General features: G+C 41.4%; 2 protein-coding genes and 1 long non-coding RNA gene across 7 annotated transcripts; all 3 read right to left on the reverse strand.

Moving 5' to 3' along the window:
• Nucleotides 1-19725: 19725 nt before the first annotated feature.
• On the reverse strand, nucleotides 19726-84069 carry RAB28 (RAB28, member RAS oncogene family). 5 transcript variants are annotated; one of them, XM_030018480.2, is made up of 9 exons: nucleotides 83666-84065; nucleotides 76188-76284; nucleotides 70854-70942; nucleotides 62814-62943; nucleotides 61509-61556; nucleotides 30776-30879; nucleotides 27798-27875; nucleotides 21346-21446; nucleotides 19726-20413 (listed from the first exon to the last, which is right to left on the reverse strand). In XM_030018480.2, the coding sequence occupies exons 1-8, from the start codon at nucleotides 83741-83743 to the stop codon at nucleotides 21351-21353; spliced, it is 720 nt and encodes a 239-aa protein (XP_029874340.1). In that variant the 5' UTR covers nucleotides 83744-84065; the 3' UTR covers nucleotides 19726-20413; nucleotides 21346-21350. The 5 variants fall into 5 exon arrangements, 4 of the variants coding, with proteins under 4 accessions (XP_029874340.1, XP_029874347.1, XP_029874356.1 ...); XR_003923990.2 differs by lacking the exon at nucleotides 19726-20413 and adding an exon at nucleotides 23439-23650 and having other exon boundaries at nucleotides 83666-84069; XM_030018487.2 differs by lacking the exon at nucleotides 21346-21446 and having other exon boundaries at nucleotides 83666-84062.
• LOC115343052 lies at nucleotides 24062-27780 on the reverse strand. The gene is made up of 2 exons (XR_003923994.1): nucleotides 25463-27780; nucleotides 24062-25237 (listed from the first exon to the last, which is right to left on the reverse strand). It is a non-coding gene; the product is annotated as an uncharacterized LOC115343052 (long non-coding RNA).
• A 25169-nt stretch (nucleotides 84070-109238) lies between the features above and the next one.
• On the reverse strand, nucleotides 109239-112009 carry NKX3-2 (NK3 homeobox 2). The gene is made up of 2 exons (XM_030018523.2): nucleotides 111355-112009; nucleotides 109239-110964 (listed from the first exon to the last, which is right to left on the reverse strand). Exons 1-2 carry the CDS (start codon nucleotides 111764-111766, stop codon nucleotides 110489-110491), a joined length of 888 nt encoding a protein of 295 aa, XP_029874383.1. The 5' UTR covers nucleotides 111767-112009; the 3' UTR covers nucleotides 109239-110488.
• Nucleotides 112010-132236: the final 20227 nt, after the last annotated feature.

Genomic DNA, 132236 nt, shown 5'->3' on the forward strand with positions numbered 1-132236 from the left:
GCACAAGAAGTTGGCACAGGACACAGCCAGGGCACCTGACCCAAACTGGCCGAAGGGGTATTCCATACCATGTGACATCACACCCAGTATATAAACTGGGGGGAGCTGACCCAGGGGTGCAGATCGCTGCTTGGGAACTAACTGGGCATCAGTCAGCAAGTGCTAAGCAATTGCACTGTGCATCACTTGTTTTGTATATTCCAATCCTTTCGTTATTATTATTGTCATTTTATTATTGTTATTATTATCATTCTTATTTTCTTCCTTTCAGTCCTATTAAACTGTTCTTATCTCAACCCATGAGTTTTACTTTTTTTTCTTTCCCAGTTCTCTCCCCCGTCCCACAGGGGGCGGGGGGGGGAGGGAGTGAGTGGCTGTGTGGTGCTTAGCTGCTGGCTGGTGTTAAACCACAACATCACTTTCTACAGGCATCCAACAGAAACACACGGATTTTGAATTAGCCGAACTATGTTCATGGTGAATCTAGAATTTTACAGCTAAAAATCTTAAAGGCATTTTTTCAGTACAAGTTTATTGGGGGAAAAAAAAAACCAAAACAACCAACCTCAGAGATTGAGAATATACAATGGATAGCTTTACATTTCCTGTGTCCAATATACATTTCCTGTGTCTCATATAGCTGTAAAAGCATGGCAACAGAATAAATTAACTCAGCCACAATGTGCAGGCAAACACTTCACTACCATAAGCATTCTCACTGCAATTACTGGAACTATGCACATCCATGTCTGAAGAAGTCCGGACAATTACCATTGGACGTTTTATTCTCTCACCTTCTCGCTATTCAACAGAATCACCTTTTGCTCTTTTTTGATTACATTCATATATAAAATAAAACTCCTTTTGTCAAGATGCTCTTGCCCATAGTAAGTAAATGTAAATATGTGCTTCTGATTAGCACAAAGAAACAAAGTTAGAGCAAAAGCAATCCTAACTCCTATCCATTGTAGTACTTATGATGTGATAGCAGATCTAGGGTATTTTCTCTTACTGAAGACAAAAGTAAAATTCACATGGTGCTAGCTCATGAAAGATTTGGTTCCAAGAGCCCACACATTAAGTTCCTTGTTCTCAGTCTCCACACGCCTACTACACTCCTATGCTTTTAACGCAGCCGTGCTGCATTTCCCCAGTACAACTCTGTAAATGGCAAAGTTACACACGTAAGTTTCCGGTTGTTGTGAATCTTACTTAAGAGGCCTTACTCTTTCCTCACTTAGAACCAATATGGTCCAATATTTGTCTGATAAGCAAATTATGTCATGATAGAAAATTCAGGATGTATTAAACATTTGCTGAGAAGATCAGTCTTTATGGAAAGACTTTATGCAAAGAGTCTATGAGGCCCATCTGTTTTCTATAGGGTATGAGAGCCTATGGGATTCCTATAGTTTCATATTCTGCTATTAGTTAAGGACTTTATTGCTTCCTAAATAAATACAGTAATTCAATCCATAAACTCACCACTGTATAACATATTTAGTACCACAGGTCTGACATTACCCATGTGAACATGTGATTACCAAAAACAGGTGAACAATTTTTTGTTCAAAGCACTGTATTTCTATATGCACTGAAAGAAACGTACAGAAAAAAAATTAAACTATTGTAATGAAATGTAACAAATATCTTAAATAGTTTCATTGCTGTAAAATCTCACAGGTGGTTTCATGGAAACACCCCCTTTTTATTAAGTCTAATAAATTCAACGCTTCCTTAAGTTGTTGCCTCAACTGAAGATTTTAATTGCTATAACAGCACAAAACATTTATTCATACATCTGGTTAGAATTTCTTTTCTTTGACAAATTTAATCAGTGTAATTATCTATTTGACAGATGCATAGTTAGACAAGGAGAAACCTCAACAAGATGTAATTTATATGTTTCAATTAATCTTTCTGAAAATTTGTTCAATCTAACAGATGGATCAAACTCTATGAGAGTATTTGACCAAAGGCTATAAATCAACAGTGACACGTTTTCCATGTTTTCCTTCAGACAGTAGCTTGAGAAATTAATATTGCTTCACAAAGTTGGGCAAAGGAATTGTAAATCTTGCACTTACAATAGCTCCCTTCCTCATAAAACTATCTACTACATAGAGAACATTAATGATGTAGCATTCTCAACCATGACAAAGGATAGGTTTAAAATATATATTATTCTTGTTAAATCATTTTCTTTTATTCATGTGAAGAACTTCATAGCCCTGCACTACTGCAAATTAATTCACATTAATAGCGATGAGCAAATAATAGTGAAATTCCCCAAAATGCAGACACCAAAGTTACCATCTAATATCACAGCACACCATCAAAGCAGAGACAATTCCCTGATTTCATATTTTCCATTAACATTAAAAAAAAAAGTGCAAAAAATTGTGATATGAAAAGAAAATCTGACTCGGGGAGGTGGTATTATTCTAGGAAAGGCTCCAATAGATGATTTGTGCTGTACAGGAGGGAGGACTATGTCGCTGCCGACCCTCCCCATTACAGCTGGCACCACACTTACTGCCTGCCCATGGAGGCACCGCCTGGCAGCCTCGGCCAGGGAGTCTGTATTGCTCCACGGGCTCTTGAGCACTGATATCACGATAGCAGGGCTCGGCACAGCTACGGTCGGCTAGCTGAGAACGGCTGCGGGTGTATAGGTTGAAAGCCTCTCAGTTTAGACCAGCCTGGACCTCCCAAGCTGCCCTCAGAAGGAAAAGTAAACTCACTGTTTCCCCCCCCCCCCCCCCAGTAATCAAAACACACAGTTGCTGCAGTGCAATGGTCCGCATCAGGCCGCCGTGTTACCACTGTCCTACTCTGAGCAGTGCCGTATGCCCACTTGGCCAAGCCCACGGAGCCATTCAGAGGTGCAGCACCCGCAGGAACTCTCTGCCATCCTCCTCTGGAGGCATGAGACACCTGACAAGCTGCTGGTCTCACCAAGGAAGGGGCTCCTGTTCTAGCTGAGTTCCTGCAAGCCTTGTAAAGATGGCCAGAGCTGCTACCTTGTACAGAGATGCTGCTGATCAGCTGAGTAATGGCATCTTCCTCGAGACCAGCTTAAATGGTTACAGCAAAAGGAAAGAATAAAACTTGCATCTCTCCCCTGCTAGGAGAATGAGCACCATGTCTAAGCAGAACGCCTAATGCATTCACTATTTAGGCAACCTGTAAAATAAAACCTTATTCGCTAGCAGAGCATGCTACCATGCTGCTGTCACAGTAGGCTTTAAGATTAGGTACCTTTGAGTGACGAGTAATACTTCTTACCCTTTAAAGCACCACAAGTGAGAAGCCATAGGAAGAAAGTTTGTCTGGCATAAAAATGTAGTCTCTTGGTTGTGACCTTCATCATTCTGCACTCTGAGAAGTAATAGGAGCTTTGATGACAGTTAAGGAGCCAGCAACATGCAGCGCAATCCAAACTGTGCAATGTAGAATTGGGTGGGAGCAAAGAATTTCATTTAAATCTCCCACTTGTTAAACACATCTTTCCATCTGTCTCTGAGTCAGCAGCATCCCCCTCAAGGCTGATACAAAGCTCAAGAGGAAACGAAACTGCTCCAAAACATTTTCAAACTTAACATATCACGCCAATATTTAAAAACATCTGAAGTTCACTCTACTCTAAAAGAGAGGGTGTGGGTATTCCTTTCTGAACCATGAGAGTACTTCAAAGGTACGTTCTTTTCACTTCAATGTGAAAAGCAGACCTAGTGCTTTAAAGCTACAAAGCCCTAACGCCCTTGATGTCTTAAAGATTATTTAAAATCAAATCAAATCAAAATTAATACCAGATGGGGAGGGGCAAGGAGGCCAGAGAAAGTGAAAAAAATATTAACATTGTGTTTTATCTGCAGTTATTTTTGGCATTTCATATTGGTACTTTAATTTTTTTACCCTTCAGTCTGCTATGACTAACTAATTCCGAGCTTAACTGGTAGTGACTATTGGCAATTTTGCTCACTTGTCAGATAATCACAGCAGTTAATTTTTCCAGGTCTTTTATTTAATAGTGCTAGGCAAATACATCAAAACTTATTTGCAAATACTATTCCTTTGTTGATTATTTCTTCTGCTGATTCATTGCACTGGTATTTGCATGCTGCTTGTTTATTTAGGCCTTGGATCCCGCTAGCGCTTGTGTTCACAACTTACTGCTCACACAGAGCCAGCCAGTGGGACTATGCATGGATCGAAAGCTATCTCATGCAAACCATGGCTACATGCAGTCAAACTTTGCATTTACAGGAAAAAAAAGCTCTTATTTCACAGCATAGAAATAACCATTACAAATCCTTAAGCAACTTGGAAACAGAGAACAAAATAGCACATTTTTCAGTCTTAGGCTTTCCATAAGGAAACAAAAAGAATAATGTGCAAAACCAACAAATGATCCTATGGCATGAATACCTTGCAGCAACCAGTATAAGAAAAAAACCCACAGACTAAAATGAATTTACACAGATTACTGATTGAACTTTAAGAACATGAACGCATTCCCAACACAATCCGTTTGTGGTAACTTGGAATAATCTTGGGGGATATATTTTAAGAAGCTGAAAAGGTCCCTTTTTATAATGTTGCTAGTTCAATCTAACTGAAAACCCAACTAAAATGTACGATAATTTGCTTTAAAGTCACTAAATATCACATGGCAGCCTTAGCCCCACCATAGGATATTTATTTATACATGTATATTATATTCAATGTATATTATATTATATTCAAAAAAGCCATATGGAAGAACATTAAGGTTCCAAAGCCAAACACTGAGAAGTTAGCAAAAAGCCAGAGTTCAAGTTGCCTGTTCCACCATAGCGCTGCCTGCTCGTGCATATACATTTTGACACCGTCTCCCATTACAGACCGCTTACTCTTTTCCCTAAAGAAACAAAACCTCCCCCAGATATTGCATATTTTCTGCCCCCCTCTCCCAGAAAGGTGCGGCACGTTCTGTTATTTACTGCATGAAAGCCTCGCTGTGAGGGCAGGATTCATTTCCGAAGTGGTGAATGTGGTGTTGCACATCCCCATAGTAACTGAGTGCGTCAACCACGCACGTATTTTCACAACATCCTCCATCACTTTGCTTGGTCCCAATCCCTTTGGCAGGCTGTTGCCTTCCACAGTTTCACGCCCCAGTCACCCAATTCCTCATGTAATCTTGGTCTCAGCCACACATAGAGAACAACGTTTCCATCCAAGTCATAACTCCAGCAAAAAAAATTTTAAAAGGTGGGGTTTAATCCTGACTTCCTTGAAGCCCTTCTCATGAAGCTCCTCTCCGACTCCTGCAGACCCGCTCAAGAGGAGAAACACTAGCCCAAACAGCCAAAGCTTAGCAAAGTTTTTACACGCTGAAGGCAGGGAATTGGAAGGGTAACATAACATGGTAAGTCTTTGCAGAAGATGTTGCAGCAGCTCTGCGAATAGTTTTTAGAAAAGAAGCCACCAGCTTCAAGGAAAAAGGAATTTGAACTGAGAAAAAAAAGCACATGGGGTAAAAACACCCCCTGGAATAGAGAGAAGCACTCACTTGCAAAGGCCACTTTCGGGGTGAGGGGTGCTTCATTTTGCACTGTTTTATTCCCAGCAAAACGTGCCAAGGAAAGAAAAGTCATTTTATGGAAAGCAGGCAATGTTAACAGTTGTAGTGAAAAGTGTTGTTTACACGCATTTTCTAATCCAAACAGCAAAATGTATTACACATTCTGAATTAATTCTTGCTATCTTTGCATATTTGAGGGTTTTTAAAAATAACAGTAATACGAAATTACACTTCAAGACTGTTTTCTGTTTGGTTTTTTTTTTAACCTTAAACACAATGTTAAAACTTCTTGTCTTTACGGTAGCTGGAAAAAATATTCTTGGAAATTTTCTCCCATTAACACACATTTTGGTGGTCAAATTAACACACTCACATCAAGGAACAACCTGTATTGACGAGCTGACCACTCACAAACACAAAACCAGATTCGCCTTATAAAGGCTGCGTTTCTCTGCATCCCTGTCTGGAGGTTCTCCTCAAGACAACAAACATAGCTGCATTACAGGACCCAATCTGGATAACCCAGACAACTCAGCTGTGGGTGCACGCCTTCGATCAAACACATCTCTTCTGCAGTATCTCTGAGCACAAACTACACCACCTCCTAAGAGGAAACCGTAGCGCGGTGTTGGGAATACTATGCTAATTTAAATCTTTACTGTCCTAAAACCTAGCGGTCTGCTCTCTGTTGGCCTCTGAACAGATGCCTCTCAAACACCAACTCCCCAGCAGTTACTTTAAACCTCGGAGTCTGAAGAAAATCCCAGCACTGTCTCTGCATCTCAGAGTTCATGGTCCGAGTGTAGACGCTCAGGGCCAAGACCGGTGGCCTTCGATCCAAATGCTTGAGGCTGGAGGCCTGTCTGCACTCCTTTGGTCACCCTTCTCCCTTTGAATCTCCTCTTCTCAGGACAGCGGTGCAGCTGAGCACCTTGTAAGCGTTCACATGCTCAACAGCAAAGCGGTTTCATTTAGGTAGACCAAACAATACCGTGAGAGCAGAAAGGTACTGGCCTTCCACTGTGCATTATCAGCTCTGGTAGCAAACCCTGTTAGAGGTGTGAGGCAAAATTAACTTATTTTATCAAATAATTCACAGAAATATCGCCCCTGCAATGTCAGCTTCTAAAGATCTCGCAGCAACCAGGAGCACTCAGTCTTCATGGGAAGCCTCCCTACCTCGTCAGAGAACAAGGCAGATAAATTTTTCCTACTTGCAACTTTAAGACCAAGTAAAATGTCTCAAGTTACAAAAAATAATTTTAGCAGCACACTGACAAAAAAATAATGGGCTTGGGTTTATTTCAGCTTTATCAAATCCCAGTGACTTTTTTGAACATTTATTCAGCTGGTCTGGATAAAAAGTAAGATCTAAAATATTTTGAAGTATCATCAGATGTAAGACTCTCTCATAAATTACAAATTGAAAGGTCAATGACTCTGTGAGTGTAAATGGTAACCAATTAGTAATCAAGGGCAGGAGTCCAACTATTATGAAATCCATCTCCTGACTATTGAGTAGGAGATTAAGGACTGTGTAGCTGCATGGATAAACCCTTAGTCCTTCATGCACCTATTATTTATTAAAATTTAGCAACTGTTTTGAAGGCCACACCAACAACGTTGAATCAAGGAGCCTCTGCTTTTTTGCCATGATTGCTTGCACTGCTCATGGTTTTAACACTTTCTAAAACGGGCACTCTTCAGGTGAGGGACGTAAACTCTCCTTCTTATGCTGCCAGCTATCTCCTTGGGTTGTGCAATATTGATCTGAAGGAGAAGAAACCTTGTAATCTCACACGCAACAGGTACGGATTTCCCAAGGTGTTACTGCATGTCTGTAACAGAACCAGAGAGAGAAGCGCAGGTCTCCTGGCCCTGATCTGAGGGCTCCATCCATGGGAGCTGGCTCTCTTTTTAAATGCCCGGTCGACAGCATTTAACCAGCATGGCTTTCCAGTTGGGTATCTTCCTAGAAGTCACCATTTAGCACTGAAGTGAAAATTCTTCAGTTGATAACTTAGAAGTTCCTGTACTGTTAGCGCATTCTCTGATCCTAGTAGTGACGGCTCAGATGATGTCATCAGACACGCAAGTCGTGTCCCCAGCTCTTGCCTCCTACTTGGAAGGTGTTGCAACACCTCCGTGCAGCTTCTTTACAACAAACGTATTTTGTGGCTATTACCATTTAGACTACGTAAGAACGTACCGTTCTGAAGAGTAGGAATTTGAGGACAGACTCCCTTTGGTCTCTCTGGGAATCCGGGAGGCCTCGCTTGGCCTCCACCTTGAGAGGTGGAAACAGAAAGGCTACTCAGCCTTTACCAGTCAGATGAGTAATTTTAATGAACAAAATCAGTGTCACCAAGCATCACAGGTCTTGCAGATGAGCAGGCTGTTGCCTTTGTCAGAATCCAACCTACAGAGCTTCTCATTTCCACCTCTAAAGGTGCACTTGTACCCACTCTACCCTTATCTTTCTGCATCCATGTTTGGCTCCTGACTCCTACTTACAATGGCAGCTCTCTGGAGCAAGGCCGTCACTTGTTTCTGCGTTTGAACAGCATCAAGCTTCAGGAATCCCAGATCACAGTTGGGGTTTTAGCACTTTTTGATAAAGATAACAAATAAATATTCTTCCATGTTTTCCCTGGCAAACAAGCAAAAACCCCCAAACCACAAAGGGGAGAGGAATGCTTAGAGTTGAAGGATTCGACCAAATGTATATCATTTACATGTCATAAGCATTTACATATATAATAAACTTATACTGCAACTATAAATTAACAGGCTATGCCTAGGGATTACAGCTTCCCTACAAGGGGGCAACTTCAGCTTTGATGCATGCAGGCACAATTACATTAGCATCAGTTGCAGCCATATGCTAAACACACGCTTTTCTCACACAGAGAAGTTTTTGATCCAGGAGCAAAACTACAGGAGAAAGCTTCTAATCAGTAGGGAGCCATCTTTGCCATTAAGTTACACTCCCTTCCTTAAGTCACTTATTCACCATTAGATGGAAGAAGATAAAAGCCAGGTACGTTAAAAACAGCAACTGCTCCTTTTGTGAAAAAAAGTGCCAGAAAACCCAGGGAGGAATGTAAAGTATTTCTTTGCAACAGATTTCAGATAGGCTGAAAGGGCATCCCTGTGCATTTCCTCTCTCTTTCCTCTGCCGTTTTGAGAAACCACTATAGAGGTACAGAAAAGGGGCAGGTCATTTTATACTTAAGGTAATAATCTTTCTTCATTGAATTTAGAGAAAACCAAAAAAACACCACAAACGATTTTATAGAGAAAGAAGTTAGAGAGATCAATTTTCAAAACTTGGGGTAACCCTAGCCCTGCAATCAGATGCTCAGGTATTCAGTGTCTCATTTTAGGCATCTCTGAAATATCCCCTATAGGGAACACAGTCAGGTCTGTCTTTTGGTGCCAGATGTTCTTTGATGAGGCAGCTGGCTTGGCAAAAAAGGGGGAAATTCTTGAAAATCATTATTATCTGCTGTGCTTCTGCCATTAATAGCAACATGCAAGGAAAACAATGTGAATTGAATATCTGGGAGCCCAGGGAAGGACGTGTTTGCAGACTGACTTTCTGCAGGTGGAATTGATGTCAAGAGGAGGTCAGACAGTGGTGAGAAGGATGAGAAAAAGGTCACTTTTCTTTACAACTTTTGCATGGCCTGAGGAATGCACGTCATAAAGAGCTATGCATTTTCCCAGGTCTGTGATTCCATGAAAAGCTGTCTTCACCCAAACACTGACCAGTGGTACTTCTGTGCCCCAGCTCACTGTCTCCTTAGTTGTGCTTAAAGAAAGTGTGCCGGGCCACATCGATCCTGTCTTCTAATAAAAACTGATTCTCTTATGCTCCTCTTCTATGTTTTTTTAAGCTGGATCATTTTCCCAGTCCAGATTATAACATGGCTATATAAATAATTGTGCTGCCTTAGTGACACTGGAGTGGAGGGAGGATTTTAAATACTGTAGGCTGATACTACTGGGAACATCCGAGGTGCTTTGGTGGAATGACAAGAGCTGGTTTGCATACCTACTCTCCAGCCATCTTCCCATTTCCCTGCTTGCCACTGCAGCTCCTACTGTACCATGTAGTTAAAAGCAGAAGGTGAGCTCTGGGCAGGCATGTCACTTCTGCACCACAGCAGTGCGAGTAACAATGCTCCAGTGCTCTGCAGCACTCCTTGGACCTGCTTAATTTACTGTACCAATGTAGTCAACATAGCCTAGAGACAGCTATATTTAATATATACCCGTAGTAATTGTAGGTATTTCCAAGTTTTAGCCACACGATCTAGTATGTGCTTCTAGCAGTACTGAAACTTTTGGCTTTAAAAAGCAAATAGAGACAGGTGAGGAGAGAACAGAGCATCTATCTAAATTTTGCTAGCACCAACTACCAAGGCATATATATGTGCACAAGTATATGCAGGCTTATATATTTATTTATATATACACAGACATACGGGGGGGGGGGGGGGGGGGGGAGGTGAGCAATATAATGTCCTACTAAACTACATAGCAACAGAAGAATCAGTTATGCTCAGAATGGTTGCTGCTGAGGATGACTGCAGTTGTCAAGTATACAGCAGAAACTACTGCTCTAATGAGTTGAACATTTAAAGAAAAAAAAAGAAAAGAAAAAAAAAGGTGGTTTAAAAAAAAAAAAAAAAGGTGGTTTTGGTAACTTTTTGGTTTTTACTAGAATAATTACAGAAAGGGACAGACCAGTAAAAAGACTAATCTTATTTTCATTAATTCAAAAGAATCCCAAGACAGACTTAAGTGACTAGTCAAAGCATTTGTCCATCCCCAGGCTTTGCCAGAATACCTCAGTGATCACTTGCATTAGCCTTCAGCTGTCATTTGTGTGTCTTCTAAGCAGAAACAGACGGCATTTTTTTATGTTTATGGCTTGTATAATGTAAACAGTCAGCTAACCTTGCTGGGATAGCTTTTATAAACTTGAACCTATTTGTTACCTGAAATACACCTAGTCCAGGTCTGCCCCATGTATTCGGCTGTAAGAGGGATGCCGACAGACTGCACAACTGAAGAATTAACAAGAATCCTAGAGAATATTGTTTGATGCCTCCCATACCTGGACAAGATATCAGTCAAAACTACAACTCCACCACCACAGTACGCAAGCACAGGACATTCCGACAAGTGTCCATGGCAGTCCTGCTGGGTGGAGTATTATGGTCACCTGCAAAGAGCCCCAAGACACAGGCAGCTTCAGTGGTTTGTACAAAGGCACACAGGAAGCATTTGCACCTCCTCCAACCTCGGAGCCAGAGATGCCATTCTGCCAAGTTCAGTTGAAAATGCCCATCTGCAATGCCCAGTTCCAAATAATCATAAAGATTTGAATTTCTTGGTGAACAGGTGTCAATTCGACTAGTAAGGTCCTATAAGCAGGGGAACGAAAAAAAACCAATAAACCAAAAACCAACCCCCCAAAACACCCACCACCAATATTCAGCAATTCACCAATTTTCTTTGCTCAGAACGTCCACCATGCTGCGGGAGGAAGGGAGAACAGAGAAACCATCACAAAGATCAGAATTACCACCAGCTACTTATACCATCGTCTTCTAATGGATGTTGCAGCATCATACTGAATGTTAGTCAGAGAGCTGGCTGATGAGGTTGGTGCCTGCACAAGGATCTGGATTCAAACTTCCTCAAAGCTGAGTCAGATTCGGTGGTCATGATCAGAATACCTTCTATATCAGAGAATAATTCACTTCTTTATTGCAGGAATCTTTCATGTATGACAAACCTGCCATGGTAACAGATCTCTGGCTCTGTAAAATTCCAAAGAGAAATATAGGTAAGCTGCAAAATGCAATTTCCACACATGAACTGATCTCTGACAAGCACCTTTACCCTCCTTCTTTCTTTCCAGTTAAGTTCCCTGCTGGTGATTCAAACGAGGTACAGCACACAGCTTTGATTAACTTCATACCCAGAAACAAGCAATGATGCTTCTAAGAACTGAGCTTGCATGTAGCCCTCTACAACCCAACACGAAAGTTATTTTTCACATGCTGAATGACAAAGAGGGTTTTTTCCTGCAGCAGATCATTGTTAATGATTTGGGGATCTTCATGGACCCTACAGTTGCCATAACCTACTATATTTCTGTTGGCAGCATAAACGTTTTGCCAGAATAGGCAAATCTATGGTTGCAAATATCTGTGCCATGATTTAGCAGATTTATGCCTCTCATACTGGTTTCCAGTTAGTTGTCCGAAAATGTTGAAAGTTGTTATTTACTCGTTCGGACAAACATCTCAAATCACACTTGGAGTGTGGTACCACTATTTCCCCCTCAGATGAACAACAGACATTGGAATTAACATTCTTTTACTCTTTTGGGGCTAGGTTTGGCCTCATCCTTGCTACTCCAGTCTAGGAAACTGGAAAACATCAAGAATTTCATTCAGAAAACTTGGAACTTTTGTTCACAAAAGCCACAAAAGGTGCCCTGAGAGAGAAACATCTACTTAATAATGGAGGTTCATGTGCACAAAGGGTAGTAATACTTTATGAATAGTCACTTTGAAGTACCTGGGTACAAAAGGAGTTATAGGACTTTATCATATAACAAAACGCAGACCCAACAGCCCAATTCTTGTGCTGATCCCGTCTAGCATTTCTCTACCTTTCCATATGGCCACTCCACAGATCAGTGTAGGACTTACGTGATACACAAGACCCTGCATAGACCCTGACCACAGCCTTCTTTCATGTGCATGATTTATGCTACTGTGGAGATGAGCCTATGCGCACAAACCCACCTTTATTTTGAAATTGTTGCATTTTCCTTGAGTCTGTTTTGTCTCTGGAGGGCATGGATTCCCCACTCCCCAGTACCAATCACTCTGAGTTCTTCCCCTATATTTATTTTAATGAAACTCTATTAAGAGGTCTAAATTATATGAACTCAAATACATCTTTTTGCAGTACATACACAGATAGCTGCAACAGCAGACAGCATTAGGTATAATAAAACAGTGCAAGTGTCGTATAAGTACCTATATAACAGCTGCAAGGAATGGGATTTGCTCTGCACATGGAATGGGAATATTCACCTGGTATTTCCAGACTTCCACAACCCTGGGAGTGTCCAACCTCAATCAGTACGGTTAGTGAGTCTACACTGCAAGAAGCTCCTCAACCAAAGAGGAAAATACTACTCCCACACCCAGGAGGATGCAGAAACATCCAGCCTGTTGTCACAACTAAACAACTACAGTAAACTTACACTTGCCTAAAAAAAAAAATATAATTAAAAAAAAGTAAGCTTGTGTCATATCCAAAAGACAACAGAAGAAATTCAACTGCTGGTGACGTGTACAAATCAAACTAATTGTAACTCAATCAATTAACTTACACTTCTGTGATTGCAAAATCTGGCTGAACTTTCTCCAAGCATGCTCAGCTGCACTTCAGCATCACCACTGGCTGTCATCTCCGTGTCTGCTGCTGGGGACCCGGCTGGCCACCAAGCGCCTTTGGGAGAGGAGATTGGAAAGCCATCTAATCAACTCAGCTGCTGACTGTGTGGAGACAGAGTTGAACTCTGACTTTAAAAGGTTGGCCATTTAGTCAGAAAGATTAGCAGAACCATAGTAAAAAAAAGATAGGGAGCACTCTCTTAAGACTCTTGATTATTTTCAAGCATAATTGGCACAAACAAATATCGTGCTTTTAATTTGAGAATGTGTAACCTGTTGAGTACAGGCTTATTTGCATCCCTGAATTTCTGGGTGATAAAACCAGAAAAGAAGTTAAACTGAAAGACATCCATTTCCTTTCTTACATCAGTGTGTGATTCCTGGGGGATATGATTAGTTTTCTTGTAGTTTATGCTAGGTTGTGAGCTCACTCACTGTTATAAATGGGTTGTCTGTATAATTGTTAGCAATTACATGCAAATTGCTGCTAAATGGCATAGACAGCCCATTTGTGCCAAATGTTGGTTTACACTTTGCTCTCTTTCCAAGACAGTGGGGAGATAAAAAAGCAATTGGATTGATGAGTGGGATGTCAAAATTTCTATCCAGTTTCCATTATGCAGTTAAACATTGCCTCACCATTCTTTGACAAATACTGGAATATATCCAGAAATCACACTTCATTTTTTCCAAGATGGTGATCAAGTACCTCCCCAAATCTGAGCAAGAAGTACTGGCTCTTGTTTATCCTCCATGTCAGATCTGCAATTCAGACACTACAAATGGGAGTGCAATATGTTTTCCTGCACTATCAGTCGGTATTCAGTTTGCAATGAGACTTGCCAACCATCTCCAGATTCTTCTCTCTGTTTCCGATTCATTATGGATCTGAGGAGCATTTGTTCCAAAAACAGCAGCTCACCCAATGTCAAGTAAATGCTCTGATCACACAAACTGAACCACATTTGAACTTCTTTTTTTCTTTTCCTTTTTTTTTTTTTCAACTTCTGTATCATTCATGCTAGACAAAAGTATCGGAAAAGCAACTGAATATATGAGAAACACCTTTTTTTATTTTTTTAACTTGGGAGCAGCTTTAGTTTATACCCTTCACAATGCATATAAGTTTTAAGAAACAACGCTGAAATTCCTGAAAGAACTTTAGCCTCAAAGGCATTTATTTCAATGGAGCCAGAATTTCTGTGTCAGCAAAGTACGCCAGAATGTATTTAGCTTCAAGTGTGTACTTAAATCGCATAGACTTCAAGGGAACTTAAATACCCGCTTAATTTTGAGCATATGCTTAAGTGCTTTTGGTGAATAGTATTGAACCACAGCATTCACCTCTTCGTAAAGGAGAATGCTTTCCAAATCAACATTTACTTCTCAGGGCACAGTGTGTGTCTTTTAAATCCCCCTTTGATGTTTCTTGGTCTACTTTGTTTTTAAAAGCTCACCAGAAATCAAAAAGGATTAGTAGGTCATGATCCTGCAAGCTACCTGGTATGGATCAGCCCAGGAAAGGACAGAAATGGAGTTTAGCTAGCAAAGAAAAAATGTTTGCCTGGAGCAGTCTGCAGGACCAGTTTTCTGAGGCACAAATTAGTTAAAAACAATTTGGTATTTTGTATTTATAATCATTATCGTTCTAAAGAATATTTTAAATTACAAAAGGAGAATGCAGAATATAGGATATTTAGCAGATCATTACAAGTAAAGATTATTAATGTGTATTAAACACCTTCACCAATACCAGTGATACCTCATACAACATAAGCAGTTTTTTCCACTCATCCTTAAAAGAAAAACTTTCCTGAAGCAAAGTATAATTGCCACATTTTGTTTTTTAAATGGGGACTTGAATTAATATTTTTATAAAAACATTGATTGCGAATATGACATTAGAGAGCAGAGGTAGAGAAACTCTTGAAAGTGAAATTAAAAAAAGATCTGGATTCCTATTTCCTCCAGAACTCAGTGCTCTAAATGTGGTATCTGAGCAAACACAAGCTCTTGACCTCAAATCTATATTCTTCTCCGAGGTTCGTCCACTAGGATAAGGAACGCTGTGTAGCGGTTAAATACAAAACAAGCCTGAAATTGGTACCTTCTGAGGTTTGGTTCTGACCAACCTTTGAAACAAGATTGCTTTCAGTCAATTGGTTATTTCAGCACTTGACATCACCCCCACATAAAACAAGGCAAATGGCCAATTAGCTAACTGGAAGTTTTCCAGTTCAAAATGGTGCCAAAATGAATGAAGATGAAGTGGAGTAGGAAAAAAAAAAAAAAAAGTTTAAATTGGCTGAACAGTCAGCTCTCTATGGGAAGCTGAAAATAGAAATCAGTTCATGGAACTCAGGAGCTTCACTATCTTCTATTTGGGGAAGATCAAACTTCGGCATTTGCAAGTTAAACAGGGATCCCCAAGGCTTCTAGAGAGTACTTTTATAAAAAGAGGTTTTATATAGGACCTGCGTATTTTGCAAATAAAACTGTAGCACATTAAATTCTAATCACATTCTATTCATAGCATCTGAAATCAGAGTATAAATTTGCTTCCTACGGATAATTATCTGGACTGGAGTTTTAATCTCATACGTATGCCATTACCCCTATGCAAACACGGATAAATTTTGGCTTTTTCTTTTCAGCAGCATTCAGCTATTTTGACATTTAAGTGGTTATGAGTTGTTTTTAAATAAAGACAGCCTAAAGAGATCAGATATGTTAAGCAGTAGTACCTGAACCAAGAAAGAATACAACACAACATTGTAGAATAACCTCTTTGCTTGGGACATAATGCTCAAATTCCATAAGGAAAAGTAGTTAAATCACATCAGCGTTGTAAATACAATTTCTATAAAAGTCAATGCAGCTTTAAATACACCTATCAGGCCCCTCATGCAAACTTAGGCTACATCAGAAATGAATGCAAGTATTCTAAATAGGAAAAATTCTCCTGCAGAAAATTTCCCATTATTATAAAACTGTTAATTATGTTAAGGAACAGCAATTTAGCCTTCTGTCAATGACAAAACATAAACAGGAGACTACAGTTCTAGGTAGATATACCAAGATTTACTTTGAAAGACAAGTTATGGGAGATTCTGTTTTGCTTTCAGTCTGTCACAGCTGTTGGGCCAGTAGTTGGTACATAGTGACAAGGCTTCAGCACCACTTGCTCTTCCCAGCAACACCTAAATCTTTAGTCTCAGATCAACACATAAAATAGGGACACCTTCTAAACAGTACTCTCTACTACAACTTGTATGAAAAGGTCACGATCATCATAAAAGAAAGATTACAAACCTTCTTTTCTGAAAAAGCAACCACATTCCTAAGATAAAATAAATGTAAAAAGGAAAAATATGATTTTGACTTATTTAAATTGCCATCATCAACATCAAAAAGCAAAAGAAGAACCAACTTTAAATATTACTGTGATATTTTTCATTATAAAATTATTATAAAATTTTGGCTACCAGGTTCATTATCAGGTCCATTTGCCAGTGTTTACTCTGACAACCAAATTAGCTCTGCATTTAAAAGAAGCCCTTTAGTTCCAGTGAAACCCAAACAGTGCTTTATGGAACAGGTTTCTGTGCTAAGTAGATGCCTAATGATGCAGACAGATAGCACCAACAATTTTCAAATTCCTCAAAAGATCACACTTCCCGTAATTTTTCTAGCAACCTTGTACATGTCCTTTAAAACTTTTTTTTTTTTTTTTAAGTTATTCTGGTTAAAAAGAAGGCTTGTGTGTTTTCATAACTTTTATGAACTGTCAAAAGAATGATGTATTCAGAGAGGAGATCATGAACTCGTCGCAGGTTCTGGCACTCACAGCAGCTGGTCATGAGGGCAAGTACCTTCACACTGCTGTTTGCGAAAGAGGCTCAATTTGACCCCACCAAATTTTAGAACCACAAAAGACGAGAAGTTGCATCAGTCTAAATAACGCTTCAAATGCGTATTTTAAAAGCACTGGTAATCTAACATACAGTCAGACACAATGTACCTACTGGTATCCACCATATCACACAAGACTGACCCTAGCAAGGAGCTGAACTTAGAAGCAATTTTTAGCTGTGGAGCTGTTACTGAAATGATTAGTTACAACAGCTCTGAGCAGGCAGATCACTTCACCAGTGTGGATCTGTGTAAGATCAGGGCCTGAACACGTTTCTTCCCTTCATCTGGCCTCAGCTTCAGGAAAAAAACATGCTTCCCCCCGCCCCAGCTCCCCATGTCAATGGACATTAAGCATATGTCGCCTCGCTTTTGGAAAGCGTTGCATTATTTAACTTCATTACTGCTTGTTGAATTGCTTTCAACCAGTTCTCACCTTGCAAAAAACTTGTAAGTGCATTAATATGGCACATGCTTGAACTCCACCAGATGTGAATCGTGTGGGTCAGCAGTGGGACATTACTTATGGAAGGAGATGGGGCACAGGGCGCTGGGTCGCCTGCCCCCCCCTTACACACCTCTCTGACTAAATTTGTTTCTATCCCTCCAGTCTCCAGAGAGCCCTTGCCTTCCCTGCAGAACAGTGTCTACTCCCTCTCTCCATGTTGCTTAATCCTCCAGAATTATCTCCGACCTTTCTGCTCAGCCTGGTGGAACTTGGGCCATAGCGATGGCAAAGGCACCCCCGAATCTTCAACCACAGCTGCCGCAGCACTTCAAAGGCAGCAACCACAGCTAAGGATTTAGACTGCAGCTGGAATCTGAAGGCTCAAGGTGGGGTCCCCAGGGATGAGCAAAAAGAGCAAAGCTCATTTGTAAGGATTAAAACGTGGACAGGTAATGGATCTAAATGGGGCGGGAAGGGTAGGGAAAGGCAGGGAGAGTGGAAGTCAGTATACAATACAGAAAATCTGAGGAGGTTAAGAGGGGCAGCAAAAGGAGGGGCGGGGGGCACAGAAGACGAGAGATTCCTGGTTAGCGTAAATAATATGCATGTATGTTAGGGAGGAAGAGTGAGAGCAGCTTGGAAATGTAAACAAAAATATCTTCAGAGAAGGTAGGGCTTTAACAGAAAACGGTGAAAAGATCAATGGGAATAAAACACAAAAGGATGTACAAGTCAAAGACAGCTAGAAAAACAGGCACTGAGAGTAAAAGATCATGATGAGACGGAGACATAAAATCCATGCGTAAAATAGCTTGGACTGGGACATGTATCACAGCCTTCATACTGCAGGATTACACCACATGGAAAAGCAAAAGTTTTTCATTATTAAGGGTAATAATGGTCTTTGTGCATCAAGTTATGAAAAAGCATTTTCTTCTGAAAAGTAAGATTACAGAAGTTTTCAAGAGAAAAGCACTGTTTGTTTTTTAAGACCATGGCAGGTATTACTTGGGAAACAGGACTATGAAGTTGACTCACAGGCACTAGAGGAAGATGGCTCTAGCCATCTAGCTGAGCCAGGTTGGGTTCAGCTCCTCAGGAGGAGGCAGTTCTCATGAATATCTGAACATATGGGCAGAGTTCAGGACACAAACACACCAAGAAATCCAAGGGTTCAGAAAAACTTACCACGTGCTTTGGAGGGCATAAACTCATAAACTTACCAGCTACTTCAGAAAACCTGTTTCAACAGACGTTCTCATCTGGTGGTAGTGGAAGATAGTTCACCTTTCAATTGCATTTAACTACAAGGTAAAGCTATGCAGTGGGACATGAACTCCATGGGACAGGAGCAAGACCACAGACTGTAACCCTAGAACAAATAATTTACTGCAAATTCACACCTACCTTAATGTAGAGTAACTTCTCAATATCTCAGCTTGTTTCTTAGAATTTCCCACATTTGAATGATAACATATTACAACACTAAGTCATTATCGTGTAGTTATAAAACTATGTGTCAAGCCGCATGTTGAATGGTTTAAAAATGAACTTAGCTTTTCAATGAACGCAGAATATACCAAAATAATAACAAATAGCACATTTTTGCCATCTGCAATCTTTTTTTTTAACACGGTTAAAATAGTTTAAATATTTTATTAAACTACTAATAGTTTAATAGTTCCAACTATTAAGCACTTGCTTGAACAGCTTAATAGGAACACTCACTTGAAGGACCTTACCATTTTCACTTATGATATACAAGCTTCCTTCACTCAGCCTCATTAATTTTCTAAATCTCCAAATGTTTTGTTGTACTTTATAAGAAAACACACTCTAAAGTTAAAACAGGAAAAGATTTCTAGTTTGGAATCAAGTTGGCTTAATTTTTTTTTTTTTTCTCTCTCCTTAGCTTTCTGTTCATCTGTGCCAGCAGAGAACTACATGTCTAAAAGAGACTGCTATAAAAGGAACAGAGGAGAAATGCGATGATCACAGAGCAGACAGCTTTTTATCTGTCATTTACTCTGAACTAGGAAGAAAAGAGTACCAGGCCAAAAGTCATTCAGTTAGTTATTAAAAATGACTGATCCTAATTGATCTATCAACAGTTTCTAATGCATGCTGAATATATCACCCAACATTTACAGCCCAAACTGTTGATGGAGGTTCATCCATATTCATGAAGACGTATGAGCATATCTACTACTGCAAGAAGTAATGCTGATGTGGTAATAAAAATACACAAAAACACTAGCATTTTTCAGATCATCCATGGAGGCAACTTGAGACTTCAGAAAAGTAACTGTTTTTATATTACAGCTTTATTTCAAGCACTGTTTCTTACTGGATACAATTTATACATTTTGCACTATGTATATATATTAATGGAATACTTTTCAAATTACCCCTAGATAAAATATATTACGTGCTTGAAAGTATTCCAGCAATAGCTTTTCCAAGTTACATTTTGCTGACTGAGTTAGTTCAGATCACAGGAGAAAAAAAAAGAAAAAAAATTTAAAAATGCTTTGGCAAAATACCCTTCCATGGTGATGTCTTTAAAAGTATTTTGAATGCACGACTTCTTCATCCATTTTTATTTTGGTATCAGTCACATAGATAGGAGGAAACATATAAACACTGTTATACTGCTTTATTTAAATATAATTTAAAAGAATATAGATCTTAATTTTTCAAAGTGTGTGGTCTCATGTTTGAATTTCGGCCAGTCAAAAAACTGCCTGCTGCTTCTCAACGTACAATGGTGCAACAAGTTTTTGAAACCTTTAATTGCATTGTTGGGATGGTCACTGTTAAAACGAAGTTCCTGGTAATCCCAGAGCTTGTGTCAAGGTAGGAGGAGCGCCAAAGGTATCAAAACAAAGAAGAATAGCATGGTCATTGAACGGCACACATTGAGCTTCTAGGAGGATTAACGGTTCTTGTCACGGGCTCCTGACTGTAGTTGACAATATCTGCCTTCACCACCCTCTGTCACAAAAGAAAACACAGTAACAATCAGAAAATATAATCTTCATGCTGGCAAAGCATTCGACAGATATTTGACTATGAAATATGAAAGGGAAAAGATTAGGCAAAACAGACACTGCTTAGGGTTTTTTTCATTACCTTACAGAAAGTCTTACCAGGAGCTAATTCTTGTTCTAAATACCAGTTTATCCATATCAAGCAGAAAGAAGTGCCTTGGTAGGTTTTCACAACAGTACCAATGGAACATGACTTTTTTGCAAAAACAATGAATACATTTTTACTTCAATGAAAATTGTTTTGTATGGAAATAATAAAAAAAAATTGTTTACAAAGACTATGGTATGCATTCTTTAAGAATAACAACCTAAATTGTAATTGTAAATTGTACGCAAGTTTGTCTTTCCATCTTTACTCCAAGCACTTCACAGGAAATATGGACAGAATTCAAAGCAAATTTCAAATACAACCATATTTCAAAAAAGCTTTGATAGGCAGACTGACTAAAGACTAAATTAACATAAAAAGAACCTCTGCATACCATAAATATTTATTTTCTAGTACAGATCCAATAGATACTACCCATTCTATTTACAAAGCATTTGATAAGACTGTTGGTCTCTCCTATATGAGGAGAAAGAAATGAGATTCCAATTTTGTGTCCATTTCCATCTGAGGCAGCTATGTAACATTTTGAATATACAGCACTGCAGGACCTTCCTAATACAGTAACATGAAGTATTTCAAAGTTTCTGTGAACTATCTGGTTATTAGAAACACCATGTAATTGTACACAGAGTTCCAAATTATTATGTTAAGTATTATAAGTGCTTACAGACACAAAATATATTTTTCCAATAGAACTTACTGTAACAGTTGTTACTTCATGTAAAAGCAATGCAGCTTGAAAAAAACCCCAAGTTTTCCATCAATACCTGAACTACTGCATTGAGCAGACTTTGCTCTGGCAGTTGGAAGCGCTGTGACGCTGGTTATCTTCTTCAGGATATTTCACTAGTTCTGCCCTGACAACATGCTGTTAATCATGTATCAACATAATGGATAGAGGGCAAGGAGAAGAAGGTAAAAAGAAAAGAGAAGGGAAAAAAATGGAGAGATTGATCAGTAGTTGAAAAGAATGAATGAATGACATAAAAAGACTATGCAGAAGCAAAACGAAAGTGCATTTCTTTTTGGGCCTTATGCTAATTCAAGAGCAACATGTCTAGCCGAAAGTGTCACTATCGGCAACAGGGCTGCTTCTCAAGCTTCTTCAAGGACATGCCCTTTCAAAGCACCAAGTGAAATATTCATACATGCAATCAACGGAAGCGTATTAAAGCAAGAGAAGGGACAGAATAAAAAGGAAGGCAGTTCAGTGGAAAAGAGATGACAATGGCCTATTTCTTTAAGTCTAAGGTACTAAAATATTACATTAGGCAGCTTCCTATCAAAAATTGTAACAAATGCATTAGATGTACACATGCATCTTTTCCATTACATAACTATCGCATTGTAACTAATATACAATCAAAAACAGTGACATAAATTAACAACCTCACATCTAAGTGCTGCAAGCTTTGATTTTTCTTTACTTCATATAAAAATAAAAGGTGCTCATTTTCTCCCTTAAACTGTTGAAAGTTTTCTCGCTATTAATACAGTGTTCATGCAAAGGGGAAAAAAATTCATAGAACAATTTCAGCAAAGAAGTAACAGAGGAGGTAGGTCTGCTATGAAAGATACCCTAAACCAGTTTAATAATTATTTCTTAAATACTTCAACTTTAACACAACATATTTTCAAGGTTAAAATGAACAGATAAATGAATAAATACTATTTTTTAAAGGAAATAATATATAAACTGGATTATATGTATATATAAACAGTATATGTTAAAGATTACCTCTGTAAATAAAAACTATATGTCAAACAAGCAACAATAACTGAATTGGCTGGTAACGGATCTGGATTTATTAGCTGCTGATGTACTCTCCTTGAGTTTAGTTGATCACATTCATATTATCTTATCTAAGTGGACAACACTCGTGATTTACTGGACTCCTGGCCTGATGTTATCAAGGGAAAGGTTGCCAAATCCCATGTAAGGCAGTAGTAGGAGTTTTAGCATTAAACAGTGTTATCTGACCCCACAGGACCTAGTTTCTTCATACCAATCTTTTGAGTAGAGATGGGGGGAGGGAGAAAAAAAGAAGGGGAAAAAAAAAAAGCCTTGCAATCAGTAGGCAATTAATTGTTCCTCAAAACATTGGTCTAAATCCCATCCTGTAAACACAGGCAGGTTAGTGACCCATGCTTAGGCACGTTGTAGCAAGAAACTGACTATCATAAATGACTTGGATTTTCTAAAGGAATTTCACCTAAATAAGAGTAAAAAAATACCACTGCAACATTTCTTATATTAACTTCATGGTAATTAAAAACTTGGGCTTCTTTGTAACAGTTTCTATGTCAGGCATATCATTGCCATGGTTCAAACCACTGTCAATAATGAGAAATAACCTTTCTTGGTGCAGGTGCTCTGAATTCCAGATCTGACTTATCTGCCAAAATTTTTATTGTAGAAAGCTGGCACACACACCCTAGTTTGCTGAACTGGCATTTAGTTAAAGAGAAAACTACACATCACTTACAAAAATGCTAGCTCTTGCCAATGCCAAGGAACAAAGCTGTACCCCATGCAGTTTTTACACTACGGTTGAAAGTAAAAAATATAGAAAGAAAAACATTTGATTAGTAAAGGAGCTATTTCCTCAAATTTCATCAGACCCTTGCGATTTAAAAGGGAGAGTATTTTGAGGACTGAAAATAAGTCAGAATCTGCAATTTTCTTACTTTGGAACTGTTCCACTTCAAAAACATGCTCTACTTTCCAGTCACGCATAAAGAGTAATCTAGTTCTTTGTTTCACCGCAGTTTTGTCCAAATAAGGGTTTGATTAACAGTCATCTCAGCATGTTAACAGACAAGGTTTAGTAGCTCTAGCTGAGATAGCTTAAAAACTTACCACCCCCAAATGTCTGTCCTATTCCTCTGCTGGAGATCACTGCTGCCAAAGGAGAGCTGGTGGAATGTAACGTGTACTTGCACCTCATCCGCTTCAGCACAAAGTCTGGCAGCTTCACTTAAAAACAACTTTCAGCAGCAGTTTAAGCTAAGCTGCTCAACTTCACCCTGATGTGGCCAAGGCACATGATCACCTTCCATTTTCTGATTCTGCTGTGGGAGTGATAAATTCCAGCAAAAGGGCAGTAACAAATAGCTTGGGTTGCATTAATATCTTAAACTGCTGCAGCTGTTTTCTAAAACAATGCACGGTAAATAATTCAATTTCTAAGGCTTGTTCTTGCAGTTAATTAACAGAAGTTGTGCTGTTAATTTGAAGGGGACCAAGAACCCCATCCACTTTTCACAAGAGCTTCTGCAGTTCTGCCAATCATCAAAGCTCAAAAGTCATGAGTCAAGCCCCACAAATTCATGCAAGTTAAAATAATGTGTTTGGGATTCCTGTTACTTATTTCTAACCACCTGTGAGTCACTTCCAAGATCCTCCTAGTGACTGTGACCATTATAATTGATTTTAAACACAAGAACTATGATCTTCAGGCATAAAATCAAAAGTGCCACAAATAATTTTTAAAGAGCAGTTTATCTATATCATACAATCAGTAATAATGAAGAAATACATAACAAAACATGATTCACACATAGCATTTCACTGTTGGCATTTTACACAAACTCAGCATTACATCTTATACTTTATTACCACCTAGATTGAATGAAGATGTCTGATATCCTCCGACAAGCATATTCAAGCAGCAACCTTCTCATTTTTCAAAATAAGGAAATCTCACATGACACAAAACATGGAAAATTCAAAGATATAATCCAGCATGTAAATAGTGCACATTTGTAAAAACTAAAATGTATTTTACTCTTTGTTTTAAATCCAAGTCAACACTTACATACTTAACTGATTTAAGTTACTGATATAAGTTAAAACTATAGTATTATTTTTATCTGCTTTTTTAATAGCATTTATCTAGCATTCATCTATCTATCTATCCACTTGTATAATCCAATAGCTAGAGTATTAAATGCCTAAAAATTTTAAGGAACGCATTCACATAACTGTTCCACAATTTAAGGAAGCCCTGTGCCCAGTTCACAGATGGGGAAAAAAAAACCCCACCACCACACTAAGGGACCTGTACCTGTCATAAAAAAAGTCTGTGGTAAACCAGAAACCTAGTAATGGCAACATCATCTAACACCACCTCCTTCCAGCCAAGAGAGCAGCTCCATGCTTCTGGGAAACAGCACCTACACATTACTTCAATTAGGCTTTTCCACTGCAGACTAATAAATTTCTCTCAAGAAATGTCTTCTATTCATCTCCCTGAGGATATGAAGGTTAAAGTTTTCCTTCTCCAGTTTTATGTAGAGACTTTCCCTTTTCTATCTTATGAAGTGACCAGGGTATTTGGTTCCATTCAACAATGAACCTTAAGATACAGCTGACAGACACTCACTCCAGTACAATTCCCATTGGTTTCTCAGTGACTTAAATTAGGGCAATTCCTACAGCCCACTCAAAATAGCACTCTCAAAGGAAGCAAACATTTTCTGGTAACAAAGAACTATTGCTTGTATGGAGTAGATTGAAACTATGCTCCATCAGCAGAACTTTGCAAAGTTAGGCAGTTGCTTTCCAGCTCTCACTCTTTAGCTACACGCACAGCGTAGCACCACGCAGTGACTTCTGCTGCACCTAAATGGCGACAATGAAGCTTCTTTTCTGTCCAACTCCATTTACTGGCTTTGTTTATTCTTTTATTGTTGTTCTTGGTTTTTCACAGGGTTTTTTACCTTTTTTTTTATCACTATAGCTTGGATTCACATTAACAATAATATATGGGCCACAGTGAGTATTTAATTTATGCATATTAACTATTTATAGGCTATTGCTACAGCAATTTGCATAATATTGACTTTGATCCACATATTGCATATTCCATTGATCTGCTCAACAAAATTAAGAACTGTAATCACAATACTAAGGTAGGAGGAAGCCTACTTAAAGGTGATACCAGTTTGACATAGAAAGTTATGTTCTCTTGAATCAGGTCTATATAGAGGTTCTTACTTTAAAAACAACCTAAAAATAGACACTTTCTTTAGAAAGCTACAATTTTCTTTACAACCTCATTTATCATATTCTCTTTTTAATTTAAGGTATTTGCATACCTATCTACAAGCTTACATGTAAGCTACCGGAATACACCACCACACAGCAGAGAGGTCTAAGAATGATATTCCAGTGTTAGCTAAACAATCAAAGAAAAATTAAAGAACTCTTTATGTGCTGAATATTTATATGCAAATAATCATAGAGCTCAGAACAATAGATGGATGGTGCCTTCATAGTAAAAGATAATTGAAAAGACACATTCAATATTTCTCTACCTATAAATTTCAGCTTTTCAAAGTTCCTTAGCTTTGCTTGTTAGGTATGCACTGTAAGTACATTTTACCATTTTACTGTTTGCAGTACAGTTTTCTAGTTAACCACTTCAACACAGATTGTAAACACTGCTGTGGCAAAACACTTTCAGAAATTATGTATTTATTGTATGTTTCAAAAAGCAGGAGACCAAGCTGTACCTAAGAAATGTTTTGCCTTTTTTTTTTTAAATAAGCTTGTTGACTTATTTTGTAGTACTTGTTTAATGTTGGTAGTAACTAGCAGTTCCAGGATATTACACCACTGGAACAGCTACCTTTTGGTTCAATAAGTAAATTTAAAATAAGTGTATTGTAATCTCAAATGTCATTATATAGTAAGGGTTGCCTCAGTAGTATAATCTTTGGTTTTGAGGTTTCTGAAATTGGGTTTGTATAAAATCTTTTTGGTTTAAACCTATGCAGACAGTCTTACTGGCAGGAAAATTATTTTTAGAAGCAGGAACTAGGAAGAAGGAGGCGGTAAGGGAAAAGGGGTTATATTAGAAAACCTCTTGCTTGCTTGCTTATTTGAACAATTAACACATTTTTGATCTCCTAACTTTCACTGATAAAAACTAAGAGACTTCCAACGCTGGTAGATACAGTTAAGCAAGTACTCAAATTTTAATTAATATAGTTACAGTTCAAATTTTTTAAAATAGCGAAAACATCTTTTCCCAATTAATTCGTAAGGTCCTAAACCTTACGAATGCACTCATTAGAGTCATTTTGAATACAGCAATAACTGAACAGCATGAACTGCAACAAAGCTCTGCTACAGTTCAGAGCAGGATATGCAGCAGGGTTTTGCCATGTGTTCACAGCAAAATCGTTATATTCACATCCCTAACTCACTGCTAACCAATGCAAGAGAATGGGGGACAACTTTCTTGACAACCTTCCCACCTATTGCTGGGAAACATTCTCCCATCTCTCAGCCCTTTCTTACTGCAGAGGAAATGGCAGAAAATCCCCAAGATAACACTCATAACACAAAGGACAAAACACAAAATGCAAGGGCAGAAACTGTGCAGCTCCTTTAGGAGGAGATTATTTGGGACTGGTACAGTGAGAAAAATAATTGCAGATGCCAGGGAGCTGTAATAGCTACCCAAACGCATGATTCCACAGGTCTGCCTGCTGTTGAGAGGGGGTATACTGAACCTGAATAGGATTCATCTCTCATTTGCACATGAGAATAAAATGGGAAATAGTGACCTTACAAAGCAAATATTCCTTCCCCGAGGCAGACAGTCACTACTGAGGTCCTGTATTACACAGGCACACAATGAAGACTAAAATCTGAGATTACCCAAGCATAGGATTTGACATAGTTAATTCCTGACTCTCTGATCGACAAATAATATTTTTTCCTGTATGACAACAATGAAGATTGATTTAGAACATTTCCACTCAGAGAAGCTTATGCCTTCTATCACTTAAATTTGTAGCATTCCAAAATGAAATGTTTTTAAGTATGTAAAGAATTTGAAAAGAATAATTGTCATAAAAACTGTATCTGACATCAATGTACAGTATTTAATGTATATATAAGAGTATCTTCCATGCTACCTGTGTATGCATATAGAGAGAGGTTTTAATTTCTAAACCAATTTTAAGTACTATTTTTAAACAAACAGCGCTCAAACTAAAGTTTTTTCCTAATTTTTTGAACATACATTTTCTTGCTTCAGCAAGTTTATCGTGGTGAATAAATAAAAAAGCTGTTGTGAAAGTAAATAATTGTCTTCAGAACAACAGATGCAGCTTGTTTTAAAAGACAGTTATTAATTCGCAATGAGACTTTTTTTTAAATACCAAATAAAATACTAAGAAAAAACATGTATTTGTGGAAAATCACCTGTGATTGTTCCAATTCTGCTTTGTTTAATTTGATGCCAAGTATGTCAGCAGCAATTCTCTGAAAACACAGGAAGACCTATGGAAAAAAATTAAATTGCATTTAAATGATTAAAACCAGACATCCTCGAGGTTCTTTCAAATATATCAACCATTCTTGAACTGTAAACAATGAGATATACAAAATTATGACCTGTGCAAAACAGATCTGAAAATAACTTCATCTGGTACATGCAATTTTGTTTAAAAATTGGAGAAAATAACTCGACAATGGTACAAGGAATGAACAGTATGCTGGATTGTTAAGCAACACTTCTACTCTGCCTCCAGAGACCTAAGTTTAAACAAGCTTTTACACAACCCTCCTCTCAAATACTACTCTCAGTGCTATAAAATATGAATAAGGGTATTCACTAATGTTTAGCACAAAAATATATTACCAGTGTATTGTGCAATAGAGATGTAGGTTTCTGAAATTGAGAACAACGGAACTGTGCATCAACATCACCAAAATCTCTACTGCACGCGTTTAAAAAACATTAGCAATACGAAAGCCAAGCAATGATACATTTGTTCTGAAGAGTCTTACAAAACATCATGGGTGTTATACCAAACAGAAGTATCTAGGAAACAAGAAAGATGTTGTATGGCATGCAGCAGCCTGGCAGAATTAGACTTGGGACATGGTTTGACAGATAACATTGGGTGGCAATGCTATCTTAAATAACTCCTTTACTTCATCTCAACGCAGTCCACCAATCCTAGTATTTAGGCAGCTCCATTTTAAATGAGATTAAAGAACACAAAAGATGTTAAAGAGAAGCAGCTTAAGCTTGCACCGCTCCTGAACACTGTAGTGTCAAGCTACACATTACATTTTACCTACATGGTTATTCGACTGAGCTCTCAATCTAAACTACTAACAAACATTGCTCTTCATCATGCAGCTGCCAATTCCAAAAGGTAAGGCCTGTGTAAGTGCTTTTAGTCATTTTCAATGAAAATTCAAAAAAATACCATTTACACAATCTCTTCTTACACCTGAGATGGAAACCAGTAACGAATTACTGCACAACCAACAAACCACAGTAGCTTCCAAAATAATTTCTCTATTTCTGAACTACTTGTCTATTCTACTAGCATCCACCCAGCAAGAAAGGAAATCCTGGACAGACTTACCTCTTCCAGAGACCTACTTTAACCCACACCAAGCTCTCAGGCATACTGAGCTAGACCACCTGCCACGAGGATGCTTTGTGCACAAAACATCAGGCACGAGTTCAGTGCTTTAGGTATGCAATTTGATGGACAGTAAGACAGTCAGCTATACTAAATCTTTAATGAAATTTTTTCTCCTGAGGAGACTTTTGGGCTTTTCTATGTACATAAAATTATCTTTTGCAAACGAATCTGTTGGAAAGATCCGAGATAAACAAAACAAATCATTTATCTTAACAGTATTTAAGACTCCTCTGGTCTGTATCCACAGTAGCAATGGATGGCCTCTTCTTAAATCACTGTCTAGGCTAAACACCCTGTCTTTCCTGCACAACTACCCAAATACAGGAAGATTTTGAAAGGCCAGTGTGCAGTAACAGTGAAAGGGTTAATTCAAATCTATACTGAAACTAAAAATAAACTACTGTAAACTATACCTTATACCTTCTTTTGTTAGTAGGTATTTAAACAGAGATTTCTGGTTGATGCTTTCTAGGTATGTTCAGATTTACTTTTGTTTTTTAACAGTAACTTAAAAAAAAGTACAATCACTATATATAGTGGGATGCTGCTGTAATTCATCAATCAATTAAAAAGACCTAATAAAGATTCCTTCATAATTTGTAACGTTAAATTTATCAACCTTATAAAAAGAACTGCTTTTTTCTTCCTATTACCAAATCCCACAAAAAGGCTGTCTCCTTGAGAAAGGAATACATTTTATCAGATGCACACGTCATTGAGTGAAGTATTATAAAATTTTTCTTCAGTTTCTAGCATAAAAAGCCTGAATTTTCACACTTGAACCAAAAAATTATGCCAAATATTTAACACAAACTATAAGAAGAATCAGGACTCACTACATTTGTACGAGCAGTATTGTTAGATTTCACAGAAAAACTATTATCTTATAAAATTAGGCAGTCCATTGTAGAAATTTCATCAAAGATGTTAAAACAACAAGTGATTCCATTTGTGTTACAGAATTATATTTCCATATAATTGAACACGGTCTTACCATTCAATAACATACAAATAAAGTAAATTATGTTGTCATTCGTAACATTAAGGAGACAGATACAGGACTGTTTTATGGGAATGACAAAGTCATTAGGCATGTGACAGAAATCAAGCAAAACAATACAATGTGATTTAATTTGACTGATACAGTCAACTGAAAAAGAACCTTTTCTTCCATATGCTTCCAACTAAAACAAATAACCCAGTTAGCTCAGAGTCAAAAGATTGTTCAAAAATGTGCTCTGCAAAGCATTACAAATACCAGAATGTTCAAATTCCAATGGACCTGCAGAGGGAGTGTCTCTCATGGCTCAGGACCCATATTAAAAATTTTGATTGCAACAGGGTCTTGTGACATTATCAACTGTTGAAAGTTTCTATATCGATGGTCTATAGATGGGACTCCACCTGGAATGAAGGAATACATTTAACTACAGGCTGACAGCAAACAGAGATCCAGCTGGTCTCAGTTCTCATGCCGATGTATAAGCTAGACCATTTCCATATTAAAATCTATACCTCAAACTGCAAGTCAGATGAGAAGCCACTGTAATTAATACAGAATATATACACTCATACAAAGATCTATTTTTCATGCAACTAGGCAGGCAAAAAGGACCTGCAGCAGCCAAAGCCCTCAATGGTTTGACATGTGAAGTACAATAAAACTGCTGCAGCTTTAAAAAAAAAAAAAAGAAAAAAAAAAAAGACATCTACAATGGTTTTATTTTTCTTACTTACAGAATCTCCTGTCTTGGCCGACACGAAATGGCTACTGAAATTGTTTTCCTGGCAAAATCGCTGGTGCTTGTCAACTTTCACTGTGCGCATATGCTCCAAGTCAACTAAAAACAAGTTGAAGAAAAGAAAAATTACTACAATGGAACCCATTTAGTTACCTGTCTTAGAAATTATTCACTGGAAACACAACAGATGTAATCTTTTCCTTTAAAGGTATATGCAAATGCAAGTTTCTTTCTTTTTATAATCATTTGCCAAAATAAAAATAACGAATTACATCAGATTAATTTTATTTGCAAAACTAAAATGAAACCACAGTTAAAATTGTATGGTCAAATGCAACAAATTCTTTTCTGAAATAAAGGACAAATTTATCTCTGGATACACACAAACAATTTGTAACAATTTTACTGCTAACTACACACAAAAACCTGAAGACAGAACTAAATTTTGCACATTCTGTTTGCAAGCATGATGCATATTGGAGATTCCAGTGTGATCTAAAGACTTTTACAAAATAGAGTTCGCCAAGCACATCTGAATCTTCATATTTTTTTCCCAAGTAAAAAATGTAAATGAGTTATAAAGAACTTTATTGCAAAACATGCTAGAGCAAAAACATTCACTATAATAAAAAAATGAACTGAGTAAAAACACTGATCCTTAGTTACTTGTATATGAAGCTTTCAATTCCACAAAGGTATGGTTCAGAAAATTAAAAACAGTAAAATGCATATTTGAAGAGTCACACACATTTTCATTTTTATCATTTTACAACCACTGGAAGCAGAGCAAAGCTTTCAAATGGTATTTTATGTTGAAAAGCACTGGTTGCTTCCAAAACAACATGGAACTCAAGTCTTGCACAGGTTTTATTGTGTACATTCCAGTTTCTCCAAATCTGATCCTAAGGTAACTGGAAACTATATTGAACAGTTTCTCTTTTTATTGCATTACAGTTCCTATAAGGGTGTTGACTCAATGCCGTCAAATTATAAGGCAAATATATTCAGAAGGATTTAAGGACAACCAGGCTCTTTGAGTCAATACAGGAAAAAAAAACTTAAACTGATTTCCTGAGGAAGGGACCCAACTGACTTGTAAAAACTTGTAAATTTGCAAATCTAGTAAGCCTGCATAATAGTGTCATTTGATTATCAGCTGAAAAAATGCTCTCCTAGTACATAAAAGGCTTTATTTTAAAATGATATTGGAGGTCTTTAATTTGTAGGCTCTGGAGATTTTCTCTTGGAGATTTTTAGTCTAACAGGGGATTCCTACACCCCATTTATACTGCTTACCTTGGTTAATGTGGAGTTTTTGCCACATATTACTGTTCCTTGCACATCAGTAAGGCCTTGTTTATAAGAACAGGCCTAAAATCATCCAGTTACCACAGGCATTAATTTGTGAAGGACTAAAATACTAAGCTATTAACACTAATGTTTGTAGTACAGTTTTTCATAATACTAAACGTAGAATATACAGTTTCATAAAAAATAGGAAGAACAAATACATTTACTAAGAGAAAACCCAAAGTCGATAACAATTTTGTTAAAAACTCATGCAGTCCACGTAACAGCTACTTAACTTTTTTCTCTGAAAAATAACTACCAGAAGACAGCCTCTGCTGAAATGTTTTTAAGAATAAAATACAGCATACTGCCTAAACCGTATCGTTATTAACTATTATTTTTACTCTTCACACATTAGCTTTAAGAACAGCTTGGAAAACACAACAGTGAGATTACTCTTTTGGGAAAAATAAATGTCTATTTTCTCTATTTTTATTTGATGAGCTCTTAAAGGAGCCTTAAACCCAATTTTCACTCACTGTATTTCTTCGACTATGCCCGAACTCCAGAAACCTACACAAAATTACAATAAAAATAAATAAATAGATAGATAGCATTTACACTGTATCCCTCTAAAATACCATGAGATGCTTATATAAGTCCACAAAGACAAGCTCATAAGTTACAATCTCTCTCAAACTCTCTTTCCCAGGAAGGAAAGAATAGGGAGTAGAAGAACACAGCAGCATGCTAAAAGGTTGATGAATTTTCAGGAAGACAATGCCGCTGCCATATTGGAAATCATATCCTCAAATGCCTCCTATTTTCTATTTGAAGAAACATCAAGAATAACATATGGTCAGTGGAACATATACTGTACTAGAGTAGAGAAATTAAAAGCACAAGATCCTAGAATCTAACAGACTGGAAGTGAAAATCAAGGCAAAATTACGTTTCTGAATTTTGTGTAATTCTCCGTCCCTCTCCCCACTCACAAGCATTTCACCCTGTGCATTCTGAATGATGGGCAGTCTGCTGTGAACTGTACAGTTAGTGTTACACTAGATAACTGCCAGGTAAGTGCCCACGTGCACACTCTCAGCCCGTAGTAAATGCAAGGCAATTCATGTTACATTAGCTCTCGATGAAAGAGGGCACAGTTTTAGCACAAGAAAAGGGTTTCAAGTGTTAATAAATATTTAAGTATACAAAGTTGCAGTTTGCAGTCAATGAAAGACAACTATGCTAACTCAAATTACTTCGCATCGCCACAGGCTAAGGGCACAATCATAGACAGTTACTGAAGACCAGCTAAAATACAGTGAATAGTTACCCTCCAGTCCTTTTTTTTGAACATCTGACATTGGTCGACAGGCAGAATTCTTAGCACACCAGGAGATAAGTCTTGTTCAGCTTTTATTTAGACATCACAGCAAAAAGACTTTAAGGAGGGATTTGGAGGAGAAAAATGATGTTCTAAGATGATGTTTATAAGGAATGCAGGGACTTTATAGAAAGAAAACTAACAGCTGGCCAATGTGGGCTCATATGATGAGCCAATTAACAGCAGGAATAGATATCTTGGGATGAAGGATGATCCTAGAATGCACTTAAGCCATGAAAAGTTTAAAGGCAAAGACAAGTAAGTTTTGAATAGAAAAGAAAGAGAATCAGACACATAAATACAGTTTGATTTTACAAACCAGGAAAATGATCTTGCAGAGTATTCTAAATGACTAGATAACATTGCATTGGCCAAGAAAAAGGAATTACTGAAATTAAGATGCAAAATAAGAACATTTTAACTGTGGTAATGGTTATGATAGGCCATATCTAACAAAGGTCTCAAAGAAAGAATCTGCAAGATTTGGACACACATCAAACAAAAACATTTATAGAAAGGCCCAAAGTGAAGTTTACGTGCCAGATGGTACAGTCATCCTCCTCATCTGAAGTGAATGAGAAAGAAGACAACGGCGGGGAAAATTAATAGCTCCATTTTTACCAAGTAGAATATAAACTGATGGCTAGAAATTCACAATGGGATGTCTAAAGGAGACACAATGATTTTAGTCTGAAAAGTGAAAAGAGATTTAACTATTTGCAAAAAGTGAATCTCTAAAGCACACAAGTGTTACAAATCAGTACTTTGGGTTAAGTACTCAGATACAAACTCTGCTATCTACATTAATAAATTATGTTTTCCGATCGTGAAAAGCTAAAGCAACCCCAAGATGTGTAAATTTTACAGAATGGAGTGTGAGTATTTCTTTGATCTATCATTGCTAAAATTCTAAAGGTCTTAAAAATGGGACCAACAGGCAGGAATGGCAGTTGAAATTACCAAAGCAATAGTTAAAATGTCAAAGGAGTACACTGCTACTTCCTTGACTATACAGGAACCACTTAGTCTATTTGCATTAAATGGAGTACTTAAATAAGCCACATGAAAATTGAAATCAGGTAAAGCAGAGGGACATAACGAGCAATGCGGGGAGAGAGAGAGAGAGAAAGAGAGAGGTCATAGTATTGTTTCCCTGATTGCCCTGATAAGGACAGAAAAAGGGGCTCATCAGCCCCCAAAGTCATTTGGAAGTCCCTTTCTAAGAAAAGGCATCCACAATACGGACTGCTGCAGTTTGCTCATTTTTATGCCTGAAATACACACTAAAAAGTTTGTGCAACAACTACAAAAAAAACCATGGTTGCCAAAAATTATCTCCATTGCCTTACTTTTCCTCTCCTGCAACTCTGTTTCTAACTAACTAGTCAAGAGCCCAAAACTAAACATTCACCTTTAAGCTTGTCTAGTGTGAAGAGTCATTTCAATTAAAGCTACCAAGACAAATTGCTGCTCCCTAACTAGCAGATCTGTACACATTTGTATGCACAGGTATCCCATAAAGATACTGCCACAACAAAAATAGATTAGGAACTTCAGACATGATTTCCACCAAGCCAGACAGATCCAAGTGAAAATCTCCCCTCAAAGATGAAGCCAGCATAGATCAGTGTCTGCTGTAGCAAAAGTAGGTAAGGCTTACTAAAATACTTGCTTCTCATGAACTCTAGAGAGTTCAATTTTGATTTGTAGGTGAGACTAAACAGAGATCTAGTGAGGTGAAAAAACAGAATCTAAGAGAGAAATATGGAGCTCCCACAGAAATCCCAAGGATACTCCCTTTAAGGCATTCCTGAAGATGTGAGAAGAAAAACAAGTAAGGAGAACACTGCAGAATTTAGGTACGGAAAAAGATGTAAACACCATCACGGTCACCTCTGTGGAGAGCAAGTGACATTTTGAAAAAGACAAAGATAAAATAGGTGTTTTAAGTTAGGACCAGAGAGATTTGATTAGGTCACATCTTCAGGTGATTTATACAAACATTTTCATTATCCTTTGAATTGCTGCTGTACATCACTCATTTGCAGTGAAAAGCTGATAGACGGTGCTAACTCAAAATGGAAAAGGAAACCGTATTTTAAATTACTATCTGCAAGGCTAGACATCAAATGATAGAAAAATTCTGAGCAAACCCTTGAAACAGTATAAATAGTTATTCAAAGTCAAATCTCTATATAACTTCACTTGAGAAATTAAGAGTAAGTCACTGAAATTTTAGTTTATTGGGTAGTAGGAAGAGAATAGAAGAACACTAGGAAGTGCTAGATAAAACACAAATGGGTCTTCACAATCTACCTGCACACAGCCTTTCAACAGCAAATAATTCTGCTACTTTTGACTTGAGACTCTGAAACCACTAATGGTAAATAAATTAATGCCAAATTTGTTTCTCTTATTTAGATATATGTACCATTCCATAAGATTAAAAAAAGGCCTGCAACAAGCCACGTAGCACCACTATGGAGGGACAAACAATCATTTGCATTCCATTATACCATATATATGTGGAAAACCAATAGTCACGCAGCTCAAATACCACTTTAGCTCACCTGCTTCACTGAAATGAACTAGAACAAATATAATTAGCTCACCAGAGTTTGATTCAAGGAATAAAGTGTGATATCAAATCCCACAGCTGTATTGGCTTAAAATTAAGGCAACAATAAAATACGTGTAACAATTTACCAGAGTAATACAACTGGTACAAACACGAAGCCAGTAAGTATTTTAAAATATATATAATCAGTTAGAAGAATGATGAATGTTCTGGGTTTATAATCTTTAAAAATGCCAAACATGTAATAATAGCATATTTTGATTTCAATATTGTCACACAAGCAAATAACTGCACATACTCTAAAAAGACAACAGAACATCATTTATGCAGAATGTAAAGCCTGCTTCTCATGCTATTTATCTCCCTTTCCCACAGGACTGCCAGTCTCTTCTTTCATAAATTCACTGGAGAAGTACTCCATGTAAAACTACAGGAGTAGTTTTTTTAAGTCATCTTTTTAAGGTTTTTTACTCCATTTTGTATGAATCTTCCTTTCAGGTAATTCTGGAAGAAACACAAATATCTAACTTGTACAGGTACTTCCAAGCAGCTGAAAAAATAGTGACAGTACTTGTTCAGAATGGCATAAACAGCTGAGTGGCATGCATAATGCATGCTAAGCAAGTCTGACTGTTTAATAGCTTGTTGGCATTTCTCCTGGATCGTGAGATTACACTTGCAAACTATAAGGACTATATAGCCATTTTAGATGATTATACCAGTGATAACTAACCTAACCACTTTCTAAACCATATGTGTGAAAAGAAACATGAAAGAGACAGTTCAGAGAATTTCAGTAAAGGGACGCCTCTCCACCCAAATCTGACTGTCTTTCACTTTCATAGCTTGCAATTGTAATAACTGCGAGGGTATCCGTTACAAAGGGGCAGTTCTCCTGTTTAAGCTGCACTTTTTTTTATTGATAATTACAGTATTTTCCATTAAAACTGGTATTAACACACAAATTAATTTACAACTATCTAGTTTTGTAGTTATCATGCATATTATAACTATTTAATATTTTAATATAGTTAAGGGTAGTTTTAAAGTTATGAGTAAACGTGTATTAATCTATGGTACCTCACACAAATATATTCTTTTATAGTATGCTGTGAAAAATGAAATATAAATCTTTCTGCAAAGTATTTGCAGCTGTTCACACAAGGTATACAATTACATAATGTTTAAATAATGAGCTATCATGATTAGCCCACACAGACATGACAAGTAAAATGCTTTAATAATTTATTAATTTGATTTACATGTGCTTAAAATTATGTACATATTTTCTCTTCTGAAAATACTCCAGGGTCATTAAAAAGGGGGCTGTATATGACGATCTCTTTTTCATCCTATTTTTTGGTATAATTTCAGACTGATTTCTTAAGAACAAACCTAACTTGAGCACCTGAAAACCTAACAGACTGAAGACAATACTGTTATACAGTATTATCCTCATGCAGTACGCATTGCTCAACAAGTGCAGTCAGTTTCACTTCAGAGTGTGCATGTTCTGCTTCTCCCAAGCATAAGCAAAAGTGCATGAAAAAGGGAATAACAGGGATTTACCTAAGACGTGTCAAATAACCTCTATTCTAAAGAATAAAACAGAAACCACGATGAAGATTGGGAGCAGCATTCTGGGCAACCGGATTTACTGCCCAGTTTATCAGACCTCTGCCCCATAGCACCTACCTCAGCAGAGCATAGCTTAGCAGGTCCCACTGCTTCTGGCCAGAAGGAACCCCTCTCAGGCCTCTTCTGCCATAAGCAATATTACCCAGTTTTAATTCTAATTCTGCCATCCAACGAAAATAGGAAAAAAAGGCAACAAAAAAACGCCTCCCTAGCTTTTTATTGCTCAGCTTACCAGTAACCTACTGCTTTCCCACTAAAAGATGGAGCTATTTCACTATGCCTTAGTTTTTGAAGAATATTTGAATGGGTTACTTAGAACTTCAAGCAAGTGCACTTTCATTTTCTAATGAGACACAAAGGTTCTTTCTGTGTCAATAAAAAAATCATGTGATATAACAAATATCTGATGTTATTAATAATAATTATTATCTGATATAATAACCAGAATTATGCAGAAATAATAATAAATGAATTTGACAACAAATCGTACCGAGTCTGCAGTACTATCAGACTTTGTGTATTACCTAGATTTTTAAAAATCAATTTTGATTTGGTACTTTTAAATTACTACAGCACACACTTCTCAAATATTCAAAGCTAAACGTTGGAGTGCAAACTGCAGCTTTTTGTAGTTAAATTTTTATTAATACTTTCAATCTTTTTCTCACACTAAAATTGTATAACTGCCAAGAAAAGAAAACTCTTTCATGGAAGTCCTGAAAACTATGTCACTACTCTGATTTAAGGAAGCTCAAAATGAAACATAAATACAGTTCCAGTACAGATTTTCTCAGTATTTTTTTTAGGTTATCAAGAAAACATCTAGAGTGTTGATCTGGTTATACTCATGTCAGACAAACTACATGTCACATTAACTACCTCCAGGAAGTTATTCCAAACACAAAATAAACTGTTTATGCCCCTTCTCAGATAGATAGCATGACAGATTGTTATTAGTTGAAGACAGATGAAATACATTAATTTGATTGCAAGCATGTGTTTTCTTTCTCACTGTCATGTACACTCTACTGCTGATGCTTCCCTATGAGGACATAGTAACAAATCAAATGTTGTATTAGAAGACTTGCTAAGGCAGAATAATAATAGTTGGTGCTGCACTTTAATACTTAAGAAACTATACTTAACATTTCCAGCTACAACAGGAAATTACTGGTTTCAGAAAGCAAAAAAAAAAAATGAGAGCTTAAAAACTCTTGTAATTTATACAAAACATTGTAACACTTCCTCTAAAAAATAAGAATTATCAGCAAATATGCTTCTCAATTATTACAAAAAAATATAACTTTCTAAATGCCAAATCTGTGATCTGAGCTCCTTTTAAACCAAAAGACAAATTCCTACAAGACAAGAAAATGTAGGTCTCCAGTTAAAAACAGAAAGGCATCTTGCCTGTGAAGTGAGGTTTGCCTGGTTTTATGCATACCTCTCTTATGGGCCTCCACTTATTTGTACAAAGCCTATGTGGAATTCTCTTTCCTCTCAAAGAATGACATACAAAGACACAAAATCTGCAATGAGCTCTTAGAATAAGGGTACTTCACACAATAAAATCAGGTTGATGACGCTAATAGTTTGTTCTAACACAGGAAATAATAAGAAAGAATGTGTTTAGCATGTCAAGTTCTCTTTGACTTGTATTTATGGAAGTAGCTGTAGTCTTTATATTAAGCTTTCTACAGTAAAAAAATCCCATACTAAATGAGACCTTCAAATACCGTTAAACAATAAAGGACTACAGCATTTTTTCTAAAGCTATAAAACATAGTGGTTCTTGTGCATCTTTAGAAGACAAAAGGTTAATGAGGTTAACATTTCCAAGATTTAAAATAGGTTTCAACAAAAAACAAGAGCAGCCAGAAGCAAACATCTCCATCTCAGCACACCAAGTGCAGATAACTATAGAGGACACAGTGTGACAGGATTCTCACCTACTAACAAGCGTGTATAATGTTTGGTAGATGACAGGTCATTTTTAAGAAGATATGTTAACCTTTGCAAATACAAACAGCAGGCATCTTTTCATACCAGAGTAAAATTTCTTATGAGGAAAAAAAGAATACACCCGAGTTTATTTTCAAAACTAAGATTACAGATGACTGGCTTACACAGCTTGAAGAGACAGTTAAAGAGAAAATAAGAATATTTTTTTCTCAGCTAGACATTTTCCATTTTCATTTTTTAATAAATTCTTGGCAGAAATTCTTGCAACCATTTATCATTTGACTGAACAGACTAAGATTACACTTATAGTTAGAATCTGATCCTTTCTGTTAGGTACCTATACTCCTTATCCCTACCTTAATGCAGACATTTTTGGGAACAAGTATTCAAAAAAGATTATACTATTGAACAAATAAACAATTGAGTCACCTTGTAGTATTATCTTAGGATTAAGACATAATCGGAACAACTCTGCCTTTTCTTGCCTTTGTAAAAGGGTATCATAAGGACACAGAAAGCAAGAGAGGAGGACGAAAGGCATGTGTTGACTGCCATCTCCCCACCCTGCAACTCAAGTGACTAAGTACACTGAAGATATATCTAGACGGCAGACAGTGGCATAGCAAAGAGATGACCAAGTTAACTTGAAATGCATTAATCTGGGCACAAGGAGTTTAGATGTGGCAGCACAGACCTCTGTGCAGATGATTTTACCATGTATCTCTGTTTACTGTCCGCAGCGTGTTAACAAATCAAGTGGGGATGTGAATGAAAGACTGTGAAACACTTTTGTGCATACTGGTATGGAGAATGAACAGCCCAGCTTCAGCAAATTAATGCCACTCTCTCTGAAAAGCATCATCTCACAGGACTTCAATGTTCTCTAATTTCACACCTTTGGTTAATTAGTTTTTACTTTCCACAGAGAAATGTATCCTAAGATTATAAGCCCCTCCTGCAAAGAAGACAGTTTGTTCATTGTTGCTTTTTATCCAGTCAGTCAGATTCTTACATGGCCCTTATCGTCAGTTTATAAGCACTTTGCATTTACTAACAGATCATTTGCTGACTAATTCTCTTCCCAGTAAATTAGGCAAATACCATTCTTATTTTTACAAATGGAAAATGAAACATGTATGAAAAGATAAATTTAAAGCCTTGCCTAAGATCACAGGGAGTTTCACTGAACCATCAATTTATTGCTTTGTGCACTAAGTCATCTTTCATCAACAGTTGTGTTCAGGAAATCTTTGTGCCCATGAAAAATTTGATAGTAATTAGTTTTACTTCCTCATTAAGTTAAAAGCTGTTAATTTGGATTCAAACACCTTTCTAAATAGCTATTTCCTGGAGACAAGGAAAAATGAGAAAATGGCTGGGACAGAACACCTCCCAGATGGATCTTGCCTGCTCTATTAATTCAATTATAAAAATCACTGGGCAGTCACAGTGACCAGCACAGCACACAAACACAGTTGAACGTGTTTACTGAACAGCACTGAGAAAGCAAAACAACACAAACTAACCTGTACTCATACAAACCATAATCCAGGATGTCCAAAAGCAGCTGGAATTCCAGTCCCCACAGGCATACTCTAACACACTGGCATTAGACAACGAAATGTCTAATGAAATTATAAACAATACAGTAATAGCATTAGGGTGACCATCTCGGAGAAATGGCAATTCTGTTAATTACGCACCATAACTCAAATACAATAGAGCATAAAAATATGTAATAATTATTTTGTATCTCTGAAACTCTAGCTGCAGCATTTCTTCTCACATTCTTAGAAGTTTCTACAAGTAATAAATATAATCTTTCACTTTTTGGATCCAGCATCCTTCACAAACACAGTAATTAAACATACAAATTGAAAAAAAAGTTTCAAGTTATATGCAATTTTCTAATTACCAATGTTTTAGTGACACTAACAAGAAAAAAGTTATACCACTTAGAATCTACATTTTCTCTCACCAGTATAACACCACCCTTTACAGAGCAACATATAAGAAACACAGAATTACTTGTTTCATAATCTAGTAAGAATATTTTTAACACTAGATGACTGCAATGCATATTTTAAAATGTTTATATGAACTCCTCTCAACAAATTCTATAAGCCTAACTTCAAAAAAAACATTTCTCTTTAGATTACACGTTACCGTTTTTGATAGTAGTTTCCAAACTTCCCTATACCAAACTTTAATAACTGCTCAAGCAGTCTGAAACAAGACTTGCTGACAGAAAAATAATAACACACCCTTCTTTGACTCAACATGAAACGATTTTTACCAGGACTACTGAAACTTTTAAAAAAATGCTTAAATTAATTTAGCTGAGCTACTAGTGACAAATTTCTGGACTTCAATAGGTTTTCCCACAAAATAATTTCCCTCCTTGTAATATTAAATCTACTTTTTAGGACAGAGGTTAAAAAAGTGGTAAAAAAAAAAAAAAAAAAAATCTTGATTTCTCAATAATTCAACTATAGATATCCTGTGTTTTGGTTTAACAATTTCATAAAATCAACAGAGTGTAAAAAAGATATTACAGTGCTGTAATTCCTGAAATTCAAAGTTCACTGGATTTTTTTTTCAAATGTTCTTTAATACCTTAGCAAAGACATAAAGCTGTAATGTACTAAACATTCAGAAGATGGTGCTAGTCCAATATATCTGCAAGCCATGGATGGACCAGCTTTTCTTCATCTCTCTCAAATATTTTCTCTGATCTTGATGTATCTACTACATCATCACTGAATTTATCAATCCCAGGACAAGGTACAGTCACCTTCAGTTAAATACTAAGAACACTACTAAATGACTTATCATTCTAAAATTCACAAAGATTTAGTGGATTGCCAGCCATAAAATATAAAGCTCACTATAATTTCATAAACTCAAAGTCTTGAGATTTTAATGAAAGCTCATACAACATTTCTTAGATCCTACCTTCAGACACTCACATCAGTCTCCTTTTGCAGTCAACAGCAAGAGTTTCCAGCCATGGTTTCAAGACCTACTGATGCCAGCACCGAAGCTCAGAAAATCTCACCAACCTGTCCCTCTCCTGGTTGTTCATTCCCACCGTCGTGCCACAGCGCACTGTTCTCTCCTCACCTACTTAAGAGGCCATGCAACTCATACGAGCTTATGAAGCTCAATGAGGTGATCCATGTTAAAAATAGCCATTTCTTTTTGCAATGTTCTGTTTAACCCAGATCAAGTCACAGATCCAATTCCGTGTGGGGCAGCAGTGCTAACTTCAAACTGTCAACTGGCTTCACCACAAAACCAACCGATCGTGGAAGCGCAGCCTCCGTGACCTCAGAAGGGCTGAATTCCTCATCGGCATCCAAAAGGGCAGGCAAGTTAACCAAGTCAGTCTCACTATTGCGTATGAAAAACTGAAATTTTCATCTTATAAAGGCAGCTATCTCCTTATTAAGAGATTAGAGGCAGTCTGTAATTATAGGCAGAATACAAAACAAACCCCACCTACCTTCCGCCACCAAACCCCCACAAAATGTTAGACACATTTGCAGTTCTGCCTATAATTCAAACATTCCACAGTGCCTTGGAAGCTAGGTACAGTTGTATAAGTAATTTTTTCCAAAAATAGTAAATCTGCACATACTATAACATCAAGCAAAAAGCTTTATCCATACATAACAGTTCCTAAAACAATGATGTTCTCAAAATAATGTATAGGAACATATCTCAGAGAAATATATTTCATGAAGCCATGGAAATGAACTATTAATACAAAACTTCTTCCTATAAAAAGCATTTACCTAATAAATAACAATTCCTCACAGGACCCGTTCCAGCATTCTTGATGGCTGCTGCTGCATCCATCTATACAGACTGTTTCCACAGGTATACTTCTGTTGACTTCATGCCAAAGAGCCATGTTAAAAAACTGGCTATCCTCTCAAGTGTGATGCTTTTATCCAATACTCTGAATTACTTGCTCCTAACAGAGCCAACCCAGGTCAGCTCCAGGGTCCTTCCATGCCTGATTCCATCGTTGCTTCCAGCAGATGTAATAAAGAGTTGGAGACACTTAGTGCTTCTCCTACATACCCCTCTGGGAGCTCTCCCACAAGAAAAATTATAAATGAATATGAAATCATTCACTGGGATATAAAAACAAGCCTTAAATGTTCAAAGATCAGGCCAAGTCAGTATTATTGTTATTACAATAAACCTCCAGCATTAAGCAATTTCAAACATCAGTTCTTCTTCCAAACTTTTTTCAATGTAGAGGCAAGATTGGCACATATCTGAGTGAAATTACTCAGTTACTAGGCAATTTATTACTGCTTAACTGTTCCATGTGTATCAAATCCTATTTGACAGCAGCCCAGTTTTTCTTCCATTTGGAAGCTTTTGTAACTAATTATTACCAAGCCAAACTGTTTTCAACTGGCAGTTAAAAAATTAATAGTACAACTCAACTTTATATTAAATTACTTTTTACAAGAAAAAAGACTGCTTAATAAAGAAACACAACATACTTCGATTAACTATAAAAGGAGAAATGAAAACCAAACATATTCAGATCACTGATAGTAAATTTATCAGCTGCTTCTTAAATTGAGCCACAGCATTTCAAAGACTACAAAGAACTGAATTTAAACTATTTATATTTCAACAACATGATGATTTCAAACCAGACAGTAGAAGTGGGACTGTACAAACCTCTTTCACATTTGCCAACTCACATATTTCATTATCACTAATGAGTCACCCAGGCAAAAAAAACCCTGAATTTTAATCAGTACATCAATCATTGGTTCATCATTGTATTGAAGAACTGTTCTTCTCTCCAAGTAGAATGAGCATCTAGCTTGTTTCTTCCTGACATAAATTTCTATGATGATGTGAACACTTTGGTCCAAAACTTCATTAACTTAATAGAAGGCTATAATTGATTCAGATACTGAGGAAAAGCTACAACAGCTCTTCTACAACATTTATATCTACTATTTTTCCCAAGAAATTAAAAACACCGAATAGTGGACACATTAAGACAGAATATACTAATATTGCAACTTTACAGTATTAACCAGTCTCAGATGAGCAAGAGGAACCAACTCATCAGGCTAGCTACACGGGACTGATCAAAAATTGTTAACAACTTTGTCCAAGACTTAAAAAGCTATATAATGCATAAAGGACCCAAAGGAATAAGAAAAGTACTTTGTACATAATTTGATTGTTACAGATCTAAGAAAGCGGGGTCCATAGTCTTCTCAGAGCTAACCTGGCCATCCAGTTGTGCAGAGCAATCCATTCCCTCTTCTTGTCTCTCTCTCACACACACAAAGAAAAAAAAAGAAAAAAAAAAAAAAAAAAAAAACAAACTCACACCAAAAAAAAACTTTCATCAAGAAAGTAGATGGTTCAGTGGAAAGGGCTGGCCTGAAATTAGTTAGAAAAGTGGTAGTTTCTTTAGCAGCTTAAGCTACCATAATTGCAAATCAAATGAATGGCCCTGGCTTTCCCTGTGCTGCTGGCCAAGCACTTCCAAACCTTCTCATGTGATAGTACCACTGCAGAATGAAAGGAATCGACGAGTTCATTCAAACAAGAATTCCTCCCGTTGTTCTGTTCAGTTTAGGCTGGATCAGTGAACTGAACCAACAATCTGTGCAGTGCTACCATGACAACAGTTGACAAGAGCAAATCTGGGTTAAGTCAATTGTGAAACCACGTCCTCAGACTAGGCTGAGTGTTGTGGGGAATCCAACACTGACAACAGCTGAATTTGGACAAATGTATGCACTCTTAAAAATTTTTGCCAGGATTCACTTTAAGTTGAAAATATTAAGCAAGCAAGTTAAGTTTCAGCTGAGATTTCTTTTGGTAAACTTTTTGACATTTTTTTCCTAAAACTTCCTAAAACCAAAGACTATTTTAAGAGTTTCTGCCTCATTCAATTTTTACTGAAGCTAGAGAAATCAGCTGCATCTGACTTACAACGGTATTTAGATGCTGAAAGTGTACTTTCCCAGATCATTCGGTCAGTCATAACCTCAAACAGTTAAACAAACACACTCTACTTTTTATAGTTAGGAATCCTCAAGGATAAGCGGCACTTCCTTTGCTAGGTTTGAAAAGGAAAGGTAGAATATGAGTCAAGAAGTTAACAAGTCCCTCGTAAATAACCCCAAGATATTATCTACTAAAATTTTAGCATGGCCCTCAGGATGACCTAGTTTCTTTGTGACTTAGTACACTCCTCCTCTTCTAATATACATTAAGACAGCATGGAGTTTCGACAGGCATAATTTCCATGGGTGAAGTTTTCAGAATTAGGATAGTAAAGGGGCTTTAGTTAACGGTTAAATATTCACTTAGGCCATCATTGAGCACTCTTTGAAAAACTGTGTCACCATCATATTTCCATTTAAAACATATTTATAAAAATACATTAAGCAACCTGTTAGATTTTTAGAACTTTTCAGCAAAACAAACTCCTTTAACATAGTCTAGGCAAGAAGTGGGGTTTTCAGAAGAGTCTGCATGACTAACAACTGAATTTGTTAAGAGCAGATACTGTAAAGACCTTGAAGGCCTAAAATTAATCACTAAGGATTACTCAGATACTCAGTGCCTCTCTCTATCCCACAGACTTAATTACTTTATCCAAAGACTGTTGCATTGAAAAATAAATGAGACTGTGGAGCAACCACCAGAATCCAGGTCACATTCTCTCACCTGCACTGTTCCAACCAACCAGCTACAAAGTAATACACATAAATACAGCTACACCACCTAAGGCACTGAAGGCAAAATGGCAAGGGGGGGGGGGGGTGTTCACTGTTCTGGGGGGGGTTGGAGGGTGGAGTGGGGGAGCAGGAGTTGTAACAGCTCAAGGTCAGGAATTTGTTTATTTAAAATCTGATATTTGAAGGTCTGGTATAACCCATGCCAGTAACACGCCTCAAGAAGCAGTCAACAGCGGGTATTGAGGCAGGAAAATAAGAAATATTCCAACTGCAAAGATCATTCCTTGATACACACTTCACTTTCATGCAGTTTGCGTTCCTCAGCCTGACACTGCATCTCCAGCTTGCTAGGAGTACAGCCAAAACGTTTCATAGCCACTGGTGGACCAGGCCTTCACAAATCTCTGCAGTTCCTTTCCGAACCCATGTGCACTTTTGGCTTCTACAACAGTCAATGAATAGGACTTCCACAATTTAATTATTCACAAAGTGAAAAAGCTTAAAATGTTTATTTTAAGCTTGCTGTTTAATAAAAAGGTATGAGATTTCCTAGGGTTTGTATTGAAAAAAGCTATATAATTGTTCTCTAGTCTCTTCTCGTGGTTTTATACACCTGTTTGTCTTTTTCCTATTGCTAAGGAACTGAATCTATTTCGTCCCTCCTCATATAAAAGCTTTTTCATTCCTCTCGTCAATATTGCCCTCCTACATATACTGTGTAGACTGGGACCACCTACACTTTTCCCAATTCTTGAGGATAATTCTGTGGTTTATACCCAAAATTCTAATCCCAGCGTACACAGAGTCCCATGAGAGCTTTACAGTTTGGCACTAGGGATACTCACTGTGACAGAAGGAAATTACTCACTTGGCATTTTGTTTGTCCTGCTTGTTTCTTCTTTTCCTTTCAGAAATGATAGTGGGAAATTTTGGGGGAATTCTAACTAAACAACCCAAAAATGAGACATCCAAGAAATTGGAAGTGATTAACAAGCTTTTTGGTTCTTGCTTGCTAATAATATGAAGTCACAACATACTTGCACATATAAGCAGAAAACAATGACAAAATAAAAGAATTTACATTGCTACGCAACTCATCTTCACCACCTGCCCCATGCAAAGAAAATATGGGCATTCCAAAGACAGATGTGTCAAATGAAAGCCATACTGAACCTTCAAACCCAAAACATTAGGCTGCACACTGCAGGCTACACTGTTGGGGGCAAAAGTGATACTGAGGGTGTAACACAAGTGTGCAAAAGCCAGTAGAGCAGTCAGAAGTGTAACAAAGCAACAAATACCAAGACAGACCATTTTAGTGACGGCACCAATTAACACTGGCTGTAATCTGCTAAGATTAAAAGATAACAGACACCTCAAAACCCTCAATTTTTATAAAACATTGCAGCTTTGAAGGAACTTCAAAAGCATTTATGACTATTATCATTCTGCTGCCCCATGAAAAAGTCAAAAGACTTAATTAGAAAGTGGCCTAGGGGACATCTCACCTCAGTGGTTCACCACAAGTTATCATGCAAAGCTTGTTCTGTCACGCTCACGCATACAAAGTTACATCTATATGCCACGTGTAGCCCAGGCCATATATCTGCTAGGCTTCCAAACTGTATGAAGACGATTCCTCATCCAGATGCATGCTCTGAATGAGTATGAGTGCACACTGACACAGTAACCTTGAGCTAAGCGAACTTATCGTCCCTCTACCACAGGGTAACCTGGTGGGACAGGTCATGCCTGTTCAGAGACTGCCACCATACATCTGGGAAGGCGTTGCAGCGATGACGACTCGCTTACAGAATGGACCCTAGGACAGGCCCAAAGAAAACTGCACAAACAAATTCCAAAGATACATATACATGGTTATTAGGTGACACAGCATGTTATACTCTAGCCCCGCCCCCTATCAGTAAAGACAAAATGTTCTTAAAGGAACTTTTTTTTTTCTGTCTGAAAGCTCCTTACAGTACAGAAGGTGGATTGAACAAGGAACAGTCTAAATCTTTCCTCTTGCTTTTAAATATTCAACATCTGATAAATTCCCTGCACGTTGCTGTCCAACTGATTAGTCAGATTTGTTAAATCAGACTCAAAAAAGAAATCCCATGATTACCTCAAAATGCTTAAGTCATGAGCCAGGCTATAATGCCTGCAAAATACGGCACGAGGGAAGTATTATCTTTCTACGCTTAGTCTTGGTACTCGGGAATTTCAATGAACAAGATCCCTCATTAGAATCAGATGGGGACAGATGTACCTGCATGGTGGGTGGGCACGGGTGGACATCAGCCCCTCCAACCTCTCTAATGAGCAATTTCCCCAGATTCAAAGAAAAATTTCATAAAAGTTAAAGAGAAATGGCAAGTTGCCTCCTATTACCACAGGCCTAATGCTTGGGCTGCTGCTTCTATAAAACACAGGTTTTTTTCAAAGAAAATTATTGTTAAAACCATTTGGCTGAAAGCGAAGAGCTATTGAAAACTACAGTCAAACTGGCAGCTTGCTCTTAAAATTCCCCCCACCACTTTTATAAGTATCGTTTTGCTTGTGGCTTTTAACAGCTGTTCACACACGCCTAAGCTAGACGTGAACTTTTATTTTCCCAAAACTAAACGGGAAGCTTTAAACAGCATCTGATTTAATTTTTTTTTAATTAAAAGTGGAGGTTAAAAGGACCGTGGAAATAGATGATGCAGCTGTGCTGATGCTAGGGAAAAGAATTCCAGAACAAGAAGTGAGGTAGAGTAAACACACAAAATAACTTTCACAAAACTAAGTGCGCACCACACTTAAGTGATTTTATTAGCTAATGGGAAGTTAACTCTGTTTCTTCAGAAATGTCTTCCCAAATTAAATTAAATTGTATTTTGCAAATATAATAGAATTTGGCTATCTGCTATGCTCTTCCCTCAGAGCAATCCTAAAATTAATTCCAGAATGAAGTGGCTTCACAGGTTCCAATAATATTCCGAAATACATTTAGGAACTCAGAAAAGTCAGGCACACAACTCAGAACTAGCTCGCTAATACTGCCATATATTTACTGGTTTAGTTCTCAAAAGAATTTAATTTCCCCTGCATTTAGCTGTCTTCTTGGAATAATTAAACATTTAGAATCAGATCTGCAACAGTACTGAGATACTGAAAGATGCAAGCAGGCATTCCCAGAGGGATTTTTTAAAGTACCAAAGCAATGACTGGGCAACTAGGCAATGGTTTAACCACATTTGAAAATCCCACCAGGAAGAAGTCTACATTTTTAAGCACCAGCATACTCACAAAAATTCTGCCCTCTTGGCCTAATTACTTAATACATAGCACTAGACACTAAATTCAAACAAACAAAAAACCCATAGAAAGAAAGGAGAATAAAAATACACATTTTATTTCTACTTGTACACCTTAAGTACAAAAGCACACAATGACAATATAATAATTCTAGATATCACCACATATTTAAAGGGTCTTTTCTACTGAAACTCTTAGGAAAAACATAAAAGTATTTTTAAGGCAGAAAAGTCATAGGATTATGAAGGAAATGCCACATTAATCCACGTGGATTATATACCCTGTAGACTGTAACAGCTCCAAAAGAAATCTTTTCCAGTGCACTAGTACAGCTACTATTTAAACCAGAAGACCTTAGTAGTTCATCCATCAAGTTTATTCAGCCAGAGAAGCTGCTAGAATTTTTATAAGATGTCTAATATACTAAAAAAGTATGCAAAGTAACCCACACTTCTCAAAACATAACTATTTTTAAAAAAAGAACAAACACCTGGTGTCCATATCGGGCTGATGAAGCAGCACTCCCAGAAGATCTATGAATGAAAAAGACAACCAACATTAAGAGCATTCCCTTTGCACCAAGCACAAGGGACTAGGTGTAAAGAGAATGGAGAGGATAAAAAAGTGCAAGAAGAGAGACATGTAATCCAGCCTGGACAGCAGAGCCTAACAGAGGGAGGCAGGTGGAAAATTTTAATGACGCAGTCATTTGTTTGCCTCCCTTGTCCACCCACATACAAGAGACTCGAGGATGAGAAATAAAGCACTCATAACAATATGAAAATCTGGGCTAATCAAAACCAGGAATCCAGAATATTCTAGTCAGGTCCAATAAAAAACACTGCAACCTGGACCCCTGCCTAGGGTTCCTCCGGGATATAACTTGATATTGTCTTTGATGATATGAAGCCTTGATTTCTGTTGGGTTAGCTCCTTGCTGAATCCAAGCCACGGTTTGACAAATGAAACCCAGGTCACAAGTAAAACATTTTATGCAGGTACATATAAATTACATTTGTGCACTTTAACAATCAAACATAACAAATAAAAGTTCACCACAGGTAAACACACTGATAAAACAAATATAGCATTAATATTTCTGAACCTTCTACAAATAAACCATGCTTTAAGAACCGAGATTAATATACTGTACAGCACTGACAGATAAAATGATTCAAAGTGCACCAGTTAACAAAATATGTTTCTCATTAGACAGAGCAGAAAGAAAATTCAACTTCCGTAACTACGAAGTGGTTATAAGGCACTTTTTGTTTAGTTGCCTAATAGTACTGCTCTCAGCACTACAAATATACATAAATCAATTGTAAAAGTATTGCCTAATAAAAAGAAAAAAGGAACTATCAATGACCAATATACGTTTGGCAGAAATACAGTTCCTTAATATTCCACAAGTTAGCTGAAAAAAAAAATTGGCCAAGCAACCTCAGAAATGGATACACACTACAAATAAGACCACAGAGATGCACCCACACTATAAAATGCTCAAAAATTGATGGCAAGAAAATGCCTTGTTCCCATAAGATATTTCTTTGTCCAAAGGATACCAGAAATCCTCTTTCTTTTCCCTGCTGTCAGTCAGTATGACTTTAAACGTACAAGAAGCTAGCTCCCAAAAGGAGCACAGAGATCTTCCTGTTGTGCAGATTCTTAGCAGTAAGTGTTCTCCTCAGGTTAAACAACTACAAAAGCATGTGATTCTGCAACCTAATAAATACAGGCATAACACAGTGAAACTAATCAAATTTGAATGGAAAGAAAGAGCAACCATTTTCATCAATAAAGCAACATAATCTGCTCAGGACAAGGAAAGTGGTTTTATTGCATGTTTGCTCAGCATTCCCTTTGCACCTTCGTTTCCTAATCTCTGACTTTGTTGAGACTGACTTTGTCTCCTAATGGCAGCAGGTCTTGGGATGTCAGTAGAGTTTGTGCTGCTTGAGAGAAAAACTGATGGCCTTTCACAATGACCTATTCTAGCTCAGTCTCAATTACTAGACATGAAGAAAGAGTTAGAGAGCACAATATTATGACCAGTGCCATGCAGATCAAGCCTGATTATAAAACAGGGCTTGTGGCTAAAATCTCTGAAACAAATCTTGGTCACACTGACATCAAAGGCAAAACAGTACCGCTGACAGTGGAACTAGACACTCAGTTTTAAATTTATGATTTTTCAGTTCCCTCTCAAAGCAGGTCAAGAATATCCTAAAGCTTATCCTTACATACCTGTCAACATGACAAAAATGTAGGGTACTATTCAGTGTAAACATCACAATTAAAATAATCATTCTAGGATCATTTATTTCAAAATTAAGAGATGGGGGGAGCTAACAGTTATTTTGGTGACTGTTAAAGAAAAAAGCAGCAGATTTTTAAGTATGCTTTAATTTTAGAAAAACCACATACAAGACATTTTTCTGTCCATTTTGCTCTCTAGTGACCTGCTTCCATTATTAGTTCATTGCCACACTCTAAGTTTACCTGTATGAAGGAAACTTCAGTGTTCTTTCATTGCTTTTGAAGCCAATGAGACCACTTGGAACAAGTCAGGATAAGTGTATACCGTGGGATTGTGACGTTGCTATAGTACTTACTCTTTCATGAATAGTAATTACTCTAGCAAGTGTGTAAAGCAGACAGGCCCAGTTGCATAAGGCTCAACGCAAGTTTTATGAACTGTAGAAAAGCATGATTAGTATGGGGGGAAAAACATGTTTCACACTTTTATTGTAAAGAACATGAGAATCTCACAGAAACTGCCAGAACAGATGTTCATAAATTGGGCCCTTAATCTGCAGCACTTTCCAGGTTTTAAGCTATATCCACTGGTCTGTAGAACATATTCCTCTCTTTTTAATATAATTCTTCTGTTTAGTTTTTTTTAATAAATAAGTTTATGACTTTAGTAGTGTTGCCAGCTGTTCAATTTTGATTTACTGTCAGAGTCTGCTTTAATATGTAGTGGCTTTTGTGGCTTACCCATATAGATTACATTTTAAGCTTCAAGATATCACTATAAAGCAGCTGGAAAAAGTACTGGCTGTGCTCAGAAACCAGCATTATTGCCCTAGTGATCAACCACTTAAACATGCAACTACACCAGTAACTATTCTCTAAAAACCTTTTGGATACACCACTCCAAAATAAAACTGCAAAACTTACAGTGTAAGAGGAGGTCATCTTAACTTATGTACTTTAAAAAGCCAGCCCAAGAAAATTGTTAATTATTAATTAGGCGATGTATTAGCTGTCGATAAAGATCTCTACAATGACTGTTCTTTATTCTTTCATTGCATTGTTTCCTTTACTTCTATTGTGTAGCTTGAGACAACTTAAGAAATAAAAACCCTTCACATTAAAAAAAAAAACCCAACCCCAAACATGTAAGTTCAAACATTATTAAGTCCAGACATTTTCAGTAATTGTTCCTCATAGACATCAATAGTGTTGTAGAAAGTTACAGTTACTGTAGCATGACAAGAACTGAATAAAGAACGCAATAAGTAACTTCTAGGAAAACCCAGCCTGAACTTGTATTCCATATTTTACAATTGCTTTATACAGTGCTTTCTAGAAAATTTCTTTACAGGATTGTTTACCGAATATTGCTGTGAAAGAACTGTCAATACTCATTCATACAAAACCATTTTTAACCTCACAGACTTGCAGCATAACAAGAATAGGCTTTTTTTCCTCTATTATGTGCAAGTACAGGATAATGTTATTAAAATAAACTACCACAACAGTATTCTTAGAATTGAACAATGGATCAAAATCAAAAACTATGGATCAAAATCAAAAACTCTGGAAACTCTCCACAGCTGGACTAATCCAGAATCATCAGTCAGAACTACTAGAGTTTTTTATTACACCGAAAACCGCTTTTTCTCCTCAAAAAGGTTCCTTTTTTCCATATAAAACTCCCTAAAAAAATTCCAACCAAGAGAACAGAACAGTTTGATTCAGAAAGATCAGTATGGTGCCTAATGAGAGGGGGGTTTGTTTATCTTACCCTGTTATTTTCTCCCAAGTTTGGATTTGCCAGTTGGACAGTATCCATGATGCATTACTCCCACAGAGTCCTATCATACCTAAGAGGATGTGATACATCATGGAAGACATAAAGGGAAAAATAAAACAAAAACAAAACCAGCCTTTATAACCATAGCGTCAGGAGCATAGCCTGTAGGAGAATGGGAAGAGATGCATCAGCACTACACTTCCCATGAGACATAGCAGTGGCATCTCTAAACCAAAATACCTCAAGCTTTTCCATGATGGTTTTGAAGTGAGACTGAGAAGTAGACTCCAAAATGCCACCATTTTCTTATATGGGCTGCAGAACATAAAAATATTTTTGAAACAGTTAACTTAGCAGCCCAACCAACAACTTCTATACACTACTTTCTTCCTTCTGCATGCCTACAGCAAATTACTTTTCAAACTTTTGTAAATGTATAAAGTAAGTTTTCAGCAACTGAGGGTCTCTCTTTCTTTCCACAGTATCAAAGTGCACTATCTGTACAAATCTTAACTTATTTTTTCCAGCCTTCATTTTAAATTATCTAGCACAAAAAATGCTTAAGATTGCAAAATCCAGCATTTTAAAGTTGCCCTCAATATACATTATTATATCCCAGTATTTTTCAAAAGCAAGCCCTTCTTAAGACATTTTACTATTCTGTGTGTTCCATTCAACCATTTAGTCTGTAGATTCTTCTGAATTTGTGTCTGTTTAGCACCTGAAACAAAAGAGCAATGATCCTAATGGCAGTTTTCAAATGCTATTATGTAGGAATGCTTCGGAATGAGTTCTCTAGTCAGAGTCAGAAAAAAGTAATGTCATTCCTCTTTCTGTATACATATTTCAAAATTTTAATGAATTCTACCACCACATACTAGTATTATACTAGTATGATATATTGCTATTATCACACATAATTAAGTAAACATATTGGACAATACTTGCCACAAAAGAAAGACCACATGTCTATATATAAAAAAAAGTAAACCAAAAGAATATTATAATCTAGGGGCTAGTCATGAAAACATCAGAGTAAATTTGGAGCAGCTCACCTGAAGTCACTAAAGGTGCTCTAAATTTACACCTATGTAAACAACCAAAATTTTAATCTTAAGGTCAGTGATTCGCCACACTGAACAAAAGAATGCAGCAAATGTGATATGGATCATTTTACAGTTGTAAAAATTTTTAAGTGTTAAAAATACTCATCTGGATGAGATGGGGTGGTTACTCCTTGTGTTCATAGCATCAAAGGACAAATCGATGGAATAAAATTAAACCTTCTCAAAAGGTTCAGTGGAAGTAACATATTTACAATTCCCTTAAATTCACAAAATATACTGTTGCATTGTTAAACAAGGGAGATAAAACTTTGAAAGCACTACTTCTGCAAAAATGAGTTAGAAAAGCTGAAATATATCATGAAAATTTCATAGGGAACTCAGTATTTTTTAAATAGAAACTATATACAATGTACATAAAGCCTTCCTCTTTTAAGACCCTATTTTAAATAAACAAGCTAGATTTTCGATTTACCATTCATCATCACTGTACTCAACCTCCTTAATCAACATTTCAACAAAACTGATTTTTAACACTGATTTTTTTTGGCACTACAGAATCTTAGCTCTCTCCTTCGAAAACAATAAACATATTTTGAGGTTATCCTCCATATCATGAGGGCTGGAAGCACAGAGTGTAAATAACAGCAATAGTAACAACAATGTTGTCTGCATTTCAACTCAGTGAACAATTAAGAGCAAACAAAGTTTGATACTGGCTTAGTAGTTACTCCCATGGTAACACCTTCACAGTCTCAAATTACACAGACAAATAATGAAATACCTTTTTTCAAATACCTTTTTTTCCTCAGAAAAACCTGACCTATAAAATAAACCAAAGTAGATAGCGGAAAGAAATTGCAGCTCCTTCAGAACCTCATCAAGACATATCACCTCAAATACTGGAACAATGAAGAATTCATAACCAGAGGTGCTAATGTCATGGAGGCATTAATATGCTTAAAGATCTATCAAAAGCGCCACACATTTAGCAGAGTATACATGCTCTTATACTGAAATGGGCATCATAAACTCAGAATGTCTCATTATTTCAAGTGTATGGAGCTGTGACTGTGGACTGAACTTGAAATAGTACCATTAATTTCCGCTGCTTCTCTTGCAAATCCCCAATAAACATGATGATGTCCTGACAGTTAAGCAATTTTAAAATATACATATAATGCATTCCCCATAATTTTTCTTCTTCATTCTTAAATCTGCATGCATATAGTTCATACTATACCACTAAGAGAGGCTGGTTTGAACATTCTATTCATTTATCTGTCTTCTATTGTATTTTGCCCCTAAAGGATCTGACAGCAAATTATTTTGAAAAACAGCAACATAGCAAGATAATCCTACAGTATTATCCTAACTTTAGTCTCTGCAAGAACTTCAAATTTTCTAAAATATTTTCAGGACAATGTTTCAGAATTGCATTTTTCATACTATAAACTCCTATTAATCGTATTAATGGAGGTTATCCATTATGATTATTCCCCATATTAATACAGGCTATCCTTCATCCTCTAAATTGAGCTGAAATAATTACTGGTTACTTCCAATAAAAATCCTAAATGTTTATGATTCATTGAAATAAATAGAAAAAGCTTAAGTTTTCCCTGCTGATTAGGAAGGAGCTTCTCTTCCACACTTTCTGCCTGTACAGAGTAGTAAACATATTCAGTTACTATTGCATTTCAGTTGAAGTTGCAGTGTACACATAAATACTGTAAAACCGTTACTGTATTTATTAGTCTGAAACTGTGAAGCATTACAAAAAGATTAGTTTACTGACTTATCTAGCTTTTAAATAGAAAACACTGCTACAATAGCACTTGTCTTTTACCCACTTTGTCCAAAATCCTCATACTAATGCCCTATTCACACTTGAAATTTGGTTATCCTCTCTCATCAACTTCCTTCAATAATAATATATGAGAATATATTTCCACAGTAGCTAATGGAGACATTCCTACAAATCAATGTGCTGCAGTGATACAGAAATAAAAGCTTATTTCACTGTAATGATGCTTCCAGACTTCCCTCAAGTCAGGTGGTTACTTGCAGTTAATGATCTGTGACATACCACACAAGTAGTCCTAAAAAGACTTATTATCCACTGCATGTGCAACAATATTTGCTTTATGGATGGCTAAATGAATGAAGACATTCAATGTAACTGTAAAAGTAAAATCAAAAGAAAACTTACAAGTAACATGTTTTCTTTGAGTAAAAGAGCTGTGAACATTTTCCATTAATACTTAACCTTTTGCTGGAGCAGTGCAACCACATATAATGCTTGAATCTATAAAGCCCAAGAGCTGCTCAGGGTTAACACTGATTAACTGCCCCCAATCAAATGTTGTAACTTTTAAAAATTTCAGAGCTTCACTCCACTAATGAAATCAGACTGCATTTATGTCATATGGCAAAGGTGGGAGCAGGACAACTGGCAAAGAAAAGAAATTCTGTCCTGTCTTAAAGACAGGTATGTTTTTCAATCCAATAAAATAGACATGAAAATGATTGGGTTTTATAACTACCTATTTTATGCTGCACTGACTTCCATTAATATATTAACAGAAAAGAATAGCAAATTAACTTAAATAAGCTACAATCCAACAGTACAATATCTCCCATGACTCTCAGACTGTGCAGACATTCACACATTTTCTGTTTATAATTTTTTTCATTTACTAGACTCAGCTTTTGTCCACCACATGTCCACCGTAGATTAACTATTCCCTTAGGTACAATTAAGGGCTTTCCATTTGTTGTAAGAAGACCTAAGTATGAAGGACGCAGCCAGAAAAAACATTTCTACCTAAACCAAAAACAGAAGCACATTCAGCCTGGACTATGGTTTATGCAGCATCTTTTTTATTAGACGTATGTCTACATTGCTAAATAAACTACAGACAAAATCCATAGAAACAGTAAGAGATCTCTCAGCATTTCGTTTGTGTATTATTATAAAAATAGGATACATATACTGTTCTAACCTTTGTATTTAAACGGTTTACTTTTATTTCCATTTTTCAATTACATCTTTAAAGATTTTTCTGAATTTAAGCTTAACTGTTACTGAATGAGAATATATTATTTACTGGCACTTCTGTCACACTGGCGTTTGAGTTCCAACTATGCTAACAATATTCTACCAGGTCCTTGAACTTGGTCTTACTTCTTGGTTGGTCTTAGCAGGCAAAACTTACGTGCACAAATAAAAAAAATGAAGTGCAGCCTCAAGATTTTAAGTGCAGCAAGAAGAAACCAGGTTATTCATAGTCACTAAATAAAAAAGCATAACATAAGAACTGTCTATCAGTTGGACTAGTTCATGACTATCCTCACTTTCTTGTTACAGCACCATATGATCTGAATGAGAAAACATTAATTCCAGCAAATTTTGTACAATACCTAATCTGTCCTGGTTCAGATGAATACAAATTCATTGATTTTCATAGAATTACACCTGTTTATATCAGGGCTCTGTCTAGCTGTACAAATCTCAAACTCAGACAAGTGGTATAACAGTAATATATCTCCTGTGTGGAAGGTGTATATATTATTCAGCTTCATCCCTGTACTGAATCCAATACTGCAGCAGAACACAAATCAGAAAGCAAGCTCACTACTAACTAATGTTACCTGTGTTGAACATCAGAAACTGGTCTTAAGACAGGCAGGGCAGAAAATTATGATAATGATTATTAATTATCTTTTGAGCAGCATGACAGAAAATATTTCCCTTTTCTACTCTATTTTTTTTGTTAGTACTTTGGCACAGGCCACTTGGCTTTTGGGAGCCACAGTCAAAAGCTATCCTGTACACATGTTCCAGTAATGGCTGCAGCACTGGAAGAAAGTACAGAAGTCTAAAAATCAACCAGGTGATTTAGCAGCTGCTGTGTCCACTGTGACTTCCCATCCAAGAGATGATTTTATGAAGGATTCTGAAAGAAGGGTCCAAGTAAATCACGGGCTGATTTGCAAACAGGTACATTTATCACAGCAGATTACATGAAGATTGGGGCCAGAACAGAGTACATATGCCCAGATCCTTGTGATCTATCCTGCCATGTGTTTTCCCTTCTCAGCCAATGGAATATATCTAAGTAAATACTCACACAACATCAATAAACCTTCCTTCTTTTGTTCTGTATAATCTTCTATGAGCTCAGCTTCTTTCTAAAGAACGACACTTGAGGTTCAGGCTCTGTTTATGTATCTCTGTGTAGTATATATCACAGTTTAGTAGACTTGCCCATACGGTAATTTAACAGACATAATTAAATAGATCACTTTGGCAGTGATAGTAGCCAGCACCGTTAATATTAAGCCAAACATGATTTAGGATCAAAATCTCGTAAGACAGATGCTTTCTCAGACAAGCAAGGTAATTTTATCACTCAGAAATGTGTATGTTTCTAGGTTGCTCCCATACCTAAAGTAATACAGAGCACATTCAGACACTGGGTTGGAAATATATTATTATGGTGAATAAAAGATCATTTTCACCTGTCATTTTCCCTTTCACTAATTTAAGTTTCTTGTTAAAAATAATTTTTAAAAAAAAGTTACCCAACCATTGAAACAAACAAATCCATAAGACTGCAATTTTCTATTAATCTTACAAGTTTGTTGAGACAAACATTCTATACATATTTTAAAACAGGGTAGCAGTCTACATTTATTCAAATGAGTTGGTAAATTGACCATAGCACAGGACAAGGTTTTCTTTTTAAGGGAGTCTCTACATATAAGTAGTTTACCCTCCAATCCCAGGAGCATGTGTGAGGCTCAGGTGACTAGACCTGCTGTCAGGCATACAGGAACTTTAATCAGGCTTAAGACTCAAAAGAACAGGGGTCTTTGCATTTGCTGCTCAACACTTGTCTTAATTACAGGTGAAGGACCTAACAAGTGCAAGCCCACAGGAAACAAGGACAGAAAACATCTGGGGGAGGTTGGGAAGGACAAGAGAATGAATGCATAGTTCTGAATTTTAGTAAGCCAGAATCTCAAAATTAGTACTAATGAAGAAATTTTTGAGTACAACTGGGGAGACTAAGCATATAAGGCAGTAACAGAATCCAAAAGCAGACTGGGTATGTCCTGTTACTAGCCAGATTCACATTAGTACACAGTATACCAAACATTCATTTGTATCCGGGCTGGAAAATGTTTCTTTCTGGGCTCAGATAAGATAAGTAAAAACATTTTACATTGTATGTAAATGCAAGTTAAAGGTACACTAAAATGTAACCTTTAAACTTCGCAATGTAACAGCATACCACTTCCTGTTCAGAGATAGCACTTCAAGATCAATTAATCATGGCTAGGACGAAGAAACGGTCAACATTCTTAATTAGTGTTGATGCATTCTCCTCTGTGCCCTCATCTGTCATGAAGACTGTTTAAAAATCTGAGTTATTAGTCTTTATTGAGGAGTGGATCTGGTTAATATCTCTAAGAATAGAAATCATTCATCCATCCACTATACAGTGGTACCTGATAATTCCTACCCCCTATATAAGCTACAGATAACCACCGCCCTAAGACCATCTTGGTAGCTATAAATCAAAATGAGCGTAGCTCCCATGCAACCTGGGTTAATTTTTGTTTACCAACATTTTCAGTGGATGTATTGTATGACACTTGAGAAGACTGCTTATAGATTATTGCAGAGGAAAATATATAAAGTAGTCAAGGTAGAAAGGAATGAAACACATCATTCACACAAAAGACAGTAAACCACTCTAATTCACACTAATGACTAGAAGATCCATTGCGATTACTGAACTTTGTCAATACCAAATTTAAGCAAAGATCCTAAGTGCACAAAACACAATTCATTGACTTGGTAACTACAGTTTCATTTATACTATACAATAGTATACAAAGTATTTGACAGCAACATTTCTATAAAAGTTTTAAATTACTGCATTGAAACTCAAATCCATTTGTTAGTCTTAACAATAAGGCTTACTCTCCTATTTCTGGTGCAAATGAAGTGGTATTAGCAACACAGAAATAAGCACACTTCAAATACGCTTTGTATTAAATAAGATTAAAATACTGCAAAGTAAGTTACAAGGGAAGTTAAATTTGAGATTCAACACCAGCTGTAGATTTTAGGTTTATTAAGATCTTATGACTTACAATTATTATGAAAAATTCTACATTAAATTTTACAATTCCATTTGTTGGTTACCAAATGCACAGACAAAAATCTATGGAAAAGATAAAGAATTAACCGATTATCGGACATAAGTGCAAGTAGCCGGTCTGGGCAAGATCTTGACTCAAATCAGTTTTCTACTCTTTCTGACCAAATGTATAGGTCAGGCTATGGGAAAAAAAAATGTATGGGAAGGAAGAAAGAATGAAAAATAAAACTGAGCACCCAGGAGGAAGACAGTCACCTTAAATAAAGTACTGCTTTCATAAAGGAGGACTACATGTCTGAGGGTCTTGTTCTCCCAATTATTTTTAGTAAATTAGTGGCCAATGATAGTCCTTCATTTTAGCTAGTCCTGAAGAAAAAAAAAAATGAAAAAAGGGGGGGGGGGGGGGGGGGAGAGAAAATTAAAAAAGGGGGGGGGGAAAGTCCAGAATTTAGGAGATCTCCATTCATACTACTCCATTATTTTCTACTACTCCATTATAAATTTCTGATGGATGAGAGACTGGAGACTGGAGCTTTGTATGTAGAAATTACCTTTCCAATGTTTCATGAGTAATCTTCTTAGGATTTGCAGAACTCCAGCTAGGAAGTCAAATTTTGGAGCAAAATAGAAATCAGTGAAAAATATTTTTCATTTGAATTTCAACAGAATCTGTATTATTGACTCTGGTCTGCTAGAGTACAACACTGTCTATGTTATACTTTCAGAAGAGCTATTTATATATTGTAACTCTAAGAGCTTCTCTGTTTTCTTCCCAGAAAATAAGCAGTCTTTCATAATTAATATCATAAAATGTTACAGCATCACAGTAGCAAGATTACAGTTAATGGTTCTGAATGAAAGTGTTGTATCTACATTGTTTTCAAATGCTTCTAAACAATACTAACTTGCTGGATGAGGTCTTTGTTTCAAGTTTGTTCATGATATGGACATTGTGACATGGACACTAATTACTTGGAGAGTAAAAAAAAATCAAATCCATTTTTTGTTGTTCAAATAAATATATTTACATTGTTAAAAAATTATGTATCTGCTTCTACCACTTTGTTTCTAAAATTGCTTTATGTTGTTTTTAACATCTTCAATAGCAAAAGGGTAAGAGAGCCAGGATCAAGACCTCAGATATGCTAATAAGGATATTTCTGTAAGATTTCTTAGCTGGAAATGGGGGAATTTGGAATCCATCTAATTAGGAAACTAACTAGGTGATGGTTATTTCAAGTGGCGTATTTTCATAGTCAGAAGAAAACCACTATATCATACTTACATGATCAAAACGAGGACAGGTTAAGAAAATCTCAGAACAACAGGAAATTAGTAACCTCATGTGCAAAACTACAGACAGCAAGCAAAAAAAGCCTAATAAGCAACTCATAAATATTATGCCTACTGCGTAGTATAGCTATTTTAAATAATATATACCAGTAGTTAATTTAGCAGTCTCTTGCCATACAGAACCATGAAATATACCTGTTATTAGATCCAGGAATGCTTCCCAGTTCTCTGTTCTAGATGCATGCCATGGCTATATCCTGAAGCCCTATCAAATTCAAACATGGGTAAGAGAGATCTCTCTACTCCTGTGTGCTGCTCTCCAAGTAAACAAAACCCAGGTAGAGAGGCTGCAGGCTAGGCAAAGCATGACGCAGCAAGTCCCGCAACCTAACTGCCCAGAACCAGAATCCTGAGGTACACCCAAATATGTCACCTGCACACAGCAACAAAACACAAGACAGTATGTAGTTTCATTTTACTAAAGATAGATGCCCTGTGCCATTTCTTCAATAGAAAGCAACATCCAGAGTATTTCAATTAATATTTAAGTATGAATAACTTACTTTTATTTCCAACCAAGGCCACAAGTGGCTGTATTTCTGATTCTTCATTCACTTTTTTTACCACATTATACCAATCTTCTAAATTTTCAAAACTCTGGCCGTTGGTAATATCATAAACCAAGAGAACACCCTAAATAAAAAGATATATTTAAAATGTTACAGGTTGTAAAAATATTTTAAGATGGTAAAATTATTATCAGTCTAAATTATTATTATCATAACATAGAACATTAACGAATAATGGCATTGTATCTTCTGAGGAATAATTAAAGGAATGATAAGTTTCTGTAATAAACACATTTTATTACAGTATTTCTCCTGCATTCCATGTGTTCCTACTTCAGATGCTAACTGAACTACAAGGGCAGGAAAAAAATGGCAACTCAGTAAAGAGCACAATTAGTTATCTTAGAAATATTCCAAACTGCATATGCTTTATGAAAAACCCAAAAAGCACTTCACACTAATGTTAAGATAAAAATCACACTGAAGAAGGACTTTTATTTTAACTAATATTATTTGTAGTTTCACTGTTCCCTTTTTGAAAAAAAATGAAAAATAAAATCAGTTCAATCATACATTTCTGCACATTGCCTGACTGTCATGTGTCTGCTCTCCTTTGGGGAGAAAGGCCAGATCCCTTCCTTCACTGTCATAGAAGACAAGCAAGAATTACTGGCAAGCCTTAAACTTTCAAAGAAGAAACTAAAGATGTGGTCAGAAGTCAAAAAGAAGGGAGTCCCATGTAGTTCAGAGGTTTTGGGCCAGGCTACAAGTAACAAATACTCAAAGCGGACATTACTGAGGACACCTCAGAGCTAATATCCGGTATTATAAAGCACAGCCTATTAACAGCCGAAATGTCTACCTTCACCCCTCCATAACTCTAAGATCAGCTCTCACAAATTACTCTCCTCTCAATTATTGAGTCTTCTGCCCCTGCTTTCCACCACACCGTAATAAAGTAAGTATCTTGTAAATGAGGAATAAAGTCAGAATTGGCTTCTGTTGCACTTGTTCTCATGGATTTCACATCTGGAAAAAAAAAAAAATCCCTGCAACTGCACACTGTTCCTCACATGAAATTTTCACAATATTTTAAAAAAAACAATACAATGAATACAAAATTAGCTGGTTCAATGACCCACTGTCAATAGAAAAGATTTTTCAAGTCAAGTTTTTTCAGGCATTTGTCTGGGCAGAGCTTTACTTGATAGTTTCATGAGGAGTGTCTTAGATCACAAAATAGAGTGCACACTTATTAAACTAATTTCACAGATGACAACAAACTGGCAGAGACTGCAAGAATATTTGAGGAGAGTTTAGATTATATGATGAGAAACAATCTAAAAATAATAGGATGCAATTCAATAAGTACCATGACAAGTTCAAAGGAAGCAATAATCAACTGCACAACAGGAAACATCTGGCTTTGTAGCAGGTTCTATACAATAGGATCAAGGAGTTTTAGTAGATCACAGTTGAGTATGTCAACTCTGTAGCAAAAAGGCAAATATTACACTGGCATGAAACATTCAAGGTGAAATAATGCATCCAGCTTTGGACACTGAATGTCAAGAAAAGGGTAGACTAGAAAAGACCAGTAACAATATCAGAGGTTTAGAAACCATGACTGACATCAAAAAATTGAAAAAACTGGACTGTTTCAACATAAGACTGATGGCAGGCATGATGATGTTGGTAAAAGTTTCAAGAGAAGATAACAAGAGTTCTCTTTTTATATGCTCTTATAGTTTGCAGATAAATGCCTGAAGGCAGGGGTACCATTCAGAGGTATGTAGACACGCTCAAGGAATGGGTGAACAGGAACCTTTCAACATTCATCAAGGACAAATGCAAAACCCTGCAGCTGGGGAGGAATAAACAATACAGGCTGGGGGGACTGATTGGCTGGGGAGCAACTGAAAAAGACCTGCAGATCTTGGTAGACAGCAAGCCAAATATGAGCCAGCAATGTTTCCCGGCAGCAAGGATGGCCAATGTGCTCCTGGACTGTATTAGCAGAAGCACAGCCACTAGACCAAGGGATCTATTCTGTTCTACTCAGCACTTGTTGGATGATATCTAAAGTAATACATCAGCCTTAGGACACTCAAGACATCAATGAAGTGGAGTAAGTTCAGCAGAGGGCCACCAAGATGATCAGAGTCTGGAGCACTTGTCCAATGAGGAAAAGATGAGGGAACCAGAATTCTTCAGCATGGAGAGGAGGTGGCCCTGGGAGGACCAAAAAGCAGCCTTCCCATACCCATGAGGAAGCTATGAAGGAGGTGGAGCCAGGCTCTTCACAGTAGTCTATGGCAGGAGGATGAAACACAATGGGCATAAGTTGAAACAAGAGAAATTCAAACTAGATATAAGGAAAAAGCTTTTTCACCATGAGGAGAATCAAGCAGTGGAATACATTGCCCAAGAGGTTGCTCAGTCTCCATTCTTAGAGATTTATAAGAAGGAACTGGATAAAGCCTTGAGCAACCTAGTGCCATCTCACAGCAGACCCTACTTTGAGCAGGAGGTTTGACTAGATGCCTCCTGAGATCCCTTCCACCCTGAACTTTCTTAAAATTCTGTGATCAATATGACATGTAGCAACAGGTTTAACTTACAGCAAAAAGATTATATCAAGGGTACATACTAGGAAAAAAAAAAAAAACCAAAAAAAAAACGTAGACAACAAGAATAGCGAAGCTCTGAAATACACCACCTTCAGGGATAGCAGAGTCACAAACACTGGAGGGTTTTTGAAGGTTGGTAAAAATGAATTAGACATTATACAGGTATAGCTTCAGAGGAGAGCAACAGATCCTACTGAGATCCCTTCAATTCCTATTTGCCTATGACGGCAATACAAATCTCTTACCCTTCAATGCCATCAACTCCTTGGCAAAGTGAGTTCTTGTTCCTTGTATTTACATGGCTGCTATTAATTTCTGAGGAACAGCTTTCACCAGCTCCTTCAAGGAAATTAAAAATTATGACACCCATCTTTTCCCTTGCTATCTCTCCTCCTTTACTTTACTAATCAAATCTAATATTAAACATCCACTTCCCTCTTCCAACTTTTGTACAATTTATTCCTTAGTATCTCGCATCTTAGTTAACTTCTCCTGACTATAACTACCCAAATGCCTGTGCATGTATATATTTGTCTTCCATAATACAAGCCTTGCTCTAGGAAGGACATTCTGATGTTACCAAATGCTCAGTGGAAAAGAAGAAACACAAGCTGAAGGACAGATATTGTAAAGGTTAAAAAAAAACAGACATAAGGCTGAAAGTTGTAAATGAGAAAGAGCACATGGCATGCTTCTTTCACCAGTGGTCAAGTTCTCTCACTAGCTTGCAGAAGAGCAGACCAGACTATCTAAACCATCTTCAGCACTGAAGAGTTTAATCAGACTTAGATGTAAGATCAAGTTAATAGAATCTTAGCATTTAAGGTTGGCCAACTGTTTCTAACTAATTCTTCATCAAGATGCTACTCTGCTACATGTCTTCTAGCCAACTGCAGCCTACCTACACCTCTGGAAGAAAGGGTATTCACAGTGGATTTATCGTGAAAGAAAGAATTGAACAAAGTTTGCAACTAGAGCTCACCGAACTTCCTTTTGGTCCCCTTCTCCATGATCTAAAACATTGCATCTAAAGCATATTCTTTTCTTAATCATTCTTTTTTTGAATCTTGTCAATATTTGCTATACTTAAGAAACAAAGATGGCAGGTATGACATCTTAGAGATGCAAAAAAAGGCAGCATGGCATCCAGGTCATAAAGAATACTTCTTGCTTAGATTCCTGCCACAACAGCACTCTATAAGCAACTTAGTATGATATAGATAATTAATGAAGGACTAGTCCTAACTCCATAGCTAAAATTTATTTCACCTTTTTTTATTTAACATAGAAACGCCATCATTGCTTTCACACAAATACATCATATTTTCCACAAACTTACAGTATATGGAGAACAGAACGAGTAGATAGTATAAAAGCTGTTGTTTCCCTATTATGCATGAGGAATTAAGGTGGAAAATTAACACTGGCCTTTTTACACAAAAGTAGTGCATTTCCCTGCCATGAAAAAAGTTTGAAACACATGGCAGACAACATGCCAAGAACAGCATGTTAATTCTCTAGTCTCCAGCAACGTGGCAAATAGTCCCTCCTTGCATAATTGCACTCTAGTAAGACATTTTGCCTACATTAGTGCATGTGTGAGTGCTTTTTGTTTTGGAATTATAGAGTATTTTCAAAAATAGGTCACTGGAAAATGAGAATATTGCAGAAATTATTTGCTGGTCTCTGGAGAAGGTAGAGTCTGCAGTACTCTTATTCCATTAACAACCCAATTTATGAGGTAGCATATGCCAGTTCTTAAAGATACTTTAAACTAGATATGTGGGTAGGGGCAGCAATTACAGGTAAGAGATGGGAGCGGTTCCGAAATATTTACCACGCAAACAGCAGCAGTGCTATTAGACAGCAGAACTGCTATTATGGAAGTGTTGTAACCAGCCAATATATTCACACTAGACAATCAACATTTTAAAGGTGTCAAGTTTGTGCCAAGATTTGTCACAATAAATGAAAGCTACAGAAAACACTAATTAAAACCATATGTTTTCTTCCTCAGGTTTATCCTCAGCTGCCCTCATCCTATGACTGACTTTAGTATGAAGAAACAAAATTAACTTTCTAATTTTCATTAATATTCATGAAATATGTCAGACCAAAATTCTAAAATATTTTTTCTAGTCACAGTATATCCATTTTAGCAAAGACTAACTTCATTATGATATCTTGCACATCTGCAGAAATGCTATTTTTACAACTGAAAACAGTTTACAGTCTATATATACTTCACCACTGTTGTCTTTGCTGATACGGAGGATACAGTAACTCAAACACATGCGACTGATTTGCCATAATTGAATGAGCTACTGTCTATCAGTTCAGCTGTGGTAACTGACTATACAATTATTCTTAGCCTCTCTCAATTCTCAGATAAATGTGTCAGTTTTAACCAACACTGACAGAAAGCTGCTTATTAGCACCTTTTATATATAAATATAAAGATCAAAGAGCTCTTTTTCCCCCCGCAGCTTGCAGAGTTCCTCTGACCCACCAGTGAAATTCAGCTAATGGGATGCAGCAACTATATTGTTCTGGATGAGCAACACCAGAGAAAAAAAAGGGGAAAAAGGAAACTGCTTCAAGACAGCAAGTGAATTGCAATTTCTCCAACTGCCACCACGCAAGCAAATTAAGTAGGTTCTCATCCTCAAATCTAGCACTCTTATTTTAAAACATGGCACAAGAAATCAGGGGTCTCAGTTAAAAAAATGGCACCTTAAGAGTAACTTAATGAAAAGATCTATCCTAGAGAATTGATTCAGCTCTCAAAGAGAAGGAAACCTCCAGTGGCAAGCTTTGCAGCAAAGTACAGGGGGATGCTCCACTTACTCCTCCTGGTATCCTGATCAAATTCAAGCAACACCAAGTGAACTATAGACTCTAGATAACCTGTTCAGTTGCTGTAAATTCTCAAAATTTCCATCTCCAGCTGCTTGTAGTATTTTATAAGTAAGTCTACCATACATTTGGATTTCTGAGTGGAAAACCAAGAGTTCAGCCACTTGTGATTTCTGAATATCATGATGATCAACCAGATGAAGTCTATACAAGGCTATGGTCATCTGCATATACTGGATAAAAGCATGATGCATACTGTATGCATGCTGCAAGCTATTCTACACATTATACTTTAAATTTGAATTATTTAGATTTGGAGAATACATGCAGATTAAAATTTCGGCAACAGATCCAAATCATCTACTCTATGTATGTGTGTACAGCTTGTGTACTTTACAAACAAGATGTTTAAAATCCCAGTTGCACCACACACACTGACCAAGTACAACACACCATAGGTACACATACTTCTTTTGCAGCAACCTTTGCTAGAGTTACTCCACTATTTTAAAGGTTTTCTTGTACTGGGGAACCCAAAACTGAACACAGTACTCCAAATGTAGCCTCAAAAATGTCAGACAGGATGGTAATCTCTTTCCTTGATTTGCCTACTTCATTCTTACTAATGCAGCCCAGTATTCAGTTAGCTTTTACTGTTGCAAGGGTGCATTGTTGACTCCCATTCAACTGTTTTTTCTCCAGTAGGACCCCAGCCTTATTTTCTCCAAAGCCATTTCACAGAATGACTGAGGTTAGAAGGGTCCTCTAGAGGTAATTTGGTCCAAGGCCCCTGTTCAAGCAGTGTCACCTAAAGCCAGCTGCCCAGGACCATGTCCAGGTAGCTTCTGAATATCTCTGAGGATGGAGACTTTACAACCTCCCTGGGCAAGCTATGCCAGTTCTTGGTCACGCTCACAGTGAAAAAGTGTTTCCTGATGTTCAGAGAGAACCTCCTGTGCCTCAGTTTGTGCCTATTGCCTCTTGTCCTGTCACTGGGCACCACTGAAAAGAGCCTGGCTCCATCTTCTTTGCAACCTCCCTCCAGGTATTTATATACATTGATAAGATCCCCCTGAACCTTCTCTTCTCCAGGTTGAACAGTGCCAGCTCTCTCAGCCTTTCCTCATATAGGAGAGATGCTCCAGTCCATTAATCAGCTTCATGGCCCTTCACTGGATGCTCTCCAGTTGATTCCTCTCCAGTTGATTCCCAGCCTGCATAAGGTTATTAGGTCCCAGGGAGGATTAAAGGAGAAGAGATTGGATATAGAGTTTTTTGTTAATGTGCTCAGAATGACTAAAAATCAAAATTTCGTGACTTTAGGCTTACTGATATCAACCTTTTCACTACTTCGGGGCACTGGTACTAACTTTTTTACCTGCTATTGCTGATAAGAAACTCTTAAGTTTATCACCAAATTCAATACAGAAAAAGTTAATAGCCTTTTCTTTCCTTCATTGAGTTTACTTTGGGCATATGGCAACAATTTGTGATTAATCAAATTCCCTCTGTCATGGAAGCCGCTTTCTCCTGTTGCTTGGTAGATCTTTAACAGGGCAGCAAAATGTTTTTTATTAAAAAGTAAGAAAATGCTATAAAACAGATGCAACAGCTAAAAACATTTAGACATTATTTTAAAAGTGACAAAATGTTAAATTGACAAGTTTGTCTTTATCCTATTAACTAATAAATCCTAATCTCCTTAAATAGCCATCCCTGTGCTGTACTTCTTAGTACAAAGTTTCTGTCCAATAAAGTTTTAGGATTCCATATTCCTATTGCTTAAAGTATTAGGGGAAAAAATAGGTGCATTTCTTTTCTTTTCAGATAATATTAACATTATATAATAAAGCATGTTATGTGTATTGTTCCCATTACAAACTCCAAATTAAAGAACAGAGTACATTTTAGGACCACTCATGTTAAGAAGTTTGTCATATAGTCCTAAATCATCTCATAACTCAAGATACTGTTATAATATTTAGCTCTTACTTAATCCTTCCATTCACTTTAAGTTGTTTAGTTAATCTCAAGATAAAATTAATTTTCATTAGATAGGAGTTCTGCAAAAATATTTAGCTACCTGGTTGCCTCCTTTTGTTTGCCCTCTTATAACCCCAGTTGCATGTATGAGTTTAATGGTGTAGGATTGCTCTTAATTTCCTCCTTCTACTTTTTCCCCCCAGGAGGCATCTGTTCTAAAAGCAGCCACTATATCTAACATGTGGATATCCAAATAGCCTTTACTATTTACTATGATTGCTTTTCTTAACTCAAGACACAAAGCATGGAAACATACATCTGTTCTTGAGAATTATTCAGATCTACAAACGCGCACCTTTGCTTTGCTTTTTAAGCAGCTCTAAAAAATTAACTACATACCAAATTCAGAATTGAATAATAATACCAATTATGTTTAGGTTAAGCAGAGATTCAACATTTTTGAGATCTACAAAACAACCACCTGTAAGATATGTATAATTTTAAGAACAAAGTTTCAATGAATTTTATATAATTACTATAGATACAATTATCATTTATACTGTACCTGAGCTCCATAAATATATTTATCCAGCATTTTGCCTCCTATCGTTTGCCCCCCTACATCCCACACTTGAAGAGTAACGTTCAAATTTCCTGAAAAAAGAAAATGATATAGATATTGTGTAACCTGGAAAATTTAGATACAAATAAAATTAAAGATATATTATCACAGCAGGTAATACAGCTCTAGCATATCAACAGCAATAGCTTTTTATAAGTATACAATAAATAGTTACTAAATTTCAACACAAAGATGACTGTATCTTTTGGAAAAAAGTCACCTGTGTCCAGGTAAGTCATTAAGATGCAGTAAAACTATAGCTAAATATTAACATATTTAATATTAACAGAAAAGAATTGGAATTGCATGAAGTATAACATTCCTGACTAGAAATTATATAACATACTTCACTGAAGAAACATGTAAAACTTCACAGAGAAAGTTCTATAGAGCAGTACTTGGAATCGAAAGGAATACAATTAATGCCAGCTTAACCACATTATTTCATACTCTGTGAACCTTCCCCCCCCCTCCAAATTTTCTTTACAAATCTAGAAGCAAGGAAAATCTGCACAGTAACTGTATTTTGGTAGTGATGCTCTTAGTACTACACAGTTAAGGAATTATATAATGGATAGATTAAAAAATGCAAATACTGACACAGATCTAAGTTGAGGATGCAAACCACGATTATTTCCTCCACCCACCACTCCAAAGCAAGCAACTAAATTGGACATGATTTACATCATTTAATCTTCGAAAAATCTACACCAAGAATAGTTTTTTCCTTTCTACTCTAAACAGCCTCTAAGCTATGTTGAAACCGTTAACAGGTTTTCAAAAACAAAGTAACAAAAAAATCAGTGTAAATACAGAATATTTAATATCCTACCAGTCATACACATTCTGCAAGCTAACAACTCAGAAACCCACAGATTAAACATACACACACAGCAATGTATGTCACCACATGCATACACATACTGAAGTATAATGTGGCTCATTTTGCATGGTGAGAACTCTTCAAAACTGTACTGATTACCTGGAAGCACCAAACTCTAATACAGTAAGGTCTGATGAAAATGTTTCTAATCTACATACAACTCACATGACTTACATGTTAATAACAATTCTACATACTCACAAATAATCATAACTGCCTATTAATTTTATTCCTAGACTTAAAAAAAAATTTGCAACAAATTCCACATCACAACAATTGAGTCTCAACACAATATTTTGGGCTGCTAAGAAACATACACTCTTGATTCAACTATTTTATGTTATTAACAACCTTATTTTACACAACGTGATGTATTTAGCCATCAATTTATAACTAACACACTCACATTAGTTATGCAAGTGAGTGTGCTCCATGGAAATATATCCCAGCCCTCAGTGAATATAAACAGCAAATTAGAACTGTATAGCTGAATATATGCCACTTTTGGTATTAAACATACCACACTATATTTTTATGATGCATCTTGCTTTAATCTGGTTAAAAGCACAGATTTCCTAAACTGCTACTTTGGTCTCAAATATATAAAGATGAATGTGAGACAATCTATTCACAATACTTTCAAGCTACACTGAGTTTTATCTAATACAAAGATAAAGAATTTCTACATGGAGCTTAGTAAATGCATCATAAACACTCCAGTTCAATAAAGGCAACCTTTCATAGAATAAAAAGCTTATTTGTTTTAACAGTGCATATACTATGTTTTAATTAATTATTTCTAAAGCTTAGAACATAAGTGACTGCAAACAATGCAGGAAAGTCTTCCATAAAGCATCTGACGTGGATAAACTGGTCCATCCGCAGTCTGAAATGACTATGCGTCCTCAGTGTGTAAACAAACTAAACATGCTCAAAAGCTCACCATGCTGCAGTATACCACCTCTAACTTGATTGTATGTATTCTGCTGGAAATTTACCATGTCATTATGCCAGCTATTTGGAAAAAAAGCTTTATAAATATTGTCACTTTCAAACTCAACAGTGTTCAGATGCCTAAATTTGTGTTCAAATGCTTTAAAAAGTTTCTAACTTCATTCTTCCTCCTAAGAGTAGTAATCATGCACAGCATACTGGGCTTAGTATCTGGATAACTGTATGAAATTATCTGAGAAACCTTAATGCAGGAAGATAGTTAAACTAAATAGTCTAACAGTGACTGTTCAACTTTAAAATCTACTATTATGAATTATTTACTTTCCTTCACTAACAACAGAAAAAAGAAACTGGGGAAAAAAGATTGGAATGTTCATTTAAGGTGAAGTGGTTCTTAATTAAGACCTCACTAACTACTGAAATTCATGCTGATCATCTCCAGTGCAAAACGCTTCATCTTCCCTTTTTTCCAATCAGGTCCTATAATAGTTGCTTTGTGCTCAAACTGATTTTGGGGGAGAAAGAAGGATGTTAGGATTATTCAGACAGAAGGAAAAACTCTGGATGATTTGCCTACCAAATATTTAATTAACAACTATGATAGTAGGAGTTTGAAATCTATTTTTTCATAGATTTAAGAGGAACATACAAACTGGAGAATGACAACAAAACAAAAATAAACCATGCATAAGACGACAGTTCTTAGAAACAAGGTTAACATACCAATAAAAATAAGTGAAGAATCCCATAAAAATAATATGTAATATACTGATAAGAAACAAGAAAAAACTAGCACTTCTTTACTCTGTAGAAAATGCACACAACTGCGAAGTTAAAATAACTGAGGCAACACAGTGCAGGTACCTAGGCTGTTTCTGGTATGAACTGAAGCCACTGGGTTGATTCCAGTAGTGATCCTGCAGAAGTACACTTGGTGCATTGGTTAACCTTACTTAAAGTGCTGCACAGTCAAGATGAAACTAAAAACATGAGTCTGCCCACCTTTTGCACTGACGACTTAGAAAAATGCTTTTAACAGAAGAATCCTGTTTACTGTACTGCACCCACAACCTTCCTAAAAGTATTCGACTACGGCTCTTAAGAATCTCTATCAGCAGACCCTCTGACCAACAGATACACTATTTAAGCAGTAAAATCTACACTGTGGCTGCATCCAGACTATACAAGATACTGCATCAATAAATACACTGAAATTGACTTGCATTTGAAAAAAATATTTTGACCAAACTCCCATGAAGAGAATTTGTCAACAGTTGAACACTAAAAGTGATATTGTTCAAAATTAATCAAAGAATTTACTATTTGTATTAAACTATATTGTTTTACCATGTAAAATATTTACTTTTTTCACTGCAAAACTGCATCAGTTACTAAAACAACTGGAGACAAACACAGCTTGTATTTAAAAAAAAAAAAAAAAAAAACAAAAAACAGAGAAAACAGTACTTTATTTTACAAGCTAAAAGGTATTTCTAATGTGGCCTAAGGTAAACTACTGTGCAATTCTAGAAATCAGCAATTTTAACTCCTGAAAACTTTGCTTACATTTAAAAAAGAAAAAAAACAAATACTGAACCATAGTTATTCATCAATTCTCCTGCTAAATAAGAGAAATCAAGGCTTTCTTCCCTACTGATACACACATAATTTCTGTGCAGCAGTATGAATTAACATTCCAAGTAAACACAGCAGCCTTACAAACCCAGAACTAATCAAGAAATTAGAAAAATCCACTTCCTTAAGTAACGCTTCCCATTCCAGTATTTAGAAATTTTACCTCCCTCCCTCTTCCCTTCCTTCTCTCTTACTCCCCACCACCAGTTCAGCTTACTTATAAACCACAGAAATACATATGTACATAAACATATATTGGCATAGGCAAAAACACAATGACAGTCTACAGAAAAATGCTTCTTCCTGAATATGAATACATTCAATGAACATTACTATTTTGTTAATGATAAATGAGGAAAATACATGTACAGACTTTGCTGCTGTTTTGGTGCTATTTTCATCCACATTCTGAATTTATTACAAAATAAACTAGAAGAAAGTAAAACATGAATGAATCAATAGTTGATAATTTTCCATTTTCTACTCAACATATTTAAAATCCCAGTAATGTACTAATAGCTTCTGTATGTTTAACAGCTGGAAAAAAACTTGCAAAATACAAGTTCTCAGCATGCACACTGCATGATTTGTGTACACATTCCACTTGCAAGTACTGCTGTTAAGTATTATGCACACTGGTATTTTTAGAGGCATGAGCAGGACAATAAAAAAATTATTCTATTGATTTTATGGAGAAATAAGCACTGAAATTTGCTACTTTATCACTTACCAGATACTAAAAAAGTACAGCAAAATGGCCAAACCAAAATAGTGAATGCAGTAATAGTCTGAAAAGATTATTCTCTTTCACTTAAGAAAATATATAAACATAATCAAGAAATTACTGGCAATATAATTTTAACAAAATAAGTTCAAGAACTGTATATATTTTGTTACAACTCCAGGTTATAGCTAAAATGCTTCATTTCTGGGTTTGCTTCCCTCCCCGCCCTCCACAAGGAAAAAAGAACTTGCTTCAACTTTATCATATCTCACTACAACTTTTAATAATTACACATAATTTTTCTAACTTCTTCTTATTTCTGAAGCCAGAATAAAATGCATTTAATGAAATACTCTCATACTTAGAAATTGGACAACCACAAATCAATGAAAAGACTTATTTCAAACCCCCAATTGTTTGGAGACAAATTTCTACCAGCAACTATTCTTTTTTAATTATTTCTTTGCATTTTCCATGCAGTGTGCTGCAACTGGCATCTAAATAGTTTCTTTGCCGTCGTGAAGTGAAACATCTTGAATGCTCAAACTGTATTTTTATGAGTGCCAAGGGACCCTAAATTTTAGTGGTCTATTAAATGCCAGCAATTTCATGCTGCCTTGCATAAAACAGCATTCACATATTAGAGCACTGCGATTCCATAGCTGCATTATGCTTCTCTCACACAACTCAAATACAAGTTGTGTATTTCATTTAAAAAAATATATATATTTCTTTCGAAACACATGTACTTTCTCAATGAATATATTTAAAGTTCCATTTCATTGTTGTATGTTACACTATCCACATGGACAGTGAGTACACTCAAGTAGAGATAATAAAAATCACAAATATAGATAGCATTCCTTTTATTTGAATTCAGTGCTTTACTTAAAGATATAAGTTGCAAATGCATAACCCTTTGTCACCTGGCAAGAACGTAGTAACAAAATTTTCTCTGAATAACCTAATTTGCCATAAAAAGCACTGTACTAAGCTTATTTAGCATACATTACTTCGAGGAATCTGTTTCTGCAAATCTTACTGCTGCCCCACCTTTCAGTGTTAGTTTTTATTCTCTTACCTGGCAATATTATCCTTTTCAAGAAGAAGTCCAGTCCTATGGTTTGTTTGTACTGTTTTCCAAATGTTTCTTGGGCGAAACGTGTAGCTAAGGATGTCTAAAACAGAACAATATCAAATTAAGTTGTCATTTCAAACAGCAAAAAACTTGGTGTTAAACCAGAAGTATGAAATACAGTTAAGCACTTTTTAAAACAACACACACTGACAGTGTTCATGGATTTGGATTGACAAGCATTCCAGACAACTTCAACACAATAAGAGAAGGTGGCAAAGACTACTAATTTATGCAAAAAAGAAGCATGCAAAAAAAAGAAGCAAGGCACACACTTCCTTTGTATTTCAAAGATACTATGATATTCACATTACAAAATATTACACAGATTTGAATAAGGTATCATTAGTACGCTCAAATTGACACAAATCTAAGTGATACTATCCATACCTGAAGAGCTTATTATTTTTAAAAAGCATGCATTTCCAAAACTAGGGTCTTTCCCTGGTACAGAACACCATGATCCCAGGCCAACTTTCTGGGAGGGAACAGAGATCTGCACAGTGCAGAGTCCCACAGGGGCTCCAAATTGTGGCAGGATTCCTGCCACTGTACATCAAAGTTTCAGGATCAGGGATTACATGAAGTCTAAGATAGGAAGAGTACTTTCTTGTACACAGAAAAAACTAAACTCATGTTAAGAGTGCACATTTGCAGAATCATTCCTTTAAGCAGAACTCTGGAAACTTATTTCTTCAATTTATATTTTGTGGATTTATGAAAGTAGACCAATACATTGTTGACCTAGTAATCAGCTTTTATTACATACTGCTAAAAGGACACACAATTAACCTACATAAAGTAATGAAGCAAGGCATTTATATTCTTTCACTAACAATTTAAGTTCTCCATGCAAGGCAAAAAAAAAAAAAAGGGAAAAGGGAAAGAAAGAAAAAAAAAAAGAGAAAAAGCTCCACAATCTAAGGTTTAAAAAAAAGCAAAAAAGGAAAGGAGAGGTGCAATTATAAAGAACACAAGAGTTTATATTGTGGAAAAAATTAAATACTGTATTAAAAATTAATGTCATAGATAAATTACATCCTACATCAAATTAGTGGTGTACACTTACAAATCTCTTGTTGAAATGACATCTGAAAATACGAAAACAAAGTAATTGCAGAAAAAAAATTCTAAATATGAATTTACATATATAGGGGAAGAAAAGCCTAACAGCCTCACAATACCCTTACACTGTCTGAGAAAATTCAAAATGGGCAAGAAGGAATTTTTGTTGCCAGCCTTCTGTTCATCAAGACCGAACGAGGTGAGTCATATCAACTGTTATTAGAAATTGCCATTGAAGCGCATTTAGTTAAAAATAGTGCCAATAGCTCTGAAAAATGAGAATAGACAAGTTCTATTAATGGAACAGTTATAACAAAAATCTAAATTATGCTAATAATGTCAAATGTACATAGGAAGAAAAGGTAACTTACTTTTTTTGCATGAAAACATGATCACCAGAGCGCTAGCATTAAAGCTCTAGTATGAATATAAAAACATTTATTCAACTATTAAATTACCTGTTAAGTAAATAATACAAGATTTACTGTTTTCTTGTTTCTACATCACATTTATATTCCTACCACTGCCATATATATATATACATGTAATAAATGATATTTTGATATCAGAAGATATGTTTAGGAAGTAACCCAAAAAATCAATTAAAGACTATTGCAACACTTTCATTTACTTCACTGAACTCAAGCCCCGAGAGGACTAAAAATAAATAGATAAATGGGGAAAAAAGCACGTAAACTAGAAATAGCATGGGTATGCTTATATATTTATATCACTGTGGAAAGGGTGAAGACCACAGAAGATGAATCGTGAGAATACTCTTCTGCCTACAGCTATGTGACAGTAATACTAACATATGCACAACATAAAATTCAATACATATTTAGCCTGTAGTACTGAAAAAGTCAGTAGAACTGATTCTTTTAATCACAACAGTTAGCATGTCAAGATTACAAAGACATTATCTTTAATCTGTCATGACCTTAAAGATGTAGATAAGAATAAGAACATTGCAGGAATACACCAGACAGTCTTCTCCTTGAAATTTTTCTTTTCAGAAAAGTAACCAGTACCCAGAGTACAGATTAAAATATCATCTGACTATATCATAGTATTCTATATTCTCCAACACACTAATTTAGATCCCCATTAAACAAGCAACCACTCCCTTCTTGTTTTAAGGGCTCAGTAAATATTAGCTTTATCACTCTGTGACACTCAATATTCCCTGAGGGCTTCTAGGGGTGTTAGTAAAAATAAACAACATACATTCAATTAAAAGCCAACCAATAAGAGCAGCAAGCGATCTACAGCATGGCAAAGTTCTCTTAAACAGTTTTCCTCTACTGTGCTCTTGAATGCAAAGGAATTTATAGCAGAAAATCATTGACTAACCCCTTTTTAATTTTTTTTTCTAATAACTGTTAAAGCTCAAGGAAGGTGTTGGATTACCAGACTAGAGTCCTCTATTTATTCACAGAACAAGCATTTATCCACAAAAAACTAAGAGCAACAGTTCAAACTTCTCCACAACAGTAAACAAAGAAGTTATGTCAATGAATATTCAAATACCTCTACAATGCAAATACTCCCTTCAATCCTAAAATTGTTCTCTGCCATGCTTGTCATAAAAGATTCTACATGGCATTTTTGCCTGTAAGGGTATGTTGAGTACAATCTATGTAAAAAATAACCAAAGTTAAATAATGGTTCAGTAGAACTGTAACTGTAAAAATAAATAAGTGATCAGTGACTGTTTTTAAAAAAAAGATTATGCTCCATTCATAAAATTTCAGCCATTAATGTAGAGATCAGAGGATAGCATGATATCAAGAAGGCCTGGTTCCTTCATGTCTCTACTAAGACACCCAGGCCACCAACTTTCATAGCAGACTTTCCATTAGACCCAGTTTGGTAGGTTCACACATTTATCTTAAATACTTCAAAGCAAATGTTCATATGCTGTTCTGAATAGCAATACACTATTGAAGGTTGGTGTTACAAACTCCCTCCTTTCAGACAAAAAAAGGCTTTGCATTCTAACATACAGCAATCGAGACAGCAGTAAAAAATAATACATAAAAATTTCAGTATTCCAAGTGCAAAATACAACAGGATATTTGGGAAGTTTTTCTGGAAACAAACGAAGATGCAATGAAACCTCACAGGTGAGGCAAGACAATTTCTTGCTTCTATTCTTCAATGTCAACAACTCACAGTATAAAAAGCTGCTCCTAAATACCTACATACTGAGTAAATAGGAAAAAAAGCAAACAATATTTATGAAATAAATTGAAAAGTCAATAAATTGAAATAAATTGAAAGTCAAGCAGAACAAGCAATGATAGCCAGCTCTAACTGATACTGACTGCTCACCAGGACAACACAGAAATTAGTAGAGAAAACCCTGACAATGACAATTCTTTGAGTAAAATCCTATAGAAGAAAGCTTTCAGAAAATGATGCCTAAGTGTAGTATCATAGTTGTAAGAAAGAAAAACTAAAACCAAATTTCAATGGGATGCAAGCACATAGTTCTGAAGCCATGAATTTCCATTCACATACCAACTTTACCAGCCAACTGAGAATCCACTTTCCAAAAAGCAACACGTATCTATCCCCTCCCTTACTCCCTTCTAGAATGCCAATGCCTTTCTCCAAGCACAGCAATATTTACCCTTCAGTCATGTCCTATCCCTACTGGCAAGAATTTTAAGACAGACAAAATGAAAAGGAACACTAGGCTAAACAACAAGCTGCTTTAACTAGCATAAAAACACATAACTGTCCAACACAGAGAATTTCTTATGATGTCTTTCCACCCCCACTCCTAACTACTGATGAAACTTTGTTCACTAAAAAAGAGAAAATTATCAAGATTTTTTTTACATTAAACATGGATCTATGAAGCTAGGCCAATCCGCAGAGGACATTTGATGCAATTTTCCATTTGCAAGACTGAACAGTGACAACAATGTTTTTGCCAACATTGATGAGGTTTTTGAGCCCACATGTAACAACAAGATCCAGAATTGGCACAATGCTTAAAAATCTGGCATCCTAAAAAATCCTAAAGCAAGCAGAACATCACTCCATATTCCAGCCTACGGTTTAGCTCCTGCACATTCCCACACCAGGTTGAGCATTCACTCTTTCATTTTCATCATCCATTGCTACAAGAAGAAGGAAAAGGTAGGATGTTTCTGCTACCATACTTTAATCCCAGCTGCAACAGATGGCAGAAGGACAGAACCTCTGCTTCTTTGCTCCTCCCACACACCTATTTTTCAGGACCTCCCTTCCTATGAATAGCTCCAAGATTTGCTTCCAGAGGCCCAAAACCATTTTCAACAGTAGCAAATCTGAGTAGTTCCAGCTCAAATCAGCATCATTATATATTTCAACATTAAGCCAATGTGTGCACAGCAAGAGCAGAAATACCTGGATTATAACATCATTTTTTTCAATCCATACTAGTACTGCTAGTTTATTTTAATGAAAAATCATTTTGGCTCAGGAAGAGTAGGTTGATTGAAAACCTAGATGCATAAGGCTACCATGTGTATCCTGTAATCAAAATCAAAGATCCAACTGCTATTAATAATTGCTGTTTATTTTCATCTCACATTGTCCCCGCTGCTGATTTCTTTTCAGATTGTTTTCCTAGTTTGTCTAGTTCATTAAAATCATTCTCTATTATCGTCTTACTAACCAACCGTGCCTTCCTCAACTTTTCTTTTCAACAATTTACCATTTCCATTACCCTTATACTTTTTCAGATTCTATTCCGTCTCACTCCTCTCATTCCTTCTTCCTTTTTCACTCTTCTCTTCTTAAAGCTTGCTCCAGCAGTGTTTATTCCTACCCTTAAAAATCTAAGTATCCAATTATCCATTCAACCACCACAAAACAAATGAATAGAAGCACAACATCCCTCCCTTACCTCACGGATAGAGCAACTCCTAGCTAGTGGAAATAAACATTACCCTTAGCTTGAACTGATACTGGTTTGTTTTTAAGCTGCTACCAACCCTTCCACAGAACCTTAATCACATTGCTTCTAAACAATGAGTGAGGAAAAAGAGAGCAAGTTTACACCTTCAGCCAGCTGACTCACAAAGACATAATTTATTTTCCATGTAGAACTGACAACCAGACAGCCCCAGATGGAGGAAATAAAATGTTTGGGGTTTTTTTCTCCTTTTGTTTTTTTTTGGCAATAGGGGGAGCAATGGAAAGAAGTCAAATGTGAACATCTCACACTGAACGCAAGACGCAATATTTCAACGATATATTCCATTATTTCCTACACTACTCCTATTCGACGATCCCAGCAACAGAGGAAGAGAAAAACCAATGTCTTGCACAGTAAATGAGAGGCTAAGTATGCATGTGTGTAAAGACCAGCTGTGAAACAGATGTGAGAGGCAGGCTATTTAGAGTTGAAAACATATAGACATACACATGTTTCAACAAGTAAGCGGAACGAGTAGCCAACAAAGAAGAGGAACCTCAACAATTTAGTCTTCTGAGGTGCTTAACATAGCACTAGGTACATTTTATCCTTCCATTCCATGACCAATCACTTCTTTATTTTTACAAGATCTTACAATAAATCTATTATTGAAAGTGTTCACTGCTAGGCCATCAGGATGGCTGGAAGAAGCCTCTATTACAGCATCATCTAGGGGGAACAGGAGGAAAAGCAGCCCACCATAGCATAGCTGCTACTCATGCAAAATAAACGGCACTTGAAGCACAGGATGCCTAGAGCCAGCAGGAGATTCAGTGAGTGGCAGCTCACGTGTGAAAGGCAGGAACCAGCAGGAATACACATCAAAACTCAAGAATGCTTGAAAATCCATGTTTGGTGAGAGGTCTTGCCACAAGGTGCTGAACAGCAGTAGTGAAAGGATTCCTCAGTTTGAATGGAAAACTCCTGGGGAACGCTACCAGTGAACAGCACTTCAGCTGTCAATCCTGTGCATTTATTATGCTCTCATCACACTGTCACTTGGAATTGCCCATCTACTGACTCAGATGAATACAATACCCCTTCAGACTGGGTTTAGAATCACTGGAGGCAAAAAAATGTTTTGTTTCTCCATAGAGCTCTGCATAAATAAGCAAGCAAAACCATGCATGTACTTTCACTAAGAGCTTATTTCTATTAATAGCAGGCAGCTCATTTAAACCACCTCTAAAAGTATTTCTACCTTTCATATGAACTGTGAGGCAGGCAGCCTTTCTGCCTCCCCACATTTTCAAAAGTTAATGATAGAGACAAAACTGTATTCTTCAAGTATACAATAAAATTACTATTTTCAGGTGTATCTCACGAAAGAATTCAGGCCACATATGGCAATAGGTATGTTCACACATGTATAGTAAAGATCAGTGACTATTTTAATGGGTAAGAAAGTGGCCACCCTTTTGCCTTCGTTGGTTTCTCCATCAAGATTTCTCTTTTTAAAAGAAGACAAGTACAACTTGTTTATAAACAAACTTTTACAAATGGTATTTAATTATGTTGATTATAGACAGAAAAAAGCCCTGTAAAAGTCATCACCAAAACCTAAATTGACCCAGAAGAGTCTTTCCAAACTCTGAAACAACAACTCAAATAAATGCAAACTGTTCTATCCACCTCAGGAGGTTATCAGCTCTGAAGCCGAAATGCAGAGCCTGGAGACCCAGCTAAACCACCCTCCCTGCTCGTCGTTTCGACGGGAACCGCGAATTCACGTGCTCGGCCCCGACCCCAGCCCCCCCCCCCCCCGGGCACCGCCAGCCACCGAGAACAACTTCGGGCTATTCCGGCAACTCCAGCCGAGCAACTAATGACCCGGCGGTCTGCAGCGCACGGCCACCAATGGGAAACGCCACACCAGGCAGCGCCGTGGTCATTACGTTATTAGCCGCTCCTTTTATTAAGGCTCAAGAAAAGGGGATTAAAGCCGCGCACGTCTGTTTGTTGACCAAGCCTCTCGGGGCGCCGCGAGGGTACGGAATCCCCGTTCGAGGGTCTCGCTGCCCAGCACGGAGCGGACACGGGCGACCCCGGAGCCAGGCTCCCGGGCGAAGAGCCCGCCTCTGCCGACCGGGGAGCACCAGGGTCCCGTCCCGGCTCTCCGCTACGCCCACCCCCCTGCCCCACAGACGCGGGGGAGACAACGCAGAGGCAGAAGCGCAGGGCCGGGAGCGAAGGGGGAGCGGTCAGCCGGCCCCACGGGGCCGGGTATCGCGACGGCGGCAGCGCGATAGGCTGGAAGCCGCCGCGGGCTGCTCCCTCCTCAGCGGGAGGGCCGCGGGGAGCGACGAGGGGGAAGGCCGGGCAGGGGCCTGGGGGCACCGAGGCGACGGAGAGGAGCGGGGCGCTGCCGGCGGGGGCCGGCACTGACCTTGCCAGTGGTGCCGTCCCCCAGCACCACTAGCTTGAGCTGGCGGTCCGGACTCTCCTCCTCCTCCGAGTCGGACATGGTCCCTACACCCCCGGCGGGAAAGGAGAAGAGGCGGAGGGCAGCCGGGAGGGACGGGGTGCAGGAGCGAGGAGGGGAAGCAGGAAAGGAACGAGCACCGCGCTCACGGAGCCGGCAGCGCTGCAGAGGCCGGAGCCGCCATCTTCCCTCAGCGCGCCCGCCGTCGCTATGGCCCGCACGGGACGAGACCAAGGGGGGAAGAGGAGGGAAGGGGGAGAGCGTCGCTCGCGGGCGGGAGCTACAGCAACAAGTTCACCAGCCGCCGCGGGCGCAAGCCGGGGCCACCCGCGACGCCCCCACTTCCGTCCCCGGTCGTCCCCCCTCCCCGCTCAGCGGCCGGAGGAATGGTTCAACCCGACTCTCGGCTACGCGCAGCGGTGGTTTCGCCCCGAAGTGACGCCCCGCGCGGTAACTAAGGAACGTGGGGGTCAGAGGCCGCGGGGTGGGCGGGGCACGGGGCGGGGCTAACGGCTCCAACGGCCGTGCGGGCGGGGGGGGCCGGTCCGCCATCCCCAGGCAGCGGCCGGTCGCTGCGGGGCCCTCCCGCCGCTCCGGGGGGTGCTGGCTGCCGGCCTCCAGGGCAGGGCAGGGCAGGGCAGGCGACTGGAAGGCTTGCAGAGGGGAAATAAAAACCGGGTAATTCCCCGGGAGATTTCCTTGGAGAGCAGAAAAGCGGTCGGCTGCGGTGGTTCCTAGCAGAGGTGATCCGCTTCAGCCGAGGGGCTGCGCTTGCGTTCCCGCTACATCCACCTCCGCGGCCGAGTCCCTGTCTTGGCTGGGCTTCTGCGCAGCAGCAGGACGTATTAATATTTTTCAAGAAGTGCGCTAACACAGAAAGCAAATGCAATAGCAAGCACTGTGCCGAGTCCAGCCTTATTTCCCCACGTTTCAGCTCAGCCGTTCTTGACAGCTCTTTGCCTAACTTCTCCTAAACCCACCTGATTGGGACACCACCGTTTTCTTAACTTTTTTGTCCATATAGGCAATTAGCAAGAAAACTTGCTGATGTAGCCCTAACTGAATTTTAAACCGTTATTTTATTATGCACGTTGACCATGGCGAACAGTTTATAACCTCCTCTTTCGCAGCAGTCTTTCACGTATTTGAAAACCATTAGCGTGTCTTCAGTCCGTCTTCTTTTCCGTAGACTAAACAACTCCTCTTCGTTCAGTCTTTCCCTGGGTTGTCTTTTCCAGACTTCTGATTATTCTTGTTGCTTTCCTTTGGCCTCTCTCCACTTTCTTGAAGTGGTGTGCCAAAACTGGATACAGTACTTCGGTTGAGGCCTTATGAGTACTGAGTAGAGTGGAAGTATTACTTCATGTGTCTTACATACGAGACTCCTGTTTATATATCCCAGTATGATGTTTGCTTTCTTCACGGTATGACATTGCTGACTCATACTGTTTCTGATTTACTAAAAAGCCTCTGAATCCCCTCCTGTTATCAGAATTTCATACACTTTGAGGTTTTATTCCTGTTTAACTGTAGTGCTTTCTGCTTGTCCCCATTGAATTTCATCCTATGTTTCAGGCTACTTGCACAATTTCTCAATATAATTTTATTTATAATCTTGTCCTCCAGAATGCATGCTATCCCTTCCAACTTGGTTATATCTGCAACTTTAAGAATCATATGCTCTATTCCAAACTCATCAATAAAGATATCCAACAGTACCAGATCTCTGCAAGCCCCTATTTGACATATCCTTCTAATGTGATGAGTGATAACAATTCTTTGGGCATAGTTTACACAACAGTTTGAACAAAAGAGACAGCTAAAACTGTTTATAGGTGTTCTTTAATGGATTCAATATCAAGCTAAGAATTTTTAGAACAACTTTGTGTAATGCCTGAATAGAAATCATTCCTGTTTCAGTCTCTTTCAGGTTTTCTTTTTCAAATGTTTCTCCGAAATTTCCAGTATTACAAGTACACTGTTTTACTCAATCCTCAGCAGGATCAAGAAGATTCCTTATTACTCATGTATTCAAGTGTTTGCAGACTTGAGGCCAAATGCTTTCCCAATGACATTCTGAAAAAAGGGGGGAAAAAAAGCAGAAAAGACCTTAATTTCTAATGGAAAACCAGACACACATCTTTGTCACTTTCTTCATACTTCAAAACAAATTAAATGTGTTACTCATCAACTATTTTCCACTTCAAATCATACTTTCGCCTAATTATACTGCAAGTTCTCTTAACTAGGAACTTCAGCAAGATCAGCATAAGGGCTCAGCTGAAAAGCATTTCTTGGAAGGAAGAGCAACAGAGACAAACATGGAATTTTCCTTTATGATTTCTGACATACTGAACGGTTGCACAATTGGCATTAGACATTTAAAAGCTCCACATCTCACATCAGGGCAGACACGTGATTGATAAACCACTGTTGATGGAACTGTTCATATTCGTGCCAATTCTGCATCAATCACATTATGAAAGAACATAAAAGATTAATTCAAAACTTCCCAGGGCTTTTGGGGAGAAGCAGGGTTCTCTTCAACCCCAAGATGAAAATTAGGGGGGTTCAGGCTGTGTGTGCAAAAGCAGGATGATCAGAGAGGAAGGTGCTCCAGGTCTCCAGGCTACATGTATTCTCATTTGAAATACGACAAAGAAATGTGTGTGTTAAAACACACATCCCCAAACTTAATTTTCTTCTTAATTATATTTTTTCTCCACAAATCACTTGAGCTTATTAAAATTTAGGGTCATCATCTAAACGAGTGAACAATATAGAAAGAACTGTTTCATCTCAAATATGGCATTCATGGGCTTAAATTTGACTTGATGCTGTGTATATGATCTATTTAAATAAGCACTTATATATTAAGGCATAATTTTGGAAATACGAAGAATACTTGATATGGATAAGCATGCATGTTTGCTGTTGACTACCAAGAAACGTGAATGGAAACTACCACAGGAGACAGCATGGTAACATAATCAGACAACTCAGCCCCCAACAGCCTCCTTGCAGTTGTTAAGTGTATGGATGATGGGGATGTACTAAAATCCTTTTTTACTATAGAAAAAATCAGTGTACAAGATTAAAGCTGCCTGGTGAAGTTAATGCTTTAATTAACAATAAAACTACAAAAGAGTGGTGTTTACCATTATTTCACTTTATACTAGCATAACAGAGCAAACAATCAGACTACAAATCTTTATACATCTTATTTGTCAATGTTCAGCAAGCACATTAACAGTGTGCTGTGGTTATTTTATGTGGAGTGGTATGGATTTTTGGTACCAGCACGTCCCCTCTAGGGAGGTTTTCAAATTGAAATGTTTTTGTCATTGTAATCTTAACTAATTTGTTATTCGATAAATGTGAACAACGTTTTATAGATGAAAGGAAACTACTCTTGGACTGCTTAATACTTTACAGGTAAAGGAAATATATGAAGCATGTTGAAAAGCACTGGAATTAACAAACAGAACACACTGCAGTCAGAATTTTTTTTTATTATTATTGATGGCAGTATGCAAATAATTTGAAACTCTTCTTCTGCATTTTTAGAATACTAAGAAAAAAATCCTGGATCAATGCCTTTGAAAAGAGCTTTCACTGAAAAATACCTGGGTCACCCAGTTATACAGAAAATAAATATATATTGTTTAGTGGATATTCAGTCAGTATTTTGATATTTGCTCTTTTGTTTTTCATACTTTCTATATACTTTAAATTATTTCTTTATGAACAAATTTCACTGGTAATCCACTGGTAATGGAGAATATTGTCAATGATAAATGAGATGGCAACAATTTAAAAATTCCCATATTTCATTTAGGCTCCAAACAAGAAAGTAATTGTATCCCCATTCTCTGTCAAGTTTTGGCCTATTACTTGGCTCAAGCATTTTCTACTGAATTAAATCAACTTCTTAATATGTGAAACCAAATGGTATAGACAGTTTCCTATCTCTATACTTCAGAAAAAGGGAGGGAAGAGCTATATGACATCATTTCAACTACCTAAACCAACAGTTCTTGATCAGTGGAGCTCTCAGTGTTTGAAAACACCTTGCAGAAGTCTATGGAAGGTTGCTGACAAAAGCAAACCTAGAAGGCTTAGATGTAGCCTACGTAGATCTTCACTTTCAGTTGAGGACTTTTAAGAGTCTGTAAGACCAATTGTTGCTGCTGCTGTATGCCGCTACTAAATCTTCCACCTTTATCAGCTGGGCAGTGAGTTTATTAAATCTTTTCGTTTGGTTTGGTTCTTCAGATTATCACTGAAGTTGTTCCGGTTCAGGTTTGGCTGAAAAGGCTCAAGTATTTGAAGGCTTGGCAGCTCTCCCTAAGTGGGATCACTACAACTGCTGAATGAGTTTTGGGGGGACAAAGGTAATGGAGAGTGACAGGAGGAGCCAGAGAGGTTTAGGAGAGGAGATGGGCAGCGGTGGAGGAGTCAGAGGTTTTATGTAGGTAAGGAAGGGGGGCTGGAAGGGTTGAGTGGGTGTTGTAGGAAGCTGGTGCTGGGAAAGATCTATGGGAATTTCTGAGGGTCAGAGAGAAGTGGGGGAGTCTCTCATTCACTCTCCGCAGTCCACCCCTCCTGTGCAAGATCTTCCTCCCTCATGGGAGCCAGAGCCACATACCCAGCTCACTCCTCATCTGGGTCAAAAGGAACTTTCCTTCCTGGCACCTGCTTATTTCTGTGCCTCCCTTGGATGCCACCAGTTCCCTCCCTCGGATGCCACCAGTTCCCTCCCTCACATCTTCCCCTACACCCTCCCAATCACATTTTTCAGTGCAAACCATTGCTTTTCATTTCTGCTCCTGTTTTGAGCTGGCAATCAGAAATACTCTTTTTTTTTCCCACCATTTTGTTCCAGTTTAGTTAGAAAACAACTGTTGGTAGTCAGTTTCAGTTTGAAGAAGAAATAGCACAGTTCCAGTCTTGGTTCCTTTACCCCCTTGTTCTTAGGCTACCCTGTCTAAATAATTGTGGCATACACAGTCTACTATGTTTGCAAATGCAAATTGTACAAATGCAAACTAGGCCGTTGTGAATATGTGAATTTTTTAGAATATAGTATAAGGTTGCCTTTCCTACATGCAAGTATCTACAGAAGAGCCAAAAATCAGTACCACTATAATCTACCCACTACCTATCACTACCTATGACTATATGAAATAGTCATATGCTTCTCCCAAGCTCCAAGAAAAGTTGCAAATCAAGCTGAATGACGTGAAATTCTGGGCTGACAGAAAAAGGAACTGCATGTGTGAGAGCCTGCAACCTTTTTGCCATCCTCATCAGGAATGCAGGGTCATTTAGCTAGCGAGTCATCTGTGCTGTCGTCTTCAGTGCTTGATGGAAACAACACATTTCTCAGAGTGATCGACAGGAGCTGTCCCCTCCATTACCGATACAAGCCATTCTTTTAACTTCTGTTCTGCTGTTTCTTCCTGTGCTTATACAAACACACACATTTCCTTGTGTGTTTCATTCATATCAATTTTTCTATTTCAAGTCTCTGTAGCTGGGATCCAAAGACGCTCCTTTTCTTCAAGGTGGAAATTGCCATTACATCTGTTTGAACGAGGAAAGTGTCCTTGAAAAGAAAAGGAAAATTGTTGCAAAAAAAAGTGGAATGTGCATTTAAAAAAAAAAAAATATATATTTACTTGTGTTATTGTGTTGATTTTGCCACTCAGCTCTGGAGCAGAGTAGAAAGCAGCTGTTACTTTTAATTGCACTAAAGATTTGCCATTAAAAAATGAACTGTTTCTTCTTCATCAGTATCATCTCTAATGTCTTTACCAGATAGTCTTTTCTTCTGCACTGCTTGATTACTGTGCCTTGAGTCAGACTCAGTGATTAATGTGGCTGACTAGACTGACAACTGAGTGGAAATGGTAAATAATCTCTTGGTTTTATACGTGTAAAAAACAGTTCGTACTCAAGTTGGAAATCCTTGCTTGTGGAAGGGCATTCTTCCATCTTGCTTCCTGCTAACCTAAGGTCATTTAAGGAATAACTGCTTTAAGTGCTTGTTGATTACAGTGATGTAAACGTCTCTGGCCCCGACGCTGCAGTGAACAAGACTTTCCACACAGGAATATGGTTAAACTGAAGGCCGCAACTTTTATGGACTACATTGCCTAATAAAACAGGGAAGAACCACTAGCCAGCTGTTCCCCACAAACTACCCAGTAAAACAGGACCAGTGAGGTTCACCAAGCACAAGACTATGGAAGCCAAGCTAAATGTTTAAGAGAAGGCTAACCGCATCCTCCCTGCCGCAAAAGTGACCAAGGCATGTGGTCCTAAACAAAGTATCTCCTTCTGCCCTGTCTGTGCTGGGGAGAGAAAAGTTAAGTAGTAGCTTTTTTCTTTGTGTAAGGTGCTAAATTTTCCCTGCATTGTGGAAAGGGAAATAGCTAACTGACACCTGGCTAGTATTTAAGACATGAACAGTAATTCTGGCCACAGCTAACACGAAAAACCCACACTGGAAACTTGCTGTTCAGTTGTGTGAATGCACAAACAAGTTCTCTGGTCTTTCCACCAGCCTAATTTACTAGTAAAGCCACACCACCTTTTCAGTGTGGTAAACACTTTTTCGCACTGATGAAGGAAAGCACACTAGCAACTCAGAGCAGAAAATCTAGCAACAACCAGGCTAAATAACAACAGTTAGAGAAAGAGAAGGGGTAAAAAAGACCATCAGAACAAGAATTAATTTACAGAAGAGGCAACTGGAATTCACACAAAGTACATCTATCTTCTGCTGAGAGGGTTGCACAAATTTGAAATTTCCTACCTGAACACAGAGGATCACTGGGAACTCCTGTTTCTTGCCTCCAATCCACAATGCTTGTTAGAAAAATGGAGAAAGCTGTCTTTCTCACAGTGTTGACCTGTTACCAGTCCAATAAAAGTCTTTTTTTTTTTTTTTCCTCCTTTTATAACAACATGGAAGATAATTCTAGGATTATTTTCTAGCATCTAGGACTGCAGGTTTGGAAGGACCTACCTAAATCACTGGTGTCCTGTTGTTGAATTCCTGAAGGAAACCATCAAGTTCCATCACAAAAGCAGGAAAGCCATTTACCCCGCGGCTCTTGCAGGAAGCTTGTTCTAGAGCCCAGTGGTTTGACTCCATGTGGTGGGCTGACCCCAGCTGGGAGATAAGCTCCCACCCAATCACTTGCTCAATCTCCCTCAGCTGGATGGGGGAGAGAATCAGAAGGGCAAAAGCAAGAAATGAAGGTTGAGATAATGACAGTTTAATAAGTGAAACAAAGCTACCTACACAAGCAAAGCAAAAAAGGGAATTCATTCACTACTTCCCACCAGCAGGTAGATGTTTAGGTGCTTCCTGGAAGGCAGAGCCTCAGCATGTGTAACAGATACTTGGGAAGACAAATGCCAAAACCCCAAATGCCCCCCTTCCTCCTCCTTTCCTCCAGCTTTTACTACTGAGCACTATAATTGCATTTGCTTTTTTCACAAATAAATCACATTTCCAATAGATCTAGTAGCCATCTCATTCTTCTCTTAAATTGTTAGCTATAACGTCTTACCTTCTCCTGAAGATTTAGTTACTAGTTTCCAAATGTATGACCTTGCACTTTATGTGGCTGAATCTTATCCCACATCACGTGTTTAAGACCACAGAGTTATCCATTTCTTTCCACCCAATATCTTGAGCCTCCCCTATAGCTTCCCAACATCCTTACCGGTTGATCAGCACGATTCTGTTTGTTGTGGGCAGCTCATTAAGAAATGCATTACACAAGATTGCACCTGAAGCTTATTGTTGAGGTAGCCCATCCCCTGCAACCTGATACTTCTTTCAGTAATATCCATCATCATTTTCTTTTTAGCTAGTTCTCCCATCTTCACTTTATCTACTGATTTCCACCTTTCTGACTTAGTGAGTAGCTACTCTCTATCAAAGTCCACATAGATGATATCTACCTGTGGTGGGTTGATCATGGCTGGATGCCAGGTGCCCACCAAAGCTGCTCTATCACTCCCCTCCTCAGCTCGACAGGGGAGAGAAAATATCATAAAATGCTCATGGGTCAAGATGAGGGCAGAGAGAGATCACTCACCAATTACCATCACAGGCAAAACAGACTCGACTTGGGGAAATTAGCTTAATTTATTAACAATTGAATCAGAGTAGGATAATAAGAAATAAAACCAAATCTTAAAACACCTTCCCCCACCCCTCCCTTCTTCCCTGGCACAGCTTCACACCTGATTTTCTCTACCTGCTCCTCGCGGTGGCACAGGGGGACGGGGAATGGGGGTTGGGGTCAGTTCATCACACGTTGTCTCTGCTGCTCCTTCCTCCTCAGGGGCAGGACTCCTCACTCTTCCCCTGCTCCACCGTGGGGTCCTTCCCAGGAGAGACAGTTCTCCAAGAACTTCTCCAACATGAGTCCTTCCCACAGGCTGCAGTTCTTCACGAACTGCTCCAGCCTGGGTCCCTTCCACGGGGTCACAGCCTCCTTCGGGCATCCCCCTGCTCCAGCGTGGGGTCCTCCCCGGGCTGCAGGTGGATATCTGCTCCACCATGGACCTCCATGGGCTGCAAGGGGACAGCCTGCCTCACCATGGTCTTCCCCACGGGCTGCAGGGGAATCTCTGCTCTGGCGCCTGGAGCACCTCCTCCCCCTCCTTCTTCACTGACCTGGGGGTCTTCAGGGCTGTTTCTCTTACATGTTGTCACTCCTCTCTTCTGGCGGCAGTTGCACAGGGTTTTTTGCCCTTCTTAAATATGTTATGACAGAGGCGCTACCACCATCGCTGATGGGCTCAGCCTTGGCCGGTGGCGGGTCCGTCTTAGAGCCGGCTGGTATTGGCTCCGTCGGACATAGGGAAAGCTTCCAGCAGCTTCTCACAGAAGCCACCCCTGTAGCCCTCGCCACTACCAAAACCTTGCCATGCAAACCCGATACACTACCATATCACCAAAAAATCTTTCCGCAAAGAAAACTGTCATGTTAATCTGACACATGAAGTAAACCTGTGTTGCAATGTATGCTATTTTCCACTTGCCTGGAGGTCCTTATTAATTATTCTTTTTCACACTAAACTTTATGCCAAGAGAAATCCCTTGGAAGGACATCAGTAAATGCCTTTATATAATCTCTCAGTCTGTGAAGATATGATCTACTTGTGAATGATTCACAAGAAGACAAACTCAATTTTCTGAATAAATTATTAATTGCAAATGATTTTTAAGACTCCCATGATAGTGAATATACCCCTTTCAGCATTTTAATGATCAGCCTCTCCAACAACAATCATTCGCTATTGATCTCCGTCCAAGGAACTGCACGTACATGAGTTGAATGAGCCTTGACATGGGAAACCCACTGCAATCCCCTTTCTGCCAAGTCTAACTGACCTGCTCAAAGTCATACATGATGTCAGCCTCAAAGACAAGATTAGAGCTCAGGTTTTCCTACCTCAGCCTCTCCAAAAATACATTTATCTCCAACATTAAACTGCAGATGTTAGTCATGACTGTTATACCTAAACATGCAGTTCTGTGTTCACTGCAGCACATACCAACCATGCTTTCAGTGTGCTCGAACCTAATTAGTTCCCCAGACTCCTAGGCTTTATTTTACTAGTCTCTGTGTAGCATAGAAAAATACTCTGGGTTGTGATCCACTTGGCAAAACTTGAGTCCCTGTTCCAGGAGCTTTTTCCCAGAAAGAGATCTCTCTAGACTGAATTATTTTGGTTATGCTTCTGCATAGCTCTTCAAGAAGCTCCCATATTGTATGGGAAAAAACATTACCAGTCCAATTACACAAGGACTCAGCTGTGAAGAGACGAGAGCCTACTCCTCCGTTCCTTCACTCTGCAACCTCCTTGTCTATAAGTTTCTTGGCAGCTGGAAGGTACTGATGATCCAGTACAGTTGTCTGTCATATTGAATAAAATTGTCTCATTGTTTCTTGGTTCTCCCCCGTGACTCTGGCAAGTTTCTATTTCTTTCTTTATCCCTAGATTGCAATTTGCAATTTTTAAGGAACAAATATGATCTGTTGGCTATACCTGTGTACATCACCTAGTGAACTGAGATCCTCATGCCTGACTACAGATTTCAGCTGCTGTGAATATGCAAGCAATACAGTCAGGTGTACACCTCAGCCTGGAATTACTCAGCTGGATGTACACTTTCCTGTGAAACTTTCATGGGAGAGGTGGATTTGCACTGACTCCAGACACCCAAGCCTGATTTTCTTGAGTAGGCGACTATTCCAGTCCAAAATGAATTTGAAATGCCTGTAAAGTGTCATTTAGTAGCCTCCTACTCAGCTATGTACTGCTGTTAGAGACTATGTAAGATACAGGGCAAGAGCGGATGAAGCCTAGCGTTACCTCCACAAACCATCCAGCCGTTCATCAGCTGTGCCATTTCAGTGCAACATGGCAGCAAATGAAGGCAAAGATGACTGAAGCACTAACTTTGCCAGAAGTGTAGTTTGCCAGCAAATGATCCCCATTTGAATAACTAAATGTAACATGTCTTAATCAGCTTTGAAATGTCTGTTGTGCCCGACAGGCATTCTTGTCACTACCCAGTGTGGCAGAGGGCTGTGACTCACGTTCAGAGAGCAAACAGCTGCAGCAGTTCACGATGTTATCATCGCCACCCCCTCCGTTATTTGCTACCACACCTCTGCCCATGGTTACCACCACAGCAAGACATTTGGCAGCAATGACCCTGCGCCCACACCTCACCCACACCACAGCCTCATGCCTTCGTGTGAACTCATCTTCATCAGTGACTTAAGCCATGACATGAGCAGTGAGGCTGGGCACAAATCCCCGCTGCCACTTCAGCTACTCTGACATCCAGCAAACTGGAGAGCTGATGTCCTGGCTGGGCAGCTGGGCGTCACGGTCCGATTCAGCAGCTGCCCTGTCGTAGCTCTAATAAACATACTCTCTTGGATATTATTGGTATTATTTAACATAGTAAAGCTCACAGCTCAGTGGTAATGTGTCTCAGCTGGAATGACAAAGGGCTAAAATTTCAGATACTTCTCCTGTCCATCTTTCTTATTGCATGTGACAAACTAAAATGAGAACTAACTGCCAATAATCCATAAGTGAGTACGACCAGCAGAATTACGTATCTGGGATAACTGATTTTCAAAACCCTACTTTGTACTGATTTTCTTCTGATGTGGTATCAAAAGTTATGACTCACCCAAAATGCCTTCGCTCAACACTAGCCTATGTCCTCCCAAACTAATTTCCTCCCAGGAAATTTTACATCTTTGAGGGCAGTTCATTTACCACTGCCAAAACTATAGGCATTCTTGACAGAGCTGGAGTAGCTTTATGGCATGATTATCTCAGATCTATGTTTAGCCAAACTATAGAGATGTATTAGCAGCCCGGTAAATACAGAAAATAGTAAGGAAGAGATAGTTAGGACAAGCACACCAGGAAAAAATGAAAAGCAACAACTGTGATGGAATTTGCATATCTAATTCTGTACTCAAGTAGACCAAGACGAAACCTTGCAATTAAGGTTTTGATAATATGCAACTATTACTAATGAGAAATTAGGTATTATTTTTGGTGTCTTGAGGATTCCACCACATATCCTTTTAGCATCTAATAGTGGATCAGACCCTGTTGGTTTTTCTTTACACAGGCAAAATTCTTGCAGGTTAATGACAGACTAAAATTCATGTTCAGTTTGGCAATATATTAAATGAATTAAGAGCTTGCACAGCTTATTGCATGGACCTGCTGAAATAATATGAAAAATACACTTCTAGAGTACTATGAGAACCGGGATTCAGACTTACAATTAGATGTGCTGTCTCTTTAATCTTTCTCACCAGCAGCACAATTTGAAATGTTTGGAGGGATTTTCTATGGTTACTTGTAATTAGAGTACACATTTTTAGAAGAGAATATAATATTCGAGTTGATAGTGTTCTTTTAAATGGACAAATGTACCCTCACACCCACAGCCACACACACTGACGTATGTATCTGTGACTGCTGGAGCACATCAAGTGAAGTGGCTGGATTTTAGATCCCCACTGGCAAACACAAACCTGTTGGATGCTGTGCAAATCTGTCACTTCACGTTGGTGCTTCAGTGGCAGCTGTAATCTTCTGGAAAAAAATTGGTCTCATAAATGTCTGAGCTGTTTTGGCCAAGTTCCTGCGATCCTTTGCCTACACAAAACTGCCTTCTCTTCAAGCTCTGTTATCCATTAAAATGTTACCAGAGATCTCCACTGATCTCACTTTGTCATGCAAGAACTCTTCCAAATTATTCCCTGCTAGATTTCAACTTTAACTGATAGGTTAAACTGAAATGTTTTCATTTGTCCTGAATCATTCAATGTCTGTCTCGAGTGCAAAACAAGGATCCTTGAGACAGACTCTTGCCATGCACATGCAAATAATTTTTTTTTTTTGAGATCAAAGGAGAAAACCTGGCTGGTCTGAAGGGTGATATCACTGCTAACCCTGTTTTATTTTCTGCCTAGTGAGAATGAAGAGAAGAAAGCTTTATACAATATACAGTGTAAATACAACAGAGGGCATGAGCCTGTCAGCCTGTCATTGACATGAGACATGCATACCTGGATCCTGACAAGGATATTTCGTGAGCAGAGGCAATAATGAGCTTTCAAAAAGCACACATTTAAGAATGGTGAATGCTTGAGAGCTGTGCTCGTACAAGTTGTGATTTAAAAGGCTGGAGGCTTCAATCTGAGCCACTAAAATTCAAAATGACAGAAACTTACAAAATTTTATTGCTCTGCATTTAATAAAATATACATTTACAAGCTGTCAGTTTGAAATGCTGAATAACTCATAGTTTAGAACACTGAACACCAGTTTGGACTGCACTTGAAGTTCATTGCTTCCTACTTACAATCTTTCCTAGATACTCAGAATAATCCTTCAATCCACACACTTGTGTTATCTCTCTTAATTCAGCTTTGGCCCCAAAAATATATTGACTTTGCAGGAAAGTCAGGAAAAGACATGTATATTGTTGCCATGAAAAACAAAAAAAACAGGCATAATTAAAAGCTCCCTTTCTGCTTGTTTAATGTGCTAATATGAGAACATTAAGGCCGATGTGCCATCTACTACTTGGGTGCTCCAGCTGTCTGGATTTTTTTGTTAATTTACGGACTCAATTATGTAGACTCTTAAATCCACAGCATTGGTGGGTGGTAAGGTAGATGGTTAATGAAGAAACATAGAGTAGGAAACTCCTTTAATGCCTGTTTTATATGTATCTCGGGGAACATTTTTAGGAGAACAAGGATCAAAGATTATAACTTTAAGAAACTCTCAAGACAGGAATAAATGTACATGGTTTTAAGGCACCCCTAAAAATTATGAGATGGCTAATATCCCCACGATTCTGTGGTCTGTTCTAAAACAAAAATATTAAGCCAAATGTTTGGCTCTGTATAATAAAAACAGATTATCTAATGGTTTCCAGTGGGAAATATGAGAAAGACCATTCATAAAGACTCTGTAATAGTTATGAATTATAAAGACTTCCTCATTTTCAGTATAAACTGAGACCCCAATAGAAACTGTTAGATATTTATTCACATGCCCTCAAAGGGACTGCACGTGGACATTTTTAATTAACATTATTTGCAACACCTTACTCAAGTTGTTCATTATTAATTTGACATGTTTTGAAGTCCTGACCAAAAAGTTTTCATCACTTACTCTAATTACACCATTCTTACATGACTTTAATACTTTTAAAAGGCTACAGTGATTTGCAGTCTGTACTTACTTTAATTAAAAAAGAAAACCGTGTTTAAGTAATCTAGGTCATAACGTGCCAAAAAAAAAAAAAAAAGTCAGGAAACATTAAATAAACTTTAGGTCATTATCTTTACATGCCACTAGGCCTTCTCTGTAAGGAAAAAAAAATAGATAATTTAAAAGCAAAGACATTATTTGACAGTCCTGCATTTCCAGAGATGCCTCTGTTGTTCCCATTTTACCCTTCCCTTTCCAGCTCCCCAAAATGATTTTATGTTTATTAGTGAGTATAAAACAGGTATATCACCCTCAGTTCACTTCCGTCTGTCCTCACTGTCCAGATGTCTGTGCCACTCAGTTCAAATTATTAAGTTAATGTAAAACTTCCTTGTCTTGCCTCGTTTGAATTATTTTCCTTAGCTTTTCTCTTTCATGCAGTTTTACCTATTGATGCCATTCACCAAAACTGCACGGTGAGTCTGCAGAGATTTGTCTGAGGTTACAGCAGTGGTAGCAAAGGCAAAAAATATGCAGGAAACTATTGACATGACCTTCATGTTTGTGTCTACAAAGCATGAATAAACTCTGCTAGTTTCTTCCTAGAGAATGGTGAATGTGACTAGAAGAAAAGTGCCACTGGAGAGACCTGAGAGATCAGCAAAGCCTGAGTTGTACTGTGACAGACAGAAAAACCTGCTCATCCTTCGAGAAGATCCAACAGGATCAAATATGCTTAAACTTTGCTCTTTAGCTAGAAGCTAAAATGTTGAAATTTAGCATCTTACATAAAACGGGCACTTGGCACCTCCCTTTGAGAGCATGTGTTAAACTGTCTGCAGACTCAGCTACACCTTTTTCTTTGCAAATTACACCTTTTCATGGAAACTTAGTGGTAGAGACTCCGGTTTTGTACATAATAGCTGAAACTCTAGAACACAAGATGGCAGTGTCAGACACCACGTACCAAGCCCGCAGGGGGCTACGGACTGGTTCAGCTGGATCTCTTGGGAGGGGGGACAGAAGCAAGCAGCACTGAGGTCTTCGTGCTTTCCTTGCAACCCCTATGGAACACTTGCTAGGAAGCTAAGAGACCTTTCTGTTCCAACAATACCTAGAAAATACCCTGCAGAACAAGTAAAGAAACAGTACTCTCTACGGAAGAGGTCTTGCTCCCATGCAGCGCTCTCAGATCTCCAGGTTTAAGATGGTGTGTTAAGACATAAAATAATATGCATCTTGCAAAGTTATCAAGGAAAACGGACCTTCTGTCGCTGAAACATTGCTTTTCTTTCCCTGGGGTTATCCTAGCAGAGAATGGAGATACAGTTTTTGGGGTTTGGTTTGGGGTTTTTTTTTCCAAATTCGTATATCACCAGTCTCTGTAGCTGGCTAGAGTGACACACAGAGTATGAGCCTGATCTTCGTCAAAGACATACAGGAAAATTTATTTATGAGCTCCTAAATGCCATGGTTTTGTCTCGTTGCTTGTTTTAGGAAGCTCACTATAATCAATGAGTAAGAAGGTCAGAACTGAAGAAGGTCAGAGTGCAGAAGGTGCAAACGTGATCTAAAATGTGGCAAAAGCCCTGGACCAAACCTGGCAGAAACTAAGCTGTCTGGAGTCCAGACACCTGGTAGCGTCTCCGTGGAGAATTTAAAGACCCTCTAATCACACCAGTATGTCCAAACCCAGTGAAGGTCATTGACAATTATTGTTCTCCTGAGTTTGGGGGGATCCTTACCGGGGTGTCCTTGATGAATTTCCTAGCACTACCGAGCTCCTGAGCCCCAGTCCTGCTCCCACTGAAGGGTCTATTCCTTTGCATGACGCAGTTCTGGACCCCCCAACCTCCCAGGTGCAACCAAGCAAAACTTTCACTGGGTGTCATTACTTGAGCAAGGTCACTCAAGTCGAGCACTTCTCCCCTTGACCTAAGCCCGGGCAGATCTCTTGGGGGGCAAGAATGAGAAGGTGTTTGTGGCCCCAGGTGGTGCAGACACAGGTGGCAGAGCTCAATGGTACCCGGGGCCTTGCAGAAATAAGGGCCGGTGGGATACAGCATCCGGGGAGAGGGGGGGCAAAGACACGGGGCTGGAGTCCCGCGTGCCGGGGGGCTCGGGGCGGGCAGCGAGGATACAGAGGAGGGACCCAGCTCCCAAACTCCCTCTCTGCCCCGTCGCCTTCCCCTGCGGTGTGTTTGGGTCCGCCTGAGGGCCGGGGAGTTTCAGACCAGCCTTCTTTCCCAGGCGAGAAGCCCTCGCTCCTGGTAGTCAGTCGGTACTAGCTGCCTCACAGTGCCCTAATTTTTAAGATGTAGTGGGCTGGTGTTTTTTTCCGTCGTCTTTACCTCGAAATCGAGGGCTGGGAAAGTATTTTGTTTAGTTCTTGGGGAAACTGCAGTAACACCTCAGACATGCCATGGACGTTTAACTAGAAATAAACCTCCTAATCAAAATAGCTCGCCAGGAAGCGAGAAACCTCAGACGGGCAATCCCTCTAGTCCTTCCGTTAAAGCATATTGATGGAGAAATCCTTCCACTTTCTCCGTTAAGAAAGACCACGAGAACCACATTCCCTCACCCCCAGCTGCCCCAAGCGGGGTTCGGTGCGTTTGCGCTTTGCGGGGCCGTTTCGCCGCGGTCACCGCGGGGGGGTGAGGACCTCACGCCGCCCGCAGAGGAGCGGGGCCGGGGCGGTGCGGCGCGGCGGTCAGGCCAAATCCAAATTCAGCACTTTCCCCTCGATGACAGTTCCCTCTCGCCGCCCCGAGCTGGGGGCCGGCGGCGACGGCTGGCCCGGCATCTCCCCCCGCCTGCATCCCTGCAGCATCCTCCCTGCAGCCTCGCCTCGGGAGGACACGGCGGCAGCTTTTTGGCAGGTGCCCAGCGAAGAAACAGCATCGGGGAAAAAAAAAAAAAAAATTTAAAAGGGGTATTAAACCGGAGCTGTCGGGTTTGGGTGGGTTTTAAGCTTTTGTGATGCAGGGAAGCGGTGTCCAAGGCAGCGGGGAAGGGCTGTGTGCGGGGAGGCTTGAGGTCACGAGTGGGTTTTGTAGAGGCGCTCAGGGGGCTCAACAAGGGGACGAGGACACTGAGAAGCCCCGGGTAACGCCCCGACGTGCTCGGACGTGGAACCCTCACACTGATGATCACCAGCCCTCGGACAAATCTGCCTGTCCCACTGGAAACACGCGTGTCTTTGCGTGACCCTGTCTGTGCTTCTCTGTTGCTCCAAGTACGCCTTGGGCTGCGTCGGTGAGCATTGCACTGCGGGGGACAGCAGCACAACGTCAGGGTCTGACCTCGTTTGCTCCCTCTCTACCTTTCCTTGCAGCTGTGACTGGGATATCCACAGTTATTCTTGCCGAAGGAAATGTTTCATGTGGCTCTTTAAAACTTAGTGCAGCAGAAATATTTAGGGCTCAAAAAGCAAGCGATGCCTGCCGATCTATAGAAACGCGGAGTTTCTCGCCTTGCAGCTCCCGGCAGGGACGTTGTGCCGTGGCATTGCGTCGGCGCAACAGTCGTGCGGGTTTTAAAACCGAACGCTAGGGCTTCATTCCTTCATCCATTCAAAAAAAAAAAAAAGTAAAATAAAGGAATCACCCGGGGTAAATCCTCGCCCGGTTGCTTTTGGCAAAACGTGTCCCGGCGCGGAGGGGCGGGGGGGGGGCACCGGGGCGCGTCTGCCCGCGCCGCGGGTGGGTGCCCCGACGGCCGGGCCGGGCCGGGTGAGCGAGGCTGGGGCGGCGGCGGAGGCGCGGAGCTGCCGGTCCTGCTTCCCTCGGATGCATGGGAGCCCGCGGAGAGACTTTCCCTCGGTTGCATAGGATTTCCAGGGGGACCGTGGAGGTAAATGCCCCGGGAAAGCTGATGGATGTGACGGAAAAGGCACTGCGCGCCCTTTTTACAGCCGAACCTCCCCGCCACCCTTTGCTGTCTCTCCCATATAGGACAGTTCAAGGCCATATGTCCCCACGCCGAGGAGGATCGGGGCTTTTCGCCCGCGGTGAGAGCACAAAGAAACGCCCGGCTTTCCCTGGCCGCCGTGGCGATAGGAGCAGCGGGCAGGGAACAGCCCACCGGGACGCCTCTGACTCCCGGATCAAGCCGCTTTCCCCGCCGGGGCTTTCTGCGAGGTGTAGAACGGCCCCGAGGCCGAGCCCAGCTCGGTTGCCCCAGGAGGCTGCCCGCCCCCCCCCCCCCCCGCGTGGGGCTGCTTCTGTCCCCGCCGGCTCACCCCAAGCACGCCCACGGCCACGGAGCTGCCGTCCGGGGGCTGGCGATGGCAAACGGCCGAGCTCCAGCGGCCTGGGGAAGGGCCGGGCGTGCCCGGGGGGGTGTGTGTAGCATCCCAGGTGCCCCTCTCAGAGGAGAGGGGCTTGCTGCAAATGTCATCAGGGCCTCGCCGCCGAGCCCGGCGCGTTTCAGCCACATATGGTGGGTGGATTTAGGTGTCAAAAGCCGGCGAATTAGAAATGGTAATTGTCCGTCATTATGGGTGAAACGCGATCTATCACAACAACTGGAACATGTCTGGGCGCTAGCAAAAATAATTTGAGTGATTAGCGATCATTATGGATGTCAAGCCGCGTCCATTAAGTTGTATGAAGAAATTACCCTTGACGTGCGAAATCAAACTACAAATACACAGGCCTGGCATTGAGGAGACCCTCCCTGCCGGGCCGCGGGAGGCCGGGAGCAGCCCGGCGGGGCGCTGGCAGACACCGGCAGAGGCGCCGAGGCGACCGCGCTGCCGGGGCCGGGCCGCCCGGCGCTCCCGCCCCGCAGCCTGCGTGGCCCTCCGCACGGTGGGGGGGGACAGGGGAGAGGCCCTCGGTCGGTCAGAGAAGGTTTTGCAGGGAGAGGGGGACGAGGGGCAGGGAGCCGGGCGGATGCGGCGGCGATGGGCGGTTGTACCGAGCAGCCAGCAGGAACCTCCCGGAGGAGAGAAAGGATGGGGAGGGATCCTGGGAGATGTCCTCTGCAAGGGACACGTCTGCACCTCCCGTAGTTACACCAGTCCTTGGCAGGAGGGGACGTCCGGGGACCCGCTTCCCCCGCTCCTGAGGGGGGGGGGAACCGGACGGGACGGGACGGGACGGGGGGCAGCGCGCCCCGGCCCCGCCGCGGTCCCCAGCTGGCAGCCGGCGCCGCCAGCCCCCCGCTCAGCCCCGCCGCGCCTGCCTGGCAAAAGGGCTTTGCCACCGCTCTGAGAACGAGATTCTTCCCGAGGCGAGATCGGTTTACAAGTAATTTCCACGTTGCAAAGGTTGCACATATTTTTTCTAAGATAAAATGTCGTTTTTTTCCTTTTAAAGTTCGCCCCTTACGGCGAAAGCTTGCGACACTTTTGGGGTTTGTTTTTTTTTTCTGCACCCTCTCCCTTCGTTTCTGATCCTTCTTCAGCGAAATCATTTGTTCGCAAAAACGAAGCGGATATTTCGGTATCTTTTGGAGGTATTTTTGGTTAAAGTATGCCATTGTGATCCCCCGGGCCATAGCCTGACACGGACATCTAAGCACAACTTCCCAGGGTCCGCGAATCCACGGCGCAGACCGTACTTTTTAAAGCAACACGGAAAAGCTTTCTCCCTAAAAGAAAGGAAAATCGTCCGTTTCTTCTAGGCATTTAATTTTTTTTAATCCGATAAATTAGTAAGATTTCAGACAAATTAAAGGATCCTTGAGAGTCACTTGACAAAATGACAGTCTGCACCCCCGCAGAGTGGTGTTTATAAGCAGCGAATGAGAGCTTATGTTCTTTTCTTGTTGCGGTCGCTGGGAAAATGTACTATGTCCGTAGACGTTCCCCGTTTGCGAATATTTTTTATTCTTAACTGAATAAAGGGAGCCGCCAATCGTCTTTTTCTTTTTTTTTTTTTTTTATGAGCCAAGTAAAAATTATTTGTTTGCTGTGTTCATTTACAAGTACCGTGCCACCGCGCAGAACAGAGCGGCGACGCGCCACCTCGGTAAATCCGGCCACGCCATCCCCCACGGAGGAAAACGGCCCCGCGGCTTCTCGGGGGTGCCTTTCGGGCTGCGCACCCCGCCACCCGCACTGCTGCCTCCAGGCATCGCCCCCAGCCACCCCGCGGCCGCATCCCCTTACCGCACGCCGGTATTGCCAAAAGGCAAATCCCGGACACGTCCCGTCCCTCGTTGCGGCTGTCCCGAGCAGCAGAGCCCGTCACAAACCTCGCCGTCAAGCCCAAGAGCTGCCGGCGGCCGGCAGAACCGCCTCCCCTCCCAGCCTACCCAGCTTTATTCGTACAGTTTGCAAATCGGTATTATTCCCGCACAAGCCAAAAATAATATTAGTCCTCTCCACGCGCATTTCATCCCTAATTATCACTCGAGTCCTTTGCGACACAAAGAGTTTCCCCGGCCGGTTTAAGCGCAACGCGGCGCAGATCCGAGGGCAAAAGTGTTTTACCCCTGCCCGGGAGAAAAGCAGGGGGGTCTGGCCGTCGGGCGGCTTTAACGGGGAACAGATCACCGGTGCCGAGCAGGGTCCTCAAACCGCCGGAGCCGCAAGGCAGGCTCGGGCTCCGAAGCAGCGGGCGGGGGGGACAGTGTCTTTCAGAGCCACGACCGCTTGCAGGACTTGCTTTCCCCACAGAGCAATTTAGGAAACAAAGCAGTAACCCGCGTGCGTCCCCACCCCCGAGCAGTCGGCCCCTGCCCCGTGGGTGCTCGTCCCGGTCCCGGCCTGCCCCCCCCCGGCCCCCGGCCCGTCGGCGCCCCTGCTCGCACGCTGATGCCGTCCAGCCCCGGGAAGCTGAACATCAGACCCTTCTTTGCCTTTCCACCCGTTTCATGGATTTCTGGCCATTCTTGCTCGGTGCGGAAGCAGTGTTTTGGTTGTCAATCCGCCGTCCATGAAAAGGCTGCGTGTAGCCTTTTTAGCTCCATGCCTTTTTTTTTTTTTCTTCTTTTTTTAAGAAAGAAAGAAAAAAATGTTTTGAATACCTACGAGCACTATTACCTAGATATATATTTTTATTAATAGCTGTGTCCCTACTCTGGTGGGAAGGACATCAGTCACCAGTCCTGGTGGCAACTTGCACCCCTCTGGAGACAGCAGGTAGTCCCTGCAGGTCGCCTTCCGCCCGTGGCCAGCAGCGGAGCAGCCCCCCTTGCCTGCCGCTCCCGGAGCCGAACTACTGCCGCGGGCGAGGAGAGGCTTCCCTGGCTCGGATGCATTTCTATTTCAGCGGAGGATCCGTTGCCGACTGCCAGCAGCGTCTTTCGGGAGCCCAAGCGCCGGCCTCTTTGCTACCGAGTCAGATTTTAGGCAAAAAGCCACGGCCGCACCTGAGAGCCCCAAAACGGCGTAACCTGCGGCTCTGCAGCCACCACTCCCCGCTATTATTTTTTCAAGGAGCACCCCGACAATTGCTTGCGTGGCCAGCATCACTTGGGACCAGCCTCGTGGATAACACCTCTCCCAGCTCCGGTGCAGAGCTGGGGAGGTAGCCGGGGAAAGAGGCGGGGGTGGTTCTTCAGCCGCCCCAAGGGCTCCGGGCCGCGGAGCCAAAACCCTCATCCTCTGGACGGGGCTTTCCTCTCGGGCCCGTGGGACCCGGCCGGGAGCTGGGCAGGGAGGCGTCTGCTGTAGCGGGAGGAGGAGGGCAGCCCTCGCCCCCGGCCTGCTCCAGGCTGGTGCCGGCCCTCGCCGGGCACCGCGACATCCCCCTCCCGGGCGGGCCCGGGCGTGAACTTGCCCTCTCGCTCCGCTCCGTCCCTCCGGAGAGAGAGCGAGGGTTTGCGTGCGGATTGCCGAAATTCTCTCCCTCCCTTAATAAAAAAAAAAAAAAAAAAAAAAAAAAAGAATACAAACACAAAGCATGTTTTAAAAAAAAGGGACAAGTCCCTCGGCAAGGCACCGGCCAGCCGCCGTGCGGAGCTGCCTCGGCGCGGTGGAGGCGCGGCTCCCCGGGGGCAGAGCGGTGCGCGGGGCACGACGGGCGGCAGCCCCGGCGGGTGGCAGCCCCGGCGGGGCCGGGGGTCTCCGGGCAGAGCCTCCTCGCCCACCGGCGCCTCTGCTCGCCCCCGGAGGCGGGAGCGCTGCCCCGGCGCGGAGCGGTGCGGGGTGCCGGCGCTGACCGCCGTGCGACTCGGCTGGGAAAGGTTTCGTTTGCTCCCCGGTTCACCTTGCTCCCCGGTTAATCGCGCTGCTCCCCGCAGCAGCGAACGACGCGAAGGAAGAGTCCGCTTTTGGGAGGCTTTTAGACAGGCTAGGAGCGGTACCTGTGGCCGGGGCGGACAGACCTGCCCTTTATTTTTCCCATCACCTTGGGGAAAAAAAACGGGCTGCTCGCCGGAGCCACCGCTGCCACCGCCTTAGGGCTCCCCTGGCCGCGGGGGTCCGGCTTTTCGGCCGTCTGGGTCAGCCCCGCTCCGGCGGAGCTCCCGGCGCTCCCGACCGCCTACGGGCGGGAGCATCCCTGCCTCGGGCTGCGGGACTCTCCGAGCGGAGATGCCTGCTCCGGGCGGTTTGGTGCCGCAGACCCGGGGGAGCCGTGGGGAGGGCCGGGGGCTGCCCTCGGGGCGCGTCCCCTTCCCACTGACAGGACAAGCGGAGCGGAAAATCGCCTGCCAAAGCCCCGGGCCTGCCGGGGAGAGGCCCTTAACCTCCGGGCCACCTTTGCCCCCTGCTCCCGGGAGCCCCTGGGAGGCCGGGCAGGTGCTGCGCTGCCGGGGGGACTGCCCGTGCTCCGGCATCTTCTGCTGCTTCTCCTCCTCCCGGGGAAGCGTGGCTGATTTCTACCTGACGTGTGTGTGTGTGTGTGTGTGTGTGTGTGTGTGTGTGTGTGTGTGTCGCGGGGGAAATCTACGTGGTTTCCTGTTTTATTACCCTGTGAGCGAGCGGGACGTATCTAAATATAGGCAGCCTCCCGGTTGCAAAGTCGGTCTGTGCGCCTGTGCGAGTGTTTGATACACAAACACAAACGCCTGTGGAGACATATGCAAAGATATACACAATTTACATCACATTTCAACAATCGAATTTCTTGTAGCTGCGGTGGTTTTTCTCTCTCTCTCTTCCCCCGCCCCCCCCCTCCTTTCTATCGCGACTGTTTTCTGTTCTTTAAGGCTGGAGCTTGTCCATGGCCGGATGGAAAGTGATTCCCACGGCTCCTGTACGGATTCGGGGTTTGGGAGAGAGGCCGCAGTCGGGACATATCGTTAGGGAGATTATTTTCTTGCTGCAGCCGTGGATGTGCTGATGAGCTGAATGTGTGTTCGGAGGGGATGGAGAGAGCGCGTTAGAGCCCAGGTTTTGCTATCAGCTACATATAGTTTTGCTATCATTTTGCTTCCACGCCGAAAATCCAGACCGATTCCTTTGGCCTTGGTACAGTTACGCGCGAGTTACTAGGGATTTCGTCATTAAGAAAAGACAAAAAGACTCGGAGCGTTTGCTTTATATCTCAAATCGTAAAATTCTCAATAAAAACAGGAATAGAAACGGCTCCAAATTCCGGTAAAATTCCATTAAATTGTCGATTAAATTTTCCCGATGCAAAACACTGACGTTTCTCAAATACCAGATTTTGCCAACGTCAAACGAAGACACTCTCGATGTGTAAATATTCGATATTAAACACAATCCTAAAATTCCAAGTAACTTCACTCGGATCATCTTTTTCAGCGACTTATGTCTCGAGTAAAATGAATCTTAGTTTTACCGGATTTGAAGAAAACCAGTTTGACGCTTTATCCTGCGTATGTTATCCAGCGTTACAACCCGGGGATCCCCGGGGAAGCTCTAATGACCGACGCTTTCTTTTCATATCAGGCGGTTCCCTACAGCGCTACATCCGTCAGCAAGCACGAAGCAAAATAATAAAACACGGTGACCTACGGGAAAAAGAAGGCTTCGGAATAATCCTCTCTTTCCAACAGGGAGCCCGGTAGCAACCATAACGAGCTTCGCCGAAAGCCGCCCCGCCGCCTTGCCTCCCCATCCCCGCCGGGACCAAAACCTCTGCTGGTGTAAACTGTCCCATCGAAGCTGGGACGGGAGTCAGCGGCTCTACGTCTTGTATGGGGTTGCAAGCCCCACACGGGGATACGGGGCTGCAGGCAGAGAAACGTCCCCAGGGGCAAGAAAAGGAGGGAATTGAGCTGTCTGCGGGGCAGCAGGGGCTCCTCTTCACCTTCCCAAGTGCACGGGGGCCCTGCTCCTGCCATCCAAAACTTTCATTTTCCCAGGAGGGAAAGCGGTGGGAAAGGTGGAAGGAAATAGTTAAAAAAAAAAAAAAAGAAAGAAAGAAAGAAAGAAAAAAAAGGGTTTCGGGATCGGGCCTAATAAATGTCAGTCCTCCCGCGTCCGCCCAGGTCTTCGCCATAGAGCACAGGACCGCTACATCTGGAGCGCTCCTTTCGCCGAGCAGGATTGCCGACCCGCCCGGCGGAACAAAACCAAACCCAAAGCATTCCCCCCCTTGATGCCACGACGGCTTTAGGAGCCGAGAGCTCGCCCCGAGCCCGCCCCGGGGCCGGGGCAGCCCCCGGGCAGCCGCCGCCGCCCCTCTCCCCACCGCCGAGGGCAGCCGGGGGTGCCCGCCCGGGTGCATCTCCCCTGCGGGGCGAAGGCAGTCAGCCCGCACCACTGGTTGTCCGAGCCTGGCGCGGGGGGGGGAGCGGAATAACGACCGGGGAGGGCCGGGGCGAGGGGGCTGAGGAGGAAACAGCCCGGCCGCCTCTCGGGGCGGCTCGCAAGGACCGCGGCCGGGGAGGCATGCGGCCGAGCCGCTCCGTGCTCGGGAGCCCGAGGGAAGCCCGTGCGACCCGGCGGGGAAGGAAAGAAGCCGGCGGCGATGGAGAAGCGGCGGCGGCCAGGCGACGCGGCCGCCTGTGAGGGAGGCCCGGGCAGGGCTGCCCCGGCGCGGAGAAACTACCGCAGCCACCGCCGGCTCCGGTCCCTGTGAGAGCCGTTGCCCGGCCCCGGCCCCCCGGCTTGGAGCTGCCTACCCCGGCGCGGGCTGCCGCCCCGTCTGGCAGCGCTGGCCCCGGCGGGGAGGGCCGGAGGCCGGCGGCGGGGATGCGCTGCCAGCCACCGTGCCGAGGGCCCGGGCTCGCCGCGGAGGCTTGGAGGGGATTCAGTCCAAGGCGGGAGGCTGCCCCAAGCGGCTATCGCGGCTGTGTCGGGATACGAACAGGACTGCGAAGCCCCATCCCGCAGCCCCAGCCCCAGCCGGAGCCTCCGCCCGCCCCCGGCCCCCGGCCCCGGCCTCCCCGCCAGACTCCGGCGGAGAGAAAACATTCCGCCGACCCGCGCACTTTCCCCGGGAGCTGCCAAGGGTTTGAGCCGACACGGCCCGTGGAAACGGGCAGCTGCCGGGCCACCCGTCCCAGCGAGACCGCCGTCGCCCGGGAGAACCGATTTGATGTCCCCGCGGCTCCTCCACCCGCACCGCATCCTCACCGTAACCCCGGCAGCCGTAAATTAAACCAGCGATCCCGGCTCTCCAGCAGAAGGAGGGATCGCTCCGTCCTGGACAGGCGTTATCAAATAACTCCTTAAGGCGCCCGGCCCCAGCCCCTTCGCTCCTTCCACTTCCCACGGAGGGAACCGGCACCGGTGCTGCACAGTCCCCACGGGGAGAGCGGCCCCAGGGACCGGGGGGTGAGATCTCTGCCAGGCCCCACCATCCCCACCACCGGAGCTGCCAGTTCCCACCAGAGCCACTGCCAGTCTCCGTGTGAGTGGGAAAAGGAGGGACGTGGCCCGTACTACAGCCCGAAGTCTGCTGCGGGGAAAAAGTTGCTGGGGAAATCCGTATCCGCTTTCAGAAACGACACAAGCGGCAGAGCTAAGTGTTAAACTAAAGTTTATAAATTAAAAAAAAAAAAAAAAGTACAGCGGGTAGCTTACAAACATTCACAATTCATTTGAAGTAAATAATCTAGTTGAGTGCACAGTGCCATTACAAGAGAAAGGGAGGAAAAAAAAAAAAGAAGGAAAAAGAAAAAAAGCAGTGAGTTACCTTGAAAGAAAGAGACTGTAATTACATTGCTGAGCAGATCAGAAATCCCCGCCCCTGAAGGAGAGGTCTGCAGAAGAACTGTAAAAGGCACTGATGGTATTAAAATTTCCCGTTACATCGATTTCTTAAAAAGCCTGACTAGAAATATTCACATTGAATATAAAAATAATAATAACAACAACTTTAATACAACTGGAAAGTGCGAAAAATCCATAACTCCTCCCTCCCCGAACACGGAAAGATCTCAGGAAAAAAGGAAAAGAAGTCTGGGGTTTCGATATAAGTCTCACCCTTTTGTGACATATTTATCCTTTGCCAGGGATCATGGAGTACAGCAATAACATGGGCAACAAAAGCAGGGGGGATCTGAAAGAGGCTTCCTTACATTCAGCACCATACAAGGCACACTCAGTTTGCAATGAGTTGGAAGACCAAGGACTCAAACAGACGTCAAAAATAATCTTCCTTACAATCCACCGAGGGAGTCCTTGATCTCCTCTTTTGAGCTGCATTTGGTTTTGTGGGTTGGTTTTTTTTTTTTCCTCTCCTTTTTTCTCTCTCTTTCTCTCTCCCACACAAGATCGAGTCTCTACGAATCCGAAGCGAAATAAAACAAACAAACAAAAAGTCTACACCAAATACACTGACAACATGGATACCATGAACTAGTCGTGCCGAATCGCGAGAGTCCTCGGCTGGCGGGGTGGGGACGGGGTGAGGGTCGGGGCGGGGGTGGCCGAGAAGTCCTACGTTGGAAGAGGAGAGGGTGAGGAACCATCCAAATAATATTAATAATAAAAATAACAATAAAATAATAATAATAAATACTGTCCAAGGCACTGAGAACTGCAGCTGGGGCTCTGGATTTGAGAAGCTGGCTGGCTGGGGGGGGGTGGCAGAGGGGAGATGGGTTTCCTGGCTGCCAGTGTGTGCGGTGGGGGAGGTTGGAGGCGGGGGGGAGCGGGTAATGTACGTGTGCCCCTCACTGGGTGCCGGCGGCTGCGGCGCAGGTGGACAGAGCCCACCCGGGCAGGCAGTAGTAGGGGTAGTAGTAGGAGGGCTGGAGGGAGAGCAGCGAGGGTGGCCGCAGCACCTCGCCGGGGTGGTACTGTCTCTGGTCGTCGCGCACCAGCACCTTGACGGCCACCTTCTTGGCGGCGGGGGCGGCGGCCAGGAGGTCGGCGGCCATCTGCCGCCGCTTGGTCTTGTAGCGCCGGTTCTGGAACCAGATCTTCACCTGCGTCTCGGTGAGCTTCAGCGAGGCGGCCAGGTCGGCCCGCTCGGGCCCCGACAGGTACCGCTGGTGGTTGAAGCGCCGCTCCAGCTCGAAGACCTGCGCGTGGGAAAAGGCCGCGCGGGAGCGCTTCTTCCGCGGCTTCGGCGCCGCCGCCTCCTCCTCCCCCGGCAGCAGATTCCCGCACTTGCCCGCTCCGTCCTCCTCCTCTGGGGGGCTGCGATCTGCGGGCAGGGCGAGAGCACGGCCGTCAGGGCAGGCGGGCACGCACCGGGACACCCACATCCCCGCGCCCCGCTCCGCGGAGGGCCCGCACCCGCGCAGGAGACCCGGCCGAGCCGCTGCCCACCCCGCCGCCGGGACGGCCGCTGGGGTTTCCCGCCCTCCTCTAAGCGCCGAGCGCCCTCCCGGGCTGTGGGCTCTCCCCGATCCGCCCTCCCTCGCCCGGCGGCTTTCTCCCCGCGGCACAGCCGGAGCCCGCGGCACAACTCCGCGGGGCCGGCGGAAAGCCCCCCCCCGATCATCTCCCGTTCCCAGCAGCCCCCCCTCCCAACCCCCCCCGGGACACCCCCCCCGCCCGGGTGCGGAGGGGCTGCCGCCGGGGCCGCCCCTACCGGAGACGGCGGCCGACATCTCGCTGTCACTGAGGCCGGCGGCGTCCCGCTCCACCGCCTCCGGGGGCTGCGCCTCCTCCTCCGCCGCCGCCGCCGGCCGCCCCCCGCCCGCGTCCTCGGCGGTGCGGGCGCTACCGCCGGCGCCCTCCTCCTCGGAGCGCCGCTCGCCCTCGGGGTCCTCGCTGAGCGCGGAGTCCGAGTCCCAGCCCGCCGGCGTCCGCGGGGCTGGGGCGCGGGCGGCGGCGGCGGGCGAGGGGAGCGGCGGGCCCTCGGCGGCGCCGCACAGCCGCCATCCGCCGGCCGCCCCTGGGGCCGGCGGCCGCCCCGCCGCGTGGCGGGCGCGCTCCTCCTTCTTGTTGAGGATGGCCTGGATGGAGAAAGGCGTCAGGGCGTTGCCGCCGCGGACGGCCATGGCCCGGCGGCGGGCGGCCCCGCGGGCGAGCAGCGGAGCGCGCCGCGCCTTTCAGCTGGGCGACCGCATCGCCGGCCGCGGCCGCGCCGGTGCCGGTGCCGGGCCCTTCTCTGCCGCCGGGAGGGCGGGCGCCAGCGGGGGCAGCCTCTCTGCGCCGCTGCCGGCCCGCCCGCCCATAGGGCCGGGGCCGCCGCGCCGCGCTCCGCCGGGCGCCGCCGCGGGTCCCTGGCGGCGCGGGCGCTGCCTCCGCCCCGCTCTGTCCCGCCCCGCGCCCGCCCTCTCCTTTTTCTCCCGGCGGCGCTGTCATCCCTCACCGCCGCCTGACAGCGCCGGCCCCGCGCCTTCCCATTGGGCGGCCCCCGCGCAGCCCGCCCGGCGATTGGCTCCCCGCCGCGGGGCGATGCGCCTCCGCGGGGCGCGCGGCGGGGCGCGCCCCGCCTTAACCCCTTGCGGCCCGCGGGGCTCTCCCGCCTCCCGCCGCACCCCCCCCCCGCGCCCCCGCTGCAGCCGGGCGCCGCGCTGCCGGCCGGTGCCGCCCGTGGCGGAGGCCACCCTCGGAGGGAGAGCGGGGGACGGTAGTTTCAGGGTGTTTCCCCTCTCGCCGCGCCGCGGGCGATGAGCGCTGCAACCCGGCGGCGGGGAAGGGTCCGGTGCCCGGCGGGGAAACGTCGCGGGGGAGCGGGAACAACGCCACGGGCTGGCAAGCATTTGATGCGCGCTGCTCCGGGGAGAGCCTGGGGAAATTGCTTATTTCGGGGTCGGGGGGGGGGGGGTGGGCGGCGACGGCGCGCCGGGGTCGGGGCCGTGCGCGGCGCGGGGCGAGCGCCCGAACCTCCGGCCGCTCGCCTTGTGGGTGTAGATGCAAACCTGCCTCGACCGGTCTTCGAAAATGGGGGTTTTCGCCCTTCCATTTGTTTAAAAACGCGGTCGGTTTTATGTCAGGGACGGTCTTCGGTCCCCGGGGCTTTTAAAGACCGTTTGAGGCGGGCGATTGAAGACTGCTGTCCTCGAAACGATGCTTTCCCTGGAAGAAAATGGCCCTAAACAAGAAGGTTTTGGAAACTATTACACCCACGTGAATGGTATAAATGCGACTCGTTGCCAAAACAACAGTGTGCCCCCAAGCACCGTGCTTTTCCTTATTTCAGGCATTATTGGCATTCTCAGAGCTAACAGAAAAATCCCGGCGAGGGTACCAAGCAGGTACACGACAAATGAAACGCCAGCGCTTCACCGCCGCGTCCTTTTCGTGCTGGGGAGACCCAGCAACGTAACGAGCTAGAGCATATCGAAATGATACCCTCAGACTCGGCTTTGCTTCGTGAGCCGAATTCCCGGGGTGTTAACCTGCTTCGTCGCAGGCGTGCGTCCAACCTCCAGCATTGCCCTCCGTGATCCCGCTGAGACGAGCGTCTGTTTGCAGCAGACCACGAAGCCACGATAATTGATTATCAACGATTCTGGCAGGAATTAAACGGTTTCAGTCATCATTCTTACCCGGAAAATAAATTAATAAAATAAATAATCCCGCTTTCATACACAGCACGACGCCGGAGAGCACCTTTGCGTGACGGGACGAGAACAGGCTTTATCCCTGTGAAGAAATTCAGCCCGTTCTAGTAACTTTGCTTGGACTCACTCACCATCCCTTTTTCCCACCCAGGTATTTCCCGGGAAAGCCATCGCTTCTGCCGCCCAAGTCTCGGTGCCACGATACACTCAGGAAATAGCCAAAGGGGATTTTTTTTTTTTTTTTTTTAAAGAGCTGGAGGGACATGAGGCATCTGGGGAAGCTGCGAGAAATCCACTTACGAGGAGGTGTGTAGGAGGTGTAGGAAGGGTACCCTGTGCGGGCATTTTAAGGGGTGCTAAACAGCCGAGAGATGAAATTTGGGGTGTCAGAGGAGATGCGTGGACGGGGAAGTGGGGAGAGAGGAAGGGCTCCGCGCTTCTTTCTCTAAGGGGAAAGGCTGGAGGTGCGGGCGGCGGGAGCCCTGGTTTTGGGTTGACGGCCGGAGAGGGGCTCTGGGCACGGCGGAGACGGGGAGCTGCGGGCGGGACTGGCCGGGGCAGCTTTCCGGCGTGCCCTTCTTCTTTCGGGCTCTGCTCAGGTGCGGCAGACGGCCGAGCCGGCGGCGGAGCCGGCGGCTGCTTTGGGGCCGGGGGAGCGGCGAGGGGGAGGAAGAGGCGCTCCCCCCCGTGCAGCCTCCCTCCGAGCTCCGGCGCAGCCGGGCTCCAGCCCGCGAAGTCCCTGATTTACAAGGTTTCGCGTCCAAGCTCTTGGAAATACCTGTGGTTAGTTTACAATGGCTGTAATTCTTTGCTAATTTACCCAGCTCCCTCTCCGCCACCTCCTTTCCTTTTTTTTTTTCCCTTCTTTTTTTTTTTTTTTTTTTTTTTTTTTTTTGGTTCTCTCCCCCTCTCCCGCCTCCCGGGGCGATCTCTGCGCCCTCTTCCCGACCAGAAAACTACTGTTCGCGGGAGGAAATGCCTGGGGAGGAGGCCGGGAGGAGAGCGAGCAGCAGCGGGGGTAAGGCGCAGGGGAGCGGCGGAGGGAGGCCGGGCCGGGCCGGGCCGGAGGTCCCGGGGCTGCGGCGGCCGGGGACCAGCTGGGTGGTCCCGCCGCGCCCGCCCTCCAGCCCCGCCGGGGGGAGACGGGCAGCGGGAGGGCGGGCCGGGGGGAGCGCGGCGGCCCGGCTTTGCTCCGCGCTGACCGCCCGGGTGGAGGGCTCGCAGCCGGCTCCCGGCCGCCCTCGGCTGGGGCAGCGCCGGCGGGCAAGGGCTCCCCGGCCACGGCCTGCGGCGGGCACAGGGCCCCCTCCGAGGGTTTGGGGAGAAACCGGGCGCAAACCCTCCTCGCAGGAAAGGGCTCGGGGCGGGGGGACGGGACACACGGGACGGGGACGGGCGGCGGCGGCGGGGTGGACAGCCGAGCGGGCAGGGCGGCGCCCGAAGCGGCGACGTCGGCGGGGGCACGAATGCCACCTCGCCCCCACCCCTGCTAAGGGCTCCGCACCCCGCCGCTCCCCGCGGCTTGGAAGCGGCCCAAACCCATCTATCGCGTCGGATCCGCCGTTGGCCGGCCGTGTATGACCCGGCAGCGGGGAAAACCCCGAGCCCGCCGTGCCCCAGATCCGCCTCTCCCCGCGCCCACCCGAGAAGCCCCCGGCTCCTTATCCGACCCCCCGCGGAGGAGCCCGGCTGGCCGCCCCGCGTCCTCCCGTTCCCCACCGGCGCTGCCTGCGGGCGGGCGGCCCCCCCTAGAGGCGTCCCCGCCGCACTGCCCGGCCTCGGCCGCCCCGCGGGGCCCCGGTGACATCGGGGGCCGGGGCGGGCCAGGGCAGGGCCAGCCCGTGGGGGGGACACCGGTGAGAAGGCACAGGGCCGCTGCCCCGTCCCTGTGTCCGGTGACGAGCCGCAGCGGGAGCGGAGCCTGCCCGGCTGCAGCGTGAGGTGGCTTCTGGCAGTCACCCGAGAGGTTTTTCTTTCCAGGTGTGGGGAAAGCCGCTCGCAGAAGCACTGCGTATAGCGCCTGGGGCGATGAAACAGGGAAGGACGTGTCCTGCTCATGGGCGTCTGGTGAAAAGCATCAGATCAACGTGTGAAAGGCAGCGCGAAGGTGGCTGCAAAACCTTAAAAAAGCCTTTGTATGAGCACACACTTTTTATACAACATACAGCGTTGTATAAAAAGACCCAGGTGGTCCCGTGGGTGGGAGTAGCTTGCGCTGGGAAAAGGAAATGTTATAACCTTTCTTTCGGGGTAGGATTTGCCCGGTAAGGGAAATTAATTAGTGATGTAGCCACCATGCGCCAGCTCTCGGGCAGAGCCAGGCTAGCTCAGTCCCACTTCTGTCCTGACTATCTCAGCTCTGAGGCAGGCCAAAGGGTTTCATGGCCCAGAGCTACCCCACACTGTAGCCCTCTTGGCAGCACTTCCCAAAGCCTGCATGGTGGTGGGTAATACCTTTGCCATACCTAATTAGTGGTGATATTTTTTTCCTAGACTGAAGCTGTCTCCCCAGACTTCTTCCTAGTTTGCCTCCCGATACATACAGAGCGATGCAAATCCTTGCGGAGTCTCCTGCTGGGTCTTCCAGGGGCTTAGGTGGAAGACAGCAATGGTACAAACAGTGCTTCTTCCTGCAAGGAATTTTAATCCCCTGTGACTCTGTTGGTGATGGGGAAGATTTGGTTCATGGTTTTTACCTCGGCTGTGCTCCTCTTTGGCTGCGCAGCAAAGGCACATAAACGTGTCCTGGACAGCTTGCTGGTTTTGCAGGAAAATCTTGAGTCATCTGCTTTTGATCAGGTTTTGACTCTATTTCTTAAGTAATAACAATTTATTTCCAAGCAAATGTAACTGTAGCTACACAGTAGGTGACAGCTGTGCATCTCTAAAACAAGTTCCTAGCAGGATTTCTCCATGCATTTCGTGAGGGACCTTATGTAAGTAACCACTCAGCCTTCAAATTGCTTTTTGCAGTTGATGTCAGGATCCTGTGTTGTTGCTGAGACGTCAGCTGTAAGGTGCTTCTGGACTTCAGTGACAGAAGGATATACCACCTACAATTAAGAGAAAAATCTGAACCATTTTTAGAATCCAACTGAATATTAAACTTGGTGAATGTGCAACTATAATGTTGACGATGAGAATTTTAATCCTACTAACTTGACAACCTCTTAGCAAATTAGCTCAGTAGGTTTTAGTAGCTGGTTTGCAATCCCTTTCTCTGCTCATATTCCTTATATGGGGAAAAGCCTGTGTCCTTTAAGGCTGGGAGGCTCAAACACAAACACTTCTATAGGAGTTTACAACCAAACTGAAAGGAGCTTGAATCTTGCGGGTTGCATATATGTGGTGACACAATTTGGCCCTGTTTTATTGCTCAGAGATGCTGTTTCTGGGAAAACCAACCCAAATCTCCCTCTTGTTGCTTCACCTTTATAGTAAAAAGTGAAGGCTTGGCATGCAGAGTACCCAGCACAAAAACAAACTACCAACATTTCATTTCACTGCACGGCAGTTTTCCTGCTGAATTATTCCTCCTTGCAAGACCCTGCAAAGGAAAAGACATACGGACTATCTAATCATCACGCTCCTGAGAAAGAGTGAGGATGTACGGTCGTTTCCTCCGCTTAGTGCCAGGAGGCCACGAGCTGTGTATGCACCGAGAGCCCTGTCCTGCAACCGTGCTCAGGCGAGACTGTCTTTTGAAATAAATCTTCTCCTTGACTCTTTCCTTATTTTTATGTTAGGCTTTCTACTACCCCAGTAAATGGCTATATATTCCTCAGCTTCTGATGTATTTATCTGTAGGATAGAAGTACAACCTGGACAAGATTAAGTGGATTTACTAATAAAAAGCAAACCAGCATATCCAAATGGCCAGATGCATTTCATGGTCATTAATTAAAGCTTTTGAATTTTTTCTGTGAAATAAATATTGTGATATTTAGCACCTGTATTTAGCTTTTTATCTGTTTCAAACATTTTTAAAAGGGGGGGTGTATGTCTATTTATTTGCACTCTCTGGTAGAAAAATTGAAGTAGAAACAGATCGAATGACTTATGCCAAAGTCGTATATGTGTGAGTCATCCATACAGTATCTGGTCTATCTACTTGTTCTGAATTTTTCCTCATTATTTACTAGAACATTTTAATGAATATTCACCATATTACAGTAGATGCATTTGCTGTGTGCAAGTCTCTAGGCTTTTAAGAACACTCATAGCACAGATTAATCATTTGATGTTTATTTGGTACAACATCATACGAAGTCCAGGTTTCCTTTACCATTGCTCCTCAATCTATAAATAAGTAATAACCTTTCCTACTTTTTGTTTGAAATAGTTGAGCTCACTTTTCCCGTATCATGGACTAACTTGGTAATTAAATCAATGGCTACATTGGGGTAACATTTAAATATTTTTATTGCTTCTGACGCTTAGGTAAATCAAGTAAGCCTGCCTGCCTCTCAGGGTACTGGAACTGCTTACATTTATAAAGTGATTTTACATCTTTGTCTAAGAGTCACATCTTCATTGATAGCAAGTCAACAGTCATTTTATATTAATTTTTCTATCTCTTTATTATTCATATCAGGAGTAGACACCCATTGAAGGTAATAACTGGAAGTGTTTGGGACTCAGCCGTTAAAAGTTTACACAGATCTCCGATGACTCAAAATTTCAGAATGTGAGATCAAGGACTCATTTGTTTCACATCCTCCTCACACTGAATAGGAAGCCTAAACTGTGAAGATAGGACATGGCATTTCTGTGCATGTCATGGGCGGTCTCTAGCGTGCGGTGCTGGCTGTTGGGGTGCCAGCTCGGAGAAGCAGATCTGACTCAGGAGCTCCGGGACTGGACTGAGGTGCCTCAAACATGGTGTGTTGCAGAGATGAGAATCGCAGTACGTCCGTCCTGTTTTGGATCCAGGCCCATGTCATTGACTTCGTATGTCTGAAGAGAAACCAGAGGTGTGAGTTCACCAGGTAATTGCACAGGGTGGGTGGACTGGTCTCTGGGAGCGTACCCATCCCTCCATTGAGCAGAGAGCGAAGACAGGCAGGTTAGACTGAGCACCTCTCTGCATGGTAGCTCTGTTCTCTGAAGGGACCCCAGCCTCTCTGAGAGCTTTTTGACACCTCTGGTGGCAAACAAGGCCGCCAGCTCTGCATGCCGTGTGACAGGGGAGTCCACACCTGCAGCTGCCTTACACAGCCATGGTGTTGGCCTTGCCGCAATCCGTGCCTGACAACCCATGGTGGAGCAGCCAAGCCAAGCTGTTTGAGCATGGAGACCTTGGATCCAGTGCTGGGTTTATGAAGTTAGGGCAATTAGCAGGTTCACTAAGTGAGTTGTTTCCACTGGCAATGATTTTGTATGTACAGTGACTGTACATTTCATCTGAACACGGCTTTTACATTAAATCACTAATTTTTTTGGCTTGCTCAGTGAGAATACAAATACTTACATAAACTTCACAAATAAATTAGTGACTCTGTTTTGTTCAGTTCACATGCAGATTTAATTGGCCACCTCAACGTTAGCAAACATGACACAAGTTGTCTGCAGGCAATACAGATATTGTTCATATGTTCTGTGTGTATCTTAGAGAATAGTGACTTTGAATATGTCAATTATGGATGACTGCAAATATGCACCGTCTTGTCCTTATGACACTCATTCTCTCCTCTCAGAATTCCCGTCTTCACTAGCGTTGTCTTTGCATAAATTTAGCGATTCTGAGTTATAGGTTGCCTCCTGCTGAGCCTTTTTATGGTGTTGAGGGGAGCATAGCCTGAGCAGGTTCTCAGGGTATTCCTGTCATAGAGGTAGCTATTTCTATAATTTATTAGCCAGACACATTTGGGGATTTGCCTAACAGAAGAAAAAAATATTAAGGCAGATGACAAAGAATAAAAATGGGTAATATGACAAAAGCAGTTTGCGCCCTACTCAAAAGCAGTTTGCGCCCTACTCATTACATGAACAAGAGTAAATGAGATGGTTGAAGCAGTCTCCAGTACTAAAGGACTCCCGTGACTTAGTTGGAAAATGCTTGCAATGTAAGAGGGACCAGACATGCGGGTAGACAAAACGTCACTTCTGAATCCCTTGGAAAACCAAGAAAGTCCTTTTGTTTCTCCAGAAGGTTTTTCACAACAAAAGGATGCAGAAATCCGCCAGCGAGTGAAACGGGGAAGGCAAAAGAGTGCTGGCTGGAAGGACATTTTGGTAATACTTTCAAGATGGCAAGTTGTGATTTCCTGCACTATGGATGAGGTTATTGTTGGCAGGAGGAATGAGAGCTTTCTGCTCTCCCTGCTTAGGAAAGAGGGTAGTATGTGGTGTAGCCTTCTGGTGCTTTATAGTATTGTCTGCATTTTATGAGAGCTGATTAAAACCCCCACGCTTTTTCTATACACTCAGCATTCCAACTCCATATAGGACCACTGTAGACTGCTGCCTGTAGGAGGCATTAAAACCCAGTCTTCAGCCAAAAATGCTGTCCTTCCATATCTCTGGAGGACTTCTGATGTGGCTATATTTTTTTCACATATTGTACACTTAGTGGAACACCTCTGTGTCAAAGGGACTCCTTTTGAGAAGGGTTGTGCAAGGGAATGTGCTATTTTGCATTAGATATGCTCCCTCAACAAGAAATACAACTCTCAACAAAGCAAAGTGTTATGCTTCATAGCTCCAAAAGCTCCAAAAAGATGTCTGAAGTGTAGTCTTCTGCAAAATATGCAACAAAGTCCTTGTAATCTAATCTTGTACTGTCACAATGCTTGTCTGGTTAACTGACCATCCCAAACAGGAATGGTATATATGCACAGTGATCAGTTGATAGTCATACCTCTGACTTTGCCCATAGTTACCATGGAAGGGACAAAAATCATCCAAAGGCAAAGGACCTTCAAATACAATAATATTTCATTCACAGGGTTTAAGTTAGCTATTTTAGTGGCTCCTCAAGAGCTAACTGTAGGAAATCTCTGCAGCCATAAGGTGTGTCTACTCTGAAGCCCTGAGAACTGCTGGCAGACTCTGGAAGAGCAGCAGCACCCTTGGAGAGAAGAGCTGACATCTCTGCAGTCTATGGGGGCTATGGCAGCACCCAGCATGGAAGAACTTTCTCCTTCCAACCACAAATGCCTTGCTTCTTGGTTTGCCTTTGGTCAGACACACTGCTACAGCTCCTAGAGCTACTTTCTAATAACATGGTGACTTCAGAGAAGCAGGCCTGGGCAGGTCATATAACTGCTTTGGTATAAGGTAGCAGCTGCTTTTATGGAGAGCATATTAAATGTCAGAACACCTGGATAATGAGATAGTGAGATCCTTTCAGTGAGGAGAAGACAAGACTACCAGCTGTGTAGCTGAACAGTAGCCTGCCATCTACAAATCAGTGTCATGACAGGAATCTGTGCATTTCTTTGTTTCAATAGCCACAGCCCTTTGGACACACATGGTATGTGGTATTTCTCATGAACATCTCAGTGCCATACGCTTGCATTTAATAAACTGCTTTTCAAAAAGTGTTAATTCTGACCCTCATGATAAGACCAGCTTATGAAAACATTGGGATGTTATTGGCTGTAGCTAGCTTTGATATGCATCCCTTATCATGTGCCCTAGCATCTGGGCCCCAGCTGACTTACAGAAATCCCCTGGGCGTTTTCTCCAAGATGCAGAGAGTGTTTGATGATTTCCTTCAAGAACGGGCTTTATTTTCCCACCTGCTGGCTCGGCTGGTGTTGGATGTTGACTCTGTCCCAGTTCTTGCTTGCTGGGTCCTGGGAGCCTGAAAGGTGATTGCAGTCACATCAGAGTTAACTGCAAAATATGAGGAATAAGGATAGCTAATGAAAAGGGGATTATAATTGCTCTACTTGGTATTTTCACAACTTCTCATTTCATCTTTACTCTCAGCAGCTAGTAAGAGTAGATATAAAGGCTCCTTAGCCTGCGTCTAACCTGTTTGGATGTCAGTATGTCCATGTACTTTTGCCATCCACAAAAGTTCTTGGTCATGGCAAGAATATTGAAAGGAGGGAAAAATGGAGCTGAAGGAAAGACTTTTGAAGAAATAAAAGGAGGACAAGGGCAGAGGGAGAGGTCAGGGAATGCCTGATCCAAGAGTATGCAACAAACTGATGAGGGAAAGGAAAAGGAAAGGGGGAGAGGAAAGGAAGGGAGAACCGAGAGCTGAGCGGGACCCTGTGAGGAAACCGGAGGGCACAGGATGGGAACAAAGGGACGCTGAACAGCAAAAGACAGGTCAGATGAGAAGTGAGGGTGGAGGTAATTAGATCTGCAAAGTGCTAGGAATAGGGGGCTGGAAAGTGAGAGAAATAGGAAGGTCTGGGCAAGGTACCTGTGACTGGAATGGATAGCTTGTAATAAACCTCTAAATCTTGTTCCTCAAAGAAGTTCGATGTGCCTATAAAAATAGACCCATGTTATATGGAATTTAACATGCATATATTCTACCTATAAACATAACACTAGATGGATTTAGACCTACGCATGGTGTGCTATACAGTATAGTCATGAATATAGAGTTAGAATTAGGAATTCCTGCCAAAACTGGTGGCTTGCTGCCTGCGCCCATCTGTGCAGCACAGCAGCTCAGGAGGAGCCGGAGGACGGGCAGGTCGGGATGCCGAGGCAGCGGTGGCCCCAGGACCATCGCATCCCAGTCCCTCCTTGCTCCTCTGTCGTGCCCTTATGGGTCTGGTCGAACCCCCCCGTGCCCCCCCCGGCCGTGGGCGCAGGCAGCGGCGGGAGCGGGGCCGGGAGCCTGTGCCTGTGCGAGCAGGGTGCGCGCCGGGCTACCTGGCAGGCACCAGTTGCCATCTAGTGGCTATTTTAGGACTATCTGTGCGTGGAAAACAATTTTTTTTTTTTTTCCCCAACCAACCTGCCACCCAGCAATTGCTTTTCTAGAGAAGATTTGCACGATTCGTGCCCCAAAGCCACCTGCGTGACTTGCAGAGGAACAAAGGGGCTCATGCACCTAGTGGAGAATGGGCTTCCCTTTCTGTAGCGTGCACCGAGTTTGGCCTTGCTTTGCAATCAGACAAGTTACTCACCTGCTTCCTAGGTGTGGATTTTGCAGGAGGAGAGGGCTGGGAAACTCTCAAGACTGGCCAAGTGAGACCTCAGCCCTGCTGGGAAAAGGCTGGCTCCCTTACTGGCAAAACGGCAGCACTTCCAAGGAGTTCAGCAGCACCAGGATCTTCACCTCTCCCTTGTAACGATTCTGTCCCCTAATAGATAATTTGAATATGCTGAAAGTTTTTCCCATTATATTTTAGTATATTCATCCTTGCCAGATCCCAATCAGACCAAGACATGATATTCTAGCTGTTGGGCAAGCAGAGAGCAAATACTGGTTCAACAGATGTGTTGCACTTCGGCTCCATACCATCTCTCTCCCCTGGTCAATGAAAATTGAAGGGCTGGTACGGATGGACTGTTTCAAGTCTGATGCCCTTGAGTGAAAACAAAAGTAATTGGACTTCTTTCCCTTTTTTAAAAGCTGCCAGTCACTTTCCCATTCTTAATTTCTTCCCCCCCCCCCCCCCCCCCCCCCCAAGAAAAGAGGTGATAAAAGCTGAGAAAATTTGAGAAAGGTGTGAAAAGAGGGAGAGGAGCAAAGGAATGAGATCTGGGAAGGATGCCCTGTATTCACTGATGTCTTTGAACAATCCAGTTATCTCAAGAAATCAAATGGACAAATCCCAAGAGAAGAGTTAGGTGAACTGACTTAGAAAAGTGAAATTAAAAAACCCCATTTTGTTATTTTGTTAAAAAGGAGACAGCTATGAAGGAATGGAAGAATTTTCCTTCTCTGTCTCCCAGAGTGCCTCAGCACAACACATCCCCATACCCAGTGCTGTGGTAGCATTTGCTTGTCTTTGTGTTTACTTATGAAGGCTTATTTCATTTTGGATTATTGCCATTCTGGTATATAATCATAGTAGCAAATATTATCCAATTGTTTTTTAAACACTTAGTACTTACACCCTGATCCTATTGCTGCCTTCAGAAGCAAAACTTCCCAAAATCTGAAAATACAGTAAAATTGTATTAACATCTATTATGAAGTTACTTAGTCTAAACATTACTTAGCAACAACTGAAAACATCAGTGTTATCAACATTCTTCTCATACTGAACCCAAAACATAGCACTGTACCAGCTACTAGGAAGACAATTAACTCTGTCCCAGCCGAGACCAGGACAAACGGTAACTGGATGTGTTTTGTTCATGCAAGAAAAATGAAGCTAGCAATATGCCTGTAACAGTAAAGCTTTGTGAATGTGTTATATGGGACAGCTGCCTTTCTCCTTTCTTGGCTATACCAGAAGAGGGTCCTTGTCTGCTAGCTCCAGGCTAAGGCAAACTAATGTATACCTGCAAAGCTTGACTGCAGGGCAAAAATCTGAAGCCTTCATATGAAAAAAAGGTCAGAAAAAAACCCCAAACTATAGAAGTCTTAACAGTGGAAAAAACAACCTCTCTCTTTTTTTTTTTTTTAAATGCAGAACACTTTCCTTGTTTTATATGTTTATTTCAAAACAGAAGAAAACTTTGCTTTATGCTTCTTTCTAAATTGAGGCTTTCATGCTGTTCCTCCTTTTCTTTTTTTTTTTTTTTTTTTTTTTCCCAGTGGGGAAGAGGGAAAGAAATATATGAGACACTGAAAGTTGAGAACAAAAACATTTTCGATGTTTAAAAACAGAAAAGTAACAAAACTAAATTAAGCAAAATGAAAGTCTTCAAGGGGGTACCACCCTGCTGTAAAGAGATACGGTCATATAAGAAATAAAAAGCATAAATTGCAACAGAAAATTTCAGGTTAGAGAAAATATTTTAAATCTCAACAATAAGGGTTATGTGACATGGGGGATTGCCATTGCTGGAGATCCGTAGGGTCTGGTTAGACATCTCACATATTTGGAGTAACCTGGAACAACCTGCCTGCTGGATCAGCGGGTCTTTGCCTCCTCCCAAGGCAGTGGCTACCAGGCAGCTGACCTCCAGAGCTGCCTGTGCCGGACCTTCATAGAGAAATGAACTAATTACAACCTCCAGCCCCCTCCTTGGCTGTCCCATCACACCTACCCCTGCAGGGAGCGGGGAAGGGGAAAGGCACAACCTCCCAGTGCTTCCCCTGGGCCCAGCAGCCCGCCATGCAAATCCCATAGCCCTGGTGCCTTCTCTCTTCCACTTCCACGCTCAGTCTCTGCCACCCAGCCCTCCTCTGCTCCAGAAAAGGAGCTCACCAGGAATGTGCCCAGGAGTGTGGGAGTCCCGTTTTACTTTGATTAAAGCTTCCCCAAAAGGATATTTCCTGCGCTTGAGGGCCGAATAGAGTTCTAAGTTCAAAATTAGTTGAAAGAAGTTTTATCATCAGTTTAATTTTTTTTTTTTCTGTTTAAGTTGCCTTATATTGCCTATTTACTTAGCCTGAAAAAATCCTGGCTGAATAGAGTTAAATAAGCACTATATTACTGAGCAATTCTTAGCTTTTGTTTATATAAAAAGACCAGAGTGAACCTATCATTGTCTGAAAGGAAAGTCACATTCCAGATCTCTGCTTGCTTTGGGCACCGAAGCAGGAATGACTATTTAATTTTAACATTTTAAAATTTATATACTGGAACTGGTGCTGGAGTATCATGAATGTGATCACTGAGCATTTTTCTCTTATGGATTCATCTTTATTCATTCGTCTTAATATATGTTGACTTATATAAATCATTGCATAGCATGTGTGACATGTTACAATAAAATCTAGAAAAGAAAGGGACATCATTAGAGGGTTAAGTTGTCCAGCTGACAATAAGACTGATAGCTTTGATGTTTCTCTGTTATTCTCAGTTACGTCCTCAGTAGATGCAGAGAGGCTCAGCCAGTGCCTGTGCCGTCTGGCTGTGTGATCAGCAAAGGAACCCTGTTTAAAAATACGGCTCAATTTTGGTCCATTCATGTGGTTCACTAGTGAGGGAGGGCCCAAGTTACACAGAAATATGTGGTAGAGCTTTTTAATTCCCACTGGCTGATTAAGCCAGGTAAGAGCTGCCCTTTGTGTGTGGCTTAGCTGGAGCCATGTACAAACATTGTCCTTCCATGAGGAAAAGCCCCAAATGGAGCTTGCCATGATTGCAGCAGGTACGTAATCTCCAAACCGAACTCACAACTGACAGAAAGGTTTATATTTCCCCAGTGGAAATCATATTTATTTTCAATGTATTTGGTGACATTAGAGATCAGGGCTCTCAGACAGCTTTTATACATTACTGAGTACCTTAGCTTGCTGATAAGAGGTGTTGATGGTGAGGACAGAGATGCACACCTGCAGTACACCTGTGTCTTGCATTCACTGTTAACCCTCAGCAGTTATGTCAGTGCCTGTGAACGCTCAATAAATAAAAGCTAAGCTAAGCTAACAGCAAGCAAAGGGGTGACATTATAGCCACCAGTCCAGCAAAGTACTTCTAATAATTTTTCAGTACTTGCTTTTCACCTCTACTTTCCAGTCTGTGTCTGCTCTACCTATCATATCCTGCATAGAGTAAGTTTTTTACGTTGTACTAAGGAAGATCTACATCTCACTGCTAGCAGGGATCGGTAAAGTAACCCAGTCTGTCCTCCTGCATAGTCTAGATTGTTGGTTGCCTATCTTGTCATTTCTACATCACATCTACACTGAGGTTGCAAGTTTCACAAGTGGTGGTGGTGAGGTTTGTCCTGGTTTTAGCTGGGATAGAGTTAATTGTCTTTCTAGTAGCTGGTACAGTGCTATGGTTTCAGTTCAGTATGAGAAGAATGTTGATAACACACTGATGTTTTCAGTTGTTGCTCAGTAGTGTTTATACCAAGTCAAGGATTTTTCAGCTTCTCATGCCCAGCCAGCAAGAAGGCTGGAGGGGCACAAGGAGTTGGGAGGGGACACAGCCAGGGCAGCTGACCCAAACGGTCCATACCATGTGATGTCATGCCCAGTATATAAAGTGGGGGGAGCTGGCCTGGGGGTGCAGATCGCTGCTCGGGAACTAACTGGGCATCGGTCGGCAGGTGATGAGCAATTGCATTGTGCATCACTTGTATATTCCAATCCTTTTATTATTGTCATTTTATTATTGTTATTATTATAATTTTCTTCCTTTCTGTTCTATTAAACTGTTCTTATCTCAACCCACAAGTTTTACTTCCCCCCCCCCCCCTCCCCATTCTTTCCCCCATCCCACTGGGTGGGGGGGGAAGTGAGTGAGCAGCTGCGTGGTGCTTAGTTGCTGGCTGGGATTAAACCGTGACAATGTTGAAAAGAGTAGTACATTGAAAAGCCAGTAACATCTGCCCCCACTGCTCCCACTTTGCCTTTCAAGTGTCAGTATGCCAACCCAAAACAAATACACAAAATAAACCTCATTGTTGTTGATGCTTTCTTTTTTTTTCTATGACTTTTTTAAAAATAATCTTCACATAAGCTGTTTCCCACAGGGGAAAACTGAGCTGCCCTGACCTAGACTGTGTCTCTAGAAAGCAGCAAAGGAAGAATTTCCACAATGCTGAGGCCACAGAGCAACAAGGGGCCTGTCATTATAAGAGGATTTACATTAATAATAATTAATATTGTGATATCTTCCTTGGAGGTAGATACCTACTGGGTGTCACACCACCTCAGCAGGAATCCTGCACAGTGCCTGGGGAAGCAGCCAGGCTAATCAGGTGCCTGGTGAGATGTCCGAGCTGGACAAACAACCCTTTGAAGCCTGTTTAACACCTAACTTAGGGTGGAAGAAGATGCCTCATCCTGTTCAGGAGCCACAGACATGAAGCCTACCTTGGAATTAAAAGCCTAAGCATTTCTTTTTGACAAACACTGAATGAGACAGTGGTACACGTATGCCCCTAACATCCATTTCCTCAATACACTATGGAGTGAAACAGTCATCTGAAATGTGGACAGTGAGACCTGGTCCCTAGCTCCTGCTTCAGCAAGTAGGACACATCATGGGCTGTGAAATATCTTAACAGGAGAGAAAGTAGTACCCACCTTCGGACACCCTACAGCCTTCCTTCCTGAGACAGGTTCAAGTCCCCCATGCTCTAACCACAGCATAAAAAAAAGCCTTCTTTCTTTGTGTCTTTGGAAGAAAGGCCAACAATGGTCCATCCTTGGTGAAACCTAAGCAGAGGGTAGATATCATCTTCCAGCACTACATGCTTCTCTTTGAGGAGCTAATCCTAGATGTTTCCTACGGGCCAGTGCTGTCAGCTTCCAGGACAGCGTGCTCAGCTTTGTGGATCGCATCTGAGGATCTAAGTCTCCTAATACAGGAAGCTTTGATGCTTCATTTGGCTTCCTAACTTCTTCGGGGAGCCAGCTGGCTTAAAATCAGATGTTTCAACATTAGATCCAGTTTAATCTTTGAGCACAACCCCAACCTTTACATCAGTTTTAGAAATGGGGCTTCGGTTCCTAAAGAATCCTGAAAAATCTTGTCCCATGTCAGAATTTAAAGCAATGTCAGGACCAGCCAACATTGTGTTCTTGCACAGTGAGTTGGGACAGCCTCTTCCTTTCTTATCCCGGCTATGGTACAGTGAGTCTGGACAAGTAGGCACCCCGTTAACTGCACCTGACACTCCTGTCGCCTGGATCCATACCTGAGACTCCTGCTGCTTGGATCATGACTCTCTGTTGTGGTTATCTGACAAGAATTAAGGCCAGAATGAAATTACAAGGACCGAAGTCAATCATCTCACAAACCTATAAGCAGCGGTCCCAAGTGAGGCCCTTTGAGCTCTCCTGGACCGCAGTGGGCTGCGACCAGCATCGCCCTCGGAGGCGGATGCCTCGCAGAGCTCGCTGACTCGCCAGTTTGCAAAAATTGGACGACTGCCGCCGAAAGCTGATACCCTTCACTCCTTGAGGCTCAACCCTTTGCCTGTTGAGAAATGCCGAGACATTTGATGTGAATATTTCACCGAAATCGAGGGGAATTTTTGACAGGTACACCTCTCTCTCTCTCTCTCTTTATGTCTGTGTGCATGCAAGTGTGACTTGACCTAGGTATATTCTATTGAATCACTTAGTAAATGTTAAATTAGTCAGTGATTAAGTTTTACTAAATCTTGTCATTTACCTCAAACTGTAAATGAACCTCAGACTGTTGCTACACACATAATCCCTTAGACATAAACTGTTGACCAAGTCTGGGACTAGGAGTGGATCCAGCTGCACCTGAGCTCAACAGGAGTTTAGAAAGCAAGGGGGTCTGCTCTGAACCTCGTGAGTCAACGGGACGGTCTCCCCTACCATTCTGTATCCCCAGTCTTTGTACAAATCATGAAAAATGAATTCTAACTTGATCTTTGTTTGTATGTTTCTCCCTTCCTCTTTTGGTGTCTCTAGAAATCATTCTAGTTTGATTCTAACTTGATTTTTCTTTGTATACTTCATCCATGTATTAAGTAATAGAGTGAAGCTTGCCATCAAACTTTGTGAAGTTGCACTTTTATAAACTTCTATTAAATCACTTTTGCTAATACCTTTGACGGTGATTCTTTAAGTGGCCCCAACCACTCATTCGTGACAGAAGCCTCCATGTTTTGTCACTAGGAAAAGATAAAACCCACAAATCAGCTCACTGTCCATTTATACACCAGTTACTTGATACAGAGGTACCATAAATGCATGTGAGAGCTAATGGTGTACCTGGAGGACCAACTTAAGTGTACTCAAATCCATGGAATAATGGAAGGGTGATTCCACATCCCCTTTCTGCCACACGGCCATCTTCTTTGTACAGGCAGCAGTATTTGCACAGCCCCATCAACAGCTGGTTTAGGAAATCAACCACATTAAAAACTAATGTGTAATTTTGTTTTGTAGAGTAAATTTCAGGCTTCCTGGTCCAGCAGTCTGTGACTGTACAACTCAACACTGGCATGGAGAAAGGCACTGGCCAAGGGACAGAAGAAGAGGGAAGGTGAAAGGTGCCTTGCAGTCGCAGCCTCTGAAACCCTACCCTAGGCTAATTAATTGCACAGTCAGTGCCAAAAAATCTATTCCTGCCCTACTAAGTTACGGCCATTTCAAACCATATTTTTCTTCCCTGGTTGTTTGGCAAGAGTGTTATGTTCCTAGCTTTAAATACAGCTGTCTAGGGACTCCCAGAGAGACATTTACTTTTATTATGTTTTTCTTTTGGACTTTATTCACAAAGCCAGCAAGGATAAGAGCTAAAAAGCTGAGATTTGAAAGAGGAAGGCGGTTTAAATCAGAAATAGCCTTTCAAGGAATTTTGGTGAAACATCAGAATCTGGAAACAAAGACTAGAATGTAGATAGAATTTCCTTGGTGTTTAAACTTTCATGTTTTAGTAGGAAAAAACACTCCGCTTGAAACCAACCCAGGATTTTTGAGAAGCTGATGGAAGTAATGGAGTGTGACGTACATAGCTGGGACAAGGAATCTACTGGAAGAAGTAAGCACAGTATCTTTAAGAAGTTGCCAAAACCTGCAGAAGGCTGACACAGGCAATTTCCTCTGAACTGAAGCTACAAGCAAATGAAATAGATGGAAGGCTGCTGAAGTCATGAAGGTAAGAGTCTTCTGAGCTGGTATATGAAATGATCAAGCAGGCAATGTTGAGAATACGTAAGTTACCAAGAGCTTGGAGTAAGTGTATGCTATATGAAGGTGCAGTTGACTTTAAGATGTTCACATTAAATCTTAAAACTGAAAACATTTCACATGGAATGATTTCAATGGGAAGAGAACAAAAATCTACCAGTTAAATTCACTCTTTACAATATAAACAGGTACAGCTCCAAGGAAATCAAAGGCTGCTTTGGAAGGACATGTACAAGTCACTCAGTTTCAGGGCAGCAATTCTCTTCAGACCAGTGATTCTCAGCATCACAGAAGTCCCACGACCTCTTCCAAAAGCAAGGAGTGACAAGAATCTGTGGTGGCAAATGGTCTTTTCCCAATGCAGAACTTGATACAGGTATCAGACTTCAACCACTTTTAGTGTTGACTCCTAAGCCTGTATTGGACTTGCATCATAGTGGACGTCTGTTGATAGTCACTGTGACCAGGAGCACCTGCTGCTCTTGGTTGCCAAGTTTTATGGGACAAATTTTTACTGAGTCTCTGGACATATGAAGGCAGCTCAGGACAGTATGCAGCCTTCTTGAGGGATCAGGGCCAGAGGTGGTTCTGTACACATGATGCTCTCAGACCATAGGCTGAGAGAGAAGAAACAGTGGACACGTGTATTTGGGATGGATGTCACACACTGAAGAAAACCGAAACAACTAACTGAGAAGTAGATGTGTTACGAGAGAAGCTGTTGGAACAGAAAACTGAAGCATTTAGAGATCTGCCAGCATCAGCAAAAACTTTGCCCCAGCTGCTGAGTGCACCTACTGACTTTGGATCAGGTTCTAGAGGGAAATTTCACCAGTTGCAAATCACAAGCTTGCCAGACCCCCATCAAAAAATGAAAACTGCAAATGAACTTTTACTGATGAGCCCTTAGTCGGTTTAAAAAAACACCACCACAAAAAACCCAACCAAACAAAATCCAGTTGTGTGATTTAAAATCTATATAGTAGATAACCCCATGGTATTTTAGGTTGAAGACAGTGAAGAGATGTAAATAACCTTTAAGCAGAATACACTAGAAAATGAGGAGGTACTGACAACTAGCCAACAGTCAGCTGGTTAACACAGGCAGCTGAGGTAGGGTAAGCAGGATTCAAGTTCTTGTTCTGTAAAACTCGGCAGGGAGACTTGAACTCCATCTTCCACTAGGACATCTCTGGTTCACTCAATATTTTAATATTCAGAGAAAGGAAGCAGTTCCAAGAGAAGGAACTGGAAGAAAAAACAGCTTCTACAACATAAAAAAAATAGCCAAGCGGTTTAGAAATTTGCAGGGTAGCCATGTTCTTGCACTAAAGGTGGCAACAAACTGCCTCGAGAAATCTCTCCATAAAACACTTTCAGGACATTGTTTCATCACAGTGCAGAGTAGTATTTTTTTCCTGAAGTCTCTAAATTTGCATGGGGTAGGAAAGTATAGTTGCTTTATACCTATGTCAAGGTTCAAGCTGGACTACAAGCCTACCTGCTGAACAAGATGGATGTGCCTCCTGCTGCACCCAAGGGAAAACTGATTCCTCTGCCCCCTTTCCTTCCTTGTGCTCAGGAAGGGCTCTCGGAAATAGTGTATGAAAAACTTGGAAACTGTAAACATTCAATGCCCAAGTTATGCTTAAATACAGCAGACCACTACAGTACCTGTGAAGTATAACAGTAATTTAGATGACAGGCACTTGAAACTACTAAGCAAAGAAAAAAAAAATTCCAAACATGGATGGACAGTGATGTGGCCTGGCAGAAACATCTATTTTGCTGGAAAGGAACAAGATGCTATTGTCATACATACCATTATCCAGTGAGTGAAATGTGCGTAAGTTAAAATAGTTTGTGGAATTGGCACTTCCCCTCCCCAGCCTTTAAGTAGTTGCTCTCATGGTGGAAGATACTTCCTTTAATGCCTTCATATAATAATTTAATGAATGATCAAAGATACATTCCATAGACAAGAAGATTCTCCTAAATGTTATCCCTCGCTAAGAGGAAGGACAGTAGAAGACCTTCTAAGCAGGTTAACTCTGAGAGACTGTCATTGATCTTCAGGGTTGTATTTCTCTACTGAGATCATTAGACAACCGGCAGTCAAAGAGGCTCAGACACTTAGAGTAGGAGCTTTGCCAATCATTATAATCCATCAGAACAGATGTCCCAGTGAAATACGCAAATATAAACTGTACTGTGGCAGGAGAGGTACCACCAGCAGAAATAGAGAGAGAAGAAGAAATGATAATAAAGTACAGTGTGGTGGGGGGTTTCCTTACGAAC

This window comes from Aquila chrysaetos, chromosome 1, assembly GCF_900496995.4.
Source record: "Aquila chrysaetos chrysaetos chromosome 1, bAquChr1.4, whole genome shotgun sequence".
In the NCBI taxonomy this organism is placed as follows: Eukaryota; Metazoa; Chordata; class Aves; order Accipitriformes; family Accipitridae; genus Aquila; species Aquila chrysaetos.

Bases quoted from the DNA above. Each gene is read 5' to 3' on its own strand.
- RAB28 (XM_030018480.2), bottom strand. From the start codon at position 83,743: ATGTCCGACTCGGAGGAGGAGGAGAGTCCGGACCGCCAGCTCAAGCTA. The intron at 76,285-83,665 runs GTCAGTGCCGGC...GTTCTGTTTTAG, and splicing joins GGGACGGCACCACTGGCAAG to ACATCCTTAGCTACACGTTT. The intron at 27,876-30,775 runs GTAAGTAAGAAA...TTTTTTCCATAG, and splicing joins CGGCCAAGACAGGAGATTCT to GTCTTCCTGTGTTTTCAGAG.
- NKX3-2 (XM_030018523.2), bottom strand. From the start codon at position 111,766: ATGGCCGTCCGCGGCGGCAACGCCCTGACGCCTTTCTCCATCCAGGCC. The intron at 110,965-111,354 runs GTAGGGGCGGCC...CCCTGCCCGCAG, and splicing joins GATGTCGGCCGCCGTCTCCG to ATCGCAGCCCCCCAGAGGAG.